The sequence below is a fragment of the Brachyhypopomus gauderio genome, chromosome 3, assembly GCF_052324685.1.
Source record: "Brachyhypopomus gauderio isolate BG-103 chromosome 3, BGAUD_0.2, whole genome shotgun sequence".
In the NCBI taxonomy this organism is placed as follows: Eukaryota; Metazoa; Chordata; class Actinopteri; order Gymnotiformes; family Hypopomidae; genus Brachyhypopomus; species Brachyhypopomus gauderio.
The window spans coordinates 15434585-15578763 of NC_135213.1; the positions used below are offsets into that span (position 1 = coordinate 15434585).

Consider the following 144179-nt stretch of genomic DNA (forward strand, 5'->3'; position numbering starts at 1 on the left):
GCCGACATATATTGTACTCTTTGACAACCACCACCGCTTCATACCCGTTTTTCTCCTTGAAGCACAAACATGTATTTGCTTTCCCCCTTCCATCTGCATCGTTGTTTCTCTTCCTGGACATTTTGGGATCATTATTTGTATTTCTCAATTACACTTGCTGGGAAAATCACATCGATATAGAAACACTGCAGTATTGAGATGCCGTCACTTCACTGGAAATTATTATTATTTTTGGACAATTTGGCTTTTAAGCTCTCACAGGCCACATAAAATGAAGTGGCGGGCCACATTTGGCCCGTGGGCCTTGAGTTTGAAACCTGTGCCATAGATCATACAGACTGATTTACTTTACTATCAGGTTTATGAAGGAGTCAGTTGGATGTATTTTGGGACAGAGCCATTAATCTAAAAAAATTAAACAAATCATGACATCAAACTGTGTCTCTTATAAGTGTTCCAAATAAATAACAAACAGTATTTGCATGGTCATAGATAAGTCCTTTCCTCAATCAGACTCACTAATTTATTGGTTAGCATCTCACTGTTTTCAGCAAATGTGTAGCCAAACAGACTCATAGTGGGGCCACACACTTTCTGCACCACCTGGACCAGTTTAAAGGGCATGCTGTTCCTCCACTTCTCCACTTGCTGTGTGGAGTTCTTCTGGGTGGAGTACACTCCGCTTACGTCACTAGAGGCTTGTGTGCTCCTCAGGATCCACTGCTTCACTTTGGGAGTGAAGGGGATGCCAGTAAACTGGTACATCTCTGCAGCTTTTCTCAGAGGAAACCTCGCAATATCCTCATAGCGCACGAGCATGTAGCGTCCACGCAGCCAGCTGGGCTGTTTCAGACCCACCTCCGCCGACATACGGATGTTGTCACAGTTCCCTTTGAGCTTCTTTACCTCGATATCATCCTCAGGTATGTCTCCATCTTTGGCCCAACTTTTCCAGCTCCTGTATTTCCTGAAGAAGGCCACCATGCGAGAAGCTAGCACTGCACGTGGGTCCCGGACCAGCTGGATAATCCTCACGTCTAGGCGCGGGTCCTCCAACAGGGGGCGCAATGTCTCCAGGTGCTGTATACGTACAGACTTTATGGCAAGCTGCTGCTTCTGCAGGCAAGATTCAGAGGCCAGTGTGAGGTTAAGTGGGCCACAGCGGCGTATGCGGCAATGGTACCGCTCAAACAGCTTCTTCACGGTGGGTGTACAGACTGGGGTGTTGCACAGCGACTGGCTGGATGCACGGCGGAAGAGTGCCGCTGTAATGTGAGCTTGTGGAGGGGGATCAATGAAGCTCTCCAGCAGGGAGAAGTCACACAGGAACAGCTGACGCAGGACATCGCGGTAGGCAGAGACCGAAGCAGAAGCGTTGGTCCCACCACCCTCCAGAGTCAGCATACGCTCCACGTGCCACAGTGGCTCAAACAGATAGAACATATTTTCCCCCTGCTGGTTAAAAAACTCACCTACAAAAGAGGAACCTGTCCGGGTGGAGGCCAATAAGAGGATGTGTTTCCTTCCATCAGGCACGGATGGCAGGGTGATGCCACTGAGGTTGTTGTAGTTCTTGTCCAGCCACCACTTTGTGCGTTTGTAGGATAAGAGGTCAGTCTGGCTCAGGCTAGAGCCATTCTGTCCCAAAGCATTCCAGAATAATCCACTATCCAGGAGAGGAGTTTGGGGAGTTTGCTTCGAGTTGAGCTTATCTGAAACCCTTAGAAACACAAACACAAAGCTACTCAGCCTGTATTTTGACATCTTCAGCACAGTATTTTGAGGCTCCACAGCAGAGATGTATAGTAACAAAGTAGAACTTCACTACTGTACTTTAGTACTAAAATGCTGTATCTGTACTCTACTGGAGTATTATTATTTTTTTACTTCACTACATATTTTCCTTTAGCTTAATACATTTACACCGACACATTTTTACGAGCTATATAGTAGTTATTTGTTACAATTATAAACACGTTAGCTGGGAATCAAACCTATATTATCATCGGATGGCGGTCACTGGGTCAAGTGATCAGGCTGTCTCATGAGAAAACTACGCATTCTCCGGTCACGTCCTGCCTTTTACTCTGCTGCCTGTCTTCCCTGAACACTTGAGCTTCGTAAGCCTTAGTCCGATTTGAGATGGAAGAGCCAGCAATACCTCCTTCACCACTTTCAGCACATTCCATACTTTCAACATTGAGTGATCGTGGCAGTGAGGGTGAGGAAAGAGACCACACTGGTCCTACCTAGAGACAATGTTTGCGTTTGCTGGACTAAAAGAAAATTCCTATGGGATGAAGTGCCTACTCTTGAAGAGTGTGAAATATTGGCCTTCAAAAATTCACCTTAGAACTTGAAGAAACACATCAAGGTAAATGACAAATATAACGCACTGAAGACACACCAGCTTGAGCTATCAGTAAGTGCTAGCTAGGTTAGTTATCTTAGCTAGCTAGCTAACTAACCCAATGATGTTCATGATGTGCTGCAGTATTCACTTTAGCTGGCAATCATAAAGGTGATGTCACGTTGAATTGTGCTTTTAGTAACAGTCGCTACTTGTTTTTACATACAGAACACTTGAATTTGTGGTCTTTGACAGTTTTGTAAGTGATATATAAACAATTTTATAAACAAAACATACTTGTGCTTTTTAATTTGAGTACTTGAGCAGTAACTTTTAGAACAGGGGTGCCCACAACTTTTCAGCTAGCGAGCTACTTATAAGATGACCAAGTCAAAATTATCTACCTACTATAATAATTCAAAACAAATTTATTTTTTAGTGGCATTTGTGTCAAATTTTCACAGGGGGTGGCGGCGTGTGACGATTGTTGACATCCCTGTCAAGAGCATTGTGCAGTGTGAGCCTATATGAAAATCAGTATATTTCCAGGTGCACACAAGGCTTGTGTTTAAGTCCTGTTGGCACAAATATTATTTATGTTGTTATTATCTCTGCAAGCACTTTCTCAGAACACAAATTTTCAGGTTATTCATTTCAATTTGTTATGCATATTATTCATTGTGTGAAGTCATGCCAATAAATATATGTTGTCTGAAACAAAGAGGAGGGAGAGAGTGAGAGTCAAAGACAAATAATTTGGATTTTGCAATTTACTTTGGCAATGGACTTACTTTTCAATTATGTTGTTCTCTCTCTGAATGATGACCAGTGCAACAATTAAGAGAAAGGAGAAACAGAGAGTGTATTTAATCCTCATTTTTGAAGATGACGTTGAGACAGAAGTCTTATGGAATCCACTGCTGAACTGTGTCTAGAAGCTTCAGTTTCCTTCTGAAACACACACACACACACACACACACACACACACACACACACACACACACACACACACACACACACACACACACACACACACACACACACACACACACACACACACATTACATTCAAATTATGCAACCTAGTGTCCTGTTCATTTGGTATGTTCTTGAATGTGAATTTGAAGACAGAGTTCCTTGTCATATAAGGAACTCTGGTTTATATAAATGTTATATAGGTTTATATATAAATAGTTGTATTTCAATGTAGTTACATAGATACAGTTTTTAGTTTGAGCAAGCTTGCAACCAGCAATGTTGTTATTTGATGGTTAGCGTTTTCTGTTCCTATTTCTGAGCTTTGGCATTTGAAGGGTAATTTTAGGTTTGGACTTGGGATCAATATGTATATTTGCAAATTGTGTAATGCTGAGTAATATGCTTATATCCTTTACTCGCTACATACACCAAACCAGGCATTTAGTTGTGGAGTGCCAGACTTCACGTTCATATAGAAAACTCACTGCTTTTAAGTCTCATTTGTACAGGGATCCAAAGGAATTCCAAATATCTAGTCTACTGTCACAGTAGGCTGGCCCAGGTCCTCAGGGGAAACACCCACTCCCAGACACACCCAGAACACAACAATTCCTCATTCCCAATCACCATCATACTGATTCCCATTACCATCACATCGCCACCACTCCCGGCTTCCTGCACCGTCCAGTGCTGCACATTCCTCTCAGTCTACACTTAGAGCGAGCTTCCGCTGTGGGCTAATGTGAGTAACCTTCGTTTAGAGTGTGGAGTGTGCCACTCTACCTAGCCTTTCTAAAAGCGCCTAATGCACCTAGTTTACTTGAGTGGCGTCTCATTTACTGTGCTATGGACAATAAATACCCCCCCCCCCCCTCCGCTTCTGCCTCACAACATAGACATTCAGTTTCATCTTATACAGTCAAAATTTACTTGTTACATATGGGGTGGTCTGTTTGAATGTGGCTATTTGAAAGGCAATTTGAATGACCATTTACAACAGGGCAGAAGACTATCAGGGTCTGGACCCTGCATTTGTACATAGTATGTTAGGATCAGGATTCTGAACTGATGGTTAAGGCCATAGATGTAGTGCTTAGAGCATTTAGATAAGCAGAGTGATGTAAAGTTGACTTATTTTTAAATGTTCCTATAGCTACTGATTCTGTTAAACTATGCATATTCTGACATTTTAATATTAAACATTCTTCAAAGGAACATGCTACAATTGTTATGTTGTAGTATTTGTGTAAGTGATTTACTGAAATCATGCAAAAGTTAAAACACTTAAGTGTGCATGTTGTCTAGCGTCTTTCTTTGCCAGTGCTTGTTTTGACCATGTCTCCCGAGTGTTTTAGTGTTCTGTGTGTCTGCTAACGCTACACACTGTGATACAAACATCCTTCACCCCATCACACTCATTCCTTCACTTTTTGTGATTTTTGTCAATTGTCAAAAATAAACTACTGAAAAGCTGTAAAAAAAAAACATCTAAAAAGCTGTAAAAGTCTCATCTGCATAAAAAATCAGGTTACTCTAACAAACGTGAGGGTAAAAACATTTTTTGTCGTATTTTTTTAAACAAGGTAAAGTACATTGGCGTATGTTTATATTCCCTACATATTCTCTTTTTGTTGTTTATCTTGTTATTTTTATTGACTGTACTTCAGCTACAGCAGCATTACAGTTGACAGTGATGATCTAACAGTTTAACATTGCCCACACTGGCAATGAGTAACATATAGTACTGTAGACTGTCTTTCTGATGATTTATATATTCTACCTCAGCTAAACATTGTACTAGACACAGTATACTTTAACGCTGATTCCACATTCAGGAAATGCTGCATGTACGCTTACCTCTGAGCTGTCACTTCACAGTCACACTGTCCCAGGTATTTGCTTTTCTGTGATTCACATTCCATAGTGTCATATTTAACTGTCTGCAGACCTTCAGTGCAACACATAATATATCAGCATAAAAGACGCTGATAGGTTGAGTAAATAAACTGAGGTGTCTCCTTTTTGTAAGTAAACATCAAATGGTTCATTCCAGTGAGAGACAAAGGTACAATTAGTAGGAGAGATATAAATTGCTTGCTCAAGCATTAAATATCTCTTAATTGTAATTATTTCTTGACTTATTTTTAAAAAGTGAAAACTCGATGCCAAGTTATAGTGACAAGTTCCCACTGACACAGATATTGTTATAACATTTCCTGAATTATGGTAGCAAGGTTAATGCCCATGTTAATATCAGCAAGGTTACGATTCACTGATTTAGGCTCTTCATCTAAAAACAATTAAGCAAACATGAAGAAATGCAGACATTATGCAGACATTCCTGATAAACCGTGGTGTCTCACTCAGGGTGGAACCTCATGTTCTTTAGCACACTTACATTGTGTAGTAAGATTGACATTAATCTGTATAATTTGAGTGCATTAGAATGAAAGCTGAGCTGAACCAAAACACTAGCATGGAAAGAGAATGCCTTATAGGCTTGAGTTTAAGTAAACCTGGCACAGTGTGGACTGTTTGCTTGCTTCACATTCAGATTTGGTACTCATATATATCTACTCCTGTCCGGGCTCCTGGGGCTTAATGTGGTGCTGCTGGGAGGAGCCACCAGGAGCCTGAGGTGTTGCTGCTGCTGCTGTTGGGACTCAGTGTGCTGTGGATGATGTGGTTCCTGCTGTGGGCCCGTCGACAACCCGGCTCACCTCCACACACTGACCACCTTGCTGTCACCAGTAATCAGATATTGTCTGTCTCAGATACACTGAAGCCTCTCCGCTGTTTGGAAATGGCTTTTGTATTGATTTTTGTAATACTGAAAAACTAGTCTAATCTCAGATGTATTGTATGCAATTCTGAATTTTGCTTTCTATTCTGGACTATAACCACCACACCACGCTTCCTGACAGTACTCAGGAGGAACCACCTGACAGTGAAAATCAACCACTTGTTCTTATTGTACTTTCCATTGTATGTTACAGTACGTATGACCATTTGCACTTCTTCTAGGTATCGGTTTTAATTCCTGTAGATTTGTGATATTGAACCTATATATGTATTTGCACTTCTGGGTATTGATTGATACAGAGTCATCAGCTCTGGTCAGAATTTCATTGGATGCCCATGGTTATCACTGCAAAAACTTTACTGATAAACCAGGACAGCGCGTCCCAAAAGCTGGAGCCATAGCTGAGTCTGGAGTAGGACGAGCTGCAGCAGAGTGGAGCATCTTTGAAGCAGAAGCCAATGGGCCAAATCCTTCTGCAGCTGCTCAGGCTAATGTCCTGGGAGTTTTTCTTGTGAAAAGGTTTAAAATCAGTGATGCAGGGAATTTCAAGTGCTTGAAGAAACTACTTTTTGAAAAGATATCACTGTATATAATATTTCAGGACTGTTTCTTTTATTATGTAGTAAAATTATATCTAAAAAAACTAAATAAAAGAACAAAACCTTTACAGGAAAAAATAGTGATGTCTTAATAGTGCTGTCGCATGCACATACATGTTCAGGTAGGAGCGCCCCTTATCAAAATTGAGCTTAGGGCCCCAGGAAAATTGGAACCGGTTCTGGTCTTAGTCATTTATGAACCTGTTCACACACCTTTATGCAGTGTTGGGTAAGTTACTTTAAAAATGTAATTCGTTACAGTTACAAGTTACTTGTTTAAAATGTAATTGTAGTGTAACTTTTCCAATTACTTTTAACTAATTACTTTTGGATTATTTTTGATTACTTTAAGGTTTAAATGAGTATTGACCCATGATCAACATTTAATTTTTGAGAACTGACAGTGTGACCCTTAAAAGACTACTAAGCTGAGAGGGAATTGCTGACAGGCAATCACAGGAGGTCCACAAGAAGAGATGCCTGCACCAGGCATGTAAGATTCTCAGACTCCTATCATCGGGCCATACTCTTTTCAGCTCCTCCCCCAGGTTCTATCATTTGCACAGTTTGCAGACTAACACAAGCAGATTCAGAAACCACTTCTTTCCCACAGCGGTCATCTTATTTAATTCTTCCCCAAAGACCATTCTTTTCTTCCCCTCTATCCATACCTTACCATCCACACAACATCTGTACAGTGTTCCTCTTCAATTCACATCTGTATAGCCCTATCTACAGTGGTATAAGATAATCTGTATATTATCTGTATGATTCATCTGTATTTATCACATTTATTTATACCATGCTATTTTTCTTTGCCCTGTGCATTGTAATGCCACTACATTACACAAAACTACATTACACACACATGCATTTCCCCAGGTAATTTATCTACTCTGCACATATCTATTGACCATCTTTACTTACACTAGCTGTAAATAACTGCATTTTATCTCTGAATACTTCATTCTATACAATCTGCACGTGTTGCACTTGATTAGATACCAAACTGTATTTCATTACTTCATACAAATTTAATTCAAATGTATTGCTCAACAACCAGAGGGTGGCATCTCCCGAATGCTTGTACATTGATTGCACCATTTATATTTATCCTGCATATTCAGTTATCTTCTGTGTCATGATTTGCCATGCATACGTATGCTATGCCGCCCTGTTGGCGTGGTCTGAAATTCATCATGTAATAAGATTATTAAAACAATGAAATTTACAAAACCTTTACAGCAAAAAAATAATACTGTCTTAAGGAGCCTGTGAAAGCTATTGAATCTCATTTAGACAACATAATATGTGTTGTCTAAATAAGAGCTGGAGTAGAAGCCTGTCACCACTCATCACGCTGTGTGTGTTTGTTTGTAACATGAAGTTGACCTGAGTGCATGATGGTATTATCACTCCCCTCTTGTTTGTCTGGTCTTGTGTGCTTATGTTTAGTCCTAGCATGCTATTGTATGTTGTTTTATGTAAAATCTCCACAGTGGGGTTTCCCCTCTTTAAAAAATTTGAGAGGGGGCTAATGGGGTCACTGGCCACTGTAGTTGGCCAGGATTATGTGTATATACACTATATTGTCAAAAGTATTTGCTCACGTTCCTTGACTCACATATGAGCTTAAGTGACATCCCATTCCTAATCCAAAGGGTTCGATATGACGTTGGTCCTGTTGGAGAAAAATTAATTCTCCTTCTGTAGACCCAGACGGGCCCCAACACCGCCCCGATGGACCGACAGGTTGTTGACTGGACGATTCAAATAAAGTCTTGACACCAAAAGTTCTTTTGTATTCTATTTATATTGTATAAAACCAAATGCAGATTAATCAGAGTATACAAGGTACAATGTATCTAGTGCACTAGGGCTAGTTGCCTAATGACAGGACTGCTGCACTTTTTGTTACCAAAGTGTGCTCTGCACCTTGCCAACTATCAGGCTCTGTTGATACTCTGCTGGATAGTTTCAACTCAAAAACTGCCAGTATCTTGGATCAGATTGCACCAGTTAGAGTTAAAGCCATGCAATGTAAGCAGAAAGCTCCACGGAGAAATGATCCTTCAGTTCAGCACCAAAAAAGAGAATGCAGAAAGGCTGAGCGCAGATGGCGTAAAACCAACCTTCACGTACATAAAGAGATTTTCAAAGATAGGCTGCGTGATTACAATATAATAATGTGTAAAGCTAGACAATCCTTCTTCTCTAGCATTATTAACAATAATGTTAACAATAGCAAAGTGCTTTTCACTATGGTTGACAGACTAACAAACCCACCTACATATATGGCCCCTGAGCTAGTTTCAATTGAGAGATGTAATGAGTTTGCAAAATTCTTTAATACTAAAATCCACAATATCAGACAAGCCATCTGTACGCCTACGTCCACTAACGAGCCGATTTTCTCTCCAAAACCACGCAAAATGTTCAACATGTCCCAGTTCAGTACTATTAATGAAGAAGGTTTAATCGATACAGTGAGTCATCTCAAATCATCCACTTGCAGCCTTTATACATTACCAACCAAGTTTTTAAAGAATGTCTTTCCTGCAATATCTGTGAACATTCTTCAAATAGTAAATTCCTCACTCATGTCAGGTGTATTTCCGAGTGCATTAAAAACTGCAGTTGTGAAGCCTCTCTTGAAAAAGAAAACCCTAGATACAAGCTTGTTGAATAATTATAGACCAATTTCTAATCTACCATTCATTGGAAAAATAATAGAAAAAATAGTCTTCAAGCAAATTATGCACTTTCTGTCCACAAATAGCTGTCTAGACCAGGGGTACTCAACTGGCGGACCGCGGTCCGGATCCGGACCCGAACGCAGTCCTGTCCGGACCCAATCTCATTCCTGATTAACTGGATACGGACCAAAACAAAACCGGAGCATTTATTTCAGGGCTATTGAAAAAACACTCCGTGTTACGTTCGCCACCCCCCACCCCCCACCCCCGCTCAACAACAAGCCTGCCTGGTTGTTGCGACGCGAGGGTCCGCGCGGCGAAAATGACGTAATCGCTGTGGCTCCGCGTGTGCGCGAGTGCCTCGCGCGCTGTCGGTTCGCGAGGTCGTGCACCTCTCGAATTTTGTAACTTCGCGCCGCGCTTCAGCGCAATGAACAAAGTCACGTTTTCTGGGTTCATACACCTTTATAAGGTGGAATTCAAGCACTTGTACGTCACTTTCAAGGTCCATTTCAATATTTCCCAGCATGTTAAACATAATTAAGTTAAATATTTATACATATACTCGAAATAATTCGCTTTTTATCACATTATTTAACGGTTGTTTATTTAAAAAACGCCCAATCTTCACGTCTTCACGTTCTCTCATGTTTCGTCCTGGAATTACAAGAGGCTCGTATTTGTTAACCTAATACAAGAGAACTATTCAGTCAGACAGATATTTGTTGTGAAACCAAGTAGTTACAATTTCAAGCATTTTAAAGTACTTTAACCTAAATTCCAGCACTTTTCAAACCTGAAACATATAGCAACATTAAAATTGGTCAGGTAAATGTTCATTCCCCTGTTTTGAGGGGTGTTTCTACCACATATCGTTTCGGACAAAACGCCTATCGTTTCGGAGAACACTGCAGTGACGCTCGCGACGCTCGCGACCCCCCCCCCCCCCTCAACAACTTACGTTCGCCACCCCCGCCGCACCGGACCTCAGGTCACAGGTATCTGCCAAAATTGGACCGCGGACAGTTTTAGTTGAGTACGCCTGGTCTAGACCAATTTCAGTCTGGCTTCAGACCTAATCATAGTACTGAGACTGCACTAATTAGGGTTATCAATGACATTCGGTTAAATACAGACACAGGAAACATGTCTGTTCTTCTACTGCTCGATCTCAGCGCTGCCTTTGACACTATTGACCACAAAATTCTCATAAATAGACTTGAAAACTGGGTTGGACTCTCAGGAACTGTCCTAAAATGGTTCAGTTCATACCTTAAAGGAAGGAACTTCTTTGTGGAAATGGAGGGTAATGTTTCTGAGACTGTGCCAGTGACCTGTGGTGTACCCCAGGGTTCAATTCTTGGGCCACTCTTATTTAATTTATATATGATTCCTCTGGGTGAAATCATGCATACTTATGGGATATCTTACCACAGCTATGCAGATGACACTCAGATCTACATGGCCCTCTGCCCAAACGACTACGGTCCCCTAGACTCACTGTGTAAATGCCTTGAGCACATAAACAAGTGGATGAAACACAACTTTCTGCAGTTAAATAAAGATAAAACGGAGATTATTTTATTTGGGAACAGCAATGAAAGACACAGACTAGCTGCCTATCTAGATTCGAGAGGCCTAAAATCTAAAGAACTAGTACGTAACCTTGGTGTACTAATGGACTCTGATCTCACCTTTAGCAGTCATGTCAAAGCTGTCACCAAATCAGCTTTCTATCACCTCAAAAACATTAACAAAATCAGAGATTGTATGGCTAAAGCAGACCTGGAGAAACTCATCCACGCCTTTGTTTCTAGTAGGATTGATTACTGTAATGGGCTCCTAACTGGACTCCCAAAAAAGACAATTAAACAGCTTCAGCTGATTCAAAATGCAGCTGCCAGAGTTCTCACTAGGAGTAAAAGAAGGGAGCACATCACTCCCATCCTTAAATCCTTACACTGGATACCCGTATGTTACAGGATAGACTTTAAGGTACTATTACTGGTCTATAAATGTCTTAATGGTGTAGGACCAGTATATTTATTGGATGTGCTCCAACAATATGAGCCGAGCAGAACTCTCAGATCATTAGGAACTGGTCAGTTAGTGCAGCCTAAGGTAAAAACTAAACATGGAGAGGCGGCGTTTAGCTACTACGCCGTTCAGAAATGGAACCGGTTGTCAGAGAGCATTAGAAGAGCCCCAACACTAGATACCTTTAAATCCAGACTGAAAACCTTCATGTTTGAGCAGGCCTTCAGCTCAGTTTAATTACCTTTACTCTGTAACGGCACTTTTATCATCATTAACTTCCTTTAAATCTACTGTTTTAATCATGCTTCCTATTTTAGATTTTATTGTGTTTGTTTCTTTTTTTATGTTTAAGTCTAACATTTTATTTTTACTGTTCTTATCTTTGCTCCCCCCCTTTAGATCTTATTTACTTTTTATTATTTTATTTACTGTACTTTTTACATTCTATGTTATTTTATTATATATTTTTCTTTATATATGTGATTAATTTCTTAAATCTATTGTTTTACATTTTTCTGTGTTTTCTTTTCATTTGTAAAGCACTTTGAATGACCGTTGTGTATGAAAGGTGCTATATAAATAAACTTGCCTTGCCTTGCCTTGCCTTGCCTTGCCTAAGTCTATCAAAGCCAAGTATGTCAAATAGCAGAGTCTGAACAAGAAGCCATGTGCTGGGCGAACTCTCTCCTTTTATACCATTCTCTCTTCAGTTCTCTATTAGTTCTCTTCCAAGTAACACAGGTTAACACAGAGGTCACCCCCCCACACTTTCCCTCTGTGCCGGTTTGTGCAACATCCTTGTCAGCAAAACGGTTGAGTGCACCTGTCGGTCTCAGCGCTCCGGCTGGGTGCACTTGTTGCGTCTCAGCGCTCACCCTTCCCCGACACCAACGTTCTGCGACCCTTCACCTCCCTACACCTCGATCTCTGGCATGCGCCCAAAATAAACTCGCCCAGAGCCAGGTGCATCGAGTTAACCACAAGTGCATCGAAAGGTCGAGTGCACTTGCAGACTGAGGTCTTCCTTTGTCAACACAGGTCACTCATGTTCTCAGAATGTATGTCTGTCAGACCTTTCTTGGAATGTGATGTACAGTTTAATTGTTAACGCTTTACTTTATGCTTAGCAGTTGATTAACACAGTAATGCTCTTTCACAGTCCACCATTTGCAGTTAGAACAGCTTAAACTATTCTGTCCAAGGTTTCGGAGTGTGTTTATAGGAATTTTTGACTATTCTTTCAGAAGCGCATTTGTGAGGTCACATACTGATGTTGGACTAGAAGGCCTGGCTCTCAGTCTCCACTCTAATTCATCCCAAAGGTGTTCTATCGGGTTGAGGTCAGGACTCTATGCAGGACAGTCAAGTTCATCCACACCAGACTCTGCCATCCATGTCTTTATGGACCTTGCTTTGTGCACTGGTGCATAGTCATGTTGGAAGAGGAAGAGGCCAGCTCCAAACTTTTCCCACAAAGTTGTTAGCATGGAATTGTCCAAAATGTCTTGGTATGCTAAAGTATTGAGAGTTACTTTCACTGGAACTAAGGGGTCAAGCCCAGCTCCTGAAAAACAACCCCGTACCATAATCCCCCCTCCACCAAACTTTACACCTGGCACAATGCAGTCAGACAAGTACCGTTCTCCTGGCAACCACCAAACCCACACTCGTGCATCAGATTGCCAGATGGAGAAGCATGTCACATAATCCGCTCCCCAGGGGAGGCCTGAACGGAGGCTTAGGAGTGGCCTGAGCAATAGTCAGAGGCCCAGGAAAAGCCAGAGTATGCGCCGGAGGCCCAGGAGAGGCCACCGCCCGTTCCCGCAACCCGGAGGCGGTCACCGCCCGTTCCCTCGACCAGGAGGGTGTCTCCGCCCATTCCCCGCGACTCGGAGGGGTCACCGCCCATTCCCATGACCCGGAGGGGGTCACCACCCGCTCCCGCGACCTGGAGGAGGTCATCGCCCGTTCCCGCGACCCGGAGGGGGTCACCGCCAGTCCCCACTGCCCACCAGTGGACTCCACCCTTCCCCGCTGCTTGTCAGCTGGTCCCGCCGGTCCCCGCGGACCGCCTGTTGGCTTCCCCGGTCCCCATGAACTGTCTGCAGGTCCCTCCGGCTCCCACAGTGACTGCTCTGCCCACCTGTGGTCCTGGACCTTGACATTATGTCTGCTTTCTCAAAAGGTTGTTTCCCTATGCCCATGTTTCCCTTGTTGCCATGTTCCATACCAGGTTTTTTGTTGGTCCCAGTCCATGTTCATGTCCCTTTTCGTGTCTGCATACCCAATCATGTGTTTGTGCTTGGTACTGTGGTCCGTGTTCCTGTCCCTGTATTGGTTCCCCAGATCACAACCCACTTTGTTCCCGTACCGGTGTCTGTGGTCCAACGTGTGTTTGCATCTGTCTTAGCCTCATCTCCGGTCCCTGGTCCCTCCCCCGTGTCGGCTCCCAGCCCTGCCTTGCCCTGTCCCTCCCCCGAGTTTCCCGTGCCAGTCAGTCTGAGTCTCCCCTAGCGCCCCTTGCCCCATGACCCTGTCCTGTCTCATGTGGTCGACCGTCCTGTCGTGTATCCCGGTTCCCCATATGATGCTCTGTGTCTGCCCCTGGTCTGTCCCCCTTGTAGTCGTCCATGCGTGCCCCAGTGTGGCACGCTTTGAGGGGGAGTAATGTAATGTATGGATCCATTCCTAGTGTTAGTCCTGTCCATGTCTTCTGTTTAAAACCCTTTGATGCACAATATGGGTCAGTTGTCGGCTGAGTTTTCATTTTCTATATCTTATAATTAATCTGCAATAAATTAATATAATCATTCAGCATTTAAGGTATTCCTCAATAAACTTTGCACCAAAGTTGCAGTTTAGGTTTCGGCTACCACTCTTGGTTGGAAGTAAAATTGTTTACACATTATGGGAAAATTCAGATAAATAGGTAACCATACTTTATTTTAATTTAATGGCCATTTTAACTGCATTAAAGATAGAAGGATTCAGTATGGATTTGTGACTATTCTGAGCACCTCATGTTCCTGGCTCATGAGTGTGTGTCTTCTGGTGAGTGTGGGTATTTTAAATGTTGTAGTTTCCTGTCCAGTTAACACCACAGAACTGGTAAGTTCTGCCAGCAGGGAGTTAGCATCATTAGTTATGTGATTGCCAGCTTTGTGGTTGGTGTTATCCTTCCTTATTTTCTGCCTCTCGACTGTGGTCTCAATGGCTCAGGCGAGCTTCTTACCATTCCAAACTCCAGGGCCAGAACCAGTTTTGTTTTCCACCTGTTCTGGGATAATACCCTTAAACTCTTTCCTTTTTGTCACCAGTGAAGCACTGGGCATTTACTGCAGACACCATGTGTATCTACACAAAACAAGCCTAGTGGCCAACATAAAAAGCAAGAAAGGAAACTGAAAAGGGCGGGACAGCATTGGCTACTCAGCAACTCCAGCACAACTCCATTACTAGACACTATAATTACCATAATGCAAAGCGTTTCAAAGAACACAACCCCTTACACCGAGCTTTGTCCAATCAATGCAGCGTAAAATACATACGTACAAAGGTAGCTATTTTATATTCCACAAGAAAGATAGGAACACTCCCCCCCCCCCAAAAAAAGAAGATTTAAATAATAAAAAAAATTGGCACATCTGTCTTACATCCTCAACATCGTGGTGAGGTGAGAATTCCTTGCCATACTCGTCATGGTTAATTTACATAAAATGCAGCATTTAATTACTGTAACTGGTAAGTAGGCTACTAGCACATATTTTGTCCAATTTATTTATTTGATTCTTAACTGGTTAAGGAGCAATGTTCTGTACAAACTGGAGGTATGGGGTCTCATGGGCACTGCTTGAACATAACGCCCATAATATGGTGCCGTCTCTGGTCAGTTGCATCATCCCACTCCTATTTGTTGGGGGAGGGGTCAATCAAAGCCATTTGGTCTTTCATCCTGTTCCGTTTTTTGTTATCGTTAATACACTTGTACAGAGGTGGGACCAAGTCAGTGTTTTGCAAGTCTCAAGTAAGTCCAAGTCTTTATACCTCAAGTCCCGAGTCAAGTCTCAAGCAAAGACACTCAAGTCAAGTCAAGTCTCGAGTCAAGACAGGCAACAGTCAAGTCAAGTCCCAAGTCTGAAACTTGGAATTTCAAGTCCTTTCGAGTCTTTTTTTTAAAATATTTTTTACCAATGTTGCAGGTATATTTTAAATGTAAATAAATTTAAATTGTAAATTCTTTTTTAAATCTGTATTCTCCTCAAATCTTGATAAAACATGTGCAACTGAAAACATGAAGTATAAAAAAAAATTAAAATTACACCTCTTTATTGCAGTTCAATTTGTTAAACTTAGCTGCAAAAATATTCATACTTTAAACTACAATTTTCCAGAAATAAATATTCTGTGAAAAAGTCATAAGTAGAACTCCATGTTCAAATAAAAAGTGCTGATATTTTCACAGTACAATACAAAGAACCATAACAGCATTTTTCCCTCTCTTCTCTTATCTGGTTTCTTGGAGAACATGTGTGTCCATGTGTGAGTGACACAAGACAAACAAATATAAGAACTGAACAATTAACAGGAATCTGCAACTTTAGACATTTCAGTAAACTATTCTGCATTGCATTTGCTGGCCAAAAGTCTGTATGTCATTTGTGCACGATGAATGATGTCCCCATAGCTGAAAACTCGCTCCACTTTTGTCAATATATTTTTTTCTCGACGTAGACGTCTTCAAATACACAATCCATGCTGAGATAGAACTGGATATTATGATGGTGACAGAGAGAGGCTCTCTTCCCCGAGTTCAGATACAGAACCCAGGGTTGCCAACCCTCACGCATTGAGCGTGAGACACACACATTTGACCGTCTTCACACGCTCTCACGCCACACATCCGATTTCTCACGCCGGAAAAAAATCTAGTTTATTTACCTCTGATCCACATCTATGATTCAATGAGTTACTAGTTCGCTCTGGCACCAACCAATGGCGATCGATCGATCGCGATATAATACTTAATTTGTGTCCATTTTACACCCCGCCCGGTAAAAATTTACGTTCGCCAACCCCCCATTTGATTGGTTGTGCTGCAGCTCATGCACAAACACACGTACAGAGTGTGGAAAAGCAGAGGACCGGTCTGCATCAGAAGGACGGAAATGAAATTAATGGGGCACACTTTATAAATATTAATATGCGTTTTAAAATTTAGATTTGGGGTTAAAAAATCAAGTCTTTGCAAGTAAACAGGTTCAAGTCCAATTCAAGTCCCAAGTTATTGGTGTAAAAGTCCAAGTCAAGTCTAAGTCTCTGAATATTTTTTCAAGTCAAGTCAAAAGTCTTAATATTAATGACTCGAGTCTGACTCGAGTCCAAGTCATGTGACTCGAGTCCCCACCTCTGCACTTGTATATTCGGTTTTGCTTCATTCTAGCATTTTCCTCTGAGAAATTCCCCTACATTCCCGTTAGTTGTTGCTACAGGATAAATACTAATAGGTCGGTGTAAAAAGGAAAGTGAAAGTACTGGGACCACTTTAAATTTGGATAATTTGTCACATCTTTCTTCAAACTACAACAAACAGAAGAGACAGGTGGGATCCAGTCATTGCCTTGTGTTTATTTCTGGTTAAGTTTCCAACATCGTTATTGTGAGTATGCGCTAGATTTGAATACAGCTTTTTTCTCTCCACTTATTGGTTGTGCAATTATTGTAAATCTATGGAAAGATGATCTGTGTTTTGTAAAGTTTCGTGTTGTAGTTTCTTATTCAGCATGTAACTACAACTAGATTAGAATGATTATAATGTGTCATATTGTGAATTGATAATTTATGATAGCCTACATATCAGCTTCATAAATGTTACCAACACTGTCATATACCCTGTAGGTTTACTCTCTTTGCAGTTGCTGTTTATTACCAAGATGAGCCAAGGTAAAGCAATAGAAGTCAAACTTGCCTTTTAATTTCATATATTCTGTACTAGAGCTACTGCAAAGACAGAAATGCATTATATTTCTAAATAATTCTAAATTAAAATTCAGTATTGTCTGCACTGTCTGGTGTTAAGAAAACTATTTCATATTTAGATTACTGATGGTTTCCAACTGACGATTACGGATGGTTTTTCCATAGTAGAAACTATGGATACTGCGCTACCATCCTGTAGCTCAGTAACATGGTTCTTCTGACTGTAATAAGAAGTGACACAGCGCCCCCAAGAGTTTTACATTAGTCTTCACAGTTTTGAAAACAGCAGGAAGATTCCCTCGTTAGTTCTACATAGGGAAATTCTGAATATTATTAGGAAGCGATTTATATTTTACTGAGTCAGTACATCACAACCACATGTAGGCCTAATAGTTTATGTACAAAATATGAAACCCAAGGAATATCTAATTTTCACAAATTTCTACATTTACACCTGAAAAAGAAATAGCAAAGGTACAGAATAGCATTTCAAAATTGCTATAAAAGAATATAGGGTAAAGAAGCCAAATACTGTTTAACAAATAGGCTACCATAATGAAACGAACTTACACAAAAATATATTCACTAATTATTTACCTCTCTTTACTTCTCTTTAATTGCAGTTCTTGATGTGATTGATAACTTTGATAGACCAAAAAATAAGTGCAGCGGTGGTCGTTATGCTGACACAGGCAAATATAAAAATGGCCTCACCAACAAACACGGACAACGCATTCCCAAAGTTGGAGCCGTAGCTGAGATTGGAATAGGACGAGCTGGAGTGGAGAGGAGCATCTTACAGGCTGAAGCCAAAGGGCCACATGCTTCTGCACAAGCTGAGCTCAATCTGCTGGGGGCGGGTGCTGTGGTCCAGGCTGGGATTGGAAACGCAACACTTTCAGCTGGTCCACTCGAACTCAACGCTGGTCTGCAAGCAAATGTTGGTGCACATGTTAAAATTGAGGGCATTCTTGATGTGATCGACTATTATGACAGGCCAGGAGATGTACGTTCTGAAGGACCATATGCCAACGCATACACATATGCATATGCCTTTACTGATGAACCAGGAAAGCGCGTCCCGAAAGCTGGAGCTATAGCTGAGGCTGGAGTAGGACGAGCTGCAGCAGAGTTTAGCATCTTTGAAGCAGAAGCTAAAGGGCCAAATGCTTCTGCAGCTGCTCAGGCTAATGTCCTGGGAGCAGGTGCTATGGCTCGAGCTGAAGTTGGAAGTGCATCAGCTTCAGCTGGTCCAGTCAGAGTAACTGCAGGACTGGGAGTGGACACAGGTGTAAGAGTTGGGCCAGATGGGCTAGAAGTTAAGTTCCTGGGCACTGGAGTTACAGTTGGTGAAACTGGTGTTGGTGTTTCAGTTCTTGGAAATGAAATATCTTGTGCAATATTATAACTGAAAACAAAATGATCTGAAATTTGAAGTTTTTCTTGTGGAAAGGTTTGAAATCAGTGAAGCAGGGAATTTCTTTTAAAAAAGATATCACTATATAGAAGATTTCAGGGCTGCTTTAAAAATGTATTTTATCTTATAATAAATTATATCTAAAAACCCTAAATAAAAGATCACAACTTTTACAGGAAAAAAATTCTCTGTCCTAAATTTGTATTACACTTTTGTCCAGTGCCACATTAGTCAGGGACAGATACAGAAACAGATACAGAGACAGTGAGAGAAAGCACAGCAACAAACCAACCAACCCCAGCCATCACAATAAATGAACAGTTCAACCCTGGACCAATAACTGGAGAACATGGGTCACTGCTATGAAGCATTATCTAAACTTTGTGTCAGGGATGGCTCGGATGCCACACCATCTACCTCCACTAGGGACACCCGAATCAGCCCTAGACTACATCCACGCAATCAGCAATGATCCGTCTCACCTGTTGCCATGGCTTCTTAAGGAAGCTTTTGGAGACGGATCATTGCTGATTCGTTTTGGTTATGCCGGTACGTTCTCAGCCCTTTCTCTTGTCTCTCAGTCTCTTGTTGCATTCTCAAGTTAAAGGTGCCTCGCCACCTTACTCTTTCTCTGTCCCTCTCTCTTGTTCTTTTACTTATTCGAGTATTTATCTCCTGTGCCTCTCTCTGGCCTATCAAGTTTTCCCCAAGCTATTTCTCTTCCTATTCGTTATTCTTTTATTTTGGGAAGGTTTTGTTTTGTTGCGGCGTTTTTTGCCTGTATCCAGATTCTTCCCCTGGTGTTTTTATTTCGGTTTTGCGCGACGAGTTTTTTCTGCATCTTTTAGTTGCCTTTGTTATTTTTTTTCCACCCTCTCGCTACGGGTGAGTTTTGCCAGTTCACACATTGAGTCTTCCGCGTTGTTTTTTGTTTCCCTTTTCTACCGAGTGTTCCCGGTTAGTTTCATTTTGCGCGTTGAGTTTTTCCGCGTCTTTTTTTTGTTGGAGTTTTTGCCACTGTGTGTGTGTATGCGTTAACTCCACATTTACTTTTACTTTTCTCACATATTATTGTGCCAGACCGAGCCGGCACTTGGGTCTGCCTCTCAGTATATTCACACAGTGGTTACGTCACCATACCCGCCACGTTTCAGAATGAATCAGCCTTAAACATGGACCCAGCCGCGACACGCGAGGCAGCTGAGCTCAGGGCTGCTCTCACTGCTCAGGGGCAGCTACTTAGTGGTCACGACCAGGCGCTCCAACAGATAACAGAGCAGCTCGGCAACCTCACAACCGCCATACAGGCTATGACCAGTGATACCCGTGTCTCTGTTGAAACACCCGCTGCCGTGGCTCGTCTTGAACCTGCTCTCCCTCCTCCTGCTCATTATTCAGGAGACCCTGACGGGTGTAGAGGTTTCTTGTTACAGTGCGCACTGGTGTTTGAACAGCAACCATCACGTTGCCCAACCGAACGATCTAAAGTAGCCTACGTAGTGGCCTTGTTGCATGACAAAGCTTTAGCATGGGCTACTCCTCTGTGGGAATCACGGGCTGACGTGTGCTCCACATATTCACTGTTTTCTGCTGCCATGAAGCATGCGTTTTACCACCCGTCATCTGGTGGGGTGGTGGGTCCGCGCCTGTTGCGCCTTCGCCAGGGTAGAATGTCCGTAGCAGAGTACTCACTAGACTTCAGAACGCTCGCTTCAGAGAGTGGGTGGGGGTCTGATGCGCTCATGGCCATATACCAAGAAGGCCTTTCAGAAGAGCTCAAGGATGAGTTAGCGCTCCGTGATCCACCATCAGACCTAGATGCTCTAATTGCGTTCACAGTGCGTCTTGATAACCGACGTCGTGAGCGAAAGCAGGCCAGAGGGCTGCGTCGATGCAACATTACACCTATCATAGGGGGTGAACTCGCTGCCGAACCACGAGAAGCCACCGATGACCCACAACCCATCTCGTCTCCGAGGAGACAGATGCCTCTACTGTGGGGGTGAAGGGCATCAGCATACCCGATGCCCTGAGTTGCAGGGGTTCAACACCCTGGCAGCCCCCCTTATTCCTCTCACTAGGAAAATTCCCGGTCCTTTCGTCTGGTCTCCTGAGGCCCAGCAAGCCTTTGACAAACTTAAAAAACAGTTCACATCTGAACCCGTTTTGTGCATGCCTGACCCTGACCTCCCGTTCATCGTCGAGGTCGATGCCTCCGATTACGGAGTGGGCGCCGTGCTCTCTCAGAGAACAGGCACTCCTCAGAAACACCATCCTTGTGCCTACTTCTCTCACCGCATGACACCCGCCGAGCGCAATTACGACGTGGGGGACAAAGAGCTGCTGGCTGTCAAGCTGGCACTAGAGGAATGGAGGCACTGGCTGGAGGGGGCTAAACATCCGTTCCTCGTGTGGACGGACCACAAGAACTTGGCCTACTTCCAGCAGGCTAAATGCCTTAATCCCAGGCAGGCTAGATGGTCCTTATTCTTTGGGCGGTTTGATTTTACTCTCTCGTACAGACCTGGCACCAAGAACGTAAAGCCAGATGCTCTCTCCCATCAGTGGGAACCACCGCCCGACATCTCAGAACCCGGTACGGTAATATCGGCCTCCAAGATTGTAGCACCCATACAATGGAGTATCGAAACCGAGGTTAAGCAAGCTCTTATGGGCAATCCTGGGCCTAGCGGGACTCCCCTGGTCGCTTATATGTTCATCCTAATTTAAGGAAAAAAGTTATGAGTTGGGGGCATGACTCACCTTTCGCAGCCCATCCCGAAGTCCGTCGTACTCTCAAGCTCCTGAAAAGGAGATTTTGGTGGCCTGGGATGGACCAGGAAGTGGGCAGGTTTGTTGCTGCTTGTGAGACATGTGCTAAAAACAAAGTCTCCCATTCCAAACCTGCTGGGTTGTTGCATCCACTTCCTATCCCGTCCAGACCATGGACGCACATTGCCCTGGACTTTGTGACGGGCTTACCTCCCTCTCGTGGCAACACCACTATATTGGTTATTGTTGACCGGTTCTCTAAGACCGCCAGGTTTTTGGCCTTGCCTAAGCTCCCCTCGGCCCGTGATACTGCCTCCCTTTTTCTCCATCACATTGTCCTGTACCACGGCTTCCCCTCCGACGTGGTGTCTGACAGGGGACCGCAATTTACCAGCCGCTTTTGGGGGGCCTTCCTGGGTCTCATGGGAGCCAAGGCCAGTTTATCCTCGGGCTTTCATCCCCAGACCAACGGTCAAACCGAGCGAACTAACCAGAACTTGGAGCAGACGCTTCGGTGTCTGGCTTCCACCAATCCCTCCTCCTGGGCTGACCAACTCCTCTGGGCTGAGTATGCCCACAATACCTTGTGGCACTCCACTCTAGGGATGTCACCCTTTGAGTGCCTTTATGGCTATGCCCCTCCTGTGTTTGCCGACCAGGAGGAGGATGTGGCAGGTCCAGGAGCTCGTGCCTTGGTGCGGCGGTGCCGGTTGGCATGGCGTAAGGCCCGTAAGGCCCTTTTCTCTGCCTCGGCCGGTTACCATCGCAGTGATGACAAGCACCGTCTTCCGGCCTTGTCTTTCCGCCCCGGGCAACGAGTCTGGCTTTCCGCCAAGGATCTGCCGGTCCGTGGCGGGACCAAGAAGTTGGCCTCTCGATACTTGGGTCCCTTCAGGGTGGATAGGCGGATCAACCCCGTTTCCTACCGGCTGCTGCTTCCTCCTTCCATGCGGGTCCATCCGGTGTTCCACGTCTCGCGTCTCCGCCCAGTTTTGTGTCGCATGCCCCGTGCTCCGGCCCCGCCGCCTCCCCGCATGGTTGACGGCGGCCCGGTGTACACGGTTACCCGGTTGTTGGACCACCTCCATGTTCGTGGTCGGGACCAATACCTTGTTGACTGGGCGGGTTACGGTCCCGAGGAACGTTCCTGGGTCCCCGCCTCTCGCATTGTCGACCGTTCTCTTATACGCGACTTCCGTCATAACAGGGCAGTCGCTCTGGGTCCGCGGGGTCTCGGGCCTAGAGGGGGGGGCTCTGTCAGGGCTGGCTCGGATGCCACACCATCTACCTCCACTAGGGGCACCCGAGTCAGCCCTAGACTACATCCACGCAATCAGCAATGATCCGTCTCACCTGTTGCCGTCTCACCTGTTGCCATGGCTTCTTAAGGATGCTTTTGGAGACGGATCATTGCTAATTCGTTTTGGTTATGCCGGTACGTTCTCAGCCCTTTCTCTTGTCTCTCAGTCTCTTGTTGCATTCTCAAGTTAAAGGTGTCTCGCCACCTTACTCTTTCTCTCTCCCTCTCTCTTGTTCTTTTACTTATTCGAGTATTTATCTCCTGCGCCTCTCTCTGGCCTATCTCAAGTTTTCCCCCAAGCTATTTCTCTTCCTATTCGTTATTCTTTTATTTTGGGAAGGTTTTGTTTTGTTGCGGCGTTTTTTGCCTGTAGCCAGATTCTTCCCCTGGTGTTTTTATTTCGGTTTTGCGCATCTTTTAGTTGCCTTTGTTATTTTTTTTCCACCCTCTCACTACGGGTGAGTTTTGCCAGTTCACGCATTGAGTCTTCCGCGTTGTTTTTTGTTTCCCTTTTCTACAGAGTGTTCCCGGTTAGTTTCATTTTGTGCGTTGAGTTTTTCCGCGTCATTTTGTGTTTGCCACTGTGTGTGTATGCGTTAACTCCGCAGTTACTTTTCTCACATATTATTGTGCCAGACCGAACCAGCACTTGGGTCTGCCTCTCAGTATATTCACGCGGTGGTTACATCACCATACCCGCCGCGTTACACTTTGTTTATTAAAAAGGGAAAGGTGTAACGGAATAAGGAAACTGAGAGGGATCCTTGTGCAGAAGCACAATGCTTTTATTTTGAAAGAACGATACAACGGTGATGCACAAGCTGGTGATGGAGGAACGAGGGTTAGCTCGTGCAGCTACATAGGAGTAGTCAATCTGGTCCGAGGTCATAACGAGATGGCAGAGTCCGCGAGGTACCAGAGGGCTAGACAGGAGACGTGGTCTAGAGAACAAGCAGAGGTCGGTACACAGGAGAATCAACAGGCAGAGATAACGCTCAGTACGCAACATAGTTGGCAATACTTCGCAACTAGGAAGTGAAGTGCAGGTGTATAAGAATAGCTGGGAAATGGGCGTGGCAAAGAGGAACAGGTGAGACTGATTAGGCTATCAGGTGTTACTCCTGACAAAAGGTAAATTAGTGCTCAATTTGAAACAAATTGTGCATCTTCCCTGGCAATCTGAAAAGGTGTGTTTAAGCATTGTCAGTAACTGAACACCTAGAGATGTAACTGATAGAAAACTGGTAGTCCATCAGCAGTTCATCACTTGCCCTTATGATTACTACTGTCCTTCCAAACTAGTCACAGGCACTAACATCATAAGTATATTAAGCATAAATGTCTACAAGACGATTGTACAGATCTATGCCCCAGATTGAGGTTCACACATCAGCACAATGCAAAAGGGTTCATCTGATAAGACAGCTTTCCTCCTTTTATCAGCTATCCAGATTTGTTGCTCCTGTGTCCATTGGAGATGTGATCTTTAGTTCCACCCAACAGCCTATCCTATATGTGTTGTGAGATTAAAGATTAATTGTGATGTTTTAGATTTATTAGACCTTTATTACTTTCATCAGGTGTTAAATATTTTGTTTACAGGATGGCTCCGATCCTTCATGGCATTTCACTTATCACACAAGTTACCAACCCTAGCCTTTTACAGGCCCGTAGCCAGCATTGTGATGGGGGGGATCTTTTTCCCCCAAAAGTGGACTTCATTTGGCTCTCTACTCCAATGCCCCCAAAATACACGAGCACACTTCAAACCTTTTATTTTAAACTAGGGGTGGGCATAGATTTTTTTTTTATCTAGATTAATCTCACTGAAATCTTGAAATTAATCTAGATTAATCTATATTAAAATGGCTCATATGCGTGCTACCCAAGTAATGACAAAGTCAGTTTTTGAGATAGGGTTTCTTAATACAGGGGGTGCATTAGACCAGGGGCTCATCTCCTGTTTCCAAAATGCATCAATGACTGCTTGAGGAAGCTGTTCTACTTTGATACTTGAAGAAAAAAAAAACATGCTCAATAAAATGTATGCTACTCGTGTTCAACGGTTTATTCAGTTAAACATGAATTTGTAAGCCTACATACTGTACATTAAAAGGGATAACATGTTTATTCAGCTAAACATGATATTTGAAATGTAAGCCAACATTTAGTACATTTAACCTCACGGACGTAATTTGGGGGGGACTTTTTCAGAAGCCGGTTTTGGTCCTCTGCAGTTTTAACTGTTAAAAAGAAATATTTAAATAGCGACGAATCTAGCGCTAGGACCATGCAGAAAACGACCGCTCCGAGCTCCGCTCCGGTAACACTTTACGTTCCTAAAAATGAATTTTCCATGAAGCAAACATGGCGACTTCTGCATCCATGTAAAAACACGTACGATTTGTAATTCACAGGTTTGAAAACTCGTTCTCGCCCCTACTGTGCAATTTGGTTAGGAATACAGCCGAGCTAAACTATCAAGTTGAAAGTCATCATAGTTTGCTTACCCATTTTGACCCAGTTCCCAAACCAACTTTAAGAATAGATTAACGGCGATAATTTTTATATCGCCCGATAAGAGTATCAAATTAATGAACGCCGTTAACGGCCCACCACTATTTTAAACATATTATTAATTTTAAGCAAGGTTGCCAACTTTTCAAAATCACTAGTGAGATTAGATTTGGGGGCGGGGGGGGGGGGGGGGGGGGGTGTTAAACGGGAGTGGTGTGTATGTCAAAAGCGAACTAGTAACTCATTGAATCATAGATGTGGATCAGAGGTAAATAAACTAGTTTTTTTTTTAGCGTGAGAAATCGGATGTGTGGCGTGTGAAGACAGTCAAATGCGTGTGTCTCTCGCTCATTGCGTGAGAGTTGGCAACACTGTTATAAGTTTGTTGTGAGTCTGTTGTTGCTGTCCTTATTTGTTCGTCTGTATATTCACCGGAGATTAACAATTCATTCATTGAATAGCCTACCTATCTTGAGGGGCATGTGTGTACGGAGGGAGGGTGCGGAGGGGGGGGGGGGGGTCGAACGAACCCTTCGATCCCCCCTGGCTACGGGCCTGTTTTAGAGAGTACAATTTATTCATGAGTTTAAAAACACCCTCTAGTGAGTAGAGATTAAACTGCAGTTGGAGCTGTTTAAACGCAGGGCTCAACAGTGTTGAATATGTTCAGCTAGCAGAGTAGCGTTGTTAACGGATTATACTTTGTTACAGCTAAGCCATGCCAGGCTACCAGCAACATCCAAACACTTTGTTCCAGCAACATCAAAGCTTAGGAAGGAGATTTGCATTCTGCGCTTGCTATTTCTTTACATGAAGCTAATGTGACTCAGTGCTAATCATTATTTAGAGTGACTTGGCGTGTTTGATGTTTTATTTTAGTTTTTTAGTAGTATGTCACCATAGTGAACTACTGTGGGATGTTAAAGGCACCACAATATGTAGCCTGTGTTTATGGGTCCCGGGTGTGCTATATCTGGAGGTGTGTGTGTGTGTGTGTGTGTGTGTGTGTGTGTGTGTGTGTGTGTGTGTGTGTGTGTGTGAGAACCAGACTGTTTTCTAATGCCTGCAAGAGCTGTCTGGGACAGAGTGACAGAATCCTATGTGGTGAAATGAACTAAACACTATTCTGAAAACAACAACTTTCCCATTTTATCTTCAGAAACATATTGTTAAAAGTTTACTTTGGCCAACTAAAAGTAAGATATATATATATATACATAGACATTCAGTAAAAATTGTAAAGGAGTACACAATGTTTCCAGAGAAACAGGACATTTTGGACAGAGGTCCTTCATCAGCTGTGCAAGCAAAGTGCAATTTTTTATCTCTCTCTCCCTATCTATATCTATCTATCTATCTATCTATCTATCTATCTATCTATCTATCTATCTATCGAGAGAGAGAGAGAGAGAGAGAGAGAGAGAGAAAATGCACCTGAGCATCTCAGGTTTCTATATAATGCTGCATTTCTGACACTCAAGGTCACCTTACACAATCAAGGTATAAATATGACAATAATAATAAATAATAATAAAAACATCAAAAACGGTCAGACGTTATAGGCAGCTCTGAACAAGTGCGTTTTGAGACCCGACTTAAAATGGGAAAAGGAATTAAAATTCCTCAAGTCAGAAGGCAGATCATTCCATAGCCTAGGGGCAGAGCTACTAAAAGCCGTACTCCCCATGGTGCTGAGACGTATGGTGTGAACAGACAGGTAGAGGCAGATGATCTCAATGATCGCGAGTGAGAGGTGAAATTAATAAGGTCTGATATATATGGTGGAGCAAGGTTGGGAATTGCCTTAAAAGTGAGAAGTAAAATTTTGTACATGATATGATGACTAACTGGGAGCCAGTGCAGTTAATGTAAAACAGGAATGATATGGTGAAAAAAGGACTTCTTGTAATGATACATGCAGCTGAGTTTTGAACCATGAAGTTTGTGTAATGATTTAAAAGGAAGACCAGAAAGAAGAGAATTACAGTAATCCAAACGAAAAGTGACAACCTGAATAGCAGTAGTGTGAGAGGAAAGAGAGGAGCGGAGCTAAGTGATATTTCTGAGGTGGAAATAACCAGACTGAGTGACATTACTGATATGTGATTGAAATGAAAGTGTAGACACCCAAGCTCTTTACCTGAACCGAAGGAGAGACAATTATCAATAGTGGGAGAAAAAGTTTTACCTTTAGAAAGATTGGATTTGGTGCCAACAAGTAGAACCTCTGTTTTGTCACCATTTAATTTGAGAAAAGCAAGGTTTTAGTTTCAGCTAAACAGTCAGTAAGGGAGGGCAAGGGAAAATTGGAAATGGGCTTACTTGAGAAGTAGAGCTGGGTGTCATCCGCATAACAGTGAAAATTGATATTATATTTCCAAAAAATGTTACAGAGAGGGAGAAGTGCGGTGGGCAGCCCTAGCCTGGCGCCCAGGGAGCAGTTGGGGTTGGGTGCCTTGCTCAAGGGCACTTCAGTCATGGCCTCAGGCCTGGGATTCGAACCCACGACCTTCCGGTCACAAGACCAGTTCCCTACCACAGGTCCATGACTGCCCTACACACATATAAGATATGTCATGTATTATTTATCTATAGTTATAATGGTAGAGTCATTAATGATAACAAATCACACACACGCACACTCGTGCACACACACACACACACACACACACACACACACACACACACACACACACACACACACACACTGAGCAGTGTATCCAGAGGCCCTCTCCAAGCCTTCTTTTTCAGAGAGGTCTTTTACTTCGGCTCTAAGACTGTAGGCCTTGTGGAGAACATAGGGCTGCTTTGTGACTTGTGAAGGAAATCCAGTCATAGAACAGGTATGCCTGTACTGCTTCACTAAATTCAAGAGAGAGAGAGAGAGAGAGAGAGAGAGAGAGATTCTTAGGTACACGCAGAAATAAAGATAGAAAGTGACAGAAACTGTGAGTGGCAGAAGTTAAGGGGAAGAATAAAAAAATAGAGAGATAGATTCCAGATCATCTTTGTATTCCAGGAGCCAGGGGCCTCACAAATATATTTTTTTCAGCCTGTATAATCTCGTTCATACACACTCCTTTATTTTGCTAAGTGTCAAGTTTGATGAGTTTGTTATAATTCCAAATCCTTTAATTTGGTCTTCTACACCCACATGGCAGCCCAGGCCACAAGGTGTGAACCAACCATGGACAAGATGCACACACATACACACAAAGCCAATTCAGAGATGCCAATCAATGTAAAACGCATGTAAAAAGACTTTGGATCGTGGGAGGAAATCAGAGTCCCCAGGGGAATCCCCCACCCAGCTACAGAGAAAATGCACAAACTTTACATAAGCTGGGCAAGGAACTGAACCTGGGACAGAGAGGCAAAATGTCAGAACAGTGGCACTGAGTTTGGATTACTTTTAATGCATTAGGTCAGTTTTAGTATTTTGTGCCTGCAGTCTTCACATGTCCCATCAGCTTCAGGTGTCTCTAAGCATAGGACTGTATGGTAACGAATGTGTGCCAAATAAAACGTCACTACCCTGTACAGTATTTTTTTTTAAAGAAAACAGGTTCATTAGCAATTGGAGGTTAAAGTAAGATATACATGCAGGCACAGGACTTTGCTTGTGAAGCATTTCTTTCTGTAGCGTGAAGCTGGATGGAAGAGCACAATGGTCCCACTCATTGGCTCTCCTGGAGCACATCAATGGTGGCTTCTGTGTCCACACCAGCAGGTAGCCATCTCAAACCCTGCAGACCCGGCCCTCCGCCTGCCGGCCTGATTACACATTTCACAGTGGACTTAGAAAGGGTGCACACGCTGCTCTGCCCTGTTCCCGAGCCGTCCTGCCCCCGTCCCGCGCCGTCCTGCCCCGGTCCGGCGCCGTCCTGCTCTGGTTCCGAGCCATCCTGCCCTGGTCCCAACACTCACAACTCCTACCAGAATAGCAACTTCTGTTTAACACAATGCAGAATATGTCATATTCCTCCCAATGTCTTATTAAGTACATTAATGATTTCATGAGAGTTGGCCTACAAAGAGTGTTTGGGCTTTTGTATCTGACTGGGACGATCTAAAAACATCTAAAAGAAACTCCCAGCAGTGCAGACATAACAGTCTAGAGTCACCGTGTTCAACATTCAGTGTTTAACAAGAGTAATAAGTCCCACATTAGTCAGGCAGATACACACATGCACACATGTCCCAAAGCTCAGGAAAGGCCCAGGAAAGTCCTTTCATGCATGCTGATGTGTCTTGGCAGACATAAACATGTCTTCCACACCACTGAGAAACATGTGCTTCCAGACTATATGGCACAGTGGGTTTCCTCATTCAAAAAAACTATATCATAGGAATATGTAACAACCTATTTGTCCTGGAGAACATTTTATTTAGTAGAAACCCTCTGAAATTCACAACACAGATACCAGGAGAAGTTCTTTCTTTCCTGGCATCACTTGTTTGTGACTACAAAACATGAAATTTGAGAAATCCATAACTATTTATTTAAAGAGTGTAACGATCTGCGAAGCGCAGAACAGGGAGGCGGACACAAACGCTGAGGAGAGCGAGATTTATTCAAGGAAATTCCGTAATCAGGGTCGTAATAACTGGCGCAGGTCATGTTGGGAGGGCAGTCCATACACGAAATGTACAAAGGCATGATACGAACACGGGAAACAACAAGGCTGACTAATAACGGGAGAACAGGTAAAACACACGGAAGACAAATAACACGGAGGCGCAAACTTACGAGCAGGCATAAACAAAGGCAACGAACAGGTTGGAACAAAAAGACCGATACGGACATGGGAGACACAGGGACTTTTATACACAGAACTAAACTAGGGACAGGTGATGACAATGGCACAGGGGCGTGGTAACAAACGAGGAATCATCAAAACCAACGAGCAGGGCGGGACAAACAGGCAGGGAACACGGACATGAGGGAACCCAGAGTGACAGCTACGAGAGGGGGCGTTGCCCAACGTGACAAAGAGTAATGATTGGATTTGGTAACTAGAATACATTGCCACTGTCAGTTTGGAAATCTGTTCACAATCTACATCAAGTAGCATTTATTCTTTTTTTTTCTTGCTTTTTTGGTTTTGTTTTAGTCTTCGTTCTTATTTATTTAGTGATTTATTCATTTAAATTAATGTCTACACACAAGAGAAAACTATTCAATCTGGTTACTATTTGTGCTGCTTCACATCACACTGGGGTCATCTGTTTGCCTTGGAAATGCTTTCTATCTCTAAACTAACAGTCCCATTCCAATGCTCCAACTTGGATGTGGCACATGAGGTGATGGGGCACTAAAACGAACTAAATAATTCCTGTGTGTGGGCCTGGATGAACTGAGTCTGCTAGATAAGTGGATGCTGATGAGATAATGAGGGAAACGACTCATGACTCAAGGTGTTATACCATGAACTGTCTTACATGTTTAAAGTAAAAACATTTGGCAATCATTAATGGTTACACGACTAGCAGTTCCATGGGTGATAGGGCTTCAGACCAGATCCTTTTAAGGAGAGCTAGGCAATGGAGTTAAACCAAACACTGACAAAACTGTAGAGCTATGTAGGAAATGCAGCATAGTGCAAATAAAGTATAGTGGAATTCCAAATGTGTTACTTGAGGCAGACTGTAAACTCATAATATCAGATTGCTACAGACTCCTTGCATCTTTGCTGGAATGTTACACACTGAGACTAAACTGAAATCTGGGTCGGCACTAAAAGTGATTTCAGCAGAGAGTCATGTTTTGCAGTGTGCATCAGTTGGGCCTAGATGAGGTTTATATGAAGTCTGAGACTGACTGCTGTCTACTGATAGACAACAATGTGTCACACACTGCAAGGTGTTTGATTGTAAAGGTCTAATATCATATAGCTATAATATAGTATAGTACTATATTAGTGTGAGTTAGTCCTGCCTTTTTCATGGCCATTTGCAGGCTTGAAGCTGCTAAATAGCAAAAGTGTTAATTTGCTTGAATAAAGTAGAAAGGTTTTTTTTGTAGTCTGCCTGCCTCATTTCCAGTCATAGAGTGGCAACCATTTTCTTATTTAGAAAACATTTTGCTATCTCCTCAGGGAGCTGGAGCTGTTGATCTTTCCCCAGTTCCCAGCCAGGCTGGTCAGGCCGCTTCATCCAAGGACAGCAAAGGCTAAGACAGACGCTGCACAGCTGGGCACATTTCTATGGCAATAATCATTTGTTTCTAAGTGGCTGAATTCAGATGACAGGGTGGTTTCCATGGAGTTTGCTCAGGCACATGGGTCTTTTGCCTCAGGCCAAAGGCTGAGCCCATTCAAATATTGCCCAGAATGTAGGAACAGAGACAGATCTGCTACATCTTCTGGCACAAATCTATACTGGGGGCAGTACAAAAAGACCTTTCAGAATAGAGAATTATATGGAGAAAAAGAACACAAATCACAGTTCCTCATGGATATGGTCCTGCATGACTTTCTTCTAAATTGTATGCATTACAGTTGATGACTTCTGACATTTACATGAGTAATGATTCATGAATAAAAATTATTAATGATAAAATTAAAAAACATTGTCAGTAGGTTAAGGTTTGGAAAATACAAAACATACTCTACAATAGTTTGGAGTAATATCTGGTGCCTGATACTAACATTTGCAAACCAAACATGAACAGGAAATGTTTGGATTAAAAAAAAGCATATTCATTTTAATGAGGGTATTTGACTTTGTGTGTGTGCGTAGTTGTTATGTGAGCGAAAACATTTGCAACAACATGGGGAATGTTTCGGCTAGACAGATAGATCAGAGGCTGTGATGCAATACTACATTAGCTACCCATTACTTGGACTGTCATGGCCCTAACTATCAGAACTCTTTTACCTTCCAGCATTAACTTGCAAGGTAAAAAGAGTGTAAGGCATGTCAAACATCTGCCTTTGCCTTCTACTAAGTAAAGAGTGGGTGACCCTGGGAATGGAGTGGTGATCCTTGTGGCTACAAACAGCCATTATGGATAGCCAGAAATACTGTCAGACAGGCATGTTCTATTTTCTACTTTTAGGAAGAAGACAAAGTCTCACTGTGATTTGGATTAGGGGGAAGGGGTGAAGACACCACTCATGGAGAAAAGGAGGCAGCAGTGAAGACAAAACAAAAAACAAAACGGGGCTTTCTGAGAGGGAGGCGGAGGAGGAGGAGATGAAGTTTTAAAGTGTTGAGGACAAAATGTAGCTGATGTGCCGAGTTGGGAAAAAATACATGCCTCCATGGTCTCCGGACAAGGCTAGCCATGTCATTTCCTCTGGCTGTGTTTTGTTGGCTTGAGGCACTTTAAGGATGGTTTCATACACAAACAGTCCTGTCTGGACACACGGCGGAATGCGTTTGTGCGTATAAAGGAATGAATCAATAAAGCTGTTTACTTAGTGTTGGTTCAAATCAAATAAGAATGTTTGGTTATATTATAAGTTAGAGTAAACAGACAGTTTAAGGCTTATTGTCACTTAAGGTTAAGGTTAAATATTGAGGTGGAACAACACAAGATCATGTCTGAGTGTCACTGAAGTAGTTGATGCTGCTTTGAGACAATCTGCAATAATTGGACAGTGTCATGTAATACATCCTCATGAGATGTTTTGACAACAAAGGCATAATTGTGGTTGATTTTAACTGTGCAAACCGATCTGTTACTAGCCTAGGAACCACAAACGTTTGCATTGCATTGTTTGTCAAAGCTGAAATAACAAACCTGTTCTGTACAACATGGCTATGGGTTTCCTGTTTGTTTCCTGTTTGAGCAAAGGAAGTAGCAGCCAGCAGGAACGTTCATCTGCATCAACCGCATAAACAAGAGACAGATAATGAACAGATAATATACTGTGTATATTACAAGGTGGTGGCTGGCTTTCTCTCTACCAGCATGTCTGAAATTAACTCTAACATGTGGGCTGTTTTAATTCAAGGTCATGTTCCGATCATATCCAGCCTGCAGAAATTAGAGTCTTTTTCTGGAGTTTATTGAAGCATTTCAACTGCACATATTTAAACTCTTGTGGCAAAAGGGATGGTTACACCTAACAACAAGAGAATGGCCTGAAATAGTTGAAGCAACATAGGAATTTTTCCGGGCCAAAAACAGTAAGGCTCTTGACTGGCCATGCCAACCGTCTGACCTGAACCTATATAGTATTTACTGAAGAAAAGACTGAAGACAAAAAAGTCTTGGAACAAGCAGCCATTTCTGCATTTTAATCCTGACAGAACAACCTGATGTACTGTACTGCTTTATCAATATCAATTTACTGTTTTCATCAATCTAACTTGTGAAAGGACAGGGAGACAGGCATTGAGGCATACAGCCTGCTAGACAGCAAGAAAGAAGCTGTGCAAATAAAAATAAGAGGATGAAGACAAGGTGGAGAGTAATTATCATATAAACATGAGGGTGTCTAAGGGTAGACTACTCAAGGAAGGACAACACCCCAGACGAACTGCTGTCCAAAGCTAAATTAACCAACCTCCTCTGGATATAGCATTCTAGCAGTCTAGCCTCAGTATATTAAAATGCTCTCTATGCACATAAACCTGTAACACAAACTATATGTCATGGCAGACGTTTGAGCTGATATGACAGGGTGGATTATGAATCAAAGGAACATCTTAATACTGTAGACTAAACCACAAACACTGGAGGTTCTTAATGATTGGGGCTATTTGGTTACTGTCCTAGACAGTAGTAATACTGCAGAGTCATTCCTCTCTGCCTAAAGGGACTAAATATGGCATCAGACTAAATATACAGCAACCGATGAAAATGAGATGGTCAGGGTGACCAAGGTCCTATTTTAATATCCTGAAACAGCTGTGTGCTTTGGTGTGTTTTTATTAATGGTGTGTAATGTTTCGGCAGTGTGGCTATGGGCACACCTGTATTTAGAGTGCTATGTCATTAGCCAGCCAGAATGGCGCCAGTAGATAATCAGCACTCCATGAAGAATGTATTCTACAAAGATTTTTAGAAAGACATTGCATTACTCAAAAATGCTATAAATCCCATAAAAAAATTCAAGATGCATGTTAAACATAAAGAGTAAAATACGTCAGACACTCACAAACAAATTAAGACAGCAGTTAACAATTGACAGAGAATTCCTGTTATGCACAAACAAATTAAATAAAAGTAAATATAAAGGTAAATAAATGCTGTGCGACTTCCTACTGCCTTTAGCCCCTTCTGTAATGATGTGGCAGTGGGTGGAAGACCATGGCTTAAGGGTGGAGCTGAAAGACCTTATTTCACTGGTGAGCATGTAAAAAAAGAAAAAGCCCTTAACTCTGTGGAAAGTGGTTAGAATATTCTTTATTTGTTGTAACCATCTAGATGCTCCACCTTCGGCACATGGGGCTCACATTTTAGACTCAATCCCATTACTTCATAAGCATTTGTGACTATTTGCAAAGGAGAATGGCAATAAAAAAGGCAACGTTATCTGAATAACGTTTGTTATGCGAGATGCTAAACGCAGTGCTATGTGACACTCATTTGGTATTTGCTTGTTATCAATGCTCTCTGTCTTTTGGGTGAAGTATTCATTTTTGAGTCAAAAGGGTGGCACGGCCTCTGGCTTTAGAATTGCGCTCAGCAGTCACTGGGGACTGTCTGTCTCTGAAGAGTTTCTGAGCACTTGGTTTGAATGACTGCGTAAAGCTTCAGATGTGCGCCATAAAGTACTTTTGAAAGATTTTTGCAGAGTGAAAGTGAAATTTACAGTAATGTAGTGACTTTTCAGATGTAAAGTTACTGAACTTTTACATAGAAAAATTAATTAGGTATAGCCAATAGGAAGTAAACAAAAGCAATCAATAAGTGTAGATTACTCTATGTATATGTGTTGTGTAGGTCTCAGTAATAAAAACTGGATATGGGTGTCCACAGTAGAGCTTTCTGTTCTGTGTGTGTGTGTGTGTGTGTGTGTGTGTGTGTGTGTGTGTGTGTGTGTGTGTGTGTGTGTGTGTGTGTGTGTATCAGTGTGCCTCGCAGGGTGTGGTCATCTGAGGTTAACACTTCCCCACTACATATGAGGAGCTCAAGGAAAATTACTGAGTTGGAGTTCTGTTGGCTGCTGGAAATAGCAAAGCCTGAAGAGTAGTAAACAGTTAGGCCCTTCAGAAGCAGCTCCCATAAGCCAGCGTTTCCTCGAAGGAGGCGTTCAGTGAAGCACTCACAAATGGCATGGAGGAGGAACTGAGAGTTTGGGAGACAAAATGAAAGAGAAAGAGAGATACATGAGGAACTAGAGGGGAGGGGGGAAACCCTGGAGACAAGTCCTAGACCTGGGATGCGTGGGGAGGGAATGATGGTGCCACTCTGGGACTTTGCTCATTGCTAACTGGGATCTTAATTAGAAGTTCTAGTGATTCTTTTTTAAATGGCGGAAACACCAAGACTAGAAAGTGTTCAGTCTTTGATGTGAAAGCATTTCCCACGTCTCCCCTTTCAATTCCTGAGATTCCCATTCCCAGTTTGCCCCTTCCTTTTGAGGCTATATTTTCTGACACAATTTATGGCCCAGTTTGGGCTTGCCTGACTTACATGACCTGGCACAGGGTACGTCATAAAGTTTGTGGTGTGGACAGCAGCATTAAAAAAAACGTATAATGGGCTATAATTACAGTGGCCTATGTACTATTACGCACATGTGGCTTATTGTGGCCTAGCTGCGTTACAGACATTGAACTCACAGCCTGGTACTATTTCCTGCTGTAGTCATACTATATTTAACTAAAATACTTATTATTTTGTGTAATAAAAAGAGAAGTGAACAAAAATGAATGATTGAACTATTCAAAACCCTGCATTATTAGACTTAATAAAAGTTTATTTGCTTTGGTAAACTTTTACTCAGAAAATTGATTCCAAGATATAAAAAGGTAAAACACAGCATTTATAAAAATAAAATAGAGTATTTATATACTGTATAGATACTGTCCGGTACAGCCCCTGACTCCTCCATCATGTGTGTCTGTGTGTGTTTATGTCTGTCTGTGTCCCCGTTTTCCCTTTGTTTGTGTGTGCATCGGCGTGTGTGTGTGTGTGTGTGTGTGTGTGTGTATGTGTTTGTCTTCATCATTCATGTCACCTGTTCCTTGTCTCATCAGCATGTTGTGCTGCCCTTGTGTCTGGCTTGTGTTCATTTATTTAGATGTGTGTCTTATCTAGTGTCTTTGTTGTTGTCTGCATTGGCTAGTTGTAGTGTTGCTTGTTATTTGCATAAATGCTATCGCTAGCTTTGTAAAATAAACGTATCACATTTATCACTACTCTTGTGTCGGTATCCTGCCTTAATCCTTGCAACGTAATATATACAACCTACATCCTTGACAATTATGTTTGCTAGAATAAATTGTTTGGTAGAGATACAGACAGCAAGACATAAAAATGTCAAGTGTTTGTGTGCTAATTAAGCATAAGTGATTGAGCTCTTATCTTGTCCTATATTATTACAAATTACAGTCTATGATTGGTTTGTAATTTTTCTCATTCTGAACAACTCCACCCAAAATGGAGAGCTGTAATGGATATTAAAAAATTCAGACAAGAGACAGCACATTTTCAGTTTTGTTCAATATATTTCACAAAGTGTTGACATTAATAGTGAAAATCCATGTTTTTGAAACAGAAAATCAAAGGCACTATTTCTTTAAAGTAAAGATTGAGCATAATAAAATCAAATTTTAAACAGCAATGGCTTTACTTTTTAGCTTTAGAACAGATTTAGGACTGTTTTAAACACATGCTACATTTAACATGTTAAACCCTGTCATTGGTCCTGAGCCTCTGTTCAACATTAGTCATGATCTGTATCAGCAGTCTGACTGGTAGAGATAAATTTACATTTAAATTCTGCAAACCAGCTGCAGAAGGAATGTAAGGACATATAATACTACACCTTAAACATCTGCTCATATAAGAGACCCACAACACACACACACACACACACACACACACACACACATACTCACACACACTCACATTCACACACACAAACTTCTATTAATTATATCACAAAATAAACAGCCAAAAGAGACTCTAGGGTGTAACAGAAAGATACAGGTAAAAATATGGATAGTTTGTCTAGCAGGTTTGGCTAGACAGCATTGAGTTTACCACCCACTTTATTAGAAACATGTTACGGGTGTACAGTTAGATCCTGTTGCTCATCGGTTACCATTCACAATTTATGTTAATCATCTAGCTTTTTGTCAGTGTTGGGATTCTGAGCACAGGACCACTGGCAGGCGAATAGCTTTGGGTACCAGAGCACTCTCAAGCCAGCATTAACAGTGGCGTGTTTAAACAGGTTCAGTGTTCACAAACATGCTGCTATCTACAGTGGTCCTGTGGTCAGATTCTGAGCAGTGTTGAATGGGTTTCTGGTATGGCTAATGAAGTGTGTATCCTATCAGATGGGCTACAGTTTGTAAAAGTGACCTTGTAAAATGCAAGTGTTTGAGTAGTGTACCTAATGAAGTGGCCAGCTAGGGTAGGTGTAAGGTGTAAGTTTTTTGTAAGAAAAAGTACTTTTTTTAAGCAAATTTTATGTTTTTAGTATTGCAGTTTCTGATATTCTATAGATGTTGCATTTCTAGTTTCATATTTGGAATGAAAGCAGCAGTGATTAAAGTGTAACTGCAAATATACAGAAAAATGAGATGAGATGTGTGATTTGTGATACATGTCTCTTCATAAAATAAATGATTATGCTATGAAAATACAATCAAACAGTACAAATAATTATAACTGTCGTATTGTCTAGGAAAATTACATCTCAGAAAAAAATTCCTTCAGTGATCTTAGTGACGATAGCATGGAATTGTAAATCTTATCTGTTTATTTGGTCTATCCAAACATTTGGAAAATCAGCCCCTGAGGACTGAATGCTCAAGATATCACAGACTGATTAACCATGAAGTATATGATACAATCAGTCTGACCTATTCTGGGCTAGTGTTATTAATAAATATAAAATCTTATATACTGTAAATCATGACATCAAACATCATCTCTTATAAAGTGTTCTGAGCAAATAGTGTTTGCATGGTCATAGATAAGTCCTTTCCTCAATCAAACTCATCAATTTATTGGTTAGCATCTCATTGTTTTCAGCAAATGTGTAGCCAAACAGACTCATAGTGGGCCCACACACTTTCTGCACCACCTGGACCAGTTTAAAGGGCATGCTGAACCTCCACTTCTCCACTTGCTGGGTGGAGTTCTTCTGGGTGGAGTACACTCCGCTTACGTCACTAGAGGCTTGTGTGCTCCTCAGGATCCACTGCTTCACTTTGGGAGTGAAGGGGATGCCAGTAAACTGGTACATCTCTGCAGCTTTTCTCAGAGGAAACCTCGCAATATCCTCATAGCGCACGAGCATGTAGCGTCCACGCAGCCAGCTGGGCTGTTTCAGACCCACCTCCGCCGACATACGGATGTTGTCACAGTTCCCTCTGAGCTTCCTGACCTCGTTATCATCTTCAGGCACGTCTCCTCGCATGGCCCACCTTTTCCAGCTCCTGTAATTGCTGGAGAAGGCCACCATGCGAGAAGCTAGCACCGCGCGTGGGTCCCGCACCAGCTGGATAATCCTCATGTCTAGGCGGGGGTCCTCCAACAGGGGGCGCAATGTCTCCAGCTGTCGTATGCGTACGGACTTTATGGCAAGGTGCTGCTTCTGCAGACAAGATTCAGAGGCCAGTGTGAGGTTAAGTGGGCCACAACGGCGTATGCGGCAATGGTACCGCTCAAACAGCTTCTTCACGACTGGTGTACAGACTGGGGTGTTGCACAGCGACTGGCTGGACTCACGGCGGAAAAGTGCCGCTGTAATGTGAGCTTGTGGAGGGGGATCAATGAAGCTCTCCAGCAGGGAGAAGTCACACAGGAACAGCTGACGCAGGACATCGCGGTAGGCAGAGACCGAAGCAGAAGCGTTGGTCCCACCACCCTCTAGAGTCAGCATACGCTCCACGTGCCACAGTGGCTCAAACAGATAGAACATATTTTCACCCTGCTGGTTAAAAAACTCGCCCACAAAGGAGGAACCTGTCCGGGTGGAGGCCAATAGGAGGATGTGTTTCCTTCCATCAGGCACGGATGGCAGGGTGATGCCACTGAGGTTGGTGTAGTTCTTGTCCAGCCACCACTTTGTGCGTTGGTAGGATAAAAGGTCAGTCTGGCTCAGGCCAGAGCCATCCTGTCCCAAAGCATTCCAGTACAAACCATTATCCAGGAAGGGAGTTTGAGGAGTTTGCTTCGGGTTGAGCTTATCTGTAACCCTTAGAAACACAAACACACACATTAGATCAAAGCTACTCAAACTATATTTTTGACATCTGATTCTACCCTTTGACATTTTCACGATCCAGGTATATTGAGGTTCCACAGTCATTTGATTTTATTGAGGTGCTTCAGGTCATAGTATACTTACAATAGGTAATAAGCATTCAACAGCACATATTACTTTGATCAGAGACATTGGATTGGACTTAAGCCTAAATGTAGAAGAACTAATGGAAATCTTGGTAGAGATTCTGCACATTACACTTGATTTACATATTCAGAATTTTAAAAGTAAAATATTTAAAACACATCTGTTACTGGTGATGACACCGTAATGCCATTTGGAATTTTTTTTTAATAATTTTTGTTTCTTTAGTTTATGGACCAGTTCAGTAACTTATGAAAGAACATCATGTTTAAGAGCAATTGTTAGCTGATGTTTGATATGTAAATCAGTACTTTTCCAGGTGCAGACAAGCCTTGCTATTAAATCTTGTTGACACACCTGTTCTATGGCAACATAATTGAAACAGTTATGTCTGAGTTATGTGCTGTGATTATCTCTGCAGGCTCCGTCTCACAACACTTAATTTCAATTTATTTTTCATTTAAGTTCATTATGCATATTATTCAATTTTTCAAGCCATGCCTAATATAAATACTTTCTTTATGAAAGAAAGAGGAGGGAGAGAGAAAGAGAATTTGGACTTACTTTGCAATTATGTTGTTCTCTCTCTCAATGATGACCAGTGCCACAATAAAGAGAAAAGATATGGTGTATTTAATCCTCATTTTTAAAGGAGATGACGTTGAGAACAAAGTGTTATGGGCTCCACAGCTGAACTGTCTCTAGAGGCTTCTAGCTTCAGTTCATTCTGAAAAACATCAAACACACACACATATATAATCTACGTTAACATCACATTGCAAATAAAAGTCGTGTTCAATTAATTTGTTCATAAATGTCAATTTGAAGCTCTTCATAAAACCAGAATGGTTGATTTTACAAAAGTGCTTCAATGAGTCTGTTAGTGCTCTCACCATTAAAGAAGACTCAATGTTCATTTAACTCAAACAGTGCCCATGTTTCCAAGTAAATCTCAGATGCCTCTCAGCTTTACTCTTGAACATATAGAGTCTCTGTGGTTTTAGTAAGGTCTGTCCATGTTCTTGAACCCATACTATAACACAGGTCAACAGCATTTTTGGGGCCAAAGATATTTCAACGAATTTAGGGTAACTTTGGGGTGCTGATTCTGAATATGTCATCAGTTTTGCCAGATTGGCTCAAGTTTTTGAGATTTTTCGTGAAATGTGTAAAAAAAACACACTATGTGTGGTGCCCAAGACTTGTCTTGGTCCCCAAGCATAACCCCAAAATAGGCCAAATACACTTTTTTTATGAAGTCTGTTATGTTTCTTCTATGTTTTTGCAGTGTATATTCACTACAAATGTAACAGAATGTGTCTGGATCGTTATTACAACTTCTTCTGGCGCTATAAATGCTATATGCTAATGCTATATAAGTGCTATAAATAAGATACCAAAAATCTCAAAAACTTGAGCCAATCTGGCAAAACTGATAGCATATTCAGAATCAGCACCCCAAAAATACCCCAAATTCATTAAAATCTTTTGGGCACCAGTAAATTTTTTTTTTTGTTGACCTGTGTAATCATCTTGGCAGGAGCAGAAGAGGAAAAACCTTTGATATGCTTCACTTTACTTCATACAACTCAGTTGAATCAGCTGTCGCGTGGTGGAAGTGTGACACGTTGCCTGGTGTTGCTGGTGGGCTTAAGAGCCAGCCCACCCACTCCCAGAGATAAAGATAGAGTAAACAGTCTCCTCTGTATGCCTCTCTGTGCTTTATCACTGCACCTCCAGGAACAACTCTTTTCAGCTCTGTTCTGAACCAACTTTATATGTGCTCAGGAGTAGATTTGTTTATATATCATATATGTATTAGAAGAAGCAATTTGTGTTTCTGATGTAGTCTATTTTTATGACCTCATAGATTTAAATGAGCAGACACGGACCTGAAAAGAAGAATGCTAAATGTGTGTGTATTTATATATAAAAGACAATGGTTAGAAGTGTTGGGATTATAGCTGCAGACAGCATATTTTTGCGTCTGATTTGACTGACAAAATATGAAGTGTGAAGCCTCATGTATAGTGGTTTATTTGTGTGGGTGGGTGGAGGCTGGTCTGTCAAGGGCCAGCTGCCTCATTTGAAACCAAACACCTGTCAACTCATTACAGAGCTGCTTTTCAAGAGCAAGATAGACACCAGCCACCTGGTGCTTCATTCCTCTACTGAGCAGAGAGAGAGATCCTTTAATCCTGGTCATGTATGTGGTTTCCCCGAGCACTCCTGTAAGGAACATGCTGTGGATGTTCGGGATCTGCCATTTGGTTGTCGTGATCTCAGTTAGTTCACGATTGCCGCACTGTCAACCCTCGATACTTCTGAATGATCATGTTTATATATTTCATCATTTATAAAGGCAACAAAGGCAAAAGCTTAGGTGATCAGAATTTCTGCTTTAAGTGAATCACCTTATGTGGATACCTGGTGTGCTTAAGCTGTGGAAATACAAATGTGACTGAATCATGCTAGTTTTAGCTTAAGTTAAACAAGGCATGTAGACTTAATTAGGCAGTAAGATTCAGCCTCTCACAGCTTCTTAAAGAGAGAGAAAAAACAAACACTGTGACATACTTACTGTGGTTGAAAATTGTGGTTTAGAAAGCGAGAGAGATGAGACATCATTGCTAAAATAAACTCCCCCCATACCTGTTCCTTTAATGCACAGTTACCTTGACGTATGAAACATATGGCACTTAAAGGGCCAGAGCAATGGGAACAATTTGCCGGGGTTTTTTTTGCCTATTGTGAAATAAATTATGAATTAAATTATAGAAGAGTGTTCAAGTGGTAATGACATGCTGCTTTAACTTGTGCAAATAAACCAGCAGTCTGTTAAACCACACTGATGTTATGAACAGTAGCTCTGCACAAAAATACAGCAGGATGTTTAAATGTGCCATTAAGAACAACCCAGATGGTTACAGTCTCCTCAGGGTTCTCACTCTTTCCCTGAATATAGCTGATTAAAAATCTGATTTCTTCTGATAATGAACCATAAATGACATTTGGTTATAATGAACCAAAAAAAAAAACAACAACAACAACAACAAAGTCGGTGTTTGTTAAATAGATGTGTAAAAAAATCAAGTAATGATAACCTCTCATACAATACAGGAAACACATGAAAATATAAAATTTTGATAACATGTAAAGATGTTACAAAAAATACTTGTACAACTAATGGTAACCTTGATGCTTTATCAAAGCCTTCCCTGTTATTCCAGTGTTTAAAAATGAGGAAAATACATGTATGCAACCGCCACCTCCCTCTTCAAAAAAGAAAGCATTATTCTTGGCAGAATTAAGCATACCTAATACATTTTTGTTAATGGCAATATCTATAGGAACTGGCCTGACCGGATCCTTAAAGTCAAACTGGAAAAGCAGCGAAAAGGGATCTGACAGAATTTGTTTTAGATAGAATTAGATAACAACACAGAAAACAGCCTTGATAAATATTTTGATGTTAATAGGAATGGCGATAAAGAGATGCATTTCATAACTTCAAGTATGTATTAAATTATGTATTTCATGTTCAAGGGAAAGGAGTTTATATCCTGTCACAACATTGCACAAATTCCAATCTTCAGAATTCACCTCATTACAGGTTATCAAACTCTTTTTAAGCATTATGTATGATACCTACATACCATACACAGTGCTTACAAATATGACATATATGATACAGAATAAGCATGTATAGTTCATACAAAAATTCTTATCCCTGTTTAGGTTACACAAAATCCATATTATAAACATATTTACATTGGATAGGATCTTGCAAAGTTGGCAATATAATGTTTCATATGTGTGAATATATGAAAAATAATAACAAATTGTTGGTGCATGTCTTGGTGGTGCATCTGTGACCAAGATAGCACACGTCTTTGTGATGTATCAAGAGCCACGGTATCCAGGGTAATGTCAGCATACCACCAAGAAGGACAAACCACATCCAGCAGGATTAACCATAGACACAAGAGGAAGCTGTCTGAAAGGGATGTTCAGGTTCTAACCCGGATTGTATCCAAAAAACATAAAACCACAGCTGCCCAAATCATGGCAGAATAAAATGTGCACCTTAATTCTCCTGTTTCCACCAAAACTGTCGGTCGGAAGCTCCACAGGGTCAATATATACTGCCGGGCTGCTATAACCAAACCTTTGGTCACTCGTGCCATTGCCAAATGACAGTTTCAATGGTGCAAATCTTGGGCTGTGGAAAATGTGAAACATGTATTGTTCTCTGATGAGTCCACCTTTACTGTTTTCCCCACATCTGGGAGAGTTATGGTGTGGAGAAGCCCCAAAGAAGCGTACCACCCAGACTGTTGCATGACCAGAGTGAAGCATGGGGGTGGATCAGTGATGGTTTGGGCTGCCATATCATGGCATTCCCTTGGCCCAATACTTGTGCTAGATGGGCACGTTATTGCCAAGGACTACCGAACCCATTCTGGAGGACTATGTGAATCCAGTGGTTCAAACATTGTATCCTGAAGGCGGTGCTGTATATGGATGACAATGCACCTATACACACAGCAAGACTGGTGAAAGATTGGTTTGAAGAACATGGCCTGCACAGTCACCAGATCTAAATATTATTGAGCCACTTTGGGGTGTTTTGGAGGAGTGAGTCAGAAAATGTTGTCCTCCACCAGCATCACGTAGTGACCTGGCCACTATCTTGCAAGAAGAATGGCTTAAAATCCCTCTGACCACTGTGCAGGACCCAGAGCCGGCCCTGACCAATGTGGTGCCCTAGGCGAGATTTTGGTTGGTGCCCCCTGCATCATCAATCATTGTGTTGATTGTGTCACTATTAAAGAAACAAATAAAAAGCAAATGACTTTAAATATTACCATATAACAAGCAATAAATATAAAGGAGTTGCACAAAAAATATTTTAAAACTATTTTACATAACGTAGTGCAGAGAACAACTTTTAAATATTAATAATAAATTTAAAAAAATCAAAAACAATTACCACCAGTTCAAATCAGGGCAATTTGCCTACTGCAACATTATTATTTCAAAAGTGCATCCGCAATGAACAGAGGAGTATATGTGTTTTAATATATATTTATTTTAAAATTTGCTGATCTAAGCTAATCATAGCACCTACTAGGACTGGGCAGTATGATGACAGTGGCGGTTTTCACTAAGATCATACAGAGGGGTAAAAGCCACAATGACGATTGAGTGTTAGTTGTGAGTCAAGCGATATGGTTTCAAAGAAAAACACAACAGCTACAGATTGGCAACATTTTGGATTTGTTTCAAATAAAAATGAGAGACCATTGGAGCACGCCCCCACAATTCTAATTCGATAATATGATTGGTTGATAAAACTGCCAATCCATAATAAAAGCTCTCAATGTAAAAGGTCCTTTCTCTCTTTTACCTAGAAACAACGGTGTGAAATATTCTGATTGGTTGATTTTTTATTTCACCGCTGAAGTTTTTTTCCAGCACAAGTACGAAAAGTGATGGGGAGTGGGCATAACCTGCCTGCAGGAAGAGTCTAAGGGGTCTTACACTGAGAATAGTAGGAGCTTGAAGTTGCAAACCGATGAACGTCTGTGGCTAGAGTCTCCCACCAGTACCGATTTGTCTGGGTGTCTGAAGGTTAAGGAAGTATGTTCACAGGTGAGGAGTATGTCTTGGCAGGAGGGAGTAATATATTTTCTCTGCTGGACATTCATTTGGAATATGTATGCCTGTGAGTAGGGATTCAGTTCCGTTCCATTTCCCATTGGATGGCTGCTACCATTACCTGTTCAGGTAGAATAGTTTTTGGTTCTGTATTCATCTCCTCCTGTTTCTTCTGGTACATCTGGAAAAGTTAATCATCTTTGATGTCCCTTGTGCCTGATCTGAAAGTAATGGAAAAATTGTATCTTTCAAAGAACAATGATCATCGTGCTTGCCTTGCTGAGAGCCTTTTGGCACTATGCAAAAACTCCAAATTCTTGTGATCTGGAGGTACAAACAGATGGTTAGCCCCCTTCACCCAATATCACCATTCCTCCAAGGCTAATTTAATATCCAGCAGGTTGTGCTCCCCTATACCATAACTGCATTCAATGGGTGTCAGTTTATGGGAAAAGAATGCCACCAGGTGCCTTGTGAACTCTTTGAGAGAGAACGGCACCAGTTCCTACCTGGGATGCATCAACCTCTACCACGAATGGTATAGGGGAATCCAGGTGTTATAGGACAGGGGTAGAGGTAAAGACTTCTTCCAACCTTCTAAATGCTTGTTGTACCTCTGGAAATTGGCAAATCCCAGAAAACTGTAATTTACAGAGTGAAGTGTAATGTGAAGTGGAACACTGTTGGATTGCTTTGATTTTTCTGTCATTCACTGTAGTCCTGCTGTGGCAGATTTCAAATCCCTGGAAGGATACCGCTTCTTGATGCTAACATTTCTCAACTGATTTTGTATCAGAGTTTGTAGAATGGACCAGATGGACTGCTGTACATGGGTAGCTAAGCCTGGTGAGTAAATATCAATACAGGCGATCACACATTTTCCTATATATTCCCTTAAAACATCATTGATGAAGGACTGGAAGAACAAAGGAGCCACACTGAGGCCATAACCAGGTACTCATAGTGCCCCTTTGTGGTAATAAACCATTTGTTTGGATATTTGATTGAGTCCTGTATAATTTATACAAGGATGTAATCGTCCCATCCTTTTTCCACACAAAAAGAATACAGAAGCTGCAGGGATTTCTCTTCTTCTTGAATGAGAGAATAAATCTTTGATTTGGGGAGAGTGGCTCCCTAGTTGAAGTCTATGCTGCCATCATAGGTGTGGGAGCAGTTTAATAGCTTTCTCCCTGCTAAAAACAACTTGCAGAGCCTTGTACTCACGAGGGATGTGAATGGAAACAGCAGAATTGTGACTCTCCACAGAAGTGCAATTAACTTGAATAGCGATGGGCTGCAGTTTTAGTGTTAGTGGCAAAAGGAGGACCAGGATCCTATTTCTATCTCTGCCCATGAAATGTGTGGATTATGTTTACGCAGCCATGGAAGGCCCAAAATTACAGGGAACTGTGATGTCCTCCGAATGTGTAGAACTTGTCTGCTATTTTATTGGCACCATCTAGGCTGAAACGGTTCCTACTCCTACTGGGGCTTCCATGTATGTTGACGAGCTGGTAACTTCTCTGCAAATGCTCCAAAGAGATCCAGATCCTCTGCCAGTTGGGATTAAAGAAAAGTCCGCTCTGCGCCTGAGTTTATCAGTGTTGAGAATAAAGAGGAGCATGTAGGGAAGATAAGAATTACTGGAACAGTGATTTAACTACTAAGCCAGGAATGGAAGTACTCTCCAGATTAGACCTAGACCTGTCTACAGGTTGTGTGCGATTCTCTGGGTTTCTAGAGATGTGTGGGGCAGCTCAGGACATCCCCTTGCAGTGCTGCCAGCTTTGCCACAGTATAAGCAGAGACCCTCTTCAAAATGGCTACAACATTCTGTAGGTTTAAGTCTGGAAGAGTTACATTGCATAGGTTTCTCAATTCCTTGTGAATCACTCTTTTCCTAGACTTAGTGAAAGGAACTCTGTAGGGCTGTGTCCTTTGAATGTGGTTTCTGTTCCCAAAGTAAATTATTGATTTAATGATGAGAGCCGGTAAAGCAAAAGTCCCTCATCCTTGCAATCCAGTTCCTGTAAAATCTCTGTGGTCAATACATTATGCAAAATGACAAGTAGAGTTGGCTCCCAATAGCACAAGTGCAGAAAACATGAGCATAATCAGAAGCCACCGTTCCCTGGTGCAGTTTATGTAGGAGTTCCCCACACAACTTGCCCCCCAAACAGTTTGTTTGACTAAGGCCTGGAGAGCAATACAATAATGAATGTCAGTACAAAACAGTGAAGGATGGTGGATATTCCTTTCAAGTTTGCAGCTGAATTTCAGTTGGGGACTTGGTCAGGTTTGATGGGGTCCTCAGTTCTGAGAAATAGAGACAGATACTTTTCCATCATGGAGGTATGTGATAGGTTCCAAACAACCCAACATATATGGCATGTTTTACCTTTATAAAGAAGAACAAGGAGGCTCTGATGTGATGGGGCACCTACACAACCTTAATCTCAACATCATCTCGTCTGTCTGGGATTTCATGAATACATAGCAGGATTTGGGGAAGAACATGCATCCTACATCCACAGAACATCTTTGGAACAGCATCCCTGCTGAGTTCCTTCAAAACCTGTGTGCAAGTGTACCTAAAAGAACCAATGTCGTTTTGAAGGTAATAGGTGGTTGTGATACTGTTTGACTGAGATTTATTTTTTGTTCATTCACTTTGCATTTTATTTATTGTACACTGTAAAAAAAATACCTCCATGATTTTATGGAAAATAACTGTAAATATTTAATGTATTTTAACATTTTTTCCAATTGTATGCAAAACTTTGTCAAATTACATACATTATTTGTAATTTGACAAAATGTCTTTTATTTTAAGTATTATGACAATAATTACAAGTTACATGCTTTTCTCGTTTTTTTACGGAAATAATACAGTATTATTTATACGGTATTTTTCTGCTTTCTTAAATTATATACAGATTCATGTATAATTACAGCAATTATCTGCAATTAAACATTCAGTTGATTATATAAAGGTTTATGTCTGTAAGAACTAAAAAGTTTTTTTCTCTGTCATTTTAATCAAAATCTTATGTCTTTTGTCACTGCTGGTTTAAATATGATTTTCAATGTCAGAAATGAATGTGGTTTTCATAGTATTAGCTTACATGTATCAATACTCGTATTTTGATTGTTAGGCGTCCTCGTAATTCAGAGGATCCATTGATGTTCAGGAGAAAAATGTACACAGATCAAAACATATAGGGTTCGGACATATTAATTTGCCACAGAACGTGATGGTAATTGATTTGACGAAAAAGAAAATAATTTCTGCAATTGAAAATGCTCATTTTTATGATGCCTACAGAATGAAGAGTGACTTCCTAATGTCAGTTCAGATATTAGATTTTTACATTGGCATATCTAAAGTATGTAACTGTAGTAATGGCTGTAGGAGATTTCTGTTGATTGTTCCATCTCTATTGATGTCTGTTCTCATTTTAGTTCTTGTGCAGTCAATGGCAATAGAAAATGGCAGTTTGTTTGGGTGCTGGACTTTTAAAAGAAACATTTCTAAACACTGGGTCTATACTTGAACATAACCAAGGAAATAACCTGTAACACACTGAGAGACAGATGAACTGATGTACTGGTAGACGTACATTGTAATGGAACAGGCTTTTAAACTTAAAAATGTGTGTGCCTATAGTTACACACTGGAATAAAAACACAAGTTGAACAACCACTTAAATATAAATGTTATCTCTAGGCTAGGGGCATAGGCTAAACGTGATTTGAGCTCAACGTGTTGCTTTTAACCATAATTGGTTAATCTGACTGTCATTCAGGAAACTGGCCAATGACAACTGTTCGCGCCTCTCAGGTCATGTTTGAAAATTTCAGTGAGTGTGCTGACGGTGAACATTAGGTCGGTCAGCCAACGAGCTGTGGTGGCTAGCTACCTGGATTATTTTACATCTGCCTGCCAAATTATTATTTTGAGCGGATTATCGTTGGATGATTCTACAAAATAAGATGGAAACGGGGCACAGAGGAAGAAAATTTAAGTGAAGCATTATTGGTGACATCAGGTAAGAAAACGTCCTTACTTTATGTAGGCCAACGTTAGCTAGTTAACTAGCTAGTTAGCCCAGTCTAAAAACACATTTCACTTGAATGTTTCATTTGATAAAGATGAAAACAATAAAATATTAATATCTAATATTTTCCGATGCTTTAAAATACTTTAATTCGGTCACTGTTAAATACATAATGGGTTAAATAATGCTCTATGCTCAAATTCGGTCTCGGTCTCATTTTAAATTGGTTTTAATGTGAGATGAACCTTGAAATAGTTGAGCATTTTTCTGAGGTAACGTTAAGTCTAATTTGCTAGGAACGTCGCCGACTATTCTATCGCTAATGATTAATAGTCACATTAAATGATGTACAAATCAATGTGCTTAACAGTTGAAATTTCTCCACTCATGTCGCATTTTGTAGTTGACGTAATTTCTACATTTTTAGCACTCTGGATCTGGATTGTGGGTGGCAGACATTAATGGGGTTTAAAAAATCCGCCTCCATCACGTTCTGCGGTGGCTGAATATTGTACCATCCGCCAATGGGCAGCGTCGAGGGGTGGAGTCTTCAGGCCTCCCAGCAGGCCCCGCGGTGAGTTCCCTGTTTCCCTGGATGTGTGTTGTACTGTTTGTGTGTTAGTGTGCGTTAGTGTTCCCCCTCCCTTTTCCCCTTAGAATCAGTGTATTTGGCACTTGTTTATGCTTTTAGCATGTTGCTTATAAAATAACAGTTTGCTAACATTGGTGTCATGACTTATTCTGGTCCTTCTGACTCGACACCGTTACAATATGTAATGAATATGAATAGACTTAAAACTGCAGCATTTTTTTGTCGAAACCTTTCCAGATTAATGGAGAAAATTCTATGCAATTAAAATTCATGTTGCTGCTGGACCACTTCTCAGTTAAGCTAATGCAGATCTGCACTGAAGGAAGAAAGGGTTAAGGAGACCAGGTATGGTTTGTGTAAAAAATTTAAACACTATTATTGGGATCATTGTGAAGATTTTGTCCATTGCATTTTAACCCTTAGGGAATAAATATGCTTTCTCATATGTTAAATATGTAAATCAAAAAAATAATATGCACCAAGTTTGGCCTACATTTTGTTTACTGTACAGAGCTAGAGTGCAACACAGCCCAGAGCAGGATCGCAACACAGCCCAGAGCAGGAGCGCAATACAGCCCAGAGCAGGAGCGCAACACAGCCCAGAGCAGGAGCGCAACCACAGCCCAGAGCAGGAGCGCAACCACAGCCCAGAGCAGGAGCGGAACCACAGCCCAGAGCAGGAGCGCAACCACAGCCCAGAGCAGGAGCGCAACACAGCCCAGAGCAGGAGCGGAACCACAGCCCAGAGCAGGAGCGCAACACAGCCCAGAGCAGGAGCGCAACCACAGCCCAGAGCAGGAGCATCACAGCCCAGATCAGGAGCACTAGCTCACAGTACAAATCAATCTGGCCATTATGTTGAGGTGAGTGACTCTCCCTGCCACCTCCTGAATCCCTCTTCACTGTTTGTGTGTTTTCCAAGATTAAGTGCTAATTCACAGATATCATTGTCATGATTCAACATAACAGAGAAGTCTGATCCCTTTTTGAAATGGCTTTGCAGTTTTCATTCTTGGATGAAAACTGATGTCCAGATGTATAAGCCTAACAAAGCTCTGTAGGTTTTCAAAGGGACTCTGATAAGGTGAACGTATCACATTTTTGTCTCTTTGAAAAAGAGCTTTGTTAACCTGCACACTTGTACCCCTCTAGGCTTGTCACGATACTAAGAATTACAACTTCGATACGATAATTAAAAAAATATTGAAATTCGATACCATTTTCGATACCAAAGTCAGACACGGTGCTAATTTCCGTTTTAAAGCCTGTTTATTTTTTTTTATAAACAAACAAATGAATGTTGCTTTGTGTTTGAAAATGCTTGAAATTGTAACTTCATTTCACAACAAATATCTGATGTCTGACTGAACAGTTCTTTTGTGTTAACAAATACGAGCATCTTGTAATTCCAGGATGAAATATGAGAGAACGTGAAGACGTTGCGATTGGGCGTTTTGAAAATAAACAATCATTAAATAATGTGATAAAAAGGCAAATAATTTCGAGTATATGTATAAATATTTAACTTATCCCAACAAACATGTGACATCAGAAAGACGTTAAAATCAAGTCTGTATCACGTCGGTCAGTCCAGACCCATTTTTGCATGTCTGGTGGACGTTCAAAACTGGTTCAAAATCTTACAGTGTGACTAGGACCTTAATCTTTTAACTTAACATAAACGTCTATGACGAGTTTTCTATCTGAACGTCTGACTAGGACCTTTATTGGATGTCAGGACGTGCAAAAACTGCAACTGAACGGCAGTAATAGACGTTTAAAAAAGACGTCGCTAAAACTTTCATTCTGGCTTTTCAGTGGACGTCTTTTGAACGTCTGACAAAGTGTCTTTGCTCGTGCTGGGAAATATTGAAATGGACCTTGAAAGTGACATACAAGTGTTTGAATTCCACAAGGTGTATGAACCCTGCAAACATGACTTTGTTCATCGCGCTGAAGCGCGGCGCACGCGAGGTCGTGCACCTCTCGAATTTTGTAACTTCGCGCGCAGGGTTCAATTCAAGCGCTTGTACCAATATTTCCCAGCACGTTAAACTTAATTAAGTTAAATATTTATACATATACTCGAAATGATTCGAAATATTGCGCTTTTAATCGCATTATTTAATGGTTGTTTATTTTCAAAACGCAAAATCTTAACGTCTTCACGTTCTCTCATGTTTCATCCGGGAATTACAAGAGGCTCGTATTTGTTAATGTAATACAAGAAAACTGTTCAGTCAGACAGATATTTGTTGTGAAACGAAGTAGTTACAATTTCAACATTTTCAAGTACTTTAGCCTAAATTGCAGCACTTTTCAAACCTGAAACACACAAACACAAAGCAGCATTAAAATTCGTCAGGTAAGTGTTCATTCCCCTGTTTTGAGGGGTGTTTCTTTTATACTACCACATATAGTTTCGGACAACACTGCAAAGCGGAAAGTATAAAGCCTCCACCGCTCGCGGAGGTTCGCGCGAGGTGTGCGCGGAGTCGAGCGCTATGGTCACTCAACCAGGCTTTAGCGCCCTTCGTTGAAATGTTCCAAAAGCACCGCTTGCAAACGGGCTTGTTCATGTCCTTCGGTTTTCCATCTGTATCTGCTTCGAATCCAACAACACTGCGTTTGCTTTAGCTGCCATATTAGCATTACAAACTGTCCTGTGCATTACGGCAGCTTGGGTGGGTCAAACGAAAGCGCATTTTATGTAAAAAGAATCGATACTTAAGGGAAACGAGTATTGTACCGTTTCAGAATGTTCAGTATCGAGATAGTGGAATGAGCTTCCATTGACTGTCCAGACTGCAGAGTCCTTAGCAGTCTTCAAATGTAGACTGAAGACTCATCTGTAGAACAGACTAAATCTCTAGCACTTGTCATAGTTGTTTCCGTTGTATGATATAGTACCTATGTGAGTTTGCATTTCTTGTAGGTATCCATTTTAATTTCTGTAGTTTAGCAATATTCAGCCTATGTTTTGTGTACTTCTAGGTATTTGCATTGATTTCTGTAGTTTAGTAGTATTCTGGTTCGAGAGTATCTTGAATTCTGACCTATCTATGTAGCTACTATTTAGAATTAATTCTGTGAACAGATGGCAAAGCACTTCGTAAGGCGCTCTGGATAAGAGCGTCTGCTAAATGCCCTACATGTAAATGAGAAGGAGTGTATCTTTCATGTCACATCAGTGTTATGTGTTTGTAGTTGTGTTCAGGCTACTGATATTGGTGATGGAGAAAGACACTGAGTACAGTCCTGGGGATTTAAATGATTAAAAGTGATGATAGAGGACATTGAGGTGCTCAACATTGGTATAATATACTTTTTCATTTGTATAAAATAACTTTGCAGTTTGCATTCCACATTTGAGTTTGTCCTGGAAGTCATGATGAATATGGACAGGAAAAATCTGTACTTCTTTGTACGGTACTTCTCTGCAGAACTTTTTGTGCTGTCACTTTATTGAAAGTGCTTAATTGTAATAATTCAGGGAAAAGTTGTAAAATAAAGGTATTTCTCTGCAAAACTTTTAGTACTGTCACTTTATTGAAAGTGCTTAATTGTAATAATTCAGGGAAAAGTTGTAAAATAACGATATTTCTCTGCAAAAATATTAGTGCTGTCACTTTATTAAAAGTGCTAAATCATAATAATCCAGGAAAAATATGTAAAATAACGGTATTTCTCTGCAAAAATATTAGTGCTGTCACTTTATTAAAAGTGCTAAATCGTAATAATCCGGGAAAAATCTGTAAAATAACGGTATTTCTCTGCAGAATGTTTAATGAATTTTTCTGTAAACTTGTTGTTTTTCCACTTAATTTAAATCAGGGTTTTTTACTTTAAAATTAAAGTTTTTGTTTGGCAGCCGCTGCTGCCAGTCGTTTACCGTTTTTTTACGATTTTTTTTTTACAGTGTAAATGTCACGGAACAGCTCCGGACCCCTCCCTGTGGGCGTGTGTCTACGTCGTCTGCGTCTTGCCGTCTGCGTCTGTGGCTCCTCGTGGGTGTGGTTGTGTCTGCGTGTGTTCATTCGTCCCACCTGTGGCCCGTCTCGTAATCACTCGGGGCTCATGTAGTTTGTCTATTTAATGTGCGTTCGCGCAGTGTCGTGTGCTTGTCGTTGTCTTTAGTTTGCACGTTGCATGTGTGTGAGTTTCAGTGTTTTCTGTGCGCGTATTGCGCAACACAAACTTTAATAAAGCAGTGACGTTGGCTGCGTATGCAAGGATCCGTGTCTCGTCCTTCACACTGCACCCCAGCGTTACAGTAAATATAAACTATCAACATTTCCATTTTTCTCCACACCTAAAATTTTACTGTATGCCAAGACTTTTTTGAAGAGATGCGTTTGAAAAGAAAGGAATGGCTACTCTAGCATCATGAAGCATGGAGGTGAGGTAATATAGATATGATCTAATTGCCATAAGCCTCCAGCCAAGCAAAATGCTCAACCACAGTATGATTACTGTTCACCACTGTTGGTATAAAGCAACCTAACCTCTTACAGCACTATCCAGTTTTTTATAACCATTTAACTTCATTTTACTTCACATTTGACCGGTTTTATTTTCAACCTGATATACGTCTTTCATTTATTTTCATCCAAAAAACCTCCTTTTTTAGTTAAACACAGTGGCGCAAAAAGGGGGTATGCAGCGAATGCAACACATAGGGGTGCTGCACTAGAGGGGGCACCAAATCGATGAGATATAATACTGAATTTGTGTCCAACTTGCGTTCGCCATCTGAAGATGGTGAGTCCATGTATGAGTATATATCACAATGTTGTCTAAATATACTTTTGTAATTTTGTACATCACCTAGAACCATAGTCATTAACTGTTGAAAGGTCAATGGAGCATTTCTGAGTGTTACAGAACAGCAATTGGTCCCAAAGGTGACAAGAAATCCCAACCTGGAATCTGGACAAAACTTCCATCCTGCAACAAAGAATGCCATGCATGCAACATCCCATGTAATGTGGTAACTTAACAATATGCTGACATTTCTGATCATCTTCCAGTCTTTTCCATATTATCTACAGTCAAATGCACAACTATCATAAGTATTACAGCAAGAAATTCTAATAACATTGTAATAACATTCCAATAAAAATGTAAGTTGGTCTGGATAAGGGCGTCTGCCAAATGCCATAAATGTAAATGTAATATGCCATGCGCCTACTCACACAGACAAGAAAACAGTTAAAGGCACATGTTTAAACAGCTTACATGATGACTCCTACCCCTCTAATGTACAGAAATGTGAATGATGGACAGAAATGGGCAAAAGTGATTCCCTTATATAAATCCGATGACCCATCTAAAACCAGCTCATCTGTCATCTTAATAAATAAAAACCATTATATCATCACCAATATGGCTTCCAGGAAATACTTTCTATCTTGCTTTACTGTTGTTATCTTTCTTTGTTGTTTCTTTTGTTGTATGTATTTACTGTATTTCAGCTACAGCAGCTTTATAGTCAATGCTGATTTGACAGTTTGCCCAATGATTAACATATAGTACTGTAGACTGTGGTAAATATCTGATAAATTGTGGTATGCCTAAATTCTTTGACTCTTCCTGTTAATTTATGCATCCTGCCTCAGCTATACATTGTATATATTGACACACTATGCTTTAACACTGGTTCCACATTTAGGTAAAACTATGTTGCATGTGCAATGACCTCTCACCTGTCACTTCACAGTTACAGGTATTTGCTTTACTGTGATTCATATTCCTTAGTGTCTGCAGATTATCAGTACAACATGTTATTTGCCAGCATACAATAAACTGATTTTTGAGAGAGAATGAATTTAGGTGTAGTTTTACTGAACAATACAGTATTCACCCATATATCACATGCTACATGTAGGCCTACATGTATTCAAATATTCACTTGGGTCCAGTTCACACCATGCCATAGAATAAATTAACTCAAATGAACTGAAAGAACTGAATGAGTTCAGTATTCAGTATTGACACAGAAGAGTGGACTCAGAGTTTCATAAGGCAGGTAGTTGGAGGAGTACAACTGGTTAGGAACTTCAGCTGGAAATTTCCTGCACAGGGTTCTGTTCTCTAACACTTGGCTGGGAAAGTTACACAAGGACGCTTTGAGTACCCTTTGCTTTCTGAGCAAGACTCCTGAGCAAATATCCTGCACATGTCAAACAGCACCTGTGTCATGAGCAAGATGTGGACACTGCATTCAAGCCGTTGCTTTACAGCCAGAGCTGCAGATTGATTTTAGTACATGGAAGAGAAAGTTCAGGAGATTCAATAGATTGGAATTCCTGGTAAAACCATCTAAAATTAAATACATTCAAGTCATAAAATTGCCTGTTAACAACCATTGAACAATTTGTTGCTCTTTTTTGCCATTTCAGACACAGCATTTTAGCCTGGAGGAGTAATTGAATAAATTGTTTTATTATCACTATTTTCACGTGGTGCCAAAGTGCTCTCTCTCTCTCTCTCTCTCTCTCTCTCTCTCTCCATTTTCATGTCTTCATTGAAGGTCACGTCACCCTCATAGAGGAATTCTCTGCTATTATCTCTGTGTGCATGCCATTTTACTAAAGAGACTCATACAGAATGGCTCTGTTTCTGCAAAATATGAACTGAACCAAATATACTGCCTTCTATTCTTAGCAAGTCTACAAACCTTGAACATTTATATTTAAAGTATTTGGCAAACACTGTAATCCAGATGAACATATTTATCACCACCAACCATCTCCCCACCTACTGTTGCTCAGAGCAAATCTATCAGGTGTTTAACAGAGATTCACTATCTACACAAATTTAAAATTCTACAGATTCTGCAAATAGAACCACTGCATTGCTCAGTAAATGTGGGAATATTTGCACAACAGTTATTATTCATTATGTTAAATTGGGGGTGGCTGTAGGTCAAGGCCATTTTAGTAAAACAATTCCATAAAAAATAACCCAAAAATGATCTTGAAACATTTCATGCCTCATTTGTTAGATTACCTGACAGCTGTTTTTAATAAGCTAACTGACATTAACTGACAAGCTTTATTACCATTTAGGCTACAATAAATATGTCTTTGAAGACAGAGTAGTTCTTAAGAAGACTATTTTAGTCACTTAAACATTTGAAGAATTTAACAAAATAGTTTATGCCTTTGTGGTTTTCTAAATCCATATCATGATAGCCCTCTTTTCTCTAAACTAGAAGGGTTTATAACCCAGTGAAGGCCTCTCTGTTTAAGAAAACTGCACAGTAAGGTAGTGGCTGGGGGTGGCGGGCGGCTATTTACCATTTTGTGTGGGGTCTGGAATTAGGCAATGAGCTAGACTATATTTTATTTTATTTAAGGGAAGTACAGAACAGAGAGTAGTAACTTATTCCTGTCAACAGGATCAAAGTCTTGTGAGTTATTAGAGCCTAATCAAAGGTCCTAGATCTACGAATAGGCTACTGAGATAGCGTTTGGTATTGTCACCCACAGTCTTCTCATTCTTCCGGTACTGTTCTTTCCCTTCCGTCATTTGTGTAAACTCTAAACTATATTTAACTATATACTCTATGTTCTCTCTTACTTCCTTACATAAACACATTTCACAGTTCTGCGTCTATTATTTGACATTTGACATACAAATAAATATATATATAAACAGTAGTACAAAAACTGAATTGCGCCGACACGCTTAATAAAAATAAATGCTAACCTTTTCTAACCAATGTGCTGTGTAAATAAATAGCCAAACAGCAGTGCAGAAGTATAGCCTACCACTGAAATGATCGTGAAGGTTTTGAGAAGCAATTAAGCCAAACATAAATTTTAAAATTCTGAATGATAAATTCATTAGTATTAAAACCTGTCTCCAACATGCAGGAAAAATCAACTGTGTCTTGTTGGATTATAAAATTAAATCTAATAAATATATATCTGAAATAAAAATACAATATAATTTGAAGCAGATTTTACATAACGATATAAATTACTGGTGTAAAACTAATTTTGAGCCAAATACAAATACACCAAAATGTACATAATGAATAGTTAGTTGACATATTACCATTTAGGTTTTCTTGATGTCTTGGCCACAGAGCGCTTGATGAAGGGTCGTTTGATAGTGGGTGCATTTAGCTACCTCCCGTGTGGTCCAGATCACATACACATTTGTAGATTTCACATTATCCAAAAGTTCGGTTAGTTACATTTGTGCCGTCCATCTCGCGTCTAGTTATTATTCCAAGCCGGCATTGTCAAAACAAACAAAAAAATCGTTTAATCAAGGCTCGACTAAGAAACTCTGTAATTAGACTGGTGTAAGAATTGATACTGAATTAATTGACGTCATCATGCAATCAGACATGTGGAGCTTTTGTGAGTGATAGCAATAAAATATGCAAAAAAACTGCAGCGCGCCTCCGTTAGGAATCCAGAATGAAAAAGCTTCGCCGCTGTGTTCTAACTGAAAAGCCTGCAACGCAGCGGACTGACCACGTGGTACGCTACTATAAGGAAGCCCCACTATAGACCCCTCCCACAGACGAGAGTGTCTCTCATAAGTTCAGACACTTCTAAGTTATTCTCCAAATTTACATCTCTCTTTTTCCTGGCTGATTTCCTTGAGTATGGACACAATATAGAAATACATTACATATTTAAAGGTTTCGGTTAAGAGGTTTGCAGAGTGACTGAATTCACCCACTGGTCCGACGTCTTTCCTTATTCTTATTCTCTGTATATAGTTCAACACTAAACATTATTTTAAAATTAAAGAAAAAAGAAAGACGTTTCATGGAAAGTTTAGGCAGAAAGTTTGAAGAAGAGAATGTCAACAGATATTTCAAACAGCTCTAGGCTACTTTGTTAAAATACAGCAGAATACAACAAGGGCAGTCATGGCCTGGCGTTTAGGGAACTGGTCTTGTGACCGGAGGGTTGTGGGTTCGATTCCCAGACAGGCCATGACTGAGGTGCCCATGAGCAAGGCACCTAACCCCAACTACTCCCCGGGCTAGGGCTAGGGCTAGGGCTGCCCACCGCTCTGGGCACGTGTGATCCACAGCCCCCTAATCACTATGTGTGTGCTCTGACTGCACAGATGGGTTAAAAGTGGAGGACAAATTTCGATTGGGGTGTAAAAATCACAATTGACAAAATATGGCTCATTTCATTTCAAGCATCAGACATCCCACACTGTCTTTCATGGATTGTAGAGTTTGCAATGATAATTCATTCATTCATAAAATTCTTTACTCATTCATTGTTCAATCATTGTTCATTCATTGTTTAGTCATATTTCACACATAATAGGGCAGAGCAATCAACAGGTCGACCTGCCACCTGTTGCATTGCCATACCGTCGGACAAACTGTAAACACTGTCATGCAAAACTGGCCACATTGCATAGAAACAAAACCACCCCCCCCCCCCCCAACAAAAGGAGTCATTAACCAGGTCAACACAGCCCCAATTGTTACTACCACATGTACGCAGGGAGATCAGATTACAATAACAAAAAATGGTTCTTGGAAATGGATAGTGGAGCAAAACAAGAAAACGAGATTGTCGTCTGTGAGTGTACTGAACATTAAAATAGAGGTTATACAAAGGGAACACTGGTGTGATTAGCGTTGGGAGTGACCCAGGCCAAAATAAGAAACAAAACCTACACTGGAGCCAATCCCACCATCCAGCGAAGGCAGGGTATACAATGGGCAGGTCGACAGTCTACACCAGAACATCATATATATTATATAATAGAACTCAGATTAGCCATGTAATATCTGTTCATGGGTACGTAAATCCCTGGCGTCACCATGGAGCAGTGTCTGTCACATCTTAGTGAAGTCAGTGTACAACCCCTTCGACAGGGGGGCAACCGGGTCTGTTGTCCCGGGCCTCAGGGTCAGAGGAGCCCATATATGAGCCCTATTGATTTATTTTGTAATTTAATTCTATTATTTTTTATATAATCTTGGATTGTTCCATTTAAATAAAAAATTTGAACTTTGAGCTCAATAACTAAAAAGTTTTTTTGTTTTTTGTGTGTGCCTATTTTCATATTTACTTTTAACTGCATGCACCCCGCGTCTCACAGATAAATGGTTTGATACTGCACTGACTGTAGCCTGCCGGTGGAAAGCAGCGGGAATTTTACATGTGAAGACTTTCATTCCTCTGACCCTGGTAAGTCTGTCAACTGGCCTGTCAGTGTATACGGACATTTGCAACACGATTCCACTATACAACCTTAGTAAATCAGGGGAAGCCTAACAAAGGTTCTCATCAAACTAACCAGAATATCCAATAATAATAAACAGACCTAGTCTTTTTTTTACCAGACAGTCCTTTTTACAATCGGTTTAAGGTAGTGCAAACAAAAATGCACATGTTGTAGTATAAATCTGGCATTACATCTCCATACCTAAAGTCATTTACCGAAGTATTAGGATATTCTTGATAATGAACTCAAAATTCCACAATGCATTGCGGCGTTTTGCTCCGTGATGCAAGAAAACGCAAGAACATTCGGGAAGATTTTGTATTGCGTAGGTCGTAAACGTACTTAAGGCGAGCTCAAGCATAAATAGATATTTAAATAAATTGCTGGTAAGTGTGAACTTCTCTTGATTAGAGTACACTTTTATAGCTATACCTGAATGACCATATTATACCATTAAGTGCTGATTTCAAAACAGCAAGCATTTAGGATTGCTATCAAGCAAATGACCTGGCTGTACTAGCCAACTAAGGACCAGTGTCCACACACGGCCGACTGTATCTATATGTACATTTTTAATTTAACAGTTTTTGCTTGTCTCCTTTGATTCAACAAATGTTACACCTTTGTTGGTTGACGGTAACACCTCTAGTTAGTTAGCAAGCTAGGCTGCGTTGTCATTAGCTAGTTAGCTAAATAACTTTTGCATATTTGGTAAGTTTTGCTAACCTAACCTAGCTGGGTTAACAAGATAGCACGATGTGTTTGAAATACTTGTATTATGTGTATTAAACGTAGCGTTGTGTACGTAACCAGAAAGCTTAAGAAATTGTCTGCGGATGTCAGATTTTTTCGCAGGGGTGACATTTAGAAGGATGTTTGCGGCGAGGCTAGCATGCTTGCGCTCTGTCCCGGTGGCCGGGCTGCGTTGGGCCTGTGTTCAGGGTTCTCCCGTGGTGCGGGGTTCGACTCTGAAAACATGCCCTCCCCTGCTGAAACCGCAGCAGGTAAGTCACGACCATCTTCTAACAAATTCTAGTCCAACTCTTTCGACAGTTGCCTATATAGCATACTACATTTTCAAGAGTTTTGTCGTTATAGTCAGATTATAGATTTATAATAGCCTAAGCTTTTCAATGCACCAGTCTCATAGGGAATAAACGTTTTCATAGCTTCTCTTGCTGTTTGCAGTGGTTCAAGTGTCAACAGACACTGTTTTTGTGAGAGAAATATTAATTTTTGTTTTTTCTAATTTGATCAGGGTTATTCCACTAGAGCCAGATTTGGTTTCCGAAGGACCAAGACAGCCAAAGATCAGCTTCAGGAGGCAGCGTTTCAGCCTGCAACAGACACTGCACTTAAAAGTGATTGTTACATAATCTCATAGGAATCTTACTGCATGTAAAGACTAAACACAAGGCATCAGTCAGTGTCTCTTTTCTATTTCTCCTGTGTTTAGTGGCTCATGCTAACGTTTTCTGTCATTCTGACTACATATTTCCTCTACAGAAAAGCAAATTGTGGCTTTAAATGTAGGAAAGAAGAGTTCTTTAAATAGCTTTGGGAACCTTGTAAAAATAATGCACAAACTTTCTTTTCTCTCTGACTCTGGCTCCCTACCCAATCTGTAGTTGACAGCATGGGCAGGATTATTCTGGCTGGAGGAGCAGCCGTTGGACTAGGAGCCCTGTGTTATTATGGCCTTGGCATGTCGAATGAGATTGGAGCAATAGAGAAAGCTATGTAAGTGTACGAACTTTCATCACGTTACACTTAAAAAACAAACAAGCTCTTGTGGCATAAGAAATCTGCAACTTGTGTACACTTTGTTTATTCATTGAAAGTGAGGCTGCAGTCCTGAAATAGATTGTAGTTATAATGTTGAGTCATTGCACTGTTACTAAACATCCTTGTGCTATTTACCCATTATTGGATTTCATTCAGTGCAGTTTTTTTGTAGTATTTTGTATTTACTCTGGCAGAATTGAATTTCACTGATAATTTCTATTCATTTGTTTTAAGAGGAGTAACTAAACATAGGATTCATATATAGCATGTGTTTTACAGAAGATATTTATGAACTTGCTAACACAAGTCACCACCACAGGCTTGAGAATAAAATCATCAGAGGTCACATTAGGAATGGATTTAAATTCATTTAATGATTTGCTTTTCACAAAAGATTTATATGTAATTGGCATACTATGCTGCCTGGAATGTATTAACTAAAGCTTGTCACTATTAACAGAACTATGAGAACTAAATGAGTTGTTTACTAAATCTCTGTTGTGCTGCTCCTGGGATAATTAAATGAAAATGATATCTCTTTAAGGTGAAAACAGTTTGCTATGTAATATTCCACCTTAATGGTAATTTAAAGGCTGAGCTGTAGTATAGAGCAATATTTCCTGCCTGACTCGGAGTGGAGAAGTTCTAAACAAATAAAGATTAACTTACGAACTAAAGGTATGAATTCAAATGAATTACTGTTGTCAGCTAATTTGGTAGCAAACTGCATGAGTTACCTTCTCAGATAAAGATGGTAATGACTACATCCAATCTCTGATTCATGCTGTGTTCTTTGTAGTATCTGGCCCCAGTACGTGAAAGACCGGATCCACTCCACATACATGTATTTTGCCGGCAGTGTAGGTGTGACAGCCCTGTCTGCTGTGGCTGTCAGTAGGACTCCAGCTCTCATGGGTCTCATGATGCGAGGGTCCTGGCTGGTAATGAACTTGAACGCTTTTATATTGAATTTGTAATGTTTTTATTTCATGATTAATATAATATTGAGCTAAGACAAAACATTACAAGAGTGCAAAAAGTTTAAAGTTTAAAAATAATCTTGCTGTAAAAGTTTAAATTTTTAATCACGAGGGAGAGACTTGCTGTATGAATAATGTACTGGAAGTGCAAAAAAAACATTCTTAATTGGAAAGGGGTAGGTAGTCTGTTCCTGCTAATTGTATTGTGGTTGTTGAGATATTGATCAAATGTATTTGGATTTTAAGAATGTTGTCTTCTGCAGTGATGGTTAAAAAATGTCAGTTTTTATCTCCACATTTCTGCAAGCTTCAACAAAAGTGAAGGTTTCACAAAACTGGCTTTTGTAAATCTGTAGTCTGTGTCCCCAGGGTGTATATGGGGCGTGTGGTGTTCTTAACGACAGAGAGATTGTATGTTAATTTTTAATGTTTATGTATTCCAATAGGCTATTGGAGCAACGTTTGCGGCTATGATTGGAGCGGGAATGTTGGTGAGATCAATTTCCTATGAGCACAGTCCGGTTCCCAAACATCTAGCCTGGATGCTGCATGCAGGTAATAACAGGCTGCATTACAGGTTAAGGTGTAGGTGGAAGATGCTCTTTATGGTGACCTGTCAGTTGTACACTTTGTTGTTATAGGCCTACTTAATTGCGGTTTGGTAGGTAACTAATGCCCCAGATCTGAGTAGAAATGTAATCTTTTACCCTGATGCTGAAGCCTTACAATACATTGAGAGATCACTGGGGGGCAGTAGTGTGTTGGTTGGGTTTGAAGAAGACTCCCCTTTTACGGTATTTCCAGATCGCTGTTGAAGTATGTAGTGTAATATTAGAGAAGCTCTATAGGGAACGTGCAGTGTCCTTTTACATTAAGCAGACTTGGAACAGAGCCAACTTGGATAAAGTCCAGTTTATTACCTTCATGTCATTTTGGCATCTGTGATTAAAATTTAAATGTTGCAGTGCCCATGTCGGGTAGCAGATGTATTGTGGTAAATAAGATCTAATAATACGCATGTGCTTTATGTGTGTTTTTGTGTGTGTAGGTGTGATGGGGGCTGTGATTGCTCCCCTCACCCTGTTGGGAGGTCCCCTGATGATCAGAGCAGCATGGTACACAGCAGGCATTGTTGGGGGGTTGTCCACCGTGGCCATGTGTGCTCCTAGTGAGAAGTTCCTCAACATGGGTGGGCCTCTCGCAGTGGGCTTTGGGGTGGTGTTTGCTTCCTCACTGGGTATGTACTAATACACACACATACACACACACACACACAAAGTGGTATCTTGGGGCCTTATGTGACCACACTAGTAGTAATCCTTTGCATTTCTGCAGGATCAGGATTTTTCCAGAGTTCTCTTCCTCTTTCTTTCCTGCTTTGGTGGTTGAAAGTTCCCACAATGCTATTCTCTTCTGTGCACCGCAGGCTCTATGTTCTTGCCACCCACCTCAGCGTTCGGGGCAGGGCTGTATTCCGTGGCTGTCTATGGAGGCTTGCTCCTGTTCAGTATGTTCCTGCTGTACGACACTCAGAAAGTGATCAAACGTGCTGAAACTCACCCCATATATGCGGTGCAGAAATATGACCCCATTAATGCGTAAGTGTCCATTCAGTTCTAGCACCTTTATTTGTTTTTAACTGTTCTACAAACTATACTGTGTTCTGTGTCACTGCTTTTTTTCCAATTTAGTTTTTATATACATGTATTCATTTTGGTCAATCTGGTCTTGCAGGTGTATGGGCATTTACATGGACACACTCAACATCTTCATGAGACTAGTAATGATTCTAGCCAATGGTGGCGGAGGAAAGCGGAAGTAGTTATCAGGAGTAGGAGGAAACCGTGAGGTGTGATTGTGAACCATTCACATGGAAAATAAACAGTCAGAGTGAATCTAATCCATTCCTGTTTTTAGGCATTACAGTTTAAAAACAAATACACGTTTCTGTCAGTTTGAGAAGTGTTTCATCATAAGGATCTTGGATGATGAATGAAGCTTCTTACCGTGGGTGACCGCAAGAGATTTGAACAGAGAGAGCATACTGACTGTCTATGCTGAGCAGGAAAATTTTAAGTTTTCATTAACTTTCTCTCAAAGTTACCATTAAAAATTACAACTGGTGGTCATCTTGAAACCAATGCATAGCACTGAATTAAACCACATAAAGCCATAGCTTATATTTCTCTGTTCAGTGAAATTGTAGATATGTTTTTTTTTTTTCTTCATCTATTTATTTTATAAGGGATTCAAGTGATTTAAGTCATGACATTTAAGAAAAGCTTTAATATGATGCTATTATATTCATAGTCCCTGTACTTGCACACAGTGTGTTTAAGGATGGGTAATGAAAATTTGTCATGTCTTTATTTCAATAAATTCTGTCTGAATCCACTTTGGTTGTTCATTCAACTAAAACTTTTACTTGGCTTTTCTGATCTTAAATTTAGCATGTTTATGAATGTATCTGAGCAGTAATGAGCAAACGTTCATTTGTCTAATAACTGTTTACAGCACCTATACACACCTGTATTTCCACACTCCTGCAATGGGACTAAAGAGTATTGTGCTTATGTTAATCCAGCTCCTTTAACAGATAGGACCTTTGGATAATTAGGTAAAATGCTTTTAATATCAATAACATAAATAAAATGTATTGGTTAATATCAATAAAATGTATTAACAGTGTCATGGTACAGCCCTTGGCCCCTACCTTTGGGTGTGTGTAGGTGAAGTCTACATATGGTTATGTCCGTAGGCATGCAGACATAGACATCAGGTGGTGCTAAAGCACCACCACCTCTGCCCTTTATCAACGAAAGTGCCCTTTGAAACTGGTTAAAAAAAAAAATTAACATTTTACTGAGGTCGGTTTGAATTTATCTTTTGAAAAGCTGTGCGATTAAAAACAATGCCCTGAAATGAGCCACCACCTCGCACACCCGACCTCTCTCTTCCTTTAACACCAGATGCGCTGCAGCAGCAGTTCAGTTCAGCGAGTGGAAGAAATAGTCTGCAGCACAGCACGCACGGTCACAGATTAGACGAATTCTCCCGTGCCCCACCAGCCAGGTCACATACACATCAAGTAAAATAGTACCGTTTGCCCTCTAAGCCCAACGTGAAATCATTTTGTAGTGCAGTTAAATGTCTCATACAGCACCAAACTACTAAGCATTTTTAGCCGACTGGTCACCTGATAAACTAGTTGCTCTAGCCCAAATCAATGATAGATAACGTGAGGATGACCACATACAAATAATTAAGGTAGAATTTGCAAATCTATGTGTTAAGCTGAACGTTTTCTGTTGTATAGGTTTTGTTAGGCAACATAAATTAACACATTCGTTTGTGAAAGAAGAAACAGGAAGTTCCCCATTACCTGTGAAAAATGCCCATCTGCATTCATGTAATGACAACACTCAGTAGCCTAACTCCTCGTACTTTTTGGTCTTTTTATTGTCTTAATTGTAGGCCTATATTGATTTAATAATCAACAAGGATTTAATTTAATGCAACAAGGCCTGCAGACAGTGGAGGGTAAACAGAAGTTAACTGAAGGACTTAACAATGACTGTATATAGTTAATATTGGATATGGATTTTATCAGTTGGTGGTGTGACTTTTTTCCATTGAAAACTCACGTTTAGAGAATGTTACAAATAAAAGTCAAATTTCATTCAACATATGCATGTAATTTTTTTTATGAAGTGTTCCACGTGTGCTAAAAAGCGCCCTTTTCCCCCCTGAGCACTTGCCCCCCAAAATCTCTGTTCACGCCACTGGTTATGTCCATATGTGTATTTCCTTGGGTGTGGTTCTATGTGTGTGTTTATCTCGTCGTCACTTGGGTCTTGTTTAGTTCAGCTTGTTTAGTTCAGCTCATCTTTGTCTGAGTCTGCACAATCGTGTGTTTAATGTTCATTGGGCACTATCCGTGCTACTGGACTATTAGAACTTCATAATCCATGACTACTCGTCTGTGCATTCTGCCTTCCTCACGTATTTCAAACAGGCTATTGACAGATTCAGAATCACTTCAGCTTGCATTTGAAAACATTACAAAAATCATGGTACATTTTGTTTCTCATAATATTGAGATGATAAATGTAGTGGAACAAACTTTTCATAAAAACGAATGGGAATCTTGTTAAATCGTAGTGCGGATAGTGCTTGTATTATGCAAAACTTGACAAGCCATACCAAGGCCTTTTGCATTCACAGATTCACAAGTTAAAGCGTAAGGCATTGTAGGATAACCAGCTCAGCCTGAAGTCCATCACCAGGTCCTGAAACGAGACGAAGAGCAGGGTTTCAGCACCCTGGAGAGTGGCGGGTGTTCTATTGGTCAGTGTTGGTGCCAAATGTGCAGAGTGTGTTCTAAAGTTCTGAGTCTAGAGCTTTAGAATTTCCTGACTCCACTGTAGCCATAGCAGCAACTGCCAATGCAAGCAGATATGTCCTTAAAATGTAAACTGCAAATTGTTAATTTTGAAGATCTGAAGGTGTTTGAAAAAATGATGAGTAAGCCTTCTCTTGGATTCTCCATGTTTAGCTGATTATATTTCTTGCCAGTAATATAAAAGTGGAATTGTTGAAAACTGATGCATTATTAGCCATAGACATGAGAACAAAAACTAGACTGCCTAATTTGTATGCACAATTTAAACTATAAAAAAACAATGTAATATAATGTTTGATAAACTAACATTTCTAAAATAAACTTAAAATATGTTTTGCCACACCTCTCCTGGGTGGTGTGTCTGCCTTATGTCATTATGTTTGTCCTTATTTAAGTCTGTTGTGCTTTCTTGACCGTTTGTCAGTGATGTGAAGTATGGGAGAGTAGGGGAGTATTTGTTGAAGAATTTTAGTACATATGTAATATATCCAAAATATCTTTTCACAAGTATATTTGAATGTATAATTGTATGTTTTTGTACAGTCCATACCTTGTTTGATTCTACTTTGTACAACTACAGTAACTAGTTACAATATACCATGTTGTAAGTGAACTAATTATTTCTGTGACAGTTCACTTACAGTAACAATATTGTGGCAGTTCCCTGACTTATCATAAATCTACACTCTGAAATGACTTCTTTGACTGTTCATAACTGTACTTGATATAAATCATTCAGTTCAATATTTGGGTTTATCTGAAAAGAATGCTGTTGAATACCCTTATAATAACCCCCAGATCTTAGCAGCTGTGTATTCAGCATGTGGGTGGCAATTAACTCCTGCAGTCCAACATCAATAGATGATCTATGATAATAGATAAATATAAAGATTATAATCTTTGCCTTTTTCGGTCACTTGCACTCATACATTCTCATTGGTTTCCCATCCCTGTCCCTCTCTACCCTTTTTTCTTGTTTCTCCCACTGCACTCAGCACTGTCCCAGTACACAATTCAGTGTGGCTAAGGGCAGACAGAGGCGGATCCAACTTCCATTCATTTTCAGATCCTCAGTGGCAGATTAATGAGAGATTACACAAATAATCCTCTTGTCCACCATCTGCATGGCGCTCTGAATTTAAGCTGAAAAAAAAAAAAGAATATGACGGTGCTAAATAGGTTATAGTGTCAGTACTGTTACAAGGGCCAATAAAAAAAACAGGCAGTGCCAAAAAATGTTAGTGTCAGTACTGTCACAGGTGCCAGTAGATTCTAGCGTCAGTACTGTCACAGGTGACGGTATATGCTAGTGTCAGTACCGTCACAGGTGCCAGGAGATTCTAGTGTCAGTACCGTCACAGGTGCCAGTAGATTCTAATGTCAGTACTGTCACAGATTCCAAGGAAACAAAGTATGTATGAGCAATATCTGCAATGTTGTCATTTGTGTGGTACATGCTCTGCTCTGCTCTGAATTAATTGTTCTGGAGTAGATAACCCCAAATGTAGCATAACTAAGGTGTGTTCTATAATGACAGTTACATACTGATTACCATATAGTACTGTACTAATAATATAAGTTGTAATAAGTTGTGTATTTAAATTTCTTTTTGTTGTTTAGCTACTATAGCAATGTGTATTTATGTTTTATGTGTTCTGTGTAAGTGGATGTGTTTTGTGGACTTATAGGATAAGTAAGAGCTGTTTTCTAGTCAACACTCCCTGCTCTTCCCAGTAACCATGCATATTTCAGGAAGTGAGGAGAGTGCATGACTGCCTGCTTTTGGTCTTCATGTGTGCGCATCACCACTGTACGTCACACGTTATTTTTACACCTGTGAAGAACATGACAGCTTGGCTCTAAAGGTAACCCACATGCTGCTTTATGTCTGACCAGAGCTCTGAAGTTGAGTCATATTTATAGCAAAATTTCACAAGATGATTCAAACTTGAATTCTGCACTTTTGGCTTAAATGTGTAATAAAATTGATTGATAAAGATGACTGACAGATCCCTAGTTTAGTTCTATTATATTGTCCTTTATGCACACGCTCACAGGGATACTGCCTATTCAATTAACACAGCAGTAACAGGAGGGCCATAGACTCTTTTTTAGAGGCTTAAGATACTGTTGCTGGTTCCTGAGCAATATGTTAAAGTTAAGGACAACAAGCTCTGTTTAAATCTCTGTTTAAATCTATCCCTTCCTTTGCTTTTTAAACCTATATATAACCAAGTTCTTATCCTCAATTCTAAGTCTGAAAATAGTGATATTCTCTATCCTGCACTGAATAAAGGCAGAAAGATGTTGTGTAATTTGTATTTTATTTTGAACTCAACCTCTGATCATTAGATGAAATGTTTTTCTACACACCTCTATGACTATGTCCTTTTCAAATGAAAATAAAATGTCTGTAAAGTTCATGTTATAGTCAATAAACAACTATTTTTAAGACTAAGAACTACATGTATGTTGTCAAACAAAGAACAATCTAAGAAAAGATGCTAGGCAAAGCCCTCCAGGTACATTGACTAGGTAATGGGAAAATAAGGTAACAGGCTTGAGTAAAGCTTTATTCAGTTACCTATACAGAGATAAATTTGAGGATTTTGTCAGTATTCATTCCTAAGACTGCTATTTCACACAAAGCTATTTGTACAACTGCCTTATTATAAAAAATGTAATTATTTTTATCCTTTCATTCATATTAAGACTATTAGTAATACTGCCCACCCCCCCAAAAAGCTAATCTTTCATTCAGCAATTGACCTTGTAATATTGATAGGGAAGTGAATTGTTGAGAGTAAAAGTATATAATTATATAAAAATTATGATAATATATAATATAATACAGTGCTGTGACTTCACAGAACCCAAAATCACCCCAGTGCCTACAGATGAACTGGAAGTTTCAAAGAGGTGAGAATGTGAAATGGTTACAAAGTTTATCTAAAATTTAATGTAACAAATATTAGGTCAATGAAATATATTTTATGTTAAATGCAATTTAGGTCACATGATGGCCATATGTGTGATCCACAGCCTCCTAGTAATCACTAGTGTGTGTGTGTGTGTGTGTTCTAACTGCACAGATGGGTTAAAAGCGGAGGACAAATTTCGATTGCGGTGTAAAAAATCACAATTGACAAAATATGGCACATTTTTTACATATTCAGGTCACCTCATTCTTTATCATCTTCCTGTTTTATTAATCATCATCTTGAATCACTAAACCCAATTTGGAAACATAAATTATAATTGTTTCTGTAGGACCAAGCACAACACCTTGTTAATTTGCATATAAAATCCATGTTTAAGGAGAAACACACTGACTCAAACGCATGTGTTTTTCAGCCCCCCCACCTGCTGTATTTGCATGTACTGTGTGTATCTTTGGAGTGTGGGTCTCGCTCTGAGTCACCGTCAGGCAGTGTGAAGAGCTCCTGAGCAAAGCAGACGCTAAGGAGCCGCACAGGCGTCACTGGATTAACACACGAGACGTCGCCGGCCCCCGCCACACCGGCTCAGCCTGGCTGGAAGACGTCGCCTGAAGGGCACACTCTCTGCCCACCACTTCACATGAACTACTCCTCCACGCACTGGCTGGCCACGCCATGAGTTTCCCAAGCAGAGATCAGCTCTCTCTTCTCCTCCTGTTTCTTCATGTCAGCCTAGGTGAGTGGGTTTTCCTTGTTTTTGTGAAATCTTCTGTGAGGAGGACGTAGGAAGTTATTGGCTGCAAGATTGAGCCTGTGATAATCCTTTAAGTGTGCTCTGAAATCTACAGCGCACTCTCTTACAGTGTTGATTTTTTTCACCTGGACTTAAATGAACACCTCAGGGGGTAGTTCCACCCTGGGGATTTTGCTGTGTAGAACAAGAGGATTGCGTCTGTGTGTGTGTGTGTGTGGGGGGGGGGGGGGGGGGGGGGGGGGGGTTAGTGCATGTGTTTCTGTTGTTGAATAGTGTCACTGTTGTTGAATGTAGGCGGTGTTATTTTGTAAGATTCTTTGCAAGATCTCCCCACCTAAGTCAGATATTCTGACATTCCTTCATATGAATATTGTGAAATTTGTGTTCTTCCAGGCCAATCAGATTTTGCACCTTATTTCTATGATAATGGACCCAGCAGCACAGATGGGAACATGGCTCTTTTCACCATTTCTGAGGACACACCGATTGGTGAGTGCTTGAGAGTGGTAAAGTAACAAACCAATCAAAACAGTTACTCCTTGATTTATTTTGACAGCATATTTAAATTCAGCATTTCACGGAGGCATGTGTGCAGTGATACACTACAGCATTATTAGAAGATGTCGGCACATGAGTACCACTGTTCTGAGATTAGCATTATGCTAATGCATCCTCTCAGTTGTATAAGAAAGCTATAATTAGTGGGATCCCTTGCTAATCTGTGTACTTTAGGCATGTGGTAATGCCACTTCAAAAAGACAAAATTTCCCTCTGGGTTTGTGTTAACTCCTGTTTCTTCACATTGCTTCTGTTTCTTATTCTTATTCATTTTATAATCTTCACCCTATAATTTTATTTAATTTGAAATGTTTTTATTTTATATTTTGAATTTTTATGTGAAAGTTACATGTAAGCATTGAAGGTTACTTACAGGCTTATGCTGTGCAGGCCAATTCCACATATGTGACTTTACTCTGCTGCCTATTTGGTGATCAAGTGTTGATGAAAAGGAAGGTGTTGATTGGTGTAACACATACAGAGCTCATTCACCATTTAAATCACCCCACCTCCCATCTTGATCTCCAACTGCCAGCATTGGAAATGTAGCTCTACCAGCATTTTCTGAGCCCCTCTGTTTGGGGAAAGGGGGTGTTTCAAATTCAGATATCTGTCAGTCATTTTTAACAGCAAATCAAATAGGTGTAAATACATTACGAGGTGGGATATATAACTCTTGATAGTGCACAAATTAAATAATACTTGCTCAAGTCTTGCTCAAGACACTATCCCAGAACAATATAACATAAGAGTTCTATTTCACCGCATCACGTACCATTAAAAAAAAAGGTTTGTCAAAGTTGCCTAGATAATTTGTGGAAATGTTTGCATGTTTGCAGTTTTTAAGTACAATTAGTTTAGGAGCTTCTTAAAATAGGGTTTCTTACATTATGCCCCATTACATTTACAGAATGGAATAACACAGAAACAAACATTGGTCAATGTGTAATGCATTGAAAAGTATGATGGATAAATTTTTGGTAGCCAAACACTGTTACTACTACTAAATCAGAAGCACTGTAAAATCAGGAGACAACTAAGAAGACGAGTGCATATCTGGAAACAGCCTGGTCTTTAATGGCATATAATCATTATGTTAGTAATTAGGTTGTAATAATGTGAAATCATACTAACAGGACACTAAATTGCATATAAAGCCCTTTTGTAAAATTGTAAAACTTAACGTTACAATTAGAGACATGCATGGAGGAACACATGCTGAGGCTACATTCAGTGAGCGGATGAGCAGAAATACCAAGCACAGACCCAGGAACCCAGATATTACTAAGTCCAGTGGAGCACAGTGTATGTCTATGATTATGGGTGGGGCTAAAATACCACCCTACTACTAACCCTAACCCTAACCCAGTATAGACATAAATATTCAGGGGGGAAAATGAGCAGCTAATGTTGATACTTTAGACTAATAAGCATTAAATTCATGTAGTAAACACAATGCGGAGAATAAGGGTCAGATTAACAACTGAAATTTGTTCAGACAAAGTTTAGGAATGTTTAGGCAGGCAATACAGCACATGTAACATTCACCAAAATCATGTCCTGAAAAGTTGTATTGTGTAACCGTCAATTAATAATCAACTTAATAATCCGCATCCTTTACAGATATTTTGTAATGGCTACCAATATTCATTTGAAATAACATTTGATTCCACGCTGCTTTAACACACCCGCTAGCTCAAAATACGGTGATCTTTCATTGCTGCAACGCTGCTTGTCTCGGACCATTTGTCAGCCAAAAAGCACTCATGCATGCGTGTGTAACCATAATGGTCTTTAATATTTTTAATGGTCCTTAATGTTCTTTAATCCAGCCTTCCTGTCAAAAAATAGGTTACAGTTTCTACAGAATGCAACAGCTAGGATCCTCACTCACACTAGGAAATCAGACCACATCATCCCCACCCTTCAGTGTCTTCATGGGTCACTTGTTACTTACAGTGTTCAGTTTAACTGTCAGGGTTAGACCCAGGTGCGTGCCTACTGCTGCCACTAGGAGGAGCATGCGAGCTAGACCTGGGGACAATCAAGCCAAATAGACTGCAGCTGTCTGCAACCTATTTAGTACAGGTGACTTCAGCAACACATTGCTGAAGTTGTTTGTAGCCTTCTCGCTCACAGCCCAAGCCGTTTTCTCTCGCTTGCATTTCGTCTCTGCGTTTCACTCGCCTTCTCTCGTTTTTCTCCCTGAGTTTCTCAGTCTTTCTCTCTCTCTATTTTTCTTCCCCGCTGTTTCTCTGTTTCCCCTTATTCTATGTTGATTTGTCTGCCAGTGTTCTGGTTTACAGACCAACAGGTAATCCAGGTAGAAGTGTTAGGTCTTGTACCTACACTTCACTTCTCCTCCCTCGTCTCTTGTTTTATTTTAAGACACGTTGAGCCGTTTCTCCGTGTGTTTTGGGTTCTCTCCGTTTTTGTCCTTATCGACGCTTATGTCCTTATCTTTTGGTTTTTAGTTTGGGTTTTCCCGCAGTCGCGGAGGTTTCAGTTTATTGCTTTTCAACTGCTGGCTTTTGTATTTTCATTTATTGTTTTTCCCGCATTCGCGGAGGTTTCTGTTTACTGTTTTTTGGCAGTCACTCCTAAGGGGTTGCACTTGAGTCCTAAACACATTATAACCAATGCTTCACTGCAGTGTTCGGTGGTGGCACGTTACAGAACAACTTCAGCCTTTATGGACTCAGCTAACCCAGCCACCGATGAGCTGCGGAACGTCCTCGTTATACAAGGGCAGGCCATCGGTAGGCATGAGCAGGCTCTGCGGGAGATACACAATCAGCTTCAGGCTATCTCGATCGCGGTTCAAAAACCCGATCCGCCTAGTGTGTCTCCCAGCCCTCTGGTTTCCTCCGGTACAGCTGTGTTACCTGCTGGTCCTCATACTGAGCCCACACTGCCCGCTCTGGCACGTTATAGCAGGGATCCGGATGAATGCAGGGGGTTCTTGTTGCAATGCTCCTTAATCTTCGAGCAACAACCATCACGCTTCCCTACCGAACGCGCCAAGGTAGCCTACGTGATGGCTTTACTTTCGGGGAATGCTCTGCGGTGGGCTACACCGGTGTGGGAGAGACAACCAGAGCTATGTTCCTCTTTTGAGCATTTCTCTCGGGCTATGCGACAGGTGTTTTTCCATCCAGCCTCTGGGGGCATGGTTGCATCCAAACTGCTACGGTTGAGACAGGGCAGATTGACAGTCGCGGAATACTCCTTAGAATTCCGCACACTGGCCGCAGAGAGCGATTGGGGTTCGGATGCGTTGGGGGCAATCTATATAGAGGGATTGAGTGAGGAGATAAAGGACAAGTTATCCCTCAGAGAACCACCCAGCGGGCTAGACGACGCCGTTGACCTTACAGTCAAGATAGACAACAGGTTACGCGAACGCAAACAACACCGTCGCTTGGTTACTAAGCCTAGTGCAACGCCTGTGTCCCCAGTGTGTAAAAACACACCCAGGGATGGCGAAGCAGTCGAACAGCCCATGCAATTGGGGCACACTCGTCTTTCCCGTCAGGAGAGGCATAATCGCATACGGGAGGGCAAGTGCTTATATTGCGGTCGGGCTGAACACAGAATCACGGAGTGTCCAGAGTTACAGGGAAAAAGGGCACACGAGGGCCGTGACACTTATTTCCCCGCTTGTGGTCTTATGCCCCATGTTGTGGTTTCATGGAGGGGTTCAGACGAACTTCGGGTTTTAGCCTTCATCGACTCAGGGGCTACAGGTAACTTTATTGATTCTGTCCTCGTAGCCACCCTTGCGATACCTCTGGTTCCCCTGGAGAAACCCCTCTCTGTGTCCACTGTAGATGGCAGGTTACTCACCTCAGGGGAGATAACCCACCAAACCGTTCCTCTAACGGTGACTATTGGCGCATTTCCACTAGGTCCTGCTTGGCGCGGTACGGTTCGATACGGGTCGATTTGCAACGGAACGGTACGGTCGCGTTGTGTTTCCATTACAATGGTGAACCACCCCAATGTGGGTGGAGTCGCTGTTGGCGCGCGGGTTGTAGTGTCGTGACATCATTTGTATGCGACCACAACACCGGTCAATGCCCCTTAACACATAGCATTATTGTATCTTATTTATATTTATCTTCATTATTGTATGTGGTTGCTCTAATTATTGATAATTTGGTATTACTCAAACAGGCTGAACACACCCTGCATAAAAAGCATCAGTCATACAATCAAATGAAATCAAACTTTATTATGAAATATAGATATTTAAAGTACAACATATGTAAATAATAGTTATAGTTTAAAAAAGTGCAAAAAGCAAATTACCTAAAAATAACGTATAGCTTTATATGAAATAAATATTTATAGTACTACAAGTAACATTTTGTGTGCTTTTACTGGCGTCTGTCTCGCATGGTGTTCACAAGTTCGCCAAACACCCCGAGGAAAGCCCGGTTGAAGGAAACATTTCCCGCCAACTCCGCTCGCCTCGTCAGTGGAAGGGGTATCTTGAACGTAAAAAATAACAAATATTAAACACAAGCATTCCCGTGAAAGCAACAACGATATAGCGTAACTGCACAAAATGTGTAGCACGTCATCGCTGCTCGTGCTTTGTTTATGGCTACAGCTAACTAGCAACTAGCAAGGCTAAGAGCTAGCTATTGTACAGTAGTGACTGTGGTGGTAACATTAACTACAAACACAGCTCTAAATTCCTGCGTTTACAATAGATGCGTTCATATTACGTTCATATAACATCTTTTACGAGCCTAGTAGTAAAACTGAAATCACAATACACTCACCATTCTCCGTGGCCTCCAGCACCGACATTGTCCGGCATGTTTTCTCTTCCGTTACTGGCTGGCCGGTGACCGTATATGACATCCATTTGCTGGAACCATTTCCAGTCTTTGCGGTTTGCTCCACTGCGTCCGTTATGGTCCTTCACCGCCCGGTAATCGCGTTAAGCTTTTTTTGCTTGGACCGACCGGCACTGCTGAATGGACCGCTGGTAGCCATGAGTGGCCATTAGCGTGGAAACCTCGCTAAAAACCTTTACATTTCTAGTGGCCCCGTCCAATTCGCCCTGGATTTTTTGATCGCTGATTATTAACAGAAAGGTTTGTACCTCGGCGTTTGACCAGGGAACAGACTTCGCTCCTTGGGTTTTAAAAATGGCTGAGGAGTCCATAGCATAGCGGAGGAGTCGCTCTCCTGACGCAACCTGTGATGACACTCCCTGGCCAATCAGTGTCATGCTGTTCCTCCACGTCACAGAACTGTACCGCTTCGGAACGGTTAGAACCTTGAGCGAGTCGGTACAAAAATAGTACCCGAAGGGGCCGGCTCACTGGGAAGTGGTACTAATGGAAACACTCACAAACCGTCGCGAATCGAACCGTACCGCGCCAAGCAGGCCCTAGTGGAAATGCGCCATATAGGGACTAATCATGAGACCATCACCCCATACGTCATAGCGGCTCCCAAGTTGCAGCTGATCTTAGGGTTTCCTTGGCTTCAGCGCCACAACCCTGATATAGACTGGCTCAACTTATCCATCAATCATTGGAGCAGGGTGTGCGAACAGTCGTGCTTGGCACCCCGCTGCGGCAAACCTGGGGACAGCCAAGAGGAGATAGCAGGCTTAGAGAAAGTTCCTACTGTTTACCACGACCTAAGGGAGGTGTTCAGTAAACGTAAAGCGGGCTTCCTACCCCCGCATAGGGCCTGCAACATCGCTATTGATCTCTTACCTGGTACAACTCCCCCTAGGGGGCGGTTGTTTTCCTTAGCGGTACCTGAACGTAAGGCTATGGAGTCTTATATTCAGGAGGCGCTTGCTGCTGGTACCATCTGTCCCTCTACCTCTCCCGCAGGTGCTGGGTTCTTCTTTGTGGGGAAAAAGGATGGGGGCCTCCGCCCTTGCATGGACTACAGGGGACTTAATAATATCACCGTCAAAGACCGCCACCCCTTGCCTCTCATGTCCTCCATCTTCGAGGCCCTTCAACGGGCGACGGTCTTTACGAAGTTAGACTTGAGAAGTGCTTATAATCTGTTGCGAGTCAGAGAAGGCGACGAGTGGAAAACCGCCTTCAACACGCCCTCTGGGCATTACGAGTACTTTGTTATGCCGTTTGGGCTTATGAATGCACCCGCGGCTTTCCAGCGGTTTGTTAACGGTGTACTAAGGGAGGCTCTGGACGAATACGCTTACATGTACCTCGATGACATCTTAATATATAGCCGTACCCTTCAAGAACACCGGCAACACGTACGCCACATCCTCCAGTTGTTACTAGAGAACCATCTCTACGTAAAACTGGAGAAGTCCCTGTTCCATGTCTCCGAGGTAGCCTTCTTGGGGTTTATTGTTACCAAGGGTCACCTGACTATGGATCCCGCCAAGATCAAAGCGGTGACTCAATGGCCCGTGCCCACGTCGGTACGGTTGGTTCAACGTTTCCTGGGTTTTGCCAATTTCTACAGACTCCCTTGCTGCTCCCCTCTCTACCCTCACTAGTAAGAAATTGGGGAAATTCACGTGGACCCCTGAAGCCCAGAAGGCATTCGAGACTCTCAAGGGTCTTTTCACCAGTGCTCCAGTGCTGCGGGTTCCTGACCCTGAGCTCCCTTTCGTTGTCGAGACAGATGCCTCTGATCTGGGCGTTGGGGCTGTTCTCTCCCAGAGGGTCGGGGAACCACCTAAGCTGCATCCCTGTGCCTATTTCTCGCACCGGTTCACCCCTACGGAGACGCGGTACGACATAGGAGACAAAGAACTACTGGCCGTTAAAATGGCCTTAGAGGAGTGGTGACGTATCTCCAGCAAGCTAAGCGTCTTAACGCCAGACAGGCCAGATGGGCCCTGTTTTTTAGTCGTTTTGATTTCACTTTGTCTTACCCTCCTGGCTCAAAGAACACAAAGCCTGAGTGGGAGCCCGCTCTCGTTGACAGTCCGCCTGAAACCGTGCTTCCCCTGGGGGTGGTTGTGGCACCTATTCGGTGGGGGATCGAGAAGACAGTGCAGGATGAACTTGCCAATGAACCCGGGCCTAGCGGCGTTCCTCTTGGCTGTCTCTACGTTCCCTCGACCGCCCGGCGTAAGGTCCTCTTGTGGGGACACACCGAACGTTACGCGGCACACCCCGGTGCTAGGCGGACCGCCGAGCTCATAAAGAGGAGGTTTTGGTGGCCCGCGATGGATCAGGAGATCCGCGACCGGAGCAAGGCGCCTCGTAGTAAGCCCAGGGGGTTGTTGCGTCCGTTACCCACACCCTCCAGACCGTGGTCTCACATCTCCCTAGACTTCGTCACCGGGCTTCCGTCCTCTAAAGGGTTGACCACCATTCTAGTGGTTGTCGACAGATTGTCCAAATTTAGCAAGTTCATCGGCTTGCCCAAGCTGCCCTCCGCCCAGGAAACCGCGTCTCTCTTGCTGGGTCATATCGTCCGCAACTACGGGTTTCCTCAAGACGTGGTGTCCGATAGAGGACCCCAGTTCGCTAATAGCTCCTGGAAGGCTTTCTTGACCCTCCTTGGCGCCTCCATTAGCCTGTCTTCAGGTTTCCACCCCCAGTCTAACGGCCAGACTGAGCGTGTTAACCAGGACCTAGAGCAGACCCTCAGGTGCCTGGCATCCACTAACCCTGCGTCCTGGGCCGACCACCTGTTGTGGGCTGAGTACGCCCACAACACGCTGTGGCATTCGGCTCTGGGAATGTCGCCCTTTGAGTGCTTGTTCGGGTATGCCCCTCCGCTGTTTGCTGACCACGAGCAGGCCGTGGCTGTGCCTTCCGCTATGGCTCAGTTCCGGCGCTGCCGCAAGGCTTGGTCGCGTGCCTGCTCGGCCCTCTTGAAGGCCTCCTCTGCCTATTGCCGCAGTGCCAACAAACATCGTCTCCCTGCGCTGTCCTTCCGTCCTGGTCAGCGGGTGTGGTTGGCGGCGGGTAACTTACCTGTTCGGGGTGGCACCAAGAAGCTGGCTCCTCGCTTCCTGGGCCCGTTCAAGATCGACCGTCGCATCAACCCGGTCACCTACCGTTTGGTTCTCCCTCCGTCCATGCGTGTCCACCCAGTGTTTCACGTGTCCCATCTCCGGCCGTTCTTGTGTGGTTCTTCTCCCGCTCCGGCTCCTCCTGCACCGCGTATGGTTGGTGGGGGTCCGGTTTTTACGGTGCGACGCCTTTTGGACGTCCGTCGTGTCCGGGGGTGGGACCAGTTCCTGGTGGATTGGGAGGGTTACGGGCCTGAGGAGCGGTCTTGGGTCCCCAGGGCACGCATCCTGGATCGTTCCCTGATCACTTCCTTTTATCGTGACAGGGCTGTTGCCCTGGGCCCGTGGGGTCTCGGGCCGAGGGGGGGTACATTAACTGCTTTTCATGACATTCAAAGCATTACACAATTTTGCTCATAATTAACTCTCTGAGCACTTACATTTATATGGCCTATCTCATCATCAACAGATCTAGGCCTTTTGCAAGTCCCTAGGTTGTTGGAGCATTTCCTTGCTGTCCTCATTTAAAACTCTGCTAAAGACTTGTATGTTTTCACTGTGCTATCACTGCTCCGGTGTGTGAATGTGTTTAGTCTGTTTGTTCTACGGATGGAAAACAACCACTGGAAATCCGTGAAATAAATCAAAGTGATGAAGATAAGAATCATAACAATTCACTTTACAAAAAAACAAAGCAAAAACAAAAGAGAAAATTAAAATGAAATAAATCAAGATCAAAATAAATGCTAAAATATAAGGAAATAAAATTTAAATTACTTAAAAGTAATTAGAGGTTAAACAGTACAGAAAGGTGTGATGGGCAAGGTAAGACAGGATGTGGAGATGAATACCCTCAAACAACATGTAGTTTCTTTTCGACAAATGAATATGAATAGCGCTTAGCCAAACACATAACAATTAATGTGGTCAACATGGAATGGACTCACAAAGATGAGCATGGGACAGGACTACCACACACAATATATACACAACACATAATAAGGCCTGCGTGTAACAAATAAGACTGATGAGATGTGTGAACACATACACAGACAACTACACCCACAGGAAGTACATATATGGATGCGAACTACATATACACAGATCTGAAGGGAGGGGTCTGGGGCTGTAATGTGGCAAAAGGTTGTAACCCTACTCTTGAATGATTCTACAGCTCTCATATCACTAAGCAAAGAATTCCATGACTTAGGGTCATAATATGAAAAAGCTGTTTCACTTCTTTGATCAGGTGGTAGGTATTTTACTGTAGATCTGAGATCCCATGCAGGAATATATCTAATAATCCATTCACTGATTTATATGGAGGGATTGTAAGTTAATTAAGAAATACAGGTGGCCGGTACAGCTGTCTGAGCACAGGTGCTTATGTGTATGTGGAAATGTGTTTAATTATGTGTAAGTGTGTGGGTGTGTATAGGCTGTGGTGAATAAACTGTGTGTTGGAGACTAACCAGTGTATATGGGTGTGCATATGTGTGTATACAATCACTACAATATATGGTCTATATGCTGGTCTATGTTTGTTATATGATAATGGAGGTGTTTTATTTTTATATTTGCTAGAACAGGAAGATTGGCTGAGAGGGTGGGAGAGTGGTGCATAATTTTAAATGATAGATGGTTTATGTTTTCAAAAAAGGTCCTCATAAATGTTCACCATACTGAACATTGTCAGCGAATCATTTTCTGTGGCAACGTATCACAAGTTCCCCTCCCTGGCATCATGGTTCCCATGGAGATGTGTTTTGTTTCTGCTTTCTTTCTGGTCTGTTTTCCATGTGTTCCACTGTCGATTTCTGTCATTTTCATGAAAGTTCCCTCCTGCACATCCAGCCTCTCGCCTCATCGTTGCAGACGATACACAACAGCTCTGTTCAGTGATGTATGTGCTAAGATTAGGTCAATATTTATATAATTTTCCACTGTTTCAGGATAATTTTCTTGACAATGTTAAGGTCAGTGACTATGGAAGCAGTGGTACATTGTAGTAGTATATCAGTTTATTTATTGCTAGATATTTTGTGTGAAAGTTGGGTGCCTCAGATTCTCCAAGTTATTACATTTTTGAAGTGTAGTGAGCTGGTTCTGTTTTTTTTTTATTTTTCTAGTAAAATGTTTGTTCAGAATCCAGTGCCATGAACTAGCTAGTAGGTGGTTGAATTAGGGTCAGAGTGCATAAGTAATTAAGTTTTAGAAGGATTGACATTTTTACATTTTTACAAGTTCATCCATTGGTGTGGGTCTTTTGTTTTAATAATACCTTGAAATTAAGAGATAATAACTGAGGGTTTGGAAGATACGGTGATGCCTAGGTATGTAATGTTGTTAATAGGGAAAACAAAGAATCTGTTTCAGGGTACAGTATCATTAGCTCCTTTGGTAATAGGGAGAGTGATAGATGTATTCCCATTGATTAACAAGATATTTTGGAAAATATATCCATGAGTCTTATTGTGTCCTGTAATGAGTTGGATGAATCCTGTAGATATAACAATATATCATGCAGGACATAGATTGACCTTATGATGTGTGATTATACCTATGATGCTTCTGATTGTTGCTGCTGAAACTCTGAGAGGCGAGTCCATTAGTGGCGACAGTGGCCAGGGGGGTGTAGTGATTTTATCCAATAAATGCATTATTTTCCAAAACTACATTCAAAGACAGCCCTGACAAATGCCTTTTCTCCATCTAAAGAGATTATTATTGTATTTATTTTTTGGCTCATGAAAATCAAATGAACTGTGCAGGTTATCAGAAGAGTGTTGGATCATTGGATGTTTAGATGGAAGTTAATATATTCTCTCAAATACCATTTCCCTCTATACAATATATATTCAGCAAATGGCATGTGTTCCTTGATAACATGATGGTTTTCCTGCAACAGGAGCTGAGGTTTATACTCTGAATGGGACAGATCCTGAAGGACAGAGTGTCATTTATGGATTGTCCTTTGACCAAGGCTCTAAAGAGTACTTCAGGGTAAACCCCAAATCCGGCCGCGTGACCCTAATCGAAGCACTTGACAGAGAGGTGAGCCACATACATGAGGGTGCTGTCGAGAGAATACCACACAGAACCAGCAGTGCTTACTCACCAAGCTTTAAATTTAATGTCTTAGTTTTCTGAATGAGTTGTGTAGTTAATTGGTGTGTTTCTTGTTTCTCATCTAGGTTGAAAATGACATATCTGTGCTTGTTAGCATCACTGATGGAAGAAATAAGGTAATGCTAACGAATAAATGTTCAGTTCCTCAGTATGGTTGGAATGTTCAGGGGGTTTTTTTGTTTGTTTTAAATCTCTAATAACTATAATGAAGGTATTGATCAAGTTATTTAAAATACAAATAAAAACCTAAAATAGAGGCCATAGGGTTGAAAATTATCCTCCATGGCCCAAATGAAAATTACATTTAAACATGATAATTAAAATCAGTCTCATCATAAAATCTGAATTTAGTAGAAAAACATTATTATAGTACTTTTAACAATCTGGTAAGGTAGGCTGGATGCAAGTGTGGACTTTAAAGTAGTTTCATGACAAAACAACTAACACTACATAGAAGATACTGACATTAAACAAAGAGAGAAACCAAATACACCAACTAACACTAAATGAGAGAACACACTAAATACACAGAACAGGGGAGACATAAAAGCTAGCGTTAAAGACATGGAAACACAAAATGACAAACAGCATAAAAACTAGAGATAGTTACAATAACCAACAAAACATGGGACTTAAATACACTGATTGAAACAGGGAACCAAACGAGACACACCTGACAGCAATGAGGGGCCGGAGAACAAGGGTGGGGCGTGAAGACAGACACAAAAAGGTATTTCAGAATAAAGGTACACAAAGTAAAATCAAAACCAGAGGGGTTGCCAAGAAGACCATGACAGTACAATGGTATGTCTTCCTTTATGGTAACCGAATCACAGTTTTTGTAACTGATGCCCGTTGTCCAGCTGACTGTTTTTGCATTATTTATTTACTTAAATTTCTTTCATGTGTATTTTACGCTGCAGCTAAGACATGATGTTGACTACAGAGACAGGCGAACCTTTAGCCCTAGTATAGAGGCTTGTGTTTTGGGGGAAAGTGGGTAGCAAATTAACGGTTCGTTTTTGCTTCCTCAGGTGGTTGAAAAAGTGCAGGTGCTTGTGTCAGATGCCAATGACGAGAAGCCTGAGTTTCTCAACCTGCCCCTCGTCATCAGCGTCCTTGAAGTGAGAGGCAGGATTCTGACAGTGCCATGCTGCTCTGACACCACTGCACCTGACATTACTGTGCTGTTATTGATTGATTCTTGCCCTACATGGTATTATGCAATAAGAAGTGCAGTCTGGGTAGTCATCTGGGGATTATCTACTGCACAAACCACTTCACTGTTGAACAGATGGCACTGCTAGTACATATTTTTCATTGCTTATGTGAATTGGCACTGTGCTAGTTCTTGCAGTGTTGTTAATGTGGTTTTGTTGTGTTGAAGGATATTGAAGCAGGAAGCAGCATCTTTAAAGTTCAGGCTGTGGATAAGGACCTGGGTGCTGGGGGAAGTGTCACATACTTTTTACAGGTGTGATACTACACATTTAAAATTAGAAATAGGAATTTTAATTGCAAAGTGAAAGCACTTAATAATTAAAAATATAACTTTAGAACTAAATGGTTAAGTGTTTAACTAAATGTTTCATTCACAGAAAATCTTCCTCCTTACATAAGACACCAAACAGAACAGACTAAAGTAGTCAATGCTCAAACTTTGGTAGTGAAAACTTCTGCTTATTTAATGGTTTTACTGTCCTCCTAAAGGCAGAACCCCTTCAAACTGGCCTTTTGACACTGCCTGTTCACTTCAATGTTGTTTGGACTCCCCAATCTCAAAAGCATGCACACAGTGTGAAAAGCATAGGGAAACACAGGCACAAAGCAGCCTTGTGCCTGAGCCAGGATTATCCTAGTTCTCTTTCTCACACTGGAGAGCTGAGTGGCAGTGCAAAGGGGCAATCAGCAAATGTACTGCTACTCCACTGGATTACATTACAGTTACATCTGGGCAGAGTACTGGGAGGTTAGCCTGGCTCAAGGCCATGCAGTGCGTAGCGCTGGATGCTTTGTTCTGCTGCGCACATAGTAGCAATCAGATGCTCATAACCACCTGAGTGCATGAGTGGTGTGTCGCATGTTCTCGAGAGTGTACTGGTAACTCATCACCCCTAGAGGTCTCAATGGCATGGCTGAAGTGGAGTTAGTGTTAGATAGTACATAAAAAGATTAAAGCAATTATGAACATTGTCAGTATTGATGGACTTGGTATAAACTGTAACTGCAGGAAGTGATTTCATTCTGGTGGTTTCATTCTTTTCCTCCAGACTACTCCGAATACCAAGTTCACTATAGATGGCCATAGCGGTGTTCTTCGCATCAAACCCGGTGAAACGCTTGATTACGAAACCTCCAAAACACATTTTGTTACTGTTGTTGCAAAGGTGAGTAGTGTGGCAACATAAGCAATGCATTTCCTCAGCGTACCATCCTCACTATTTTTTTTTTATCTGCCTGAGCTGTGAAAATGAGCCTGAAGTGATTACTTTAGGTCAGCTTACTTGTGTTTTAGTGAAACATCATGTCCATCTTGACCACTACCCAATATGTACAGTATAAATACACTTTTAACATTGTATATTTTTATTATAATTTATATAGATCAATGGTATGATTGATTTTTTTGTTTGATATTTTTATAACTTTATCATTTAAATTTATATTATAAATTGTGAACAGGACTAATGATTTATTTGTATAACTTGTATTATATAGATTTTTAAAGTACCACTCTGGGCATGTGTGCACCACAGCTCCATAGTAATAACTTGTGTGTGTGTGTGTGTGTGTCTGTGTGTGTGTTAACTGCACAGATGGGTAAATGCGGAGGACAAATTTCGATTGAGGTGAAAATCACAGTTGACAGATATGGCACATTTACATGTACATTTACATTATTCAGGATGGTGGTGGCAGATATAATGGCAGACATCAAGTGATGACTTCATCGGCCACCATAACCATCAATGTCCTTGATGCACAGGACTCTCCTCCTTCCTTCATGGGAACACCATATTTCGGATATGTTTATGAAGTCTCTGTCCCTGTGAGTAATGATGCATTTCTAAATACCACAGAGTAGAAAGGAAAATTCATGCATAAAAGTCTCATAAACATGCATATAACCTTGTGTCAGGTGAAGTCAATAATGAGTATTGTTGTTGTATTGTATTGTAAGCACTGCACAATACACCAAAATCAATAATATCCACAGGCAGTGTTTTTTTTGGAGTCTAGTAGAAATGGCCACACAAGGGTGCTAGATTATAAAGGCACTTTAAAATATGAAATTAAATTAGTAGTAGCCAACAGGTTATTTGATGTCAATATCAAATAAACATTTGCATATGTTAGCAGTGTGCTCCTCTCACCTGTGTTTGGACCCCTATATGTTCAGGGAGCAGAGATATTCACAGTGTTTGCAAAAGATGGGGACCAAGGTGACCCTAACCCTATCCAGTACTCCATTGTTAATGGTAAGCTGTATGACTTCTTTCCTCTTCACACATAAAGCAAAAGTGGGATGCTCACTGACTGCTGACCTATCATGCATTTAACCCTTAGAGGTCTGCATTGATGATTTTATTAATATTTCTATGCTAAGACATTGTCTCAATGTAGTTCAAAACATTTACTGAATCTGTAGTCTGCCCTACATGATCAAACTTGATACACATGATATAGATGATCATACATTTTAGCTCTTTATTGTGGTTAAGAGCACAGAGACTGATTAATCTGTTGGGATTTTTGTGTTAATTTACTAAACAGGAAGTGATGGCTCCTTCGGTATCAACAGCTCAACTGGTTGCATCACTCTGACATCGTATCCTATTCAACTGAGAAATGAGTTATATGAACTCAAAGTCAAGGTAGTTTTATACAGTTTTAATGCAGTGTAACAGAGTCTGCAGTGACAACAAATTAATTATAAAAACAGCATTATTAGTTTAGGTTAAGTTTATAGGTTAAACTTTAAAAACTTTAAAAATCTTTCTCTATCTTCAAAACAAGGCCTCAGAAGTTGGTCCAGAGGACCAGCTGCTCGACTATGCCATGACCCTGGTGACCATTCGATTGGTTGACCTTAACAACCATCCACCTACTTTTTATGGTGAGAATGGCCCACAGAACCGGTTTGAGCTGACCATGAATGAGCACCCCCCTGAAGGGGACACACTCAGAGGGCTGAAGATCACCGTCAATGATTCTGACCAGGTAATTAGAAACTTAATTAATTAACTAATTAATTAACTAATTAATTAAAATTAATTAGAAACTTAAAAGAATAAACACTTTTTTTTTTTACAAAAATAGCATGTGACCTTTAGACTAATTTAGGCTACTCTATAAAAGCTGATTAAAATTAGGATTTTTAATATATAATTTAAATTATATATCTGTTAATTCTGTCTTGGATTTAGAACTGTGAACATACTTTATAGATCCAAGCCAAATAATTAATTATGCAAAAGAGATTATGATATTAGCTGAATTACATTTTGGTCAGCATTCATATCTGTGTCTTGCTAATTGTTTTTATTTTTAGAGAGTACATTACATAACAAAGATAATTCTATAAGTTTACCAGACAGGTATGTATTTCAGCACTTTAGGAAGAAAATTCAGGGATATATACCTCAAACTGCCCTGACTCTGGGCTGACATATATGATGGTTTGGTTATGAGCTTTTGACATCACTGAAAAGACAAAACCAGCTTGTCTTTTATATGAAATGAAAGACACATCCTTCAGCATCCTGGGGAAAATCATATGAAATTGATTAGATTAATGTTCTGGTCTTACATCACATTTGCTCATGTGTTATGTCTGAATTTATACATGACAGTTGTCGGTACAAATCGCAGCAAAGGACTGTATATGATTGTGTTTGGACTGCTGACTCAGCTGTTCTATGCTTCTTAGTTCTGACTGTTTCATCCCTGTCACCCATTGGCCAGGCCTTTATTTTGGATTTGATAATGAGAAGGTGTACATGGTACATTGTGCTGTAGGCTTTTTTTAATTCATGGTTTTATATATGCAATAATCACTTAAACCCAATTTGCACAGTGTGCAAGATTTCTTGTAATAGTACATTTTGGAATTTGGAATTATGTTTTGTCATGTAGGAATGGTTTTTCTTTGCCTTTAGGGGGCAAATGCGAAGTTCAGACTGCGTCTGATGGGACCGGGTCGGGTTCTCCGTGTGGTCCCTCAGACTGTTCTTAATGAAGCTCAAGTCACCATTATTGTAGAGAACTCAACTGCCATGGACTATGAAAAATACTCTTTTTTAGCATTCAAGGTATGAAGAAAAAAAATTCACATAAGCCTTTATGAGGCAAATTTATTCGCTCCAAAGCTTATTAGCTCTTATACAAGATATTATTATTCTTCAAATTCATGTATAACATGTACAACATTAATATACATCTCCAATATTAAAGTTTGATGCACTGACAACATACCAATATCTTCAGAACCACCTAATAAAAGGAAAACTGTGAACTTTGTAAAGATCCAAGCCAAATGTTAATCTACACTGTTTCTCAGTTATTAGCAGTTGAAATTGATACACCCGAACACTTCAGTGCCACTGCGGACATCGTAATCCATCTCCTGGACACGAATGACAACACCCCTCATTTCTCCTCTGAGTATTTTATGGCCCGGATTCCTGAGAATTCTCCTGGAGGCTCTACTGTTGTGTCTGTTACAGTGAGTGCAAGAGAGTCCAACTCTAAGGTCAATTCTGTGACTTTTGAACTGACATGGATTGAAAATCCCTGTAGCATGGTGTTTACTTTTTGTACTTAACATTCAGCCTGGTGTTGAACATAAATAGCCTTTCTGTGACTGATAGCAATATTATTTTTGAAATAATAAACAAAAATTATTTGCTTCTATTACACTTACCTTTGAGTCAAATGGAGTGTTAGTGTTTCCCTCAAATATGCCAAACAGAAATAATACAGGTTTTCTAGTACCCCTGAAGTATAATTGGCAGTTAGACTGCAGTCATCCCCATGAAGTGATTATAATAGTTGTTTACAGCCCAGATGACTAAATAATACAATTGTTTTCACAACACAAAGAGGGCTTAGATAGCATTCAGTATGGGTAAATCACCATGTACTCTGACCAAATATCCAATCTAGCATAATAAAACTTTATAAAAAAAAGACCACCTCTTTATTTTTATGAAAATGACAAGAATTGCTCTCAATATTTTATGCTTTTGTGAATTGCTGAATTATTTTTCAGGCCAAAGATCCAGACTCAGGGCTGTGGGGAGAATTGAAGTACTCCATTTATGGCTCAGGAGCTAACCTGTGAGTAAAGTTAAAATGGCCTCCTTGCCAAAAAAGATAACTAACAATTTAATGGCATTAAATGAATTAATGATCCTTTAACGATTTTCTAGTCATAGAAGCACTACAATGCTTCAAACCTCACAGTGTTGATTGAGGCCTATGCAGTATCATTATTGCTAAAGTGATTCATCTTTCGAGAAAGAAAAAAAAAATGACCAGGATATCTGATCAAGCAGATCTGGAGGTTGTGTTACATTTTGCATGTCTCAGATTCATCTACCATTAATCAGAATCAATCATTTTGAAGTTTAGAGTTGGAGAGTGTCTGGTTAGCCCATAGAGATTGCGAGAGATGTTGGCAGTTTGGCTGTCTGCGGTAGTAAGAAAATCTTCACTATATGGTTGGCCCAGTTCTCTCTTACAAAATCATTTTGCTTGGAGGCGGATGCAAACGCATCCCCATCTAATCCCCATAATTGGATTGACGGGATAATAATAGCTTCTCCAGGCTCCTTCTGTGAGTCAGTGCCCAATTAACATGAAACGTGACAGCTGGAAATGGGAAGACAGCCGTGCAGACAAGAGCACGCAGTGCACGGCAAATTCAAAAAGCTGCTAATGTATGCCTCACTACAGCCCTGGCATGGAAGGTGTGCTGGAAACGTGCGAAAGCTCACAAGTTTAAAGTGGCTTGTTAATTTTCACCAGCTGAGCACTGACAAATCAATGGGGGCAAAACAGTTGATCAACGCACAGGCCTGCATCTCCTGATATTACTGTGCTATTGCAGTCTGTAGTCTTAGTGTGGTCTTTATGTAGTCCTAATGTTGTCTTAATGGTGCACGGTGCATGAATTTAGGCAACTCCCACATGTGCAGCTGTCTGTTCACTGTAATGAATACATGGATTGACTGCGAAAGTATGTTTCTTATAGATGATGGCAGAAAGTTTACATATGTGCAAATATCTGGTGTCCAACATCTACATTTATGGCATTCAGCAACTAGTGATTTTCATAAGTCATTTAATCTTTTACAGCAATTCCAACATAAATTTCTCACTTTCTGGAACCAAATGCTACCTCTCGTTAGCATCCCTCTCCATGTGGAGTGAATCGCCATGTGGTTCTTTGTTTGTTTTTCCTTTTCTTTTTGTGCTCATTCCTGTTTCCTTACCTGGCTCCGCCCCTAGTAACACTATTCCCATTATGAGTCTATCTGCCTGGGTGTCATTGGCACCCCGTTCCTTGTTTTTCTTGTTCCCTTCCTTGTGTATAAACTACTGTTTCATCCGATATTGGTTGGTGATTGTTTTTATGGTTACTTTGGTTTCATCAATTGCCTTAATGTTCAACTTGCAGTCCATGTCATCGGCAATTGCAGACAAGCTGCTTCCATGAAGAATAAACAAATGTAAAAAGCTTTTCATGCTTATTGTGTTCTTCTTCTGACTTCCAGGTTTGTCATTCACCCAGCGTCAGGAATAATCTACACTCAACAATGGGCCACTTTGGATGCTGAAGTTAAGTCAAAGTATAATTTTTATGTGAAGGCTGAAGACTCTGAGGGTAAATACAGTCTGGCAGAAGTCTTTGTCACTGTGCTGGATATGAATGACCATCCTCCGGAGTTCAATGGAGACATCCTGGAAAAGACCATGATCATTGGTGCCCCTGTGAAAATAGAGGTTTGCATTTTGATGAGTGTTGAACAGATTTATCAGTAGTACAGTGATATAACTAAATTATTGACCCAGCAAAATCACTAAAGCTAAATTAACTTCTCCCATATTTACATGTGTAACTAAATACAAGCATATCATTTTGCTAAACATTCTTGAACTTTAATAGAATATAAAAACAGCTCTTTAAATTTTGCTTGCTGTTTTGTTGAGGCCTTCAGACTTCAGTATTTCCCTTTGTTTTTCTGTATTCAGGCAGTGGACGATGACGCAGAGGAACCCAACAATGTCATTGAGTACTCCATCATGAAGGCAGACCCTGCAAACGTTTTTGACATCAACACTAGCACAGGCGAGATCAAGCTGAAACCGTTTATCAAGTCTATGGAGATTGTACAGAACATCACAAGAAAGAAAGACTGCAAGTGGTCTGTTGTGGTCCAGGCGCGAGATCTAGGCTCCCCATCTTTCTCAACAACTGCTGTGGTGAAGATTGACCTCACTGAAGCGGTAAGAGTAGCTAGCTGTTTTCAAAGTCCAAGTTACAATTCTGATATGCATAACATACACAACACAAAGATATGCACTGGGTCTTTCTGAGTGCCTCTGTGTGTGTTCATGTGTTATTATGAAGTACTTTATGGCTTTACCTATGAGCTACTATTTAACATGTAGTGTAGATTTGTAGCTTGTTTTAGTTTTATAAATCTGGGTTTACTGGGAGTTTTTGAAAGTAGTTGGACAAACTGTTTACTTTGGTTATTTGAATCCAGGCCTTGTAGTTAAAGTGCCTCAAAAGTCCACAACATAAACCTGTCTCACGTGAAATTGTATTTGTTAATTTATTTCTAGTTTAAAATCAGTCCCAGCTTCCTGTTAGTTTACTATGTCCTCCATTTAAAAATCAAAATGGAAAAACAGTGTTTTTGTTTTTTGGTGTTTACTGTGACCTACACTACATTTTGTGATCTTTTTCAGAATCAGCTCGCAGGTCCCATGACAGCCTTTTTATTGCAAAGTAGAGACAATCCAATGAAAGCTCTGGGCATAGTGGCTGGGGTCATAAGTGTAATGGTAGTGGTCACAGTCTTGATCTCCACAGTTATGTACATGCGCAACACAAAATCTAACAGGGTCTTGCCAACCCGTCGTGTCATACGCCGCAAACGCATGGATCAGCACAACCTTATCTTCAAGCCACCATTCGGACGCTCTGAAAGTCCCGACAAGCTCTTGTCTGTGGATGTGGAGGGCAGCTCTCTCAAATGCAACAGGAACAACAATGGCTCCAGGCAGAGACCGCCGCCGCCACCCAAAGCCCCATTGCTGCCCCAGCCTCCACTGGCCAAACCTAAGCCGGGACAATGTCAGCAAGCGGTGCCCACGGTCTCTGGATCCCTGACTTCCAGGAGCTCCAGCCGTAGCTCCAGCCAGAGAACCATTGGTACCGCAGCTTCAGAAAACAGACGAGGTCTGAACAAAGCAGGCGACATGAGCTCAGCACTGGTGTCTGAGCTGAAGAAGAAGCTGGAACAGAAAATCATCGAGGCGAACCAGGGCTATTACTACTAAAGCTAGCGGATTAGCAGAGATGCTAGCTACTGAAGCCCCTGAGTTAGCATAGATGTTGCAGGAGCTGCCAGACTGGTGTTTTCCGACTGTCTGAAGTGAAGTACACACTGCACGCTGCATCATTAATGGAATAGATGTGCACAGCTGCAGTGCTGCTGTACTCATTGAGCAAAATGTCTGCTGGCCAAGGAAACTAAATGGTGCCAACATGTCCAAGTTGAGGTTATGCCTCCATTTTTTATTAATGATGCATGATCATATATTTATAACTACATAGAGAATAAAATCAACAAATAATGATACAGTTAGAAGTAACATTCTGTGGGGTTCAAGCTTTTCAGACAGAAATCATGCCTATGTCAAAACGAAATGAAAGCCGAGTTCAATGACCACTGTACGTTTTCATTCTTGGACACATCCAGAGGCAGGCACAACAAGAAGAATTCTGGTGTGAATTATAATAAGTGTTTCTAGTTTTCTTGTGTGTTTAACAATTAAGGTACAGTCAGCTTACAGCACAACACTTAAGAAGTTCTTTAGGCAACTTTAAATCAGTTCCCATTTATAAGTAGCTCTATGCTGTCATCACTCAAATGTTAAATATTAATGTAATACATTGAGGTGAAAAAATACAAAAGAAAAAACAAATCAATGAGGCCAACCCATTGAACAAAGCTATAAGCCATAATCATGTTTAAAAATCCTAATTTTGACTGCTTTTGTTTTGTTTTGGTACCAGATTTTATTTGTTTGTTTATGCCAATCTTAAACAAGCATGTTCATTACTGCTTAATGAGTGGTAAAGTTGCCCATGACTGAGTAATGACAGCTGCTACCTGAGCACTTAATTGTTAACTTACAATAACTGGCCATCCTCACCAGAAGTATGCAGTAACAGTGTACATAAAACTCTCACAATTCACAAGCTCATTTTTAATGAACTGAAATAGCTTCTTGAACTTTAGCTAAAGTAGAGATGTTCATGTCTGTGTAGAATTGTTCTAGTTCATGCCTCTTGGGTGTATCTTTTGTTTAGCTTTATCTGTGACATGCTGAGCAGTTTGCATCATTCCTGTACTGCATTATTCCTGTCTTGTACAAGTCTTTGCTTCCACACATCTTTCGCAGTATGAGGAATGTCTGCGTTTTGCACTTTAGCCTTCCGTTGCTTCAGGAAGTACATCTATGTACATGATATATAAATTAGGAAATGTTTTGCACAAGCTTGAACTGTATAATGCACATGCTCAGTGTAGGACAAAGTTTATCTTGGGTCCAATTAAAATATGTCTACAATACTGGAATTTTTTTTTTCAAGAAAAAATGTTAGAATGTTAGATGAGTGACCACTGTAATTGGTTAATACAGATTTTTCATTTAAATGATCTGCTTCTTGTAATGAAGTATGTTTTTGCATGTCAAATTTACTTGCATAATGTAACACTTATCTTCAAATGTAGTCCAGGTTTAATATGATGTGCTGAAATTTAATGTTGAATATTGACTTGTCTATCCATTTCAGTGATGTCTTTTTATTGTCTTTGTATTATTTTGAATAAATATTTACAAATCTGCACATGCTGAAGGAGAGGTTGTTCATTAGCCAGGGATGTGTAATATTAAGTCAAGACATCTGGTTCCACTCCACTTCTGCCATGCTTTGCCAGGCTTCCATGTATGTAGTAATTTGTTATTCACTATTTAAGGTTTTTGTAGCCTCAATCCCAAGATGTGGAAAGTGCATCTCAACGGACCTGCAGCCAGTTAAAAGAGCACTGGTTATAGGAGATTCATAGCTCCGAGACGTGAATGTGGCGACCCTTGTAGAAACACCAGCAGCCATTGTCAAGTGCATCCCGGGGGCTAGAGCACCTGACATCAGTGCTGGCTAAACGTAAATCCTCCCAAGATAGTCATACATGTCGGCACCAATGATATGGGGTTAAGGCTGTTAGAGATTACTAAAGATAATGTTAAAGAGGTGTGTCAGTTAGCGGGTGTTACAGTCCTTAGTGTAAGGTGGCTCGTACTAAAAGGACACAACATAAATACCCAAAACACCACACAAGTAAGGTTCATTCGTACATGGTTCTTTTATATTTGTTATATAGTTTCTGTATTCCAACCCTTCGTACAAAACAAAACAACTTAAGGAGATAACATTGGATGGGCTCGTGCCAAAATAACAAACAAAAACAAGCTAAATGCCCCCCCCTTTCTTACTTCCCTAAACCAAAAGAAAAAACCAAAACACAGACAAATCGTCCTGAACTCCCTATCTTCTCACAAAACAGGAGAAAAGGATGATTCAAATAAATAGACACTTACCCAAACAAAATACAAACGAAACAACAACTCAACGAGAGAACATGGACCCACACAAAGTCTGGTTAGGACTATAACAACTCATAAGACGCATTAAAACACCTCTATAGCCCTTAGCGCCCAAAGTATGGACTAACGTCTCAAATTGGTTGTACCCGAACATACACAAATCAAAACACCCTACTATGCAATGCCTTGGCAAAGAGGACCTTGTGGTGAACTGATAAACAAAACACCACGGGCCACCGTACTAGAAGCAAGAACTCCTTAAAAAGGGAAACCAATTACTGAAGTAGCCAATCCTGTCGTCCCATCGTCACATGGAAGCAGCACTTATCTTCCATATTGTCTTCTTGCTCGCCCTCCTGTGGACAACCTACAAGAAAACACGCTAGCATGAAACAAAAGAAAACAAGGCATGTAACAGCGGGGACAGTGTTGCCATAGTTACTTTGAAACAGTAATCAGACTACTGACTACTTCTTTAAAAAGTAACTCAGTTAATTTACTGACTACTTGCTTTTAAAAGTAACTAAGTTAGATTACTTTGTTACTTTCAGCAGAGGCCCCTATAACATGAAAATGACTACCAGTTCTGCCAATACTCAATTTATTGACATGTACTTTATTGACGGCACTTAGGCCTATGTAGTTTATGAAACAAAAACAGTATAAAAAAAATCTAAATACTCTTCACTTCTTTTAACTGAAATACTTATTACAAACTAAATGCTTTTTTGACTTTAAATCTAACTTACATACTTCTTATAAAAAATAAAGTAGCCTTTCTTGACGACTCAATTTAACATAAACACTTCTTTAAAAAAAAAAAAAATACAACAGACATTCTTGACTCCATGCATTTAACTCTGATTGCATTTATCCTTATGAATTACGGTAACACTTAAGTTATATTGAACATCTTAATGAACCTGTAATTCATTAGAGCAGTAGTCCCGCATTAGAGCAGCAAGGAGTGGTTTTACAAAACAAATCAGAACAAATCCCCGTATCTGTATTCATGACTTCGCTTTTAGTTGAATTTATGTGAGAAACTGGAGTGGGGCAAGTAAACCAGTGATTGTACCTCATTAACAGAAGCTTCTCGAACTGCTGGTCAGACAGTCTATTTCTTCTCGGTGTGAGTACCAAACCCCCCAGACTTCGTTGTACTGTGCTGTTTTTTCAGATGTTTTTTCAGATTTGACGTTTTTTGAAGGTAGACAGCACAGACAGAGTGTACAACAGACCTTAATGTTGTCATCCTTAGCCAAAATAATCAAAATAATGCCTGTATTTCCAGCTGCTAAAGGCGAACCTCTCTCCTTCCATATTGTTCTCATCTGACTTCGGCGCCGCAGAGCAGAGATGACGTAACCACATAAGAAACGTGTAGCCAAAAAATAAGAATAAATAAATATAACCTACGTTCCCCCGAAATGCAGAAATAGTAACGCACAATGTTTTAGATAAATAACTTTAATTTGACTACTAGATTTTAAATAGTTGCGTTAGACTACTCGTTACTGAAAAAAGTAGTCTGACTACCGGCATCACTGAGCGGGGAAGATGTCATATGCTGTAATATGCTCTGGTCCCATTCCAATTCGGCATAATTTTTTTATGGGTGAAAATTTTTTGTCATTGTAAAAATATCCACCATTTCCTTTTGAGTTTGTATTTTAAAAGTTAAACAGGCTGTTGCTCCCACTCACATGGACGTCTCTGCCCATCAACCAATGCGGGAATCCAATCACGTATCCAAGGTAAAACTTTAGCATTACGCGTTAGCTTGTTGAAAACAGCGAAGCAAAAAATATAATTTTTTTTTTCACAGTCTACATCTCTGTCGGATCATAAGAGGACATACTCCTGTACATAGTTTTAAGTAAATTTTAATGGGATCAAAAGTCACTCATGCATACTAGGAAACTTGGTAAAGTTTGTTTCATGTTTCACGTTTGCATATTCAGAATTCTTTCTTAAATAACTCAGTTCAGGGCTCTAGAGTCGCATGCGCAACCTAATTTCTCAATGGTGCGACAAAAAATTCTGAGGTTGCACCGTTGCGACTAGCTGTTAGACAGGAAAAAGTCTTTGTGGTCCCTGTGGTTCAACAACAGACCAGTGTTAATTTCGATGATGAATAAATGTCATAGTTTTCGTTAACAAACCTTTTTTCATGACGAAAACTAAATAAAAACTATACGAAGTGATAAAAACAATGACTAATTTAATGGATATTTTCGTCAATGAATAAAATCGAGATGAAAATATTGGCCAGCGACGACATCCAATCAGACCTGATTTATTTCTGGAAAATTACGACATATGAAATGACATCTGCGGGCTATGGCATTGCTTGTTCTTTCGGCACCCACTACTGGGGGGTATTCCAAGAAGTAGTTTATGCGAGAAAACCGGGTAAGTTAACTCAGAATTCACGGAAACTCTAGGTCCCCCATACTCAAATAGCGGCCCGCGGGCCACATCCGGCCCGCGAGCTGTTTTGAAAAGTGTTTTTTTTTAGGAATCTTTTTTTTCAATCGCGCTATCCGCTCTTATTTTGAAATCACGCACCGCGATCTCAAGACGATGCCGGGGATTGCGTCTATGGCAACAACAAACAGGTAGCAGACGCCCAAATGCGTTCAACCAACCCCCCCCCCCCCCCCCCCCCCCCCCCTCGACAGTTTACGTTCGCTACCCCCCCGTAACCGGCCCTCTCAGTAATTGAAAAAATAAAATGTGGCCCGTCATTATTTCTATTTGAGTACCCCTGCTCTAGGTTTTCCGTTCCAGTTACTATAGCAACTTATGCTCTGAAGTCGCAGGCAGGTTAACTTGGACCTGAACCTGAATGGATTTTTCAGCACAATCCATTACTTACATTAATAACATTATTAAGCGTCACATTTCAAATATTACACATCGCGGATCAGCCCTAAATTCTCTCCAGATTGTTATACATCGCTCTTTGTTTTTTGCTAGTGTAGGAGTGTAGGAAGTTTTCTTTATAGTGTAGGAGATGCGGAATCTGTCAGCAAAGCTACTGTATGTCAGTCTGTTTGAAAACTATGTCTGGAATTAAAACGACTAGTGCCCAGTTTTGTGGTGTTTCCTGGGCATAAGCCAGTTATGGACATCAAAGAGGAATTCCACAGCATCGTTGGGTTGTCTTTAATTCAAATGGACAATAAAGAAATTAAGCAAAGGAGAAGCTATATATAACGAACTTCATTTCATTTACTTTTTAAGGATTTCCTAGAGTGATTGGCTGCATTGATGGAACCCACATACGCTACCTATTCCAGCACCATTAGAACATGAAGGCGATTACATAAACAGAAAATCCATCCATAGCCTTAATGTACAGGTACTAACCTTTATAATCCTTAATGAATAATGTGCTTATCTTTAATGGTAACAAAAATAACGTAGCTATTGTAACTGACCGTTCTCCCCATCAAGATCATATGTGATGCTTCCCACCTCATCACAAATGTTGAAGCCAGATGGCCAGGATCTGTGTATGATTCCACACTGTACAACAAATCTGAACAGATTAGGCCTGAGGTAGTTATTCACATGCAGTGTAATAGTTAAATCATTGCAAACCCTAGTGCGATTATAGGACACTATGATGGCCTCCTTCATGAAATGAAATGAAATGTGCCATATTTTGTCAATTTGTGATTTTTACACCCCAATCAAAATTTGTCCTCCGCTTTTAACCCATCTGTGCAGTCAGAACACACACACACACACACTAGTGATTACTAGGGGGCTGTGGATCACACGTGCCCAGAGCGGTGGGCAGCCCTAGCCCGGCGCCTGGGGAGCAGTTGGGGTTAGGTGCCTTGCTCAAGGGCACCTCAGTCATGGCCTGTCTGGGAATCGAACCCACGAGACCAGATCCCTAACCGCCAGGCCATGACTGCATGAGAGACAGAGGGTATCCCTGCCTGTCCTATAGGCCTACCTTATGACTCTGTGATGGGGTCAGAGACTTGACCCACCACCTGGACTGTGTGTATGTATATGTATGGGTATGCAGATTAATAGCTCACCGGATGTCCTATGTTCTCAGGGGGGGGAGGACCGTCTTCCAGGGCTTCCCTGGTGCTGGCCGGTAGAGCCCACGGTCGGCAGTAGAGGGGGGGAGACGGGTCCTACTGATCCTGTAGGAGGAGGACAAGGGAAAGACAGGAAATCATAACCATGCAGGATGTGATTAACAAACAATGGTGTATTATCATGTTCATGTGTATTGTATAGATGTTCCAACAGGCGGCACGTGTGGTCCCGCTCCAAGATGTTGGTTTAGTCTAACAAGGTTGGGGGCGGGGCTACTCGTTTAAAAGGCCGAACAGAAGATCTATCGGGAGGAACGACCTTCCTGGAGGGGTAGCGAGTGTGCCCCGACATATCGCCAGAGTCATTTATTGTACGAGGTTTTACTATTGTTTTATCTGATCCGAGGGACTATGTTCACGTCTGTTGCACTGATTAAAATCTGGGTGAAGTTTACTTCGGAGTCCGGCCTGATCTTTTCGGGGAGAACCCTGGTCTCTCAGAGTGTGAACCGTGGAGTCGCGCCTACCCCAAGGCACATCCCCACAAATGGTGGCAGCGGAGAAGTCTTGTAAGTTTGTAGAAGTAAGGCGCAGGAGACGGCTTGTACAAGTAACAAATTCAAGACAACCCCGTTATTGAAAGGATGGCTCCAAAGAGACCCCCCGTCGTGCACAGCACAGACCAAAGTGACCCAAGGACGGAGGAGGACGATATGTCGAGTCGACAAGTGGAGATAACGCCAAGCGACTCGGGCAAAGACATTGAGCACGTATGCAGTATGCTACAAAGTTTTATCACGGAGCAGAGGGCTAAAGATGAGCACATGCGAAGTGAAACAGCAAAAAATGAACAACGGTGGCGCACAATGCAGCATCAGTTCAATTTAATACAAGAAGAAGTGCAAAGAAGGCACACGGAAAGCGGATATGAAGCCGGGGAAAGTGGTGAGTTGTATGAAGCGACACAGTCCCAAATTCTCCGGAGTTCTTATACCGCCGGTGGAAGACGGAAAGGCGTTTCAGAATCCCCGCACCAGCATCAACCCTGCATGAGCGCGATATGGCCAACTCCTAGAATGCCAATGCTCAAAGATACTGACGATATAGAACATTTTATGACGACGTTCGAGCGGATGGCTCAGGTAGCTAAATGGCCGATAGGAAGCTGGGCCATACACCTAGTCCCACTGTTAGACGGCAAGGCCCGAGCAGCCTACGTCGCCATGGACGCCGACGACACAGGCGACTATAGTAAAATCAAACAGGCAATCCTACAGAAGTACGAGATAAACAAGGAGACCTACCGCCAAAGGTTTAGAGATTGTACGGTCCAGGATGACGAAACTCCGAGGGAACTATTCACCAGGCTTAAGTCGCTATATGAAAAGTGGATGATGCCAAATGAAAAAACTAAAGGAGAGATCGGAGAAACGATTATCTTGGAACAATACCTGAGCATGGTGAGTCCCGAGTTAAGACGCTGGATTGTCGAGAGAAGCCCATCGTCGGCCGAAGAGGCGGTGGAAATGGCGGAAGCATTCGCGGCGGCGAGACTGGCCGACGGAGAGTTCAAGTTGGGGAATCCCAACAAACAACGTTACCGCGTTGAGCCAGGTAGGCCTGAAGGTATGGCTAGGGGTGGTCAAAATGGGCAAAATAGTAAGGCTGCTGCGCAAAGGCATTGGCGTGATACTAATAGGAAACCAGAGAGGGATAGAAATGCGATTGTAAACCGTGCGGACAGAGTTTTTAAATGTTTCAATTGCAACCAACTCGGACATAAGATAAACGTATGCCCGTTATTGCAGAGTTCAGCTCGGTTGTGTTATTCCCCTAGAAGAGAGCATAGCTTTAAACCGGTAGCGGATACGAAGGAGAGTCTGGTGGATGTAAAAATAAACAACAAAACGGTTAAAGCCCTGATAGATACAGGCGCTAGTCAGACATTAGTTTCGGCGAAATGTGTGCCAAACCTTCACGTAAAACAAGAGCTTAAGCTCAGAGTGAAATGTATACATGGGGAGGAACAAACCTACCCGACAGCGGCGGTTGACATTGAAATAAATGGGCAAATGTACCGATTGAATGTCGGCATCCTAGATCAAATTCCGTATACTGTGGTTCTGGGGAGAGACTTACCAATTCTGATAGACTTATTAACATCGAGTCAAAAAACGGCAGAAGCGTTTGCGGTTACCAGAAGCCAAGCAAAACAAAATGAGGCAGATAGTATTAAGTTAATGCAGGAAATGCCATTTAATATAGTTCCTAAAATTAAGAAGTCTCGCAGGGAACGAAGATATGATAAAGTGAAGGGCACAGTCGTTTCAGAACCGTTAACAGTTCCAGAAACTAATGCAGGAGAACTACCAGGGAATATAAGGGAACTTCAAATGCAGGATGTGTCTCTTAAACCCCTATATCTGAAATGTAATCAGGGGAACACTCTGGGTAAGAACGAGCTCCAGTTTAAATTGAGAGATAACATTTTGTACAGAGTAAAGGGTGAGGTGGAGCAGTTGGTGGTACCCACATGCATGAGACAAACAGTGCTTAAAATGGCACATTCTGAGCCATGGGCAGGCCACTTAGGACAGGCTAAGACACTGTCTAGAATTGCAAGCCGGTTTTTTTGGCCTAGGGTACATTTGGATGTGGCAGAGTGGTGTAGAACATGTCCAGAGTGTCAGTTATCAGCACCTCAGCAGAGTGCGGATAGAGTTCCTATGATTAACATGCCCATCATAGAGGAACCATTTGCTCGCATAGCCATGGATGTGGTCGGACCCCTGCCGAGAAGTCGGGGGGGGAACCGGTACATTTTGGTGGTTTGTGATTACGCAACACGGTATCCTGAATGTTTTGCACTCAGGAAAGTTAAAACGCGCCAAATAGTTAACGCATTGATCCAGTTAATATCTAGGGTGGGTATCCCAAGAGAGGTCTTGACAGACCAGGGAACAAATTTTACATCTAAATTGCTCAGAGAGGTTTTTACGCTATTAGGAATTAAGGGTATAACGACCACCCCATACCATCCTCAGACCGACGGGCTCGTTGAGCGCTTTAATAAAACACTTAAAAGCATGCTCAAGAAGTTTGTTTCAGAGACGGGTGCAGATTGGGACCAGTGGTTGCCATATCTCCTCTTTGCCTATAGAGAGGTTCCCCAAGCCTCTACAGGATTTTCACCATTTCAGCTTTTATATTCTAGAGAAGTGAGGGGCCCAATGGATGTCCTAAAAGAAGCTTGGGAAGGACAAGATGGAGAGCGGAAGATCAATGTGCTCTCACATGTGCTTAAGATGAGAGACAAGATGGCTCAGCTGACAGAGATGGCCAGAGACAACATGGAGGGAGCTCAGCGACACCAAAAACAGTGGTATGATATGGTCGCAAAAGACAGAGAATTGCAACCAGGCAATAAAGCACTTGTTCTTCTCCCCACATCTGACACAGGTCTGTTGGCTAAATGGCAGGGACCATACGAAGTACTACAGAAGATAGGTAAGACTACGTATGAACTACTTCTCCCTGACAGGAAGAAATCAAGACAAACCTTCCATATTAACATGCTAAGAGCGTGGCGAGAGGGCCAGCTGAATCCAGCAGAACAGTTATGGGTGAGAGCAGTTGGAGAGGAGGAAGAGCGTGAAGAACAGTATTTTCCTAGTATAGGAGAGACCAGTACCCCTCTTGATCTGTCACACCTCAATACTCAACAACAAGAAGAGCTTAGGAGCATAATTCCACCAAACCTCTTTAAAGACGAGCCGGGCAGAACAAGCATCATGCAACATAACATCCGTTTGCTGAAACCGGATCCACTCAGACAGACGAACTGCAGAGTGCCAGCACGCCTGATTCCAGACTTGATGAGGGAAGTACAAAGTATGCTAGAGCTGGGGGTGATAGAACCGTCAAAGAGTGAGTGGTGTAGCCCTGTGGTGCTGGTGCCCAAGAAAGACGGGGGCCTGCGATTTTGCGTAGATCTCTCTAAGCTCAACGCCGTGTCTGCTTTCGATCCGTACCCTATGCCAAGGGCAGATGAGCTGGTTGAAAGACTAGGAAGAGCAAAATTTCTTACAACACTGGACTTGTGCAAGGGATACTGGCAAGTGCCACTCAGCGATACAGCCCGTGAACTGACTGCCTTTCGAGTGCCGTCTGGTCTGTACCACTTCGTGGTGATGCCATTCGGTCTACATGGGGCGGGCGCTACATTTCAACGCCTCATGGACGAAGTGCTGAAGGGCACTGAAGGGTTTGCGGCTGCCTACATTGATGATGTGGTAATATATAGTACTAGCTGGGATGAACATGTGCAACATATGCAAGTGGTCCTACAGAAGATTGCTGAGGCAGGTCTGACGGTCAATCCATCTAAGTGCTGTTTAGCAAAAGACTCTGTTTCATACCTGGGTTATATCCTAGGAGGTGGTGTAATACGTCTACAGGTTGACAAGGTGGAGGCGGTCAGGAGAACACCGGTTCCAACCACAAAGAGGCGGGTGAGATCATTTCTAGGTCTGGTTGGCTGGTACCGGAGATTCATTCCGGACTTCTCCAATAGAGCGGCGCCACTGACTAATTTGACCAAAAAGGACAAGCCTCAAAAGGTAAAATGGACAGAAGAATGTGATGTTGCCTTTAATGATCTTAAACAGTGTTTGTGTGCAGAGCCAGTTCTGTGTAGCCCAGACTTCGAGAAGCAGTTCGTGGTCCAGACAGATGCGTCGGGTCATGGCCTGGGGGCAGTGCTGCTTCAAGGGGATGCTGATGCACGGAGACCAATTCTGTTCATTAGTAGGAAGCTGTTTCCGAGGGAGATGAACTACTCAACAGTGGAGAAGGAGGCTCTAGCCGTGAAGTGGGCCCTTGATTCTCTGAAATACTATCTGATGGGGTCTGATTTCATCTTAGAGACTGATCATCGGGCACTGCAGTGGATGCAGAGGATGAAAGACACCAATGCACGGATTACCCGTTGGTATTTGTCTTTACAACCTTTTAAGTTTCAGGTGCGGTACCGGAAGGGAACTCAAAATGTGCCTGCGGACTTCCTCTCACGTCCCTCTACCGAGTGACTAGCTGAAGTGGGGGGGTGTGTGATGGGGTCAGAGACTTGACCCATCACCTGGACTGTGTGTATGTATATGTATGGGTATGCAGATTAATAGCTCACCGGATGTCCTATGTTCTCAGGGGGGGGAGGACCGTCTTCCAGGGCTTCCCTGGTGCTGGCCGGTAGAGCCCACGGTCGGCAGTAGAGGGGGGGAGACGGGTCCTACTGATCCTGTAGGAGGAGGACAAGGGAAAGACAGGAAATCATAACCATGCAGGATGTGATTAACAAACAATGGTGTATTATCATGTTCATGTGTATTGTATAGATGTTCCAACAGGCGGCACGTGTGGTCCCGCTCCAAGATGTTGGTTTAGTCTAACAAGGTTGGGGGCGGGGCTACTCGTTTAAAAGGCCGAACAGAAGATCTATCGGGAGGAACGACCTTCCTGGAGGGGTAGCGAGTGTGCCCCGACATATCGCCAGAGTCATTTATTGTACGAGGTTTTACTATTGTTTTATCTGATCCGAGGGACTATGTTCACGTCTGTTGCACTGATTAAAATCTGGGTGAAGTTTATTTCGGAGTCCGGCCTGATCTTTTCGGGGAGAACCCTGGTCTCTCAGAGTGTGAACCGTGGAGTCGCGCCTACCCCAAGGCACATCCCCACAGACTCCCTATTCAGATCTTGCAGCTGGACCACAGTCCTGCTACAATCAGGCCCACAGCAAAACCAGGGCAAGAATTTAAATGACCCTAGGAATCCTCGAGGCCAGGTTCCAGTGCCTGAAGGGGCTCAGAGTTACCCCTGATAGGGCGTGCCACATAATAATGGCATATGTGGTATTACACAACATTGCAACCATCCAGGAAGAGCGACAGCCTACCATCTCAGACATGCCCACAGATGAGGAACCTTACATGCATGTGGGTGACAACAGAAATGGTGGAGTTGTCAGAGACTGCATCTGCAATCACTGCTTTCCACATTAAATCATGCACCACCACCCACCCCACCATCCACCCTGTAACCTTTTAATATACATTACAGTCAAATTCACTGTTATGTTTCATTCTTTCATTTTTCCTGTAAATACATATATTTTTGAATATATTTAAAAAACAAGATATAGTTATGTACAGCCATACCACTTTGTACAATATTCTTATACTCAGTAGCGAACCGTGACCATTATACCTGGGCCCGCTCCCACCCCCCGAAAAAAAAAATAGTTTCCTCTCCTAATTAACTGCAAAAAAAATTGAGACGACAGTACAGCTTTAAAAACGCAATAAACAATAACATCTGAACTAGATAACGTCTTAAGCAAAATAAGGTTCCAACAAAATAAGGTTCACAGCTCCGTGTTCCTCGGGAGCGGAATATGTAAACAACGCGCACGAGGGCATCAAAGCACTGAATCGAAACTAGCTAGCGGCGGTAGGCTAACGACAGCTAGCGTCGCCACAGCGGGCGGAAATTATCATACAGTTAAGCCTGCCCACTAAGAGGGAAGATATGATTGGTCAATTTTACTGTCATTTGAAACTGGTATTGCGCTAAATTATAACGGCCTGGCCCTCTGTAAACAAATAGTGGGCATCACAGTCCTGATAGGGGGAGTGTGACGGGCAGGGTGAGGAACTAAAAAGTAACTGATCACGCCAAGTCTCAGGGAAAGAGGATGGTTTAATAGAAAGTGGTGTGCAAACCAAAAACCCGTGCATTGTTCCAAATGAAGGAAATAATAACCAGCAGTCAACTGGTACAAAGACAAGACATATATAGACGAACAAACGACCCTCAGGTGAGACGGATCACGGGTCCCGCCCACCTGAGGGACGAACATCACGTGACCAAAAACAGGACCGCTGCCGCTGTAATCGGGGGCGACCGGCAGGGGGCCCCCCCACAACGTGACAGACCCCCCCACCAAAGCCGCACTCCCCTCCGGATGTGCGGCTTACAGCGTCAGCACACAAAACACAACAAAGGGGCGGGAGGGCGGGGACAAGACAGGGACCCGTTCCCTGCCGTCCTGGAGCTGGAACACAAAACACATATATGCTCCTTGTCATCGGACGCTGACAAGGCAGGGACCCGTTCCCTGCAGTCCTGGAGCTGAAACAAAACACACACACACAGGTTAGCTCGCCTCCTGGGCGGGACCCTGGACCGACTGGGCCGTCAACAAGATGAAAACCACGCCCCGGTCGATCACAGGGCCCTCACGCCCTAACCGGCCTAAGGCCGCTTAAGCCCCACCGCTGTGCGTGGACCGGGAGCACATGGCCCAACATACGTCACAGGTGTGGATGTGTGCAGGCCGCCACACTGGGGTGCGACCACGGCTTCCACCGACCACCTCCCGAACCTACCTCTTCGCTCGGAACTGACCCCTGCCCTTTTCGCTAGGGGTCACCCCAGACTCCTGGGGAGTGAACCCCTCCCGGGGCCCCTCATCTCAAGGTGGGCTCCTCCACTCAACCCAGGAGCGGGGAATAACAAAACAAAAAACACAGACACAACATATAACATATACGCACCTTAAGATGCCCTCCGTGCCACACCCAGTGGCACGGGACCTCAAATGGTCTCTCTCACCATGTTCGCCATGGGATCCGCTATCCAGAGAGCTATCCACGAGCGGCTTGCACGTCACGCCCACAGCGACGCGCCTCTCTGGCTCGCAGTCGCTCACCCCCGTCACCACGGGATATTGGATGAGCGAGGCAAAAAGAGCAGAGAGACTCTCGCGTCACACGCAGTTGAGTGTGCAGCACGCATCGGTGGACCCGTCTACATACACACACAAACACCACCAGCGAAACACACACACCATGGCACACACACACTCGCTCACGTCCGCGTCGTTATTAATACAAAACACTACAACGTACACACACACACACATACAGACGATAACGGACAACGGACGAGCGTAATGTGTGGTACCGGTAGTTTCGCTGGGTGAGAGCGGAGTCTACTGGTCCCCAGCTCTAGTCACCGCCGTGTTACTTTACGGGTCTCAACACAAACAACATTTAAACACTCAACACACTCTCAGACAAAACATGACAAACACACAGCATGTAGACAAACACTCACCACGAGACATGACCACGAACGAAGGAGAAAGTAAAGGAGACTGGCGGCTTCCGAAGGGTGGCTGGTTATTCTGTGACGGGCAGGGTGAGCAACTAAAAAGGAAGCGATCACGCCAAGTCTCAGGGAAAGAGGATGGTTTAATAGAAAGTGTGCAAACCAAAAACCCGTGCATTGTTCCAAATGAAGGAAATAATAACCAGCAGTCAACTGGTACAAAGACAAGACATATAAAGACGAACAAACGACCCTCAGGTGAGACAGATCACGGGTCCCGCCCACCTGAGGGACGAACATCACGCGACCAAAAACAGAACCGCTGCCGCTATAACCGGGGGCGACCGGCAGGAGGCCCCCCCACAACGTGACAGGGAGACACAGGCTCACAGGCTTCCACTTAACCCCTCACCTTCCAACACAAACTGAATAGACACGGGTGAATAATTTATTTGCTTACATTTTTGTAATTGTTTAGATGTCGATTGTCAAACTGTAAGTAGATAAAATTAAATTGGATACATTATATTATATATATTTATGTTTTAAGAATATTTTAGGCCCTCTGAGAGGGCGTAAAGGGCCCTGACGGTTCCCCACTGCTTATACTTCATTTTTATCTGATACCATGTGTGTTGAGATTAGACCTGGAATTAGTAAGTGTTCAATTAAAAATAAAAACTCAATACAGTATTATAAAGGTGGAGAAAATAATAATATAATCGCACCTTTTTGCTAAATATAAAAATATCATTTTCACTCACGCATTAACTCTGTTGGCAATTTTTTGACATGCTGACTGCCTTTCTCTAGCAGCTACCGCAGTATTGCATTTACGTTTAATAATATCTAAATATTCTGCATACGCAGTCATTAATACTTCAAGCTGCAGTGGTGTGAAATACGATGCTCGGCTGATTTTCGCATTTAAGTCCATGATAAATCTTATTTATCTGCGTTCCATTAAGAATGCCTTTTATAGTTACGCGTGAACGCGCTTCTGTCAACCTACTCAGAGTTGAGTGACCCTGATTACTTTAACTCCGATCAGCTGTTTTAGAACCGAAAACTCGGAGTATGTCAGATCATGGGTAAGACAACTCAAAGTTTTAGTCAACTAAATTCTAATGATAATTAGTCGACTAAAACTAAAAACAACTCCAATGACTAACTTATGACTAAAACTAAATTACATTTTAGTCAAAAGACTAAGACTAAAACTAAATAAAAAATTTCTGTCAATATTAACACTGCTCCCCTCTGCCTTTCACCGGCAGGCAGCAGCACACAGAGCATCAGATGAGGCAGAGATGATAATCAAGTTTAATGTTGCCTACAATATTGCAAAAGAAGAACTTTGGGTGCACCTAACCTTTGTGCTGGTGCACCTAAGAAAAAAAGTTATACGCACCAGTGCAACCAGGGCCGTGGAATTTACCCTTCTTCTGAGGTTGTCAAATATTTCAATAGCAAAAGTCCACAAAACAAGGTTGATTAGGAGGCACTTAAAGTACTATAAAATGTTTTATGCTCTTATGATGGACATTTTAAAAGCTATTGAAATATTTGCCAAAATATGCACTCAATATCTATACAACTTGTTATCTTGTGAAATTTTGCAGAAAAACAGTGATCGCAGTGCTCTGGGGACTTTACGACTTCCATTTTTGTCCATGTTAAGGTAATTTGTAGATGGTGACAGTAGTACATTTAAAATAACATGTCTGCATTCGAATATGAGAACATGAAGCCAACTTAACCACAGTTACAAGGAAGAGAAAGACATCAGTCATGTTGGATGGCAGAGATCCTAAATAACAGCTGATCTGAGTGTTGCAATGCTTATTAGTTTGTACATTATTATAGTGCCTAGAAAAAGTTATTGGTGCCTGATTTTTTCCTTTTAGGACCTACTGGCTCCTTGAGTATTTTTTTGTCTGGAGCCCAGCATGGAACCAACCTTGTTGTGTCAGGGCTGACTCGGCTGCCACTCCCTCTACCACCAGGGGGGGCACCCGAGCCAGTCCTAGACTTGCTGCACGTAATCAGCAATGATTCGTTTCAGCTGTTCTAAGGCTTCTTAAGAAAGCTTTTGGAAACGGATCATTGCTGATTCGTTGTGGTTTCCATGCGCTTTCAGCCGGTATCCTCGGTCTCTGTTGTTTACTCTCACGAGTTACAAGGTGTCTCATCACCTCTCTCTCTATCTTTGTTTGTCTCCTGCTCTCCTTCGAGATTTCTCTCCTGCGTCGCTCCCTGACCTTCCTCAAGTTTTCACAAGCCTATTTCTCTTCCTGTCATTTATTTGTCTTTGTTTTTGTGAAGGGTTTTGTTTTGTTTGCGGCGTTTTCTGCCTGCTGGCCAGCTTCCTTCACTGGCATTTTCAGTTTCGTTTTCGCGTCGCTTTCATCCGCGCTATTTCTGTTACGTTTGTTTTATTTATTTATTTTTCTCGCGTCTCCTTACGGGTGAGCTCTTGTTTTGTCACGCGTTGAGTTTTTCCGCGTTCGTTTTGTTTCATTGTTTTTACCGTGCTATCACGGTTTATTTTGTTTCCCCTTTCACGCGTCGAGTTTTCCGCGTTTGTTTTGTTTGTTTGGTTCAGCGTGATTACTTTCTTGTGTTTTGTTTTTACATACGCTGGTGTGGTGTTAGACGGCACTTGGGTCCTCCTATTCTCACTCACTATACGCGGTGGGTACTTTCCTGTACTCCCGCGTTACAGAACGAATCAGCCGTACTATGGACCCAGCCGGTAATCATGAGGCAGCAGAGTTAAGAGCTGCTCTCACTAGCCAAGGGCAGTTGCTTGGCAGCCACGAGCAGGCACTGCGACAGATTATGGAGCAGCTTAATGGGGTCACTGTCGCCTTACAGGCTCTAGCTGGTTCTGCTGCAGCCTCACCTACACCTCCCGCTGCACCTGTCGATCTCCCTGTTTCAGCTCCACGCCTTGAACCCGTTCTCCCGTGTCCACCCCGCTACTCAGGGGATCCTGAGGGGTGTAGAGGGTTTTTACTGCAATGTTCATTGGTATTTGAACAACAGCCCTCTAGGTTTCCCTCTGAGCGTGCCAAGGTAGCCTACATGGTAGCACTGCTAACCGAAAGAGCTCTGGCTTGGGCTACCCCACTATGGGAAGCACAAGCAGAAGTGTGCACCACGTACGAGCGATTTGCAGCGGCCATGAAAAGCGCGTTCTATCATCCGTCCTCAGGGGGTGTGGTTGGGTCTCGTCTCCTGCGCCTAAGACAGGGTAAAATGTCTGTGGCAGACTATTCTCTGGCGTTCAGGACGCTGGCCTCAGAGAGTGGATGGAGCGCCAACGCCCTCACAGCAATCTTTCAGGAGGGGTTGTCTGAAGAGCTCAAAGACGAGCTGGCACTTCGTGATCCTCCTACTGAGCTGGATGCGTTGATCGCTTATACTGTGCGTCTTGACAACCGTTACCGTGAACGCAGACACGCTAGACGATCGCAACACCAGGCACTTACACCTAAGCCTGACTCCACGCGCACCGTAGAGTCATGTGAGGCCGACAGTGAGCCACAACCTATGCAGTTAGCGCACACACGTCTATCTCGGCAAGAAAGACAGGCACGCCTTCAGGAGGGTAGGTGTTTGTATTGCGGTAGTAAAGGGCATCAACGCCAAAACTGCCCCGAGCTGCAGGGAAAAGGAGCGGTCCGCCAGTAACAGAGGAGGTACCGGCGGGCCCTGTCTCAAACCCTCCTAGCAACGGCTTATTCGTACACGTTTCACTTACCTGGCGAGGGACTGAAGGGAAACACCTCTTGGCGTTTATCGATTCAGGCGCTGCTGCCAATTTCATTGACGTTACATTGGCCAAAGAACTGGGGGTTCCACTTGTCGACTTGGAGAAACCCATGTCTGTAGCGGCCGTTGATGGACGTGCCTTGACTTCAGGCGAAGTCATTAAGCAGACCATCCCGCTAGACATGAGTATTGGGGGCCACCGAGAACAGCTCACCCTCTATGTTATTAGCGCACCCCAGATGCGTCTTATTTTGGGTTTTCCTTGGCTCCAACGCCACAATCCAGAGGTGGATTGGCTTTCCCGTTCTGTCTGTAGTTGGGGAGCCATCTGCAAGGACACATGCTTAGGTCCCGAAACCACTACCGGTCATACACCTGACCCGGTCGATCTTACTCCGGTCCCTGCTGTTTACCACGACCTCAGAGAGGTATTCAGCAAAAAGAAGGCAGGCTTCCTTCCTCCGCATAGGGCTCACGACATGGCCATAGATTTACTGCCAGGTACTAGTCCCCCTAGGGGCCGTCTCTTCTCTCTGGCCGTACCCGAATGTAAGGCCATGGAGACATACATACGGGAAGCCCTGGCAGCCGGGTTTATCCGGCCATCCACCTCTCCTGCTGGTGCAGGTTTTTTCTTTGTGGGAAAGAAAGATGGGGGACTCAGACCATGTATCGACTACCGGGGGCTTAACAAGGTCACAGTCAAGGATCGTCACCCATTACCCCTCATGGCTACCGCCTTTGAGGCCCTCCAGCAGGCCACTATCTTTAGTAAGCTCGACCTGAGGAGTGCCTACAATTTAGTCAGGGTAAGGGAGGGTGACGAGTGGAAGACTGCGTTTATCACGCCCTCTGGCCACTATGAGTATCTTGTCATGCCCTTTGGTTTAATGAACGCCCCGGCCGTGTTCCAGCGCTTCATTAACGAAGTCCTGAGGGAGGCTCTGGACAGATATGTCTTCGTTTATTTAGATGATATTCTCATCTACAGCAAATCCGAGGCAGAACACATAAAACACGTCCGGCGGGTGCTCCAACTACTCCTCGAGAACCACTTATACATCAAACTAGAAAAGTCGTTATTTCATGTACAGGAAATAGGCTTTCTAGGCTACCGTATCGCCCAAAACACCCTGGCCATGGACCCCTCTAAGGTCCGGGCCGTTGCTCATTGGCCCACTCCTACCTCACTCCGCCTGGTGCAGCGTTTTTTAGGATTCGCCAATTTCTACCGTCGTTTCATTAAGGCCTTTAGCACCCTTGCGGCTCCTCTGATCACCCTCACCAAGAAGAGCCCCGGTCCTTTTGTCTGGACTCCTGAAGCTCAGCAGGCTTTCGACGACCTCAAAAAACGGTTCACTTCCGCACCTGTGTTGCGCATGCCGGATCCCGACCTACCGTTTGTTGTAGAGGTCGATGCCTCAGACTATGGGATAGGCGCCGTTCTCTCCCAGAGAACCGGGTCCCCTCCTAAGCTCCATCCGTGTGCGTATTATTCCCATCGCATGTCCCCCGCTGAACGCAATTACGATGTAGGGGACAAGGAACTTTTGGCCGTTAAATTAGCCCTAGAAGAATGGAGACACTGGTTGGAGGGGGCTAAGCACCCTTTCCTGGTCTGGACCGACCATAAGAACCTGGCCTACCTCCAGCAGGCCAAGCGTCTGAATCCCAGACAAGCCAGGTGGTCCTTGTTTTTCGGGCGTTTTGATTTCACGCTCTCCTATCGTCCGGGCACAAAAAACGCCAAGCCTGATGCTCTGTCCCGTCAGTGGGAGTCGCCTCCTCACACCTCTGAGCCCAGCACCGTGCTGCCCGCCTCCAAAATTGTGGCACCCCTGCAGTGGGCCATAGAAACAGAGGTTAAACAGGCTCTTACCAGTGACCCAGGGCCTGGGGGTGGTCCCTCCGACCGTCTCTACGTCCACCCTAGGTTACGCAAGAAGGTTATGGAGTGGGGTCACGCTTCACCCTTCGCTGCTCATCCCGGGTCACGGCGTACTCTGAAACTCATCCAGGGTAGGTTCTGGTGGCCCGGGATGGACCAAGAGGTGACTCATTTCGTCACCGCCTGCGAAACGTGCACCAGAAATAAGGTGACCCATACCAAACCCGCCGGTCTGTTACGCCCTTTGCCCATACCGTCAAGACCTTGGACGCACGTGGCCTTAGACTTTGTTACCGGGTTGCCTCCCTCTCGGGGTAACACCACTATTCTGGTCATCGTGGACCGGTTTTCTAAAACCGCCAGGTTCCTGGCCTTACCTCGGCTTCCCTCTGCCCGCGAGACAGCGTCTCTCTTCCTGCACAACATAGTCCGGCACCACGGCTTTCCTGCCGACGTGGTGTCCGACAGGGGGCCCCAATTCACCAGTCATTTTTGGGGTTCTTTCCTGAAGCTCTTGGGGGCCAGGGCTAGTTTGTCCTCTGGGTATCACCCCCAGACCAATGGTCAGACGGAGCGCACCAACCAAGACCTCGAGCAGACGCTTCGGTGTCTGGCTTCCTCGAACCCCTCCTCCTGGTCTGACCAGCTTCTGTGGGCCGAGTATGCCCATAACACCTTGTGGCACTCGGCCCTCAGGATGTCCCCCTTTGAATGCCTCTACGGGTACGCCCCTCCTATGTTCGCTAACCAGGAGGAGGAGGCGGCCGTTCCGGGTGCCCGGGCTATGGTGCGGCGATGTAGGTTGGCCTGGCGTAGGGCCCGTAAGGCCTTAATGTCTGCCTCCTCCGGCTACTGTCGGAGCGCCGATAGGCACCGGCTTCCTGCCCTGTCGTTTCGCCCGGGTCAGCGCGTTTGGTTGTCCGCTAAGGACCTGCCTGTCCGCGGTGGGACCAAGAAGCTGGCTCCTCGCTACCTGGGTCCCTTCAAGGTGGACAGGCGAATCAACCCGGTCGCTTACCGGTTGGTGCTCCCACCCTCTATGAGGGTCCACCCGGTGTTTCACGTTTCGCGTCTCCGTCCTGTTCTATGTAACATGCCCCGTGCTCCTGCCCCGCCGGCTCCCCGCATGGTCGACGGCGGTCCTGTGTACACGGTCAACCGGTTGTTGGACCACTAGGTGTTCGGGGTCGGGACCAGTACCTGGTTGACTGGACGGGTTACGGCCCCGAGGAGCGCTCCTGGGTCCCCGCCTCTCGCGTCGTTGACAGGTCCTTGATCCGGGATTTCCGCCGTGCCAGGGCCGTCGCGTTGGGCCCGCGTGGTCTCGGGCCTAGAGGGGGGGGCTCTGTCAGGGCTGACTCGGCTGCCACTCCCTCTACCACCAGGGGGGGCACCCGAGCCAGTCCTAGACTTGCTGCACGTAATCAGCAATGATTCGTTTCAGCTGTTCTAAGGCTTCTTAAGAAAGCTTTTGGAAACGGATCATTGCTGATTCGTTGTGGTTTCCATGCGCTTTCAGCCGGTATCCTCGGTCTCTGTTGTTTACTCTCACGAGTTACAAGGTGTCTCATCACCTCTCTCTCTTTCTTTGTTTGTCTCCTGCTCTCCTTCGAGATTTCTCTCCTGCGTCGCTCCCTGACCTTCCTCAAGTTTTCACAAGCCTATTTCTCTTCCTGTCATTTATTTGTCTTTGTTTTTGTGAAGGGTTTTGTTTTGTTTGCGGCGTTTTCTGCCTGCTGGCCAGCTTCCTTCACTGGCATTTTCAGTTTCGTTTTCGCGTCGCTTTCATCCGCGCTATTTCTGTTACGTTTGTTTTATTTATTTATTTTTCTCGCGTCTCCTTACGGGTGAGCTCTTGTTTTGTCACGCGTTGAGTTTTTCCACGTTCGTTTTGTTTCATTGTTTTTACCGTGCTATCACGGTTTATTTTGTTTCCCCTTTCACGCGTCGAGTTTTCCGCGTTTGTTTTGTTTGTTTGGTTCAGCGTGATTACTTTCTTGTGTTTTGTTTTTACATACGCTGGTGTGGTGTTAGACGGCACTTGGGTCCTCCTATTCTCACTCACTATACGCGGTGGGTACTTTCCTGTACTCCCGCGTTACATGTTGGCATGGTAACCACCAATTGTTTACCCTTTTAATTTGTTATAACATTTGTATTGTATAAAACTGGGTCACAACTTAATGACAATGAGAAAATGCAGGTCCCAGGCTGAGACCAGTTGAGAAACCCTGACCTAGATCACACCAGATTGAAACCGTCTGTTCCTTGAGTACCAAAAAACTATTTTCAACAACAGCGGCTGTTGTTGTTGTCTGGTGACGTCATGTGCGTCCCTCAGGTGGGCGGAGCCCGTGATCCGTCTCACCTGAGGGTCATTTGTTTGCCTATATATGTCTTGTCTTTGTACCAGTTGGACCAGGGTGTCTGCCTGGTAGACTCTCGTGTGTGTTTTTAATGTGTGTATGTGTCGACGGACGTGTGGACCAGTGTGCGTGCTCGTTATGTTCTATGTTGAATGTTTTATGTGTGACGCGGTTGCCGCTCGTCACTGTCGCCTCGCTCCCCGTGTGTCGTGTGTTTAATGTGGGGAGCGACTGCGGCTCTGAGCAGCGCGCGTCACTGTGTGTTTGTGTAAGCACACTTGTATCTGGTTGAAGGTCAATAACAGCATACCTCTTGATAGGGACATACAAAACTAATTTGAAACCATATACATACCTTGAAGGTTAAATATCAGTATGTTGTGTATTTATTTTTTACATATATTCCTCCACTGAATTTGGAAGAAAAAACATCAGAAGCTTCACACCTCTAAACGTCACTTTCAAAAACAATACGGGAGAACAATATCATCACGACAGATGTGACAAAAACAGCCAACTTTTGTGCCTTTTGATTATAGGACTGATTATTACAGCTGGACACTGACGCTCGTTTGAATTGCATGTTCAGATCTTGTTTCCTCGTCATCGCCTGAATCTCTGCAGAGTCCACCATCACCGGCAGGCTGCAAGCTGTCGAATGTTCCCTGCCTGTCACTTTGCTTCAGGCCTTTGTCTTCTGTCCTGCTTCTCTCACCAAACCCGGCCCGGTGGTCGCGGTAGCCGGCCCTGAAATCGGTAACGCATATGCACATGCCGGTGGCAGCGGCTAGCACCATGACACAAACGATCACGATGATGTGAATAAGTCGCCAGCGCTTCTCTGCTTCGTTCAGGCCGCTCCTCGTCACAAACACGACGCACTGCTTCTGCCGGGCCGGCCGGTTCTGAAGCGACACGCACACCTCGTACTTTGTGGCAGGTAGCAGAGCTGTCACCGAGTAGCTGTTGATGCCTGGGCCGACGTAGTGCAGCTCTTTCTCCTGTGAGTCGTAGCGGCCGAAATGCACAGCGAACCATGTTTCAGCAGGGTTCTCCGTCACAGCGTTCCAAGCCACGGTAACACCATCCACAGTCTGCTTGGCAATTCGTGTGCTGATGCTGGCGTTGACCCTAGTGGAAGCCACTGTAACAGCAGGGAACATGGAGAAGGAGGTGTTGCTGGAGAGGACATTAAGTTGGATGCCAACGAAGGAGGTTCCAATGACGTTGCTGGCTGTGCAGGTGTACAGTCCCTGATCGGCCAGGTGAATGGATGGTATCATCAGAGCCGAGTTAATGGTGTCGTCACTCACCTGCAACTGAGATTCTGCCCCAGCAACAAGAAAGAGAAGGCAAATGTATGTTTATGGGGAAAGAGCAATGTCATTTACATATCTAAACAAGGATTAAAAATCTGTGCTGAAAATGTTGTTTATAATCTATAAATGAAGGTGGACCGCAGATATATTACCATCTTTAAACTCATTGTTTTCTTTGGACGGCAGAGACATATTGCTTTACCTGTAAATTGTCTGATGGTCTTTAAACTGTAGTTCCATTCTACCATTGGATCAGGCCTTGCTTTCACTAAACACCTCAATGTAATATTTGCCCCCAGTGGAAGTGTGATGTTTACTTGTGTAGTGGCAACCTCTGGCTTCAGGCAAGTCTTCAGCTCCAGCTCATGAAAAAACTTTCCTGCCTTTGCACTTGGGCCCGAGCAAGTCAGATAAGGGTTCATCAAGATGAAGGGTTGGTTGATGGATGTGACAAAGTCAACAAAGCCTTTGAGTGTGCAGTCACACAGCCAGTGGTTGTCATGCAGTGCTAGTACGACATCCGCCCCGCCCTCTTTCCTCCTGCCGCCTGCCTGTGTGTGAGAATGGGGAGAGCTGAGAAAGACGTCATTGGACACGACGGTAAGCTGATTGAAGGATAAGTCTAAATAGGTCAGTGCAGGCAGGTGGTGCAGGGAATTTTCTGGTAGTGCTTCTAAACGGTTATGTTTAAGGTCCAGGATTTTAAGCCTGGGCGTGTACAGGAAAACGGTCCATGGTATTGATCTCAGTTCATTTCCTTGCATTCGCAGCTCTGTCAGATTGTGAAGGCCCTCCAGGCTCTTAACATTCATTACAGTGATTTTGTTAAAGTTCAGCCACAGTGATTCTAAGGCACAGGCACCATTTGTGGTGAAAGCCCTCTGGTGCAGTTTGGTTAGATTTGAGTTCTCAATCCTGATTTTTAAGTAATCTCCTGGAATGTTGTGGGGTAGAGAGCTCCAAGCAGTTTTCATGCAAAATAATGATCTAGATGATAAATAAGAAAAAACACAGGATGAAGGCACATCACTCTATATATCAAAAGCTTAAAATACATATGTAGAAAACATTGTTTTTTTTTTTTTTTTTACAAATGCAAGTAATGAAAATGTTAATGTGATATAATAATTTCCGAGGATTTAAAATTACCCTTTATGTTGGTTGTACCAAATAAATATAAGCCCATATATTGTTCTACCAATTTTATCAACCTGGTTGAAGAGTGAATGCAGGGCATTGCTGGCAGAACATCTAGCTAATACACTGACTAACTAAAACCTTTGGTGTTTACTAGCCATCTGCCAGAGTCCCAGTTCACTTACCGCCCAGAAAAGTCTTCTGTACAGGAGCAGCCCGTCACACAGACACAAAAGGCTAGATGAAACCCACAGGATGCTAACAGTGTAACTAGGGCTAAGTTAAAGGTGCCCATAATGACTTTTGCAGAGGGTTTGAGGAACAGACCGTTGTGTGGTACACGTCCCTGTTTTGATGGAGTTAAGCTCATTGGACTTAATCTACTCTGATGCAAGTCCTAAGAAAGAAAAAGATGGTGTCAACCACAATGTACTTAAATGTATAATCAAATGATATTATGTTGAGAAAATGAATGCTCAGGAAAATAATAAGCAAATGCTTATTTCTGTGATGTGAATTATTCAATTGATAAACTTTATCAGATATAAGAATGCATGTCTGATTGAAAAACATTTCTATATTTTTAAGTGCATAAAATGTGTACAAATATAGAAATTATTTTGAACTGCACAGGTAGATTAAGGCTCTAAAGACTATGTAGGCAAATCTTTAACCAACTGGGCTTTGCAGTATGCATTAATCTCAATAGATTTGCTTCATTTTCACTGCAAGACATTTTGTGCAGTGAAGCCAGATTTTTTAAAGTATCTGATTACTTCCATTTGCTGCACAGGCAGTAAGAATCACAGTAGTAAATCACATTTTTAAAGTAGTAAATCACAATCATAATCAGCCAGATTAGCCTCCTATTTAAATAAAATGTATTAAGTCAGTCAACCATTGATTGAACTCTTGCAACCTGACAACTTAAAACAGAGGTCTTCATGTTCAAACCTCAAATCCAATCAAGATCCTTATAGCCCTTGCTGAGTTTTCATTAACAGTTGTCTTAGCCATTTTCCAGGGTCTGAAGCAGTCAAGGCTATGGTACAGATTGTGAATCAAGTTCAGGGAAATGTGCCAAAACCAATATCTCAACTAATGATGATGCTGCAAAGTTTAATATTTATCAAACATTAATTTAAATAATAGTTTTTGTTTATGCACAGAGACTAAAGAATTGATTGAAAATCAAACTACATTTTTCCATGGGCAACTAAATATTGTATAAATTCTAACTGAAAGAGAGATAGATTTTAGGGAATAATTAAGAAATTTATAGAAAAAACAAGGAACATTGCTTTGTTCAATATTTGTATAAAATATTTATTTGTGAATACATTTAAGACACATACTGTATTTCACCAGCACATACATGAGTACATAGAATTTATATGCACAGTACCTGCACTGTAACTGACCTTGTTAATATACCGATGTGATAGACTCTTATAAAACATAGTTCTAAAACTCGGACAGCATGGTTAACCTACATACTGTAAATTAACTAACTGCATATGTAGACTGCAATATCTGCTTTGATCCTGTGTTGTACGTATTCGTTCAAATCTCATGTCAGATTTACATGATTAAAAAAATATATTATTCAAAACGTGTTGAGAGACAGTTACATGAAACATGACAGAATAATTAGTTTTTTTTTCCCTTCTATATCAGTGAGAGCGCATATATTTTGTACACACACAAGGCTGTGAAAAGATGTGGACATGCTTTATAAATGCAGTATGTGTAATGTCTTTCTTAGGCACCTCCAAACAGTCCTATAGCAGACATTTTCCAATACAAGACTTAGATCCACCGATTGGTGATGAGATTGGTGGTTCAGTCAGGTTTTCATGCAAAACATTAGGTTTAACATTGCAAATAATGCATTTAAACCCTAGCACACTGACTCGAGTATCCAACAAACACCAGTAAATTCAGATATTTGGTGTGTGCACCATACTTGCTTGTGATTGCTGGAATGCTGCTCCCCTTTTCAGTTTCATTTGGCTTTGAGTTCTACTTCTTAATGTCAGGACGTTAGTGTTTGTTAGAGAATGCTGTTTCTACCACTATTGCTTAGCAGAAGAACTCAGTAAGCTGTCCCTCAGTTCTGGCCATGGGCTCCGAGTCCACACTGGACCGTGCTGAGAGGAGACGGTTCGACTCATCCTGCATGAGACGGCCGAGGTACTCCGCCTCTAGTCCTTTGGCCTTGGTGCCTGGCGAGAGCGTCTCAAAGGTCACGTACGTCTCCTGGATGTCCTTCGATTTTCTTCCCAGGAGCTTCTGGAGACGTCTCTTCAATGCCCCACAGCAGACGATGAGGGTGAGAGGCACCGCAATCACACAGGCGACTGTGATGACCACCACATTGATCAGCTTCTGGGTCCCACTGGCGCTAGCTGCCTCATCAGTGGAGAAGATGACACACTGTTCCTTCTTTGGAATCAGGCCTTTCACGCACACGCAGGCGATGTACTTGGTCTTCGGCACCAGGCCACTGATGGTGACACGGTTCTTGCCAGGCCCAACATTGATGCGCCGCATGTCTCGCTCCCCAAACACAGCATACAGAACACTGAAGGAGGTGGTGTTGGTCGCGGCTGGTGCTCGCCAGTTTAGTGACACCGTGTGATCGGTGTCACCGATAACTTTGATGGACCGTACCACTCTGTGGTCTGGTCCTTGCTGCAGGGAAGAGGCGTCACCAGCCAGATTGCTCAGTGCTTCTTTCGCCATCAAATTGCTGTCTGTTCCTACACTAGATGGAGAGGTGACTGTGGGTTTTCCACCTGAAATGCCAGTAAAGTTGCTGTAGCCCTCTGAGTTGAAGGATACTATCGATCTGGGGCCATTGAGGGATTCGATGATGGGGACGGCGGCTGAAGCGGGGGTTGAAAGAACATACTGGCTGATGAGTTTCTCCTGATATGCTGCCTGTCCAGACCCAGCAGCCTTCTTGACGTGGATTTTCTTTACCCGAGTCTCATCTAGCTCCCACGTGTCGGAGATGATGAGGGAAACAGTGGCATCAGCACTCCCAACAATGTTGGTGGCCTTGCAGACATATTTGCCTGAATCGTGATCAGACACGGCAGGGATGCTGAGGATGGACCAGATGATGCCCTCCTTTGATATATCCTGCAGGACTATAAAATAAATCAGACAGTTAATCAGCTTTATTTGGAGCAGACCTTTTCTACTCCAACTTGTTTTGTTCTCTGACTCTGTCATACCAGGATAAACTACTCAACTAATTCATAAATAAAAATACTTTATTAGCTTTATCAAGCTCGTTAGAGAAAGATCAGAGTTATGTATCAGAGCTCCAGAATGTTCTTTGGCATACAGAGTCATACAAAGTCCTCAAAAATAATTATGGAAAATACAGATCATCAAAAGGTCAGGAAAATGGTAAGAGTAATAAATAATAATATTTACTATAATAAATAAATTAAGCAATGCTTCTCTATGAGTGAGTTTACTAGTTGATGGGATGATATTGATTTTGCAAACTTACCAGTCCCGTTTATGGGCTTTCCATCGAACCGCGTCCACGAGAGCTCAGGTGTGGGCACCCCCACGGTGCCACAGCGCAGGAGCACATCATTACCCACAGAGCTGCGCACCCGCGCCACAGCCATGTGGACACGCGGCGCCTGGCACCTCCTCAGTTCCACCTCCGAGAGGAGGATGCCAGACAGGCTGTCGGGTTCTGAACAGCGTAGGCGCAAGTCGATGAAGGTGACGGATGATGACGGAGATTTACGGAACTGCACCAGGTCAAACAGGCGACAGTCGCATTGCCAAGGGTTGTCGTGGAGGCCTTGACAAGAAAAAGTTTATAAACCAATATTGCATACAGAAAATGAGTGAAAATGTTAAAAACAGAAGAACATGTCATGTGTCTTTAGATTACTGAGGACTATAACAAATGTATCACAATAGAAAATCAATTGCACATTTCTAACATTTTACACTACTTTATACTATTGTTACCTTAAAACTGATGACAAAACACAAAAATTATACACAAACAGAAAAATAATACATTTTCACCCAGAATCATCTTGGAATTTTCAGTGTCCAGAGACAGCTTTGGAGAGAACCACACGGTGAGTACCTCCAGAGGTACCGTAGCCAGACCATTGCTGGACAGATCCAGGTACGTCAGGTTTTTAACATAGATGGCTGCATCTGCTGGGATGCTTGTGATCTTATTGTTGTGCAAATCCAGGAGCCTTAGGCCCGGCATGTCCATCAAACACTCCCACGGGAATGACGGGAGGATGTTCCCATCGAGCCGGAGCTCATCCAGAGTGTGGAGGCCATGGAAGCTGTTCACATAGAGTACGGAGAGGGCATTGAAGGACATCCAGAGGAATTCCAGACTGCTGAGGTAAGCAAAAGCTTCGCTGGAGATGCTGGTGATGGCGGTCTTCTCGATACGGAGTTTGAAAGTGTCCAAGGGGAAGTTGGTGGGAATGAGTGTGAGATCAGGATCACTACACAGAACACTTCTAAAAAAAACACCAAAGAAAAGAAAGCATTATGTAAACAACAGAATTGTGAATTGTGCAGTTTCACTGACAAGTCTTTATACAACATCTTACAATAGATAGGGATCATCCATATTCAGCAAAATGTGTTTGAATACTGAATATGTACAATGTCTTCTTGAATATAAAATATTCCAGGAAGTCAATTGTAGATACAAATATATGTGATTTATCTCCTCAGTATAGATCTACTGTACATGTATAGTACTGTAGAGACATGTAAAGTTCTGTAGAGCCATGTATTGTACTACAGAGCCACATAAGGTACTTTAGAGCCATGTGTAGTACTGCCATGTATGACTATGATTTAATGTATGATTTTAATTCTGCTCACACAAACAAAAATAAGCACCACCTTATGTTACACATCTGAAGACTTCCCCTGATACTCTGCATAAAAACTCTTACCGTGCCTTGGATCCATCACTGAGTCTGTGGTAAAAGCAGCTACAGTGCACAGGGCATGCGCTGCACAGCAGGGGAAGGCAACAAAACGCCAGGCAAAAACCCAAGAGCACATGGAGAATCATCTTCCCTCTGTTATACGCTGCCCTGCTGCTCTAGTCTATTGTTCCAGCGGGGGATAAAGCCAAAAGGCAGTGCAGTCCTGCCACCACACCACAGCTCCGTCTTGCTCTTACTCAATAGTCCATACTGCACAGACTGCAGTGAATCCCCAGATAAAAAGGATAGACATGGATTAGTGAAAGGTCTGGCGATGTTTCCACTTACACGATTATTTCTTTCCTGGAAGCTTATAGGCTCATAAGTTTACCCTCTGTTTAGATACAAGTCAGGCACTTCGACATATTTGATTGGAGAGTTAATTACATATTTGACTAGAGAGTCAAGTACACATTTGAATGGAGGGTTAATTACATATTTGATTGGAGGATTAATTACACAGACTGGATTGGATGGGACCTTTGCCATTTCAATGTATTTCACTTCCTTTTAATTTGACAGGAGTGAGTTTTCATAGTGCAGGATTCCTGTGAAATGAAAATATTTTTATGATTTTACAATAACAGATGAAAGCATAATTCTCAAACTATAGTGTCATGTTATATTTACATGACACATTTTGCATTTTCCCTTAGTCATATAGCCTACTTCATGTGTGTCTGCACATACTGCAGTATAACAGAGATAAATAATAAATAGGGGGAGAACAGGTATGGTTGTAACACTTTTTGGTTCAGTACCTGTAACTCACTGAATTTTTGAGCTAGAGTTCTCAAACGTGTATATAAAGTACACACATTTGTTTACTACAAATGGCACCAATTCAAACCTCAATTCAAATATCACAGCCCTCTTGAGTTGATGTCAAATACATGGTGTTCCTTTGTTACAACCTACCCCACTACCGGGGTAGGTTGTAACACATCACATGCTGGGGTAAGTTGTAACAATTAGACAAAATAAGCAAAAACAGAATCCACACCATGCAATATGCTTCATAAAGAGGTTTTTTAAATGAAAAAACCTTCTGAATGAAAGAATGAAAAAAAATGCACCTTCTGTTTTACTCAGGAATGTGTGTGTGTGTGTGTGTGTGTGTGTGTGTGTGTGTGTGTGTGTGTGTGTGTGTGTGTGTGTGTGTGTGTGTGTGTGTATGTGTTACATGGCAGATACCATTTGCCTTCGCAACTGATCTGACTGACTTGCACTTCTTTGTGACCTCATCAGATGCTTTTTTAAAAGCATTTGCAGGCACACCACTGTCAGTCTTTCTTTTCCACTGCCTATGCATTCTTTAAAATTATTTAAAATCAAGAAAGTGTTCTTAGTTGTATGTAAAGTGATGGTTGTAACACTTTTTAAAGCTGTGTTACAAACCACCCCACCCCTGTCAGCCATTGTTTAACTAGCTGTATTACCAAGGTGATTTGAAATTAACAGGGGGAAAATGCATCACAATTTACCTGAGAAACTACAGTTTAATGTAATATAATTCATAATTTTGTCTGCAATAGTATACTAAACAAAATATAGTCTTGATTCAGAAATTTACTTTCTCACCTCAAAATCAGCTTTTTCTCTATAGAATCTGCATGTGCCGGTTTCCAGCCTTGATATTCACCATGGGATCAGGGAGGAACTGGGTAAACACTGGAATGATCCATGTTACAACCATACCCGGTCTCCCCCAACTTTAGTTCAGCAAAAACTGTAGCATTTTGTTTAAACTGTGTACCTTAGACTCATAAGTTAGAGAACAAAGCTAAACTTTGTAAGAAAGAGGTATATAGTGTTTGAAAACTATTGACCTCAACAATAGTGCCAGTAGTGTAGGTCGTATTAACACATTCCATCAAGGATTCTGCAGAGGTTTACTCACAATAAGAACTCAAATGCCTTTTCACGTGATAAAACCTATAAAAGCACAGTTGATGTTTTGAAACCGCTGCCATTTTAGATTCTGTTTCTTTTAACCAACAACTACCTGATTGATAACCACGGTCGGGTATTGTAAAATGACATCATACTCATTACCGGAGGGATTCAATGAGTTTGACATTTTTGCTTTTGGGTCTGTTTTACTTGTGTGTGGTGAGTAGCCTACCGTAATTAACGCTTATAAAATGTTTTAATGCGAAAAAGTCAGATTGTGTAACGCGGCCGTCATCTAAAAGGAGAATTAAACACTACAAAAAAATTTCTAAATAACAAATATATATATATATAGACCCCAGTGTGCCTGTGTGTAGGTCTGCTGGGGTTCTGCCTGAACTTCATCTCGCTAATGGCCTTCATGAGAGTGAAGGAGCTTAGGACACCAAGCAACGTCTTCATCTTTAACTTGGCCCTTGCCGACCTTAGCTTCAGCAGCAATGCTCTGGTGTCGGCCTATGCCAGCTACCTCAGGTAAGAACCAGGCTGACTAGATGAGTTTGTTGCGTTTATGTTCACAAGTGAGTCTTAAGTCAGAATGATACTATGCATTAGGGCAGGGGTACTCAAATAGAAATGATGAGGGGCCACAATTTTTTATTCAATGACTCAAAGGGCCATTTATTGGGACAGTGTATGACAACGTATCATAACAATATAACGTATAACATTTATAACATTTCCTTTTTATTCAAAACAAAATATTACCTAAAATAAAAATATAATTTGCATTTGGGCATAAATTAAAATTAATAGCTATTCATTATCTTTGAATCCGTGAATGGTTTCATGTGCTTCGCCAAAACGCACGCTACTCTAAGGGAGCATTGTGTTGCCTTTTGTTGTTTTGTCAAAGAAGTGTGGATGATTCGGTTGGACGTTTCATATGATGCTTTAAGAGCATTTAGTTTTGTTGTTCTGATCTCGGAGTTTTGCGGACATGTCTCTTCAAAATGTTTGAGTTTTGATTCATAGTGTCGTTTCACATTGCACATTTTTATTGCCGCGACAGTTTCTTGACATATTAAGCACATATGACGAGTGCTGGACGGTGGTAGAAAGAACGCAAACCTTTCTGTCCATTCTGGCTGGAACTGGCGGCAATCCCCTGCATCGTCTTGAGATCGCGGTGCGCGATTTCAAAATAAAAGCGGATAGCGCGATTGAAAAAAAAAATCATTAAAAAAAATAAAAATAAACTTTTAAAAACAGCTCGCGGGCCAGAAATAGATGCCCAATTGTCCTAAAAATGCCCGCGGGCCGCTAACTGAATATGGGGGCACTAGTTTTATTCTATAGTCTGTAGTCTGGGCTTACAGGTAAACATATAAATAGTCCCCCTCCCCCCAAAAAACAAAATAAACATAATGCAGACACAATACACAATTATGTAGTCTTCAGTTGTTTAAACAACATACAAAATCGTAAGGAAAGGAAAGCATATTTAATGTTGGTTTCAGTTAAATTTATACAAACATTATTATTTAAAGTCAGTGTATTTTTACTTGAAAAAAACAAAACATAGTTTGTATAAATTTTCACATAATTTCAGATCAGAACAGCTCTAGATTAAAAAGCAGATTATACAACACTGGTTGTTCTTATAGTAACACTGCCATCTCAACAAATGTTACCTAGGTAACCTCTAAACTGCATGTGCATGGAAGAAAATATAACAATCAATCCTTCATAAAGGATAAAGAGCAAGAACTGCACTTTGCTGAAGTTATTCACCAGGTTTAGGATGTTATTTTAATATCTGTGCAGTTCCCATACTCATTTAATTTGCACTTTTAGGAGAACCAGTGCACAAGCCCCTTTTTGGTTCTCAGAGCTTCTTCAAAATTAATATTTTTCAAAGATTACCTTAAACACTAAACAGATATTTAGGGTACTGCCTCCGGGCCGGTTTTAGAGTGAGGTGATCCATGCAACCTCTGCCCACCCTGGTGCTGATATGGTACCGTGAGGACGGATGCCTCTCGTTGGGCCTTTTTAATCATGCTGTTTGTTAAAGCTCCGCATGCTCCCTTGAAACCTAATCTTGTTTGTGAACATCCTGGCCTGTCTCAGAATGTTCTCTGGGAAATTTTATGATCAGCATTTAAGCCCAAAAATGTGCATAATCTTAGTCAAAATAATTACTGTCTCAAACTACTTCATATCAAGGAATCGCCTATGTTTTAAAATCTATTTTTTTTTTATTTGCAAATTAATTCCATTTCACTGAGATGGAAGAGTGGTGGGATGTTAGTCCGTCGTAATCATCAGTAGCTTGAGTATTATACTTAAATCAAAACAGGACAATGATTGTGACTTACAGAGAGAAAAAAAATGTGTCATGACAGTGTCCATGAGGTACCGATTTGATTTATCTTGACCCAATTTCATAGGGAAATTTTGCTGATAAACTGATTAAGGCTGTTTTAAACAAAAAATATATATTTTTTACCAGTGGGTGTTGTTTGAGATCTGACAAAAGTTCTAAATTCTATATACATCAGTTTATCTTTGTCTATGATTTACTACATTTATCCCTCTGATATGTTACAGGTACTGGCCCTTTGGCTCTCAAGGTTGCCAGATCCATGCCTATCAGGGAATGATATCTGTCCTGGCTGTTATCAGCTTTCTCTGTGCTGTTGGATGGGACAGATATCACATGTACTGCGCTAGTGAGTACTGAACTTCTCTGACTGCAGCACAAACACAGAGCAGTGTATACTTTAAAAGTGGCTTTAAAATGTTACGCATCAAAGCTCTTTCTCTTCCTTTTATTCAGTTAATCTCAATTTTTCTTCTTGTCCTCCATATTAGGTGTTAACACCTCTACTAATCCTGGTCTTCCCATTAAACATATAGATGAAAACAATCCCCTAAAAACAAAATAATATTTCACCACATTATGATAAACAAGTGTGTGTGATGACTGGAGTGTGGCATTGTGGTTTTCAGAGCAGAAGACATTATGGAGCACTTCTTTGACCTTGAGCATAATCATGTGGTCAATGGCTGTCTTCTGGGCTGCCCTACCTTTGCCCTTCATTGGCTGGGGAGTGTTTGACTATGAGCCAATGAAAGTAGGCTGCACGCTGGACTACACCAGAGGAGACAGGTAACCACAGAGTGCAACTTGGTCTGTTTCCTAGATGATACAGCAAAAAGTTAAAAGAAATGAAAAAAGCTTTAATTAACTCAATTCAAAGTTGATGGTCCTGGTGGTTATTTATACTCTGTATAAACTCCCTGTGTGTTAATTGAACATTGAGGCATTTTCTTGTAAGGCTGGTTCATACTTCAATAGAAGTGCTTTGGAGAATCACTCAGGATTAATTTCTAAGGTCGTAAAATGATTTATGAGACCATTGGGTGTGTGTAGTGTAGTAAACAGAGGGGAATAGTAGCTCAAAGCATTTAGCTGTTGACTGTTCACATAATATGGCTGTAGTCTAGCATCTTTTGTCTCACGTGAGGATTTATACAGGTACTATGTACACAATCTTGGTCAAACACTCCTCAAATGCACGTATGTAGTTACACCAGCATGGAGTGGGAGCTCCTAGGAACACTACTGGCCAGTGAGTGAGAAGGTGAGCACCAAACCTGTGGGTTCCTTTCTGGCAGGGACATTTAACTTTTACAGTCTTTGGAAGCCTCATGTGAAGGGAAAACCAACAACAAAAACAACCTGCATATTTCAACAGAGTTTATTTTTGACCCTGATATAATATTTTTCAGCTAAGCATGTGAAGTTGTAATGAAACTCTGCATATGTAAAGTCTGCAGCTGGGCTTGGCATTTATTGTGAGATGATGTGAAGACCTCTTTCCCTTTCCTGCCATATCCAGAGGTTCTGTCATATACATGGTGTCTGTCGTGGTGCTGTACCTGGCCTTTCCCCTGCTCATCATGCACCTCTCCTATTCCTCCATCTATGTCTACTTCAAAAAGACCCACAGCTTTAAGGTAATCTCATCTTTGCATACTTAAAACTGCCATATGATGCCATAAATATGTGTCATACACTGTGACAAAGTACAGTTTTACATTTTTGAAATTTAGTACAGTGAAAATTTGATGCTGATCCATTTTTATTGTACTGTTTTGGTTCTGCAGTTCAACACTGGTCTGCCTGTGAAGGTCTTGCTGATCTTCTGGGGACCCTACATGCTCATTTGCATATACTCCTGCTTTGAGAACACTAAGCTCTTATCACCAAAGCTCAGAATTGTAAGTAGAACTCTAAATAAATGCTTAGGCATGTTTCCACACACATACACAAGTGTGCATACATGTGCTAGATGAAACACAAGGCATGGTTCAGATGAAAATCAAAACCAAACCCTGGCCAGCACATATTTTAGTTCCACTGAAACAGAACTGGATGGGGAAGATTAGCTTCAGTTAAGCCAACAGTAGATGTAGTTTTAACATACTTTAACAGCGCTAATGTTCAGTGAATCCCCCTGTTTAAATACAAACACGATAATACTCTGTGGAAGAAATGTCTAACTACCCAGTGGTACTCCCTGGAAGCTACCTGCCCTACCCGTCAACCTCAGTTGGTCAGTTTAGTGGATAATATTCAGAGTATTGGCAGTAGAGAAGCAGGCAGAGGTTCACGGATGCTATCAGCAATGCTAGTACTTGTTACTTGTAATGCTTGTAACTTGTAATCAGTAGATACCATTTCCTAAATGTAAATTTTCTCACAAGGGAAATAAGAACGTGTGTCTTAACAACACATTGTTTACCTTTTTTTTGTAGGTTTTTCCAGTACTTGCAAAAATGGCTCCAGTCTTTAATGCTTTACTGTATGCATACAGTAATGAATCTTACAGAGGGGGCATCTGGAAATTCCTTACAGGACAAGAACGGTCTTATAAGAAGAAATAGACTCCATTCCAACCTGTGCCTGTGTGGACCAGGCTAATGTTATTAGTGTTGTGTTTTAATCATTCAATCATCAGCTTGGTGCAAAATGGCTCAGTCAGTTTTGTTGTCCATAAATATGTGATCAGACACAATGTTGGTGTGTGTTCATTCCATTAAAAACATCACAACTGAAAGTATCTGGATGGGATGACAGTTTTAAAGACCCAAGAATATTGTTCATGCACCACATATGCAGGAGGGTGGAGGAAGCCTTGGTTTTCTGTTTAAATTGGATTCATGACAATCAGGTGAAGTCAGATGGGCAAGTTAGTTTAGCTGTGAGTTTTCTATAATGAGCTTAACCATATGACCGAATAACAGATGAAGAGGTTTCTGTGCTGAATTTAAATCAGAACATTCTGCATTTAAGTCAGTAAATCCACTGATTAATTAACACCTTCTGAATGATTTGGTTACACTTAAGAAGTATAGGTACAAGCAAGGGTTTGTTCTATTCAACCTTTGTTCTATTTAGAAATGTTTTGCCCTATAACAGAACATGCACATGAAAATATATTGGAAATTGAAGCTGGAAGCCCCAGTTAAAAAAAAACATGTAATTCAGGTGGAAACCTTCTTAGGAGAGTTCTAGAAAGGTACACCTTAACTGATCAGCTTGCGTGGGGGATTATAATCGTGAATACTCAGTAATAGTTTTCTGTATCTGATGGATTATCTTATATAAAGCAGTTCAGGGAATTCCAAAATAATACATGAATTGTGTGTTCTTGTCAAAACATCCAGCTATAACCAGACTTTAAAGCAAACTTTAAAATGCTTCTTTATGCCTTGATTGCTTAACCCCATTTGTGACTGAAATTGTTTTTCCTCATCCTAGTCTTCTAGTAATTCTGTACCATGTTTTATTTGTTTGTTTTCCTATGATGGAAAACACACCTGATTCAACTCTTCAGGTTGTTAACAAGTCCTTAGTGAGCTAACATGGCTGTTCAGGAGCAGGAAGAAGACTGCTCACTGTCTGTCAGGAGCGTCCACCGCCAGCAGTGGAGAACACACACCTATGAAAACAAACACACAGAATCCGGGTGACATTATTTCCTTCTGAAGTTCTACACTACATACCTCCAATTTGCCCATCTTTTTGTTATTTAATGCCCTAACATCTAATGTATTCCAATATAATTAGACATGACATTCCTCTGTTGTCTGCCTAGTGAGAGTAATAAAGCCATGCCATTTCTGGTGGTGAGTGGAAAGACTATTGTGATTTATTACCTTATAGACATGCCAGTTAATTGGTTCTATTATTTTGACTGAACTGCATTTCAGTTTGAGGAAGCCTTGAATCTAGAAGGAAATGTAACAAAACTGATGTACCTTCTCTAGGAAGTTGTTCATCTTAGGCTGTAGCAGTCCCCCTGTGACCCTCATCTCCTTCAGGTGAGGTTAGACACACCCTCCAGACCACTCAACTCCACACACCACAGTTTTTCTATCCTTCCAAGATAGACTTTACAAAAAGTTCAGCGTGTTATGTCAAGAGATCATCCACTGCCCTATTCTATCATAGATTTATCGTTGCCCTATGTGATGCTCCATCACATGCACTCCTTCATCCACTCACAGCACCACTCATTTGTGTTTAATTCTGAGGGAATTCTCCTACACCATCACACCACCACTCCACAAATAAAATCTAACACGTTTGCCGCAGATCCATTGACTGGGATTAGACTATTTTGACATGATATTAAGGATAATATGCACCCAGCATAGGATAATATGTATAATATTCAAGGATAATATGCACCTAGCCTGTTTTTCAGCACTGAGTACTGCAAGATACGTATACCCGTGGAACATAAGTTGCAGAGTATGACAGAGGAGTCTCTCCATTAGCACTGTTGCGTCTGACTGTAGTTGGCCTCTTTCTACTCAGCATATTCAGAATCAGTCATTTCACAGCATGGCCATTTAAATGTCTCCCTACAGAGTTTAACTGAGGTTCCCATGCTCTCTGCTGATGAGTTTTCACTCATGTAAGATAATTCCTAAGTATAGGAACCCATCCTCCTCTGATCCATAAACAGAAGTGATGGGAATCATGAATAGTTCTCATCTTTGAGTGTATTTATGTATGTGTAATTCTTATTCTTAAGAGTCTTAAACTTTGTGATGGTCAGTAAGAGTAGTCCAGGGCCATGGAGATACAGCCGGGCAGGGAAGAATTCAGGGTGGTGAGAGTGGCCAGGGCAGTGGGTTTATCCTTCATCCATAGCTGGTTAGGCAGGAGGTGGCTGGCCCATGGTGGATAGCAGGAAAGGCTTGTCTCTCCTCGTCTCAGTATTTCTCTGTGTAGGAGGGAAGCCAATTGGAAAAAGAAAAGAGGGACATTTAGCTCTGTATGGGATTATATGTGGGACAGAGGAAATTTAAACATTTTCTTGCCACTGTCGCCTTTGGCTTGCTCATTAGGGATCTGGACCCATACGTTTGTAAAGCTGCTTTGTGACCACATGTGTTGTGAAAAGCGCTATATAAATAAATTTGACTTTGAAGTGTGGCAGCAACTCTGGCATTGAATTATTACTGCCTAGCTAAACGACCAGAAGGTAACACAGACTTGGAAGCATCCTGAGACATTGGCATCCACCCACTACACTGTCAACAAACTTGAGTGATTACGTGCAGTGACAGGATGACAGCAACAGCGCCCAAGTTAACTATAAAACCTTTTGCCCATGAACCCCTGGATCTGTAACCTTTATTTAAGGGGGCACAGTAATTACCAAATGCTAAACTAAATAAGTAACTTTTCAACCTAAACTTAAAGATTGAGACTGTGTCAGAGTCCTGGACACATTGTGGAAGGTTATTCCATAGTTGGGGGGCCTTATAAGAAAAGGCTCTTCCCCCTACTGTTACCTTAAATACTTAAAGTTTATTTAGATTTGAGCATCCTGACAGTAATGAGTTACAGTAGTCTAATCTGGAGCCAACAAATGTGTGTACAAATTTTTCTGCATCATGCTGGGATAATAAATTTCTTAGCTTGGCAATGTTAAGGGGATATAGAAAAGTTATCTTAGTAATATAATCTATGTATTTATCAAATGATAGGTCAGAGTCGAGTATGATGGCGAGATTTTTGGCTACTGAGCCAGGTGTAATGGGGTAGTCTGCGAGATTTAACATTAGATCTGGTATTTTCTGTCTTGTGGCCCAGAAGGAGAACTTCCGTTTTGTCCCCATTAAGTTGGAGAAAGTTTAGTGACATCCAGCATTTAACATCTCTTACGCAGGCCTTGATTTTTCCTAATCTGGATTTGTTATGAGGTTTGGCTGATATATAAAGTTGATTGTCATCTGCATAGCCGTGAAAGTTGACTGTCAGGAGTAAAACCTGATAACCTGATCAGTCTCACCTGTTCCTCCTTGCCACACCCACTTCTGAGCTATTCTTATACACCTGCGCTTCACGTCCTAGTTGCGAAGTATTGCCAACGATGTCGGACCAGATTGACTACTCCTATGTAGCTGCACTCCTATGTAGCTAACCCTCGTTCCTCCGCCACCAACTCGTGCATCACCATTGTATCGCTCTTTCAAAATAAAAGCATTGTGCTTCTGCAAAAGGATCCCTCTTCGTTTCATTATTCCGTTACAGAATACTTCACCCTAAACATGGATCCTGCAGAAGCCCAAGCCCATCTGGAACATCAGGAAGCTACTATCACTGCGATGAATGAAAGTATCAGACAACTCAGCGAGACGGCTCGTAACCAGGAAACTTACCATCCTGGCCCTCTCTGAGGCATTCCACCAAGCCACCGCCACCATGCAGAATCCGCATGCCACAGTTCCCACACCCATTGTGGCAGCCACATTAACTTCAGGCATCCCAGTAGCAGTTCCAGAGAGATACGACGGATCCCCCGATTGTTACCGGAATTTCCTAATGCAGTGTTCCTTGTATTTCACGTATCATCCTGCTCAGTTCCAGACTGAATGCCAAAAAGTACATTTTGTGTTGTCCTTTCTCACCAGAGAAGTGGTCGCCTGGGGTACTGCCCTTTGGGACAGTAAGGATCCTTCCTTGGAGTCAGAGGTTCTGTTTTCAGCGCTACTTAAGTCCGTCTTCGATCACCCCGCAGCAGGACATGACATAGGTACCCAGCTATGCGAAATCCGACAAGGAGGATGTAGTGCTGCTGATTCTGATCGGGGGTTCTGCCCGTTAGCTGCTGGGAGTGGCTGGGCGGACTCAGCCCTGAAAACTATGTTCCGTCGTGGATTGAGAGCGGATCTCCAAGTCGAGTTAGCCTTTAGGAGTGAGACTTTGTCACTTATGGACTTTATTCAACCCGCAACCAAGGTGGATAAAGTGCTAACGACTCACTGTTCTGGTCCAGGGAGATCTCACACATCAGCTCATCATGTTCAGTCATCCTGTTTCCTGGGAGAGACGTCTCTGGACGTTTCGGAGCCGATGCAGTTGGGACGGTCTCCTCATATGCCACGAGAGAGAACTCATCGTATTCGGGAGGGTCTGTGCATCTACTGCGGTGAAGAGGGTCACTTGCCCATTACTTCCCCAGCATTACATCCCCAGGATTACTCATACTTGCCCAATGTCCATCAGGATTATTGAGTGCCTACAAAGTACTGTGTAAACAGATTTTTAGAAATGAATTGGTTAATGGTATCATTCCAGGATTTCTACTTTTGTGAACTATATATAATGTACAACCTTATAGAAATATAACATGTGCTTTTGCATAATTCAAATGCTCTTAAATGTGTTTGTTACCTCTCAAATTGACCACAGACTGCAAAACTTTAATTGTTTTCCACAGGTTGTCTCTAATCTGAAATCTCACAAACTCACAGAACTGCACACATGCCTAAGACATGCACCAGGGCATGCACACATGGGGTGAAACCAGGCAGGTTGAAGATAATTAGCACAGAAGAGGTTTAAATAGATCATGCAACTCAGACCCAGTAACCCTTAGCTGGAACACTGCCAATGTGTCATCCTGTGTAATCACTCAGTGAACTACAAACACCTACTGCAGACACACATGGTACACATGCAGGGAGACCAAGACTTATTTCTATTAATGCTATTTTATGTATGTTTAATTTGCCTTATTTGCAAAATGCATATGAGCATGAGAGTGTGGTGTGGAAGCTTGATTTACAAATAAATATTGATATTTTGAGATTTCTTGAAAACAAACAGTTCACTTTCATGTTTTCCAGGGAGATTCTGGGAGATAATTGGGTGGTTTTAGATCTTATCACATAAAATCTCTTACATAAAATGTTTTAAATTCAGAAATGATTTAGGATAAGGCACTCATGGAGATAAGGGCATGCGTTAGTAGATTAGCTATAATCCACAATAATCTGAGGACAGATTTGATTAATCCAAAATAGATTTTTGTCAGGCTCATGCCCAAAAATCATTCAGTTAGAGCAGTGCTTAATTTGTAAATCAAACGATGCCGGAATGCAAACATCGGCATGAGACAAGGGGTCACTGAGGCCAACAATGTCACCGGATTGCACACAAAACGCAACGCTTAGGCGCACAAATGTCAAAATAGCAAGCCAATTCTTATATATAAATTACTTTTAAATGATTTACGTGTGTTTTATAAGTGTTTTAAGTGCAGAAGTGCATTTTAAGTGCATTTTCAAGTACTTTAGCCTAAAGTCCAGCAATTTACAAATCTGAAACACAAAGCAACATTAAAATTTGTCAGGTAAATGTTCCTTCCCCTGTTTTTGAGAGGTGTTTCTTTATACTACCACATATTGTTTCGAACAACACTGTAAATAATGTGACGCAGCAAGTATAAATGCCTCCTCCGTTTGCGGAGGTTCGCGCGAGGTGTGCGGAGTCGTGCGCGATGGTCACTCGCGAAAGTATAACTAGCTTTATAGGGGAGACGCCTAAAGGCATCGCTAAAAAGGAGAGCTCTTATGTGATTTAGGAAGCCTGAATGTGGATCTTGTGTTTAAAAAATGAATGTATTTTATAGAATTATTTGTTCAATTAATTGGTTCAACGCAGACAGATTTCTTCATAACTTATAATTGGTAGGCTTGAAAGTTACCGGATCGAGGCAGACAGTTCCCGGAACGCACCCTTCAAAATGAAAGAGTTCCCGGATCCTGTTCCGACTGGATACATTTTACATGAAAATGACAAAATGTTACACATTCACTTTGATTATTGTTGTGCTTTTCTTTCTTTCCCTTGCTTGGCCATTCATTCTCTCTCTCTCTCTCTCTCTCTCTCTCTCTCTCTCTCTCTCTCTCTCTCTCTCTCTCTTTCTTTCTCTCTGGTATGATCTCACTTGTAGACCTGTCCACATCAGATGTGTTGCCACTGTTATATCTCTGTTCTAACCTTCTGGATGACCTGATCTAGACTTGGTCTGAAGTCCTCAGTAGAGCACAGGAAACTCTGCTTGGTGCTGCTTGGATTAGTGGTGATTTTACTCAAACAAGTTCTCCCTTTCTCTGAAGAAACAAATGAAAGATTTCCTATTATACAGGATCCACAACACTGAAATGATAAAGAGTAAATTATGCAATACATCAGACATTCTCACTTCCAGGACTTGGATCCCCTTCCTGCATATTTTTGCACTTCCAATCGTTCCAGTTGATTGTTTCATCAGGTCTGTAGTACAGGAAAGCAGAGCAGGAAATTATTTAACTGTAAAATAGACTATATCAAATGATTTTATTATAAACAAATATAACTATGAAATATTACATACAGTACCACTCTGTGTTGTTAGATGTCGGTGAATCACAACAGCCACCCACTCAAGCACATATGCACACACACACACAGCTTTTCTAATGAACATAAGCAGGTTGACATGAGCAATAAGACAACACACAGCATGACACAGAAACAGCAAAGTGCTGTTCCTAGTGGCGACGAGTAGTGTCCAAGAGTACACACACCAACACATTACAAACACACACGCCACTTAAAAGAAGACAGTGTGTGTTAAGAAGGTTAGGAGATTTTTCATGTCTAGTATGTGGCTAATCCAGAGACAAGACAGGACATAGCAGATTACAGCTCTGATAAAGCTTTTCCAGGGAAAATACTGCCATTAAAGAGCATGTTGTAAAGCCAGACACTTTGACAATAGTTTTAGATAGAAATCATTTTTTAAAGGATTTGGTATGGAGAATAATCTGGATTAGTTTACGTTCATGTCACAGTTCTGTTGACAGCTGGCCTTTAATCTATTAGAGCAAATGTCATCGCTACAGAAGGGAGTGTTGAACCTGGAAAACATGTATACAATCATACTACACCACAACGGCCAAGACAATCATGGAGCAAGTGCCTGAACTACTAGCTCATGGTCTGAAAACAGGTTCATATTTCTATTTTATATTGCCATCTGAGAGATCCATCACTCATATGCACAATAATAAACATAATGTATACAGTGAACAAGGTAGGGGGTTTAATTCTGCAGAAGAGCTCCCAGTTACCATTTCCGTTCACATAAGACTGAATGCCCCATGTGCTCCATGGCTATTGGGAGGCAGCTACGACACAGAAGTGGGTCGTCAGATGGGTCATAATACAACGTTAACCGTGAGAGAATAAAGCAGTTGCCGGTATAAATCACTACCATTTTGTTGTTATTTTTACTTTAAAAGAGCTGGCGAATGACCTAACGCTATGTCAGACTACGCTCGCATGCAGAATATAATCTGTTAAATAGTTCAAACATTTTTCCACACTTCATCTTACAATTCATCAAAAACTACAGGATTTGATAGATAACTACAAAAACCTTCCACTTGGGAGTACGAATCTTAAACATGATAATTTATGCGAAATCGCAGTCTATCGTGTAATTCAAGATTTGTGTTAAATTGTCCATTGGCGCCATCTCGTGGTGACAATACAAATTTTCGCTACAAATGAATCACTTTCGTGATTTGTAGAATTTTTAAATTAGGTTTAGATTTCAAGAAGGCCAAGATGCTACCAAATAATGGAACTAACGATGACTGGATCATCGTTTTTAAGTGAAAAAAAGGAACAGAACCTATAACTGACAGGGATGAGGAGGTAGAAAAGTCATACGAGACAATTAGTATGTATGATTCGTGAGAAGCTGTGTTCTGATATTGCAACAGTAAATCTGTGAACCGCACAGAACCCTGCAGATAATGATAGATATAGCTTTAATAAATTAAAGGATATTAAAAATCGTAGTCAGCAAACATGCTACCAAAAATGAGAAATGGCACACACTAATCCAAATCTCACAAGCCCGAAGCACAGACAACTCGCACAAAGCCGTCTGTTTTGTCCTGAGTCTCTCGGTCTTTCTCACATCTTTAAGGTGAGAGTGTACAGTCATTGCCAAAAGTTTTGAGAATGATACAAATATAAATTTTTACAAAGTCTACTGCTTCAGTTTTTATAATGGCAATTTGCATATATGTTATAAAGAGTGATCAGCTTAACAGCAATTGATTGCAAAGTCAATATTTGCTTAGAAAATGAATGTTATCCCCCAAAACACGTTTCAATTTAATTGCAGCCCTGCCTTAAAAGGACCAGCTAACATCGTTTCAGTGATTGCTCCATTAACACAGGTGTGGGTGTTGATGAGGACAGGGCTGGAGATCAATCAAGAACTTCAAGGAGAGAGGTTCCATTGTTGCCAAAAAAGCTCCAGGACGCCCAAGAAAGACCAGCAAGCACCAGGACCGTCTCTTAAAAGTGTTTCAGCTGTGGGATTGGGCTACCAGCAGTGCAGAGCTTGCTCACGAAAGGCAGCAGGCAGGTGTGAGTGCACCTGCACGCACTGTGAGGTGGAGACTCTTGGAGCAAGGCCTGGTCTCAAGGAGGGCAGCAAAGAAGCCACTTCTCTCCAGAAAAAACATCAGGGACAGACTGATATTCTGCAAAAGGTACAGGGAGTGGACTGCTGAGGACTGGGGTAAAGTCATTTTCTCTGATGAATCCCCTTTCCAATTGATTGGGACATCTGGAAAACAGCTTGTTCGGAGAAGACGAGGTGAGCGCTACCACCAGTCTTGTCTCATGCCAACTGTAAAGCATCCTGAAACCATTCATGTGTGGGGTTGCTTCTCAGCCAAGGGAATCAGTTCTCTCACAGTCTTGCCTAAAAACACAGCCATGAATAAAGAATGGTACCAGAATGTCCTCCGAGAGCAACTTCTCCCAACCATCCAAGAGCAGTTTGGTGATCAACAATGCCTTTTCCAGCATGATGGAGCACCTTGCCATAAAGCACAGGTGTTAACTAAATGGCTCAGGGAACAAAACAGAGATTTTGGGTTCATGGCCTGGAAACTCCCCAGATCTTAATCCCATGAAAACTTGTGGTCAATCATCAAGAGACGGGTGGACAAACAAAAACCTACACATTCTGACAAAATGCAAGCATTGATTGTGCAAGAATGGACTGCAGATCATGTGAAAATATATTTGTGACATTCTCAAAACTTTTGCCCATGACTGCAAGGTTTATCTTTTAAGGTAAGATTTAAGATGCTCTTTGTCATGAATGTCAATCACGTCCATAACCGCCAGAGGGCGCCATCACCGGAATATTGACCAGGGCCCGTATTTATCAAACTTCTTAGAATTACTCCTAAGAATGCTGCTAAGAATTGACTTATGTCTAAAATAATTCTTAGTTAAAAGCTGAGACTAAAAGTTAGTTATCAAGCCTCTCAGTCTCACTTTAAGCGAAGTGTAGGGCTCTGTTCGAAATAGACTACTACTACTGGATACTGCATACTGGACTCAGTATATACTGGATACTGCATACTGGTCCTCGTAGTAGTATGCAGTACAGTTTCCAGTATGCAACAAAAGCAAAGCATACTACGGGGTCACGTGAACGTAGCGTTGCATGATGGAATGCAGTACACCACGAAGATAGCTCTGTTCGCGTACTGGAATATTTTGCAGAAGTAGTAGGTCATCCGGGTATGTGGAAATTTTCATTTTGGTCTCATACTGCATACGGCATACTGATTTGGGGCTCGATCAGTATGCCAGTAGTATGTAGTAGGCTACACAGCCTAGGAGTAATTCTTAAGTGTCAGTCTTAAAGCTGATTTACGACCTGGATGACGTCGTTTCAAAACCCCCTGCAAGAACCAGTCACTGGATCAGATTTCATGTTCAATAATATTTCCTGAGAAATATCAAGATAAAATTCAGAAAATGTTGAAATACCTTCACATTTAACTTAATAATGTTGCAGTCATACTTTTTGTGAAATAACACAGCATATTTACGTAGTTAATAAATAATCCTAATAAAAAGAGATTTCATATCTACCTTTAAGTCCTATGTGACATGCACTGGTATGTATAATTTTCCCTTCTTTCTTTTGTTATTCATATATTTTCTCAGATTTATTTTGGATACACTGCATACATTCTAACCGAATCATATTCAGGCGGAGGACCACCGGGCAAGCCTCTTAGCGCAATTTGAGAGGTGGTGCAGCGTATCATGGGGGGAGACACTGTGGTGATCTGTGGAGTGGAGGGGGTTCAGGATCCTGCATTAATGAAGTAACATAAAACAGGAAGATGATAAATCCTGCACCTAACATCCGGAGTCATGCAACAGGCTTGGCTAGGATGAATTAACCAACCAACAACCATGATCTAATAATACCTACACAATACTACTGGACAAGATAGATTTCACACACCCTATGCACACACTAGTTGCTTGCACAGAACACAGCAGCAGCTACAATCTGATACTGGCTCGACAAGGATCCAGAAGCACAGCGCACTATGTTCATGGTCCATTGCCTCAACTGCCAAGTACTCAGACCACCAAACAAACCTGGACTGACCTTCAAAACAAAGTGACATGGACACACACAATACCTTGCAAGCTTTTCCTTGGGGTCATCAGGAAGGCACCTCCCTTCGTTGGTGTTTCGATGAATTGAGCCCCCAACACCTCCAGAAGGCTCATCAGTGGAGTCTGGCGTCCCAGACCCACCCCCCTCCAAGCTCACAATGTAGCCCATCGCAAAATTACCAACAACCCTGCTACCCGACGGCTATCGGAAAAGCCAAGTGACAATCCTACCCATATCTCAACATCACACCCACCAAACAATTTATCTCTTCAAGTACTATCCTTACCCCACCTACCCTCAGCCCTTCTTAGCCACACCCACTGACTAGATCTCTCAGCTACCTCTGACAACTCCTTTACCACTGCTCTCATCACACAGCCTCTAAATCCAAACTCAGCCAGTAGTCTTGTGGCAGACTTCGCCACGAAACCCCTAGCCCCTACCTCTACAGGTCTAATATATGCTTGCCAGCCCCGCTCTCTTACCTCAGCCACCAAATCTGCATACTTCAACCTTTTCCTTTCATATGCTGCATCAACTTCGTCCTCAAATGGAACAGTTAGCTCTATGAAATACACTATCCTCTTACTTTCAGAGTACAACACAACATCTGGCCTCAAGTTTGTGACAACAATACACTCTGGAACCTGCAATTTACAGCCTACATCAACCAACAGTTTCCAATCTCTTGCATCAGCCCACTTATCGCCAACTTTTGAAACCTGTGCTGGCTCCTTGCTATGCTGCCCCTCACACACAAACCTAATTACTCTATTGGAACTAGCAACTGGCATGCCACTAACTTCCAACCGCTTCTTATCAAGTGCACCTGCCAGTGATTTAAGTACTTGATTATGCCTCCATGTATAACGTCCCTGTGACAAACTCACCTTGCATGCCGACAGGATGTGCTTCAATGTACCACTTCCTGCACATAGCTTACAAGTTGGATCCTCACCTAACCACTGCCCAAGGTTTTGTGGAGTTGGAAGCACATCATAAGTAGCTCCCACAAGAAACTTTATACGACTCGCATCCAATGCCCACAACTCTCGCCAGGTGATTCTCCTCTTCTCTACACTTTCCCATTTCATCCACTGACCCTGCTTACTCTGTCCTGCAGCTTTTGCCCGTCTTACTTCCTCCTCCTGCTCTCGAATAAAACCAGTCACCATTCGTCTTCTCTCAGGAGATGTGGCCTTGCTGAATGCCCTCCATGTATCACCTGACCCTAGTCCTGCCCTACCATTTTGCACCTGCCCTACAACATCTCTATGCTCCAATGCCCTCTTTGCTGCCTGAGTTGCCTCTTGGGAACTCCACTTTCTTCCTGTACGTGTCACTGGTGCCGCTGCTTTGATCAGTGCATCTTTCGACCCCATCAACAACATTTCTCTGCCTACCTTGGCACATTTAAACTCCTCAACTAAGCTTGTTAGTGGCAGTTCTAGTACTCCTCTCCCAAACCATGCCACACTACTAAGACAATGTGGAACCCCAAGCCATTTTCTTACAGCCTTATTAACAATCCTTTCTAGCCTCTCAACTTCAGTCATTGGAATATCATACACTGTTAGTGGCCACCTTAGACGAGGCAACAATCCAAACTGCAAACACCACAACTTTAATTTACCTGGCAAAAAGGACTTATCGATACTATTAATAGCCTCACCCAATTCCTTCCTTAACTCTACAACCTGCTCTTTGTCGTTCAGTGCTGCGGTGTACCACCTACCTAGACTCTTAACTGATTTCTCCAGAATAGACGGTATTACTTCTCCCTCCATCACATACTTTTCTTGTGTCAACTTCCCTTTCACAATTGAAACACTCCTAGACTTACTGGGTTTAACCTTCATCCTAGCCAGCCTAAGATTATCACCTAGCTTCTCCAACAGCCGCCGAGCACATGGAACAGTTGTCGTCAATGTAGTCATGTCATCCATGTATGCCCTAATCGGTGGGAGCCGGGTGCCATCATGCAGCCTCTCCCCACCTACAACCCACTTAGAAGCCCTAATAATCACCTCCATTGCCATTGTAAATGCCAATGGTGAGATTGTGCACCCTGCCATTATACCTACTTCCAGACGTTGCCAAGATGTAACAAACTCCTCTGTGCTGAAACAAAACTGAATGTCTCCAAAATAAGCTTTAACTAACCTCGTAATCTCATCTGGAATCTGAAAAAATTCAAATGCTTTCCACAACAGAGCATGTGGCACCGAACCAAAAGCATTAGCCAGATCCAAGAATACCACATGTAGGTCTCTTCTCTCTGCTCTCGCTGTTTGAATCCGGTGCCAAATCATGCTACTATGCTCTATACACCCTGAAAAACCTGTAATCCCTGCTTTTTGCACCGATGTATCAATTAACTTATTCCTTTTCAGAAACGCTGCTAACCTACGTGCAACTACACTAAAGAATATTTTACCCTCCACATTAAGCAAGCTTATGGGACGAAACTGCTCTATGGCTACAGAATCCTTCTCTTTCGGAATAAGAACACCACCTGCCCTTCGCCAATCCTTTGGGATAATCCCCTTCTTCCACACTATAATCATCAACCTCCATAACAACTTTAAAACATCTGGCGCACTTTTATATAATCTATATGGAACTCCATTAGGCCCTGGTGCCGAACCAGCTTTTGCACACCGCACTACATCCTGTACCTCACTCCACTTAAGGGGATTAACATCCATCTTCCACTGTAGGTCACCTACTGGCGGAATATCTGCTGGCAATTCCAACTCACTAGTCCTTTCCTCCCTTGAGTACACCTTCTGAAAATGCCCCTCAAGCTCCTTCTTTCCTACCTTTAGGCTCCCTGACTTCTCCTGACTAAACAACGTTTTAACAAACCTAAACGGATCCTTAAAGAATGCCTCTCTAGCGCGCTCTTTCTTCTTCCTTCTTTTCCTCATAGCTTCTGCTCTCCGCAATTTCCCTAACTTACTTTTCAACTCGTCTTGCAGTAACTCAATGCCCTCTCTTTCCTGCTCATCACCCCGCTTCCACTGCTTCCTCAATAACCTTGACTCCTTGACAAGTTTTCCTATTTCTACCTGCCTCCTTGATTTACAAACCGCCTTACTCATTCCTTTCTTCTGCACAACACCAAATCTTGCAACACCATAATCATAGATAACTTTACCTAGCCTGTTCAACTTACTTTCCGCTGTTCCCTTTAACCCTTCCAACATCCCTTTCAAATCATCATTAACACTCCTCCACAACATTTTATCACCTGCCCCAGGCCATTTAACCTTCGATCTGTGCCCTAACCCTTTCTCTCTTCCCTTTTGCTTTCCACTAACACCTGGCCCATCACCGCTATCCTCCTCTCCACCTCCTGTGATTGAGTTGGCCTCTATAGTAACAAGGGTGTTGATATCCTGCGGACTGTGGTAACTAACCTGCCGCTGGACTTCAGCCGACTGACTTGAACAATTCTGTGCAAGGTATTGTTCAATGCGGGGCCCCTGCACTCCTTCACTCAAACATTTCATCTTCCCTTGGTGAATCCTCAGCCCTCTCACTGACGTGACCTTGCGCCACCCACACACGCAAGTCTGCAGCGCCTTTTCCCCTACCACCCTGCCTGCCTGTATGCTCAACCCACTTCTCGTAGTCATGTCCGTTCCAAAGTCCGTAACCATGTTATCCACCTGTGAGTCATCTTCCACCCCTGCTCTCGCTGACTCTTGGGGTATTGCTTTTTTATTCCTCAATGTAGCTTACTTGGTTGCACACACATGGGT

General features: G+C 42.1%; 8 protein-coding genes and 1 long non-coding RNA gene across 12 annotated transcripts in view; 5 read left to right on the forward strand and 4 right to left on the reverse strand.

Annotated features, from left to right (window-relative positions):
• The window catches only part of LOC143509751 (carbohydrate sulfotransferase 3-like), a 5619-nt gene extending 362 nt beyond the window's left edge, over positions 1 to 5257 (reverse strand). The window contains exons 1-3 of the mRNA XM_076998574.1: positions 5185 to 5257; positions 3142 to 3301; positions 1 to 1720 (exon numbers count right to left, since the gene is read on the reverse strand). The exon at positions 1 to 1720 is cut by the window's left edge and continues 362 nt beyond it. Coding sequence (XP_076854689.1) covers positions 487 to 1720; positions 3142 to 3227 — 1320 coding nt within the window. The 5' untranslated portion in view covers positions 3228 to 3301; positions 5185 to 5257 and the 3' untranslated portion in view covers positions 1 to 486. The remainder of the gene's footprint in view (positions 1721 to 3141; positions 3302 to 5184) is intronic.
• An 11314-nt stretch (positions 5258 to 16571) lies between these two features.
• LOC143509752 (uncharacterized) lies at positions 16572 to 19001 on the forward strand. 3 transcript variants are annotated; one of them, XM_076998577.1, is made up of 3 exons: positions 16572 to 17118; positions 17375 to 17402; positions 18062 to 19001. In XM_076998577.1, the coding sequence occupies exons 2-3, from the start codon at positions 17393 to 17395 to the stop codon at positions 18844 to 18846; spliced, it is 795 nt and encodes a 264-aa protein (XP_076854692.1). In that variant the 5' UTR covers positions 16572 to 17118; positions 17375 to 17392; the 3' UTR covers positions 18847 to 19001. The 3 variants fall into 3 exon arrangements, with proteins under 3 accessions (XP_076854692.1, XP_076854691.1, XP_076854690.1); XM_076998576.1 differs by having other exon boundaries at positions 16573 to 17061; positions 17358 to 17402; positions 18062 to 19000; XM_076998575.1 differs by having other exon boundaries at positions 16574 to 17118; positions 17358 to 17402; positions 18062 to 18999.
• An 18057-nt stretch (positions 19002 to 37058) lies between these two features.
• chst3b (carbohydrate (chondroitin 6) sulfotransferase 3b) lies at positions 37059 to 58715 on the reverse strand. 2 transcript variants are annotated; one of them, XM_076999806.1, is made up of 4 exons: positions 58309 to 58715; positions 45713 to 45812; positions 40495 to 40657; positions 37059 to 39778 (listed from the first exon to the last, which is right to left on the reverse strand). In XM_076999806.1, the coding sequence occupies exons 3-4, from the start codon at positions 40572 to 40574 to the stop codon at positions 38545 to 38547; spliced, it is 1314 nt and encodes a 437-aa protein (XP_076855921.1). In that variant the 5' UTR covers positions 40575 to 40657; positions 45713 to 45812; positions 58309 to 58715; the 3' UTR covers positions 37059 to 38544. The 2 variants fall into 2 exon arrangements, with proteins under 2 accessions (XP_076855921.1, XP_076855920.1); XM_076999805.1 differs by lacking the exon at positions 45713 to 45812.
• On the forward strand, positions 48462 to 50987 carry LOC143510446 (uncharacterized). The gene is made up of 3 exons (XR_013129996.1): positions 48462 to 50226; positions 50482 to 50589; positions 50756 to 50987. It is a non-coding gene; the product is annotated as an uncharacterized LOC143510446 (long non-coding RNA).
• A 2012-nt stretch (positions 58716 to 60727) lies between the features above and the next one.
• Positions 60728 to 65627, forward strand: ghitm (growth hormone inducible transmembrane protein). The gene is made up of 9 exons (XM_076999808.1): positions 60728 to 60854; positions 61312 to 61472; positions 61727 to 61829; positions 62097 to 62208; positions 63053 to 63194; positions 63680 to 63788; positions 64282 to 64470; positions 64660 to 64831; positions 64968 to 65627. The coding sequence occupies exons 2-9, from the start codon at positions 61341 to 61343 to the stop codon at positions 65053 to 65055; spliced, it is 1047 nt and encodes a 348-aa protein (XP_076855923.1). The 5' UTR covers positions 60728 to 60854; positions 61312 to 61340; the 3' UTR covers positions 65056 to 65627.
• Positions 65628 to 71086: 5459 nt separating this feature from the next.
• On the forward strand, positions 71087 to 94148 carry LOC143510447 (cadherin-related family member 1a). Its single transcript, XM_076999807.1, has 17 exons — positions 71087 to 71310; positions 71722 to 71817; positions 82779 to 82924; positions 83065 to 83115; positions 84034 to 84123; positions 84387 to 84473; positions 85270 to 85386; positions 85905 to 86048; positions 86400 to 86478; positions 86774 to 86874; positions 87017 to 87220; positions 88159 to 88311; positions 88560 to 88724; positions 89271 to 89338; positions 90778 to 91006; positions 91256 to 91510; positions 91979 to 94148. The coding sequence occupies exons 1-17, from the start codon at positions 71250 to 71252 to the stop codon at positions 92570 to 92572; spliced, it is 2640 nt and encodes an 879-aa protein (XP_076855922.1). The 5' UTR covers positions 71087 to 71249; the 3' UTR covers positions 92573 to 94148.
• Positions 94149 to 115721: 21573 nt separating this feature from the next.
• lrit2 (leucine-rich repeat, immunoglobulin-like and transmembrane domains 2) lies at positions 115722 to 117849 on the reverse strand. The gene is made up of 3 exons (XM_076998474.1): positions 117815 to 117849; positions 116695 to 117479; positions 115722 to 116500 (listed from the first exon to the last, which is right to left on the reverse strand). Exons 2-3 carry the CDS (start codon positions 117464 to 117466, stop codon positions 115722 to 115724), a joined length of 1551 nt encoding a protein of 516 aa, XP_076854589.1. The 5' UTR covers positions 117467 to 117479; positions 117815 to 117849.
• Positions 117850 to 119711: 1862 nt separating this feature from the next.
• Positions 119712 to 122724, reverse strand: LOC143509755 (leucine-rich repeat, immunoglobulin-like domain and transmembrane domain-containing protein 1). The gene is made up of 4 exons (XM_076998578.1): positions 122603 to 122724; positions 121695 to 122155; positions 121156 to 121461; positions 119712 to 120784 (listed from the first exon to the last, which is right to left on the reverse strand). Exons 1-4 carry the CDS (start codon positions 122722 to 122724, stop codon positions 119712 to 119714), a joined length of 1962 nt encoding a protein of 653 aa, XP_076854693.1.
• A 1943-nt stretch (positions 122725 to 124667) lies between these two features.
• Positions 124668 to 129487, forward strand: rgrb (retinal G protein coupled receptor b). Its single transcript, XM_076998580.1, has 7 exons — positions 124668 to 124750; positions 124909 to 125065; positions 127145 to 127266; positions 127547 to 127706; positions 128440 to 128557; positions 128708 to 128821; positions 129359 to 129487. The coding sequence occupies exons 1-7, from the start codon at positions 124675 to 124677 to the stop codon at positions 129485 to 129487; spliced, it is 876 nt and encodes a 291-aa protein (XP_076854695.1). The 5' UTR covers positions 124668 to 124674.
• The last annotated feature ends 14692 nt before the right edge of the window (positions 129488 to 144179 follow it).

Bases quoted from the DNA above. Each gene is read 5' to 3' on its own strand.
- rgrb (XM_076998580.1), top strand. From the start codon at position 124,675: ATGACATCATACTCATTACCGGAGGGATTCAATGAGTTTGACATTTTT. The intron at 127,267-127,546 runs GTGAGTACTGAA...TGTGGTTTTCAG, and splicing joins ATATCACATGTACTGCGCTA to AGCAGAAGACATTATGGAGC. The intron at 127,707-128,439 runs GTAACCACAGAG...TGCCATATCCAG, and splicing joins GACTACACCAGAGGAGACAG to AGGTTCTGTCATATACATGG.
- ghitm (XM_076999808.1), top strand. From the start codon at position 61,341: ATGTTTGCGGCGAGGCTAGCATGCTTGCGCTCTGTCCCGGTGGCCGGG. The intron at 64,471-64,659 runs GTATGTACTAAT...TGTGCACCGCAG, and splicing joins GGTGTTTGCTTCCTCACTGG to GCTCTATGTTCTTGCCACCC. The intron at 64,832-64,967 runs GTAAGTGTCCAT...CTGGTCTTGCAG, and splicing joins AAATATGACCCCATTAATGC to GTGTATGGGCATTTACATGG.
- LOC143510447 (XM_076999807.1), top strand. From the start codon at position 71,250: ATGAGTTTCCCAAGCAGAGATCAGCTCTCTCTTCTCCTCCTGTTTCTT. The intron at 84,124-84,386 runs GTGAGAGGCAGG...GTTGTGTTGAAG, and splicing joins TCGTCATCAGCGTCCTTGAA to GATATTGAAGCAGGAAGCAG. The intron at 86,049-86,399 runs GTGAGTAATGAT...CTATATGTTCAG, and splicing joins TTTATGAAGTCTCTGTCCCT to GGAGCAGAGATATTCACAGT.
- LOC143509755 (XM_076998578.1), bottom strand. From the start codon at position 122,724: ATGATTCTCCATGTGCTCTTGGGTTTTTGCCTGGCGTTTTGTTGCCTT. The intron at 122,156-122,602 runs GTAAGAGTTTTT...TGTTTTTTTTAG, and splicing joins AGTGATGGATCCAAGGCACG to AAGTGTTCTGTGTAGTGATC. The intron at 121,462-121,694 runs GTGAAAATGTAT...TTTCTTGTCAAG, and splicing joins AAATTCCAAGATGATTCTGG to GCCTCCACGACAACCCTTGG.
- lrit2 (XM_076998474.1), bottom strand. From the start codon at position 117,466: ATGAAAACTGCTTGGAGCTCTCTACCCCACAACATTCCAGGAGATTAC. The intron at 116,501-116,694 runs GTAAAGCAATAT...TTGCTGGGGCAG, and splicing joins GACCATCAGACAATTTACAG to AATCTCAGTTGCAGGTGAGT.
- chst3b (XM_076999805.1), bottom strand. From the start codon at position 40,574: ATGAGGATTAAATACACCATATCTTTTCTCTTTATTGTGGCACTGGTC. The intron at 39,779-40,494 runs GTAAGTCCAAAT...TGTGTTTCTAAG, and splicing joins GAGAACAACATAATTGCAAA to GGTTACAGATAAGCTCAACC.